Source organism: Eschrichtius robustus, chromosome 1, assembly GCF_028021215.1.
Source record: "Eschrichtius robustus isolate mEscRob2 chromosome 1, mEscRob2.pri, whole genome shotgun sequence".
NCBI lineage: Eukaryota > Metazoa > Chordata > Mammalia > Artiodactyla > Eschrichtiidae > Eschrichtius > Eschrichtius robustus.
Window position 1 is genome coordinate 158,219,992 of NC_090824.1, and position 144,179 is coordinate 158,364,170.

General features: G+C 41.4%; 1 protein-coding gene across 3 annotated transcripts; it reads right to left on the reverse strand.

Moving 5' to 3' along the window:
* Positions 1 to 8,980: 8,980 nt before the first annotated feature.
* SV2B (synaptic vesicle glycoprotein 2B) lies at positions 8,981 to 84,317 on the reverse strand. 3 transcript variants are annotated; one of them, XM_068537565.1, is made up of 12 exons: positions 83,852 to 84,317; positions 55,849 to 56,029; positions 55,358 to 55,509; positions 42,210 to 42,343; positions 40,686 to 40,775; positions 33,856 to 33,966; positions 32,955 to 33,043; positions 26,825 to 26,989; positions 19,332 to 19,465; positions 16,685 to 16,885; positions 12,466 to 12,625; positions 8,981 to 9,164 (listed from the first exon to the last, which is right to left on the reverse strand). In XM_068537565.1, the coding sequence occupies exons 1-12, from the start codon at positions 84,300 to 84,302 to the stop codon at positions 8,981 to 8,983; spliced, it is 2,052 nt and encodes a 683-aa protein (XP_068393666.1). In that variant the 5' UTR covers positions 84,303 to 84,317. The 3 variants fall into 3 exon arrangements, with proteins under 3 accessions (XP_068393666.1, XP_068393672.1, XP_068393676.1); XM_068537571.1 differs by lacking the exon at positions 16,685 to 16,885; XM_068537575.1 differs by lacking the exons at positions 55,358 to 55,509; positions 55,849 to 56,029 and having other exon boundaries at positions 83,852 to 84,302.
* Between the last annotated feature and the right edge of the window lie 59,862 nt (positions 84,318 to 144,179).

Below are 144,179 nucleotides of genomic sequence, written 5' to 3' on the forward strand. Positions count from 1 at the left end.
GCAGCCCTGTGGAATTCTCTGAACTTAAAAAAGACATCTAATTTGGTTAATATTGTCCTAGTGGCCTGGAAACCTCTGCAGCCAATTACTAATCTACATCCAGGCTTCTTTGGATGATTACACTATAGTATATGCCAGGTGATGAGGGGCCAGACTTCGGCTCCACCTCTTAATAGCTCTTTATCTTTCTAGATTTCAGGTTCCCCATCTCTAAAGGGAAGAAAACAACACTTAGATCACCAGATTATTGTAAGTATTAAGGGAGATAGTATTTAACACGGCTTGTGTCATAGAGTAAGCTTTCCATATGTGTTTGCTAATATTTGGATCACAAAATATTAACGGTTAAAAATTTATTAGCCAAATCAAATGTTTCTACTACTTTAATACACTAAAGAACAAAAAAGCTTAGGTCATCAGAGCAATTCTACTTTCCAGGGACAGTGAGATGGAAAAACACTTAAAGGGAAAGGGAAACTAGAGCATGAAAAATATGAAGAGAAAACAAAACTGACTTTGGTCATTTCACATTCACTGCATCGGTTTAATCATTCAGTAGGTGCATTCATTATATATGGTATTATTTACAGACTTATCCAGACAGCTCTCAGGGGACATACAGCAAAGCTTTATCCAGCCAGCTGTCAAGTCATTGTAAACCAGGCAATGAGTCCCTTTGCCCATCATCTGCAGACTTCCTTTTCATAGCTCATGGTATGTGGCTCTGTGTCCTCCTTGTGGCCATGGGACCAAGGACTGGTCAGTGTAATTCACAACCGTGAAACAAACTGACTTTTCGTCATCTCCACTTGCAGGTGCTTCCAGAGAAAGATGGCAGGCTTCTGAAGAAACAGCTCCTTCCTCCACAGGCTGTCTATCAGCACATTTCATCAATTACAATAGTACTGCTTCCTATGTATGTATTAGTAGTGCTTTATGCAATAGTGCTGCTTTCCATGTATGTATTAGTATAGCTTTATGCAGTAGTGCTGCTTTCCATGTATGTATTAGTATAGCTTTATGCAATAGTGCTGCTTTCCATGTATGTATTAGTATAGCTTTATGCAATAGTACTGCTTTCTATGTATGTATTAGTATAGCTTTATGCAATAGTGCTGCTTTCCATGTATGTATTCGTATAGCTTTATGCAATAGTGCTGCTTTCCATGTATGTATTAGTATAGCTTTATGCAATAGTACTGCTTTCCATGTATGTATTAGTATAGCTTTATGCAATAGTACTGCTTTCCATGTATGTATTAGTATAGCTTTATGCAATAGTACTGCTTTCCATGTATGTATTAGTATAGCTTTATGCAATAGTACTGCTTTCCATGTATGTATTCGTATAGCTTTATGCAATAGTGCTGCTTTCCATGTATGTATTAGTATAGCTTTATGCAATAGTACTGCTTTCTATGTATGTATTAGTATAGCTTTATGCAATAGTGCTGCTTTCCATGTATGTATTCGTATAGCTTTATGCAATAGTGCTGCTTTCCATGTATGTATTAGTATAGCTTTATGCAATAGTACTGCTTTCCATGTATGTATTAGTATAGCTTTATGCAATAGTACTGCTTTCCATGTATGTATTAGTATAGCTTTATGCAATAGTACTGCTTTCCATGTATGTATTAGTATAGCTTTATGCAATAGTACTGCTTTCCATGTATGTATTAGTATAGCTTTATGCAATAGTACTGCTTCCTATGTATGTATTAGTATAGCTTTATGCAATAGTGCTGTTTTCTATGTATGTGTTAGTATAGCTTTATGCAATAGTGCTGCTTTCCATGTATGTATTAGTATAGCTTTATGCAATAGTGCTGCTTTCCATGTATGTATTAGTATAGCTTTATGCAATAGTACTGCTTTCCATGTATGTATTAGTATAGCTTTATGCAATAGTACTGCTTTCTATGTATGTATTAGTATTGCTTTATGCAATAGTACTGCTTTCTATATATGCCTTTCTATAAATTCCTTCTATACCTACAAAGAATTCTTTACAAATCTTAGAGCACTTCACAGGCCCACAACAGAGACTTGGCAAGATTGTCTTTACTAACTTTGCTCCCAGACACCCACTCAGGAGCAAATGCCATAGTGGACATTACTACGCAACTTCTCACATCTGAAAAGCTAGAAGTGCCCCATCCAATCAAAGGACTGAGATAGCCATGTCTGTAGCAGTGACTATAAAAAATCTTCAAAACTACTGGTCAAATATTCAAGGAAGACTGTGAGTATTCACTCACATCTGGATACTTTTGACCTCCCCCTCCCAAAATGGCCCCTCATTAGCCCCCCTCCTACCAGAGGGAATAAAATCTCTTAATCCCCCAGCACTTCTTATTGGAGCCCAAAGGCTTAGTTTGGACTTTCTAAATTTAACCTACTACTTTGGAATTTTTTTTTAAAGATTCATAAGCATAAGTCAGTATGGAAAGATGGACCAAAAAACTTGACGTTCTCTTCCTAGCAACTCAACCTGCTTTATATACTTAACCTATCGTGTCAAGAAAAGAGAAGTAATAACAAAAGATATACTCTCTTAGTCTGTTAGGGCTGGGGACCTCTAGGAGTCAGACAGACCAAAAAGTTGGGACCAAATGGAAATGCACAGATCAGCTGTTTTAATGTTTGCCCTATTCAAAATGCAGCAGAATTGACAAATCTGTGTTTAACTACATAATATTTCACACTTTTATATTTCAAAATATCTTTTGGGTTTTATCACATAAAGTAAAAGTAGCCTGAATCAAAACTGACTAATTCATGGTGTGTGTATCAAACAATAAAATCGTTTTACTATCTATATATTGTATTTTTTTATGTATATTATAAAACTTGAGCTACCTTTTAAAATCATCAATTTAAGTTACTAGACACGCATATGTCTATTCAGGACTACCAATAAAATGCTCTTCTCCTGCCTCACTTGTTACAGCCTAGGTTCTAACATACATCTCAGCAATGTACCACCTATATTCTGATAGCAAATCTTCAGCCTATCATTTGAAATTTCAACTGTAAAATATGTAGAATACAGGTTTCTGAAATTATCCTTATTAAAAATCATTAGTACAAATACTAGCAAATTAGCTATTTGCAATCCACTCCAAACACTTGCTGAGTTTTCTTGACTCATCCAGACAAACTTCAAATTGGAAAGAAAGCCATTATTATAAAACACACTTTAAATAAGTAGAGTTTTGTCACTTCCAAAGAGTTTTGAGGTTGAAAAAATTTGCTTTGTGATTCTTTGGGAGAAACACTTTTATAAATAAGAGTCATTTATAATTTTGTTCATCAATTGCTTACCAATTTTTTTCTGAGCTTTTTTAAAGTGATCCTTTGTGAGATAGTTCAAGGTCTAATTTTCCTGGAAAGCCATTTTTGTTGGCCTTTTGTTCACACCCTACTGAAGTCACACATGCTGATGTAGAGAAATCTGAATTACGGAGATTATACATTGTAGGTGAGATGTAAACAAGACAGTTGGTTTTGAGTAGTTTGCTCTCCTGGGCAACAGTCACTGGGATTAAACAGATCTCCCTACCTAGGGAAAGGACCAAATGTGGAGACCACATTAACTTGGGGTAGGGGACAGCTCCTGAAAGACATTTGCTTTCTAGAGGAATACGTATTTATGGTCTCTGAAATTTGAAGACATTTGAGGCCAGCAGGACCAGAAGTGAATAGGCAGCTAAAGTATGTGTTGTCAGGTGACATGAGAAGTACTCCTTATTCCTCAGCTCATGGCTTGAACCTTCTGGAGGGTGTAGTATGGTCCTGCTAAGCAGATCCCCTGTTCTGCCTGTAATTAGCAACAACTATATAGCAACTTTTATTACTCCATTTACCTTTGTGCATAGCTCTTGTCTCTGTTTCAGTTCATCATTAATCTTTTTGGAAATCAAAACTTTTTTCAGTGCTGTCACAAGAGCCATGCATATAAATCTCCCCACTCTGCTTCTGAAAATTAAATAAAATGTGCTTTAAGCTTGCCTCAAATGGAAAGACTCCGTGTGATTTATTTCCACACTGTTTTTAGGGCTGAGCCGAAGCATGACTCAGCTACCCACAAAAGCCCAAACTTTGAACAGGGGGACAATCACTTAGAGGTGGGGACCTTGTACAGCATGGGACACAAGTAGCCATTCTGTAAATACGTATTGAATGAGATCTAAGTGGAGGAATTTTTGTACTCCGCCTTTCTCTTTTCAAAGGAAAAAATCTTTTCACCCTTTTCAAAAGACATTTCCATGCCAAGTTCAAGTTGTCTGTCAGCAGATCAGATTCACACCTAGCCATATCTTCACTGACACTCTTTAGTTACTGATGCACTGTCCCTAGTTGATTGTCTCTGAACTTGAGGAAGATGGTGATTGTTTTTCACGGACTGCTCTTTTTTGTGAGTTTCTTTCTGACTGGGCAAGTTTGAAATTATCCAGGCAACAGAACTTCTCCAACAAGCCAAATTGGCAGATTGTTGGTGCTGCTCAAAATATGACCCAGGAACTGACACCATCACACCACCCGGGAGCTTGTTAAAAATGCAGATTCTCAGATCCCACCCCAGATGGGATGCGGCCCAGCAGTGTGGGTTTTAACACCCCCTCTCAGGTGATTCTGACCCACGCTAAGGTTTAAGAAGCATGGTCCACCTCTCTTTTCTCCCTTTCTCCATTAGCGCCAAGATCTTCAATTTGGAGGAAGGCTGGCAATGCTCCCAGGTAATCCCAACCTCCACTGCAACAAAGGGAGGTCGATGATATACATGTGGAAGCAACCAGAAGGGGCATCCAAGAGAGCAGTTTCAAGGGAGGCTGGCTAAGCTGGGAGGTGCAGCCTCTTTGCCTCTTGCCCTTCCTTCTGCTTCCTGCTGAACTGTGGATGTGAGGACTGGTGCTCCAACAGCCATCTCAGTCCATGAGGCAGCCTTGACCATGGAAACAGCACTAAAAACTGAGGAGCCAAAAGGCAGGATTCTATTCCCAATAATCAGATGACAAAGCAGCCACACTGGCCATGGTTTTCTTTCCTCCACATTCCCTTCATATGAGAGAGAAATAAACCTTAACTTACTATAAACATATTCTAAACCTGCTTGTTTGAATTTTCAGTTATACGTCACCCAACCTAATCCTAACTAAATCCCAAATATTGAGAGAGTGTTACTCAGCTGCCCCCTAGAAAAGCCAAACGTGGAGGTAGAAATGCCTTTCCCAGGACTGCTGGGAGCCTCGTCCCACTAACAAATGTCCTGGTTGAATTCCTTGCCCCCATCCCTCTTCCATCTAAAACGTTCTTGCAAGTCGATTAAGTAAAAACTGATTAAGTTCTATAGAAAATGAGCAAGTGTGCCTTTTCCCTTACCTCGTTTATAAAGAGAAGAGATTGGCACATTCCTTGAGGAAAAGAGAAGGTGTACAGGGCAACACTTGACTGGTAAAGAAGAATCGTCTTACAAACAAAAGGTGCATTTTACCGATTGTAAGATCATTGCACTTTGGATTTGTTTTTTTGGAGGGGGGTTTGTTTTTGCCAATTTAATATCCATCTTGCCCACTCGCTGTAAGCAGAACAAAGCAGGAGGCAGGAACTTTTTTCACCTCTGTATCCCCAGAACTGAGTGTGGAGACTGGAACACAATAGGGGCTCAGTAAGGATTTGCTGAATAAACAAATGAATGGCTGACTGAATGGATGCATACATACTAATCCTTTCGTGTTTATACTGGACCTTCAACTTACTCTATGTAAAACAATCACGTGCGCTTTCAATGAATGGTCACAGGTAAGTGTTGGTCACATTTTCCCTTTCCTCAAAGATTATGGGAGACCTTGTAGTAACATATCAGTGACTGAGAGATTAGTCCAGAACTAGACAGACAGCATCATCGTAGGACTTGTAACCCACTCCAAGAACTACATGTCACCTTGGTCACATCATTTAACCTCTCAAGATCCCCCTATGCAAAATAAGGAAGTTGAAGGAAATGATTGTCAGCATTCCTCCCAGCTGATCCAATCAGTCCAAGAATCCAGAAGAGACTGTAGCATCTGGAAATAATCTCTAGTCTCAGTTCTTTAAGGTTTGCTTACAATTATTTTTATTATTATCTTTAATGAACTAATACAAGATGCCAGGGAACCCTGGGAATGGGGTTATTTATTACATGACCTCTGGGTTGTGTGCTATAAACGTCACAAATAGGCACACCCCTTTCACTATTTATTTCCAGTAAAACAAAAGATCAAAAAATCAGCATCAAGGGATGACACAATACAGCTGAGACCATTAAAAGTAACTACTCCCAAACTGGGCATCATAAAATACATCATGAACTGCAAACAGATTTAGTCAATGAGGGAGAGCCTCATCCCTTTAATTCTCCACGGATGCCATTGGGAGTTTCTCAGGGTAGAACATGAAATGAAAAAGAAGCGCCTGGCCAGGAATGCTGTACATTATCCCCCAATGACCTGCCACAGAGACTATTTTTAAAGAAGCATTTATCTCAGCAAGAGTGACAGCATTTAAGACGTAACCAGGTCCCAGTGCCAGACAATCCTTAGTGGGAAAAGACTGCGAGCATGGCTGTACCTTTACAAAGGCCTGAATGATTGATGGGATGGGAATTGCCCTTGGTTGGTTAGGTTGTTGGTATAAAGGAGCCATAAAGATAATGCAGAAGTTAGAATTTAGGAATCAAATGGAGTTTACCCCAAATCGTTGCAGCCATTCCAATGCTCAAAAATTAAACAGGTTTTAGATTTACAAGATCCATCATAACTAGAAATGCAGACCCTCACTGCCTTGTAAATTTCTTAAGCAGTAATGGCTCACAGAATTGTATTATCCCATTGAAGAATAATGTTATAAGGGATGTGGTAATCCCGGTTTACACAATTCTGTTTTATGAACCTAGCCAGTGTATTTCGTAGCACAAGCAAGTATATTACAGCTATATTACATTGGCTCGCTCATTACTGATGTAGCACTGATGTTAGGTAACTCCTGTAAAACACTGAGAGAAACACTAACACAAAATGGTATATTTATATATTTGGGGGAATCAGGATGTCAAATCAGAGTTGATGTGTCTTCCTTCCCTGCACAGAAAAAAAAAAAATGGCCGGTAAAGAGGTGGGGAACGTGAGAAGCAGAGAAAACCTTTTAACCGTCAAAACTGATCTCAAATCCAGGGTAGAAATGTGTTATAGAATATACTCTTTCCTCCTGTCTACCTTCTTCTACTCCAGAGAATAACCAAAAGATGGCCTGAAGTTATCACGGGACTTGGTGTTTCTCCAAAACAGAAAATACACTCAATGCAGCCATCATTTTCTTTAAATTTTTGAGGTTTCTGGTAGAGAAAGTGTGGCACTTTACAGAATTGAGAGCATCGCAAATCACTTCAAAGAACTAGTTCTTGGTGACTGGTGCTCACCTGGCCTCAGCAAGTTCACCTCTGGTGGCAGGGGTTTACAGTTCACTGTTCCTTCCATGCAGGACAGTTCTGATGGGTGAAACATTGTTCTTTTTCTATGGAGTCAAGACTTCAGTCTATTACTGACCTTTGCCAAACAGTTTGCCCTGGGTTCCTCACCCCACCCCCACCCCTACCCCCATTCATGTTTCAAACTGGATCTCAGGAAAGTGTTCTCTTGGAACACTGAAGGTAAACATATGTGACATCCACTACACTCCCTAAATCCCGTGCCAATGACTGCTTCAAAAACCCTGAACTGAGACATATCAGGTAGATTTTTCATTGGACCTGACCATTATAACAAATACGGATTGTGTTTTACTGCTAAAATTACACTTTGAAGATCTGTGGCTACACTTCCCCATCCCACCCTCAATCCCCCATGTGGTCCACCGTGTTTTATTCTTGCCTACAAAGAGGGTGCCAGAGGTCACGGAAGACTTCCCGTGTTTCTTCTGGGTGAGAAGCAACGTCAAATGCCAGGATGGAAGATGGTGAGCTTGCGTTTCACCAGTGTTCTGTGTAAGAGAGGAAAGTAACTCCTCCTCCCACACGAAGAAAAGCGCCTGGATGAAAGGAACTGTACAACGTGAGTTTGCTAAGTGCGACCTCTCGACAGCAAGTTAAACGGCTCTAAGAAGTTGTGCTTGCACTTCATTCCATCAGCCCCAATTTCCTGGAAACTCAAACACCAAGTCCTCTCAAAATACGGCTAAATGCTGGCAAATATTTGCAGATATCATTTCTGCAAATGAAACCCAAAGACAGTTATGTGCAAAGTTAGTTAACAGAATACCTGTCCCATTAGGTTTCTTTGACGAGATCAAAATAGGAATAAATATTATTCTTAAATTCACCACCTAATCATCATGGAAAACTTAGGACCCTTGGAGGGGGTAAAGTAGATTTCTACAGATATTGCTCAAATATTTGGTTTTCTATATCAGAGTATCTTCAATGTTATTGTGCCAATTTTCAAAGGGAAACTATGATAAGTAATACTTTAAATGCAAAAATATATGTATCCTGTACTTCAGTATTCATATGATGACTCAACTTCCCCGCCAAGTCAATCTGTCAGGTCCTTGAGCTCTGAGGAACTTTATGCAGGACATTGAGTGTTTCTCAAATTCATTTTGAAATGAATGAAAAAAGTCCTTGCACCTCACTTGCGGGAATACCCCTTACTTAGTTTGGAGGACATGATCCCTCCTCCCTCGCCTTGGGCTGGGGACACCATTAGCCAAGCACACAGTTCTGGGACTCTAAGGGAGGACAGCTCAGGACACCCTCAAATCAGTCACCTGAGTTACAAACATACAGACAGCTGAAATGGGTGCTAGACTAGGGGTCACAAATTCAACTTCTCCTCCTGTGCTATCCAGGTGTCCTCTGGACAGTGACGGACAGGAAGTGTAGGTGCAGTTAAGGTTCCTGGACGAGGTTCTTCCAACATTTCCTTTCCCCGTAGGTTGTTCACATCAGGACCTGTTCTCGAGTCTCGGGCAGTCGAAGAGCAATCAGGCCACCCCCAACGAGAGAAGTAGCAGCCAGAAGGATGGGGACCACTTTGGTGATCCCAACAAAAGAAGCAAAGATGGTGTTTCCCAAGATGGCGCCAAATTTGCATAATCCATTGAGGATGCCAAAGGCTGTTGCCCTGTAAAAGAAGAAGAAAGTAAATCATTCTGGGAGGTGCAAACTAGACCTCCTTAGACATGTAGGACTGGGTTCTTTCTTTCCCTTGTTAAAGAAGTATGGTGAAGGTGTGGGAGGGAATTTTTTTTCCTAAATATAAAAGTAACACATTCTTATTTTAGAAATTTGGAAATCTAGAATAATATAAAGATGCAAGAATATATAACTTCACCACTGAAAGTAATCACCATTATTAACATTTTGGAGTATCTCCTTCCCCAACTTGAAAGAATGAAGAAGGATGAAGCAGAAAGTGTAAGTGTTCCCCATTAATAACACTTTGACCCTCTTGTGGCAGAGACTGTTAGTTCTCCCTAAATAGCATTTCTCCAAATGTAAGACTACATTTCCCAGATTCCCTTGTTTCTGAGTCTGGCCATGTGACTAAGTTTAGGCCAATGGGATGTAAGTACTCCCAGCAGCTCCTGAGAAACTCCCTTAAGAGATGTCAAGAGTGGTCCTTTTGCTCTCTTCTTTTATCCTTTTTCCTCCCATCCTGCTTCCTGGAATATAAATGGTCTCATCTTGGATCATGGCTGAGGTCATGAAAGAGGAAAAAGAAGATAAAAAGAGCCTTTACTGCCTATCTTCCTAAGTGTGCAGTTATTTGGGGTCTGTGTCACCCATGGCAGAACCTAATCTTAATTGTTATTAATCACACTTCCCAGTGATAACTACTGTTAACCATCAATCCTTTTCTGACTCTATCTACATACAGAGACAATATTCCCAGCACTAGTCCTCCTCAGATTAAGCAAAATATCTCTATTTCACACCACTAGTTTATGAAGAATATGGCTATATTTTTGTACTTTAAATTCTTTTTACATTTTTTCTATAACTATACTACACTATACCTTTATCCATTTTCACCAGCCCCAATCCCAATCCTTTTGTTTTCTGAATTTTCTTAGATATTTTCACATGTGTGTTTTTCCAAATAAACTTTAGAGTAATCTTTTCAAGTTCCCAGAGTGTGGAAAAGTCTCATGGAGTTTTGAATGGACTCTTTAAAAACTAAAGAATACTTGACATTTTTGTAAGATTAAACCTTCTTAGAATTCAGCAAGAATATCTTGACATATAGTTGAGTCTTCTTTTATATCTCTCAGTAAAGCTTTATGGTTTTCTTCACAGAGGTGTTTCACCTTTCTCATCAAATTGATTCCTATGCATTTTATGATTTCTTCTATTATTAAATGGATTTCAATTTTAATTTTTTGATGTATTTTAAAATCTATAAATTATTAAATTAGTTTTATTATTGACCACCTTACCAAATTATTTTATTGTTTCTGGTAGTCTCTTTGTTTAATTCTCTTAGGTTTTCTGGATTTAAAATCACATACCATTGAAATAATGATAACTTTTCCTCCTCTTATTTTTTGTAAAACTTAGAAGTTCTTTGATTCACAGAAGAGGCTCCAAATTCACTATTCTGTGCTTTTCCATAGCTACCTCTATCCCAATACCTCTGTCATCAATCTTGGGAATATCATTAAGATTTGATGCAGAATTGCATTTACCTGCCTTCCACACCACTTCACATTCCTTTCTGGCCAAAGAGCCACTTACCTGTTGTCCTGAAAATTCCCCCTCCAAGAGGAGAAATAACTGCTAAGCAATGGCCTTGACCCTATGCCTTTAAACCAGGCCTCTTCCCATAGGGCATGCACAAAATAAAAGGAAACCCTGGGCATCCCTGCCCCATTCTCCACGAATACCCTAGACCTTCATGCCTCATACCCACCTTTATTTCTGCCCCACCCTTTGTTTGTCTAGTTCTGCACCTTTTCATTTCATTTCCCATTGGCAGGCCTGTTCTCACCTCCCTTTGTATTGCACGATACATATGGTTTAGCCCTAGTTCTTATCTCCTGGACAAGGTTTGCCCTTATCCTTTGCATCTTGCCATCCACCCCACCCTATCCAGCCTTAGCCTTCCCACTCCCGGCCTATGCCAGCCCCCAGACAGGAGAAACTCAACAACCTGAAAGACATTTGGTCCATGGAACACCAAGAAGACCAGGATGTGGCCATCATCAAAAAATCTACAAACAATAAATGCTGGAGTGGGTGTGGGGAAAAGGGAACCCTCTTGCACTGTTGCTGGGAATGTAAATTGATACAGCCACTATGGAGAACAGTATGGAGGTTCCTTTAAAAACTAAAAATAGAACTACCATGTGACCCAGCAATCCCACTACTGGGCATATACCCTGAGAAAACCATAATTTAAAAAGAGTCATGTACCACAATGTTCATTGCAGCTCTATTTACCTTAGCCAGGACATGGAAGCAACCTAAGTGCCTATCGACAGATGAATGGATAAATAAGATGTGGCACGTATATACAATGGAATATTACTCAGCCATAAAAAGAAATGAAATTGAGTTATTTGTAGTGAGGTGGATGGACCTAGAGTCTGTCATACAGAGTGAAGTAAGTCAGAAAGAGAAAAACAAATACTGTATGCTAACACATATATATGGAATCTAAAAAAAAAATGGTTCTGATGCACCTAGGGGCAGGACAGGAGTAAAGACACAGATGTAGAGAATGGACTTGAGGACACGGGGAGGGGGAATGGTAAGCTGGGACGAAGTGAGAGAGTGACATGGACATATGTACACTACAAAATGTAAAGTAGCTAGTGGGAAGCAGCCGCATAGCACAGGGAGATCAGCTCTGTGCTTTGCGACCACCTAGAGGGGTGGGATAAGGAGAATGGGAGGGGGACGCAAGAGGGAGGGGATATGGGGATATACCTATGCATATAGCTGATTCACTTTGTTATACAGCAGAAACTAACACAACATTGTAAAGCAATTATACTCCAATAAAGATGTTAAAAAAAAAAAAAAAAAAAAAAACACCCTAAATGCAATGTGGTATATTGGGTTGGATCTTGAAACAGAAAAAAAAAAGGACATTAGTGGAAGAACTGGTGAAAACCAAATAAACTCAGAGTCTAATAATGTACCAATGTTAATCTCTTAGTTTTGACAAATGTACCATAGTTATGTAAGATGTTAATATTAGGGGAAGCTAGGTGAAGTGTATGCAGAAACGTTCTGTACTATCTTTGGAACCTTTCTGTAAACTTAAAATTATTCCAAAATAAAATGTTTACTTAAGAAAATGGAAAAAAAAAAAAGAAGAAGAAGACCAAGATGGCCGTGGTGGAGGATCTTGGGGCAGGTAGACTTCTGGCCAAAGAAGTCCAAGAAAGTCCCAGAGGGAAGCCCAGAGAGGAACTGACCTCTGGTTGGTGGGATACAGCTCCACCGTGATCACATCCAGAGCATTCCAGGCAGCAATGCTTGTCCCACAGAACAGGCACTGCCAGCCAATCATCGCCGACTCACTGTTGCCAAAAAATAGGAAGAAGCAGCAGACAGCCGAGATGAGCATGGAGCCACCTGCAGAGGGAGATCAGGGCAGAAAGAAACATGAAGCCCGTGGCAGACAACACCTGAAAAACCAGATTCATCTCTACACAAAGAGAGATGTGGACCCCGTACATGGCACCCCAGCCATGGGATTGGAGACTTCTATGTGGGTGACATCACCAGAATTAGCCTCCAGGAAGGATTTCGAAAACCTCACCGTGTGGTGCTGTCCAGCCCAGAATAACTGAGAACAAGGCAGAGGGTGTGAGTATTAGTAGAGAATTTATTATGCTCCAGACATTGTTCTAAGGTGCCTGAGATACATCAGTATCAAAAGACTCTACTCTCATGGAGCTCACGTTCCACTGAGAACACAGCTGCAAACGGGCAACAGAAGAACACCTGATCAAGGGCCATGCTGCTTATTTTCATGTGTGCCCATCTCCACCCCAGATATCTGAGCTGCCCTTCTCAGCTCTGCTCTGTGCCCCGGGAAGCTAACCCCCATGGACTGCATACCTAGGGGTTCCTTGTCAGTTGTGAGGAGAAAGGGCTTGGAATACTTCTTCCTAATTCCCATCCTGCTTTATAAGCCCTTTATTGGCAAATGCTGCTTCCCCCCGCAGGACGACAGTTCCTCCCGGACACCTCCTGCTCCTTGGTTCCAGCTCTCCCTGGGCTCGGTTACTGCTGTTTTCTCCCTTTGTCCCTGCAGCCCTGGAGGTAGAGCCTGCTGCCCACTTTTGCTATTATCTGGGTGTCTCATCTGCCTCATTTGTTCCCATAACCCTGCCCACACCTCTAAAACCTGCCCCATCATACAGTCTCTTCCCTAGAACTCTCTGGGGTAAATTCCTTTTCCCACCAGGACCCTGGGTGATACAGCTAATGATAAGAGATCGCATTGAAAGAAGGTTATGTCAAATCCTACTGAAATCCAATACGTCCAGCCCAGAAGAGCTTGGGAAGCCTGGAGTGAGTGCAAGGCACAGATCAAGAGTATGTCTGGAAATGCGGTGGGACTAGTTAGCGGAAAGGAAGGAAGAAAGCAGGTCCCAAACAACCAGCTAGGAAACAGGGCAAGAGTCCCACCCAGGCATCAGAACCCTGGAGGAGGGAGGTCTTCAGGTTGCCAAGAAACCAGAAGGCTGGTCTGGCCTCACCCACAAATGCCTCCGTGGGGGGCCTCTACCTGGAATCTCACCCTCAGACCTGGAGCTGCCGAGACTGGTGCCAAACCCTGCTGAAGACCTGGGGAATGGTAACTGTCTGCTTTATTTCTATTGATTCTGAGAAGGGCTAGGGCTGTGACTGGGTAGCCTGGTAACCTCTTTCCAACAGCAAGGAGAGAACTAGAATGGGAGGAGACTGGCATCTACTGGACCACAGGTGCCCCAAGAACTGTATCATCGACATGCACGCATCCCTCAAAGTGGCCAGCCATGGGGCTTGGCGTACAATGTTTGTTGAATACAAAATATTATCATCAAATAAATTCAGTGATAGGGAACTGACCCCTCAACTATGTTAGGTCTTCCCACTCTAGGTCCCTCTGGTGCCCAGTTCTTCCACTCTCATCATTAGTTCTTATTCCCCTTGTGATGGAGAAGCCTGAGGTCAAATCCCAGCTCCCCCTGTGTGACCTTGAGTGAGTCACTTAACCTCCCTGGGCTGTCTCACTTTCCCCATCACAGGGTTATGGTGAAGGTTAAATATGCTAATATTTACAAAATGCTTGGAAAAACACCTGACCTATAATAAGCACTTCCCAAGTGTTAGTTAAATGAAATTTCTAGTTTACATCTGTCTCTCCCAATAGATCATTTTTTCCTTCAGCACAAGGATGCTGTCTGTCTCAATTATTGCTGTATTCCCATTGCCAACCATACAGCCCGGCAGAGAATTGTGCTGCATAAATTAATGTTTATTGAATGAATAAATGAAGAGTGACCGGCTCATCAGGAAAACTTTCTTCTCTGCTGTTAACAAGGCACAACTTCTGCCCAGGAAAGGGCACAGCAGCAGAGAAAGCAGGATAAACGATTCTCCAGCAGACGCGATAGGGGATTTGTCTAAGGGTCATGGGAGAGGCAGTTTCAAAACAGGTCACCCACATCCCATCGTGACATTTATTGAGCACCTAGTATTTACTGGGCCCTGAGAATATCGCAGTTGATGCACTGTGTGCCAGACCTTTTACTAAAGATGCAAAGGGGGCACTGTCCGAGCTTTTAACAATCTGGCTCAGAAACAAAATACAGGCATTAATAAAAAAAGCAAGATATACAGAATAATAAATATTAGTTCCAGATATCCAGTTTGGGGGGGATGGCTCTATTTAGCATTAGAGAAATCAGTTTGTATCTGGGATACATTCATGATGACAAGAAGGGCTTCAATGGCGAAGAAGAGGCAGCCCACTCTCTCCCTGCCCTGCCTGCTCCCTGTGCGCAGCCCTCCTTCTGTCCCTGGCCGAGGGGGCCGTCCATTCTTCTTCACAGATGCACCCACCCTACCCTTCATCGACCCTCATCTCCCAAGAACTTCCTCAGCTACTGCAGGACCTGACCACAGAACTGACTGTTCAACCCTGGGACTTAAAAGACCAGAGACAGAAATTTACTTTCTGGTATGAAGACTGCTCTTTTCTCCTCCAAAATTGTTGTGGGTTTTTCCCCATAAAAATAGGCTTGTCACAGCTGCTCCAAGTGATTTAGTAAAAATGTTTGGGTTCGGTCACCTGCTTTTCTTCTCTACGTTGATTAGACAGGTTGGAGAGACTGCTCCCAACACACTATTTGTCTAGCTCATTACATATTAATATTTCCAAAGTAAACAAAAAAAAAAGGCCAGTGACAGAATGGCAGAAGTGTCACACATCTACTCTCATGCTCTTTGTCTCACTGGAGCAAACGGAGGTATTATTTTAACCATCGTGCTTCCAACTCATCTAGGAAAGAGGTCATCTTCGCTGGCTCAGGTCAGTCCCACAGCGTTACTAAGTGGCAACTCAGTGGCAGGCACCGTGCCGGGCACGAGCGTCACAGAAGTTAACAAGCCACCGTCTTCCGTCATCAGGTTTCAGGTCTCACCAGGGCATTGCCGCTAACAGGGGACACAGCTCAATCTGCCATGCCTGAGAGGTGACCGTCCTCACCACAAGATTAAAAAGCAGAAATCACAGGCATGTCTTGGGCTCACCATTCTAAATATTCATGCTACTACTTATTGACAAAATGATTATGTGATTTATCTTGTTTCCTTTGAGCTTTGCTGCTAGGATCTTGGAATTAATTTTTACTGATCAGCTATATCCCTGGGGCAGAACTCATGGCATGTTTATTAGCATACTGTCTGCTTCCCCTTTCTTGGCCTTGACTCATATTCTAATGGGTGTACATTTTCCCTGGCCCTGGGTGTATATATTTTGTTTCTTGTTCACTATGCCTGGCATGCGTTTCAGTAACAAACTGCTGAATGAAGCAAGGCAGACATGAGAACCTGCAATGCACCAAGCGCTATGAGATGCTTTGGGTACATTATGCTCAATCTTCACAAACCCCTACCAGCTCATTATAGGTCTCCTTATCTATAAGATAAGTCCCAGAGACGTAAGGGAACGTGTCCAAAGTCAAACAGCCTTTAGGTGATAGGATTCCAACGTGAGCCTATCCAACTCCAAAGCCCAAAATGTTATCACTATTAAATAACAATAAGTAATAGGATTTATCTTAAATCATCAAATGAAACCAATGCTCATTTAAGAGCATTTTACAGAGTGGGTACAGTGGATGTATTTAATATCCTATTGAAATGCTAATAAAATAAGTAACTGTCACAGAATTGCTGAGTCAGGAAATGAAGATGTGTCCCTGGCATGGACCAGACCTCCACGGGGCCCTGGGGTTTTGCAGATGTGCCTCCTCGGTTCTACACCAGCAGATTCCATCTTACCTGTGTGGCTTCCTGTGTGAGATTTCTTTAAGAAAAATTCCACTGCTTTCATACACTTTAAGCCACTGCCTTCATACACTTTAAGCCACTGCCTTAGCCCCCTAGAGCACGAATGCGGCGTCCCTAACAACTCACCGATCATCTTGAGCCTTCCGACTCTATCCATGAGAAGGGCAGATATGATGTTCCCCGGCAAGACAGACAGACTGCCAAGGAAGCTGACGAGGTAAATCAAGAAGTCGTTGTCTTGCTCTAAGTCCATGTGGCAGCCCTCCTTCTGCTCCAGAAAGGTGACGTTGATAAAATGACAGTTGATGAACTTATGCTGGTAGAGGTCTGCAGAGAGAAGGAAACGTTTGGTTCACATGAAATGGAGGGAGGCTGGGGAGATTTGGGGCAGAAGCAGGGATAAAGTTATGTCCCTTCCTTGGGCAGGTGGCACCGCCCCCTGGCCAGCAGACAGTCTCAAAATCCAGGTGACGCATGGCCAGGTATGGATGAAGTGGGAAACCTTTTAAAATGTAACGACCTGTTCAAGTTCCTATAAGCAAGGGGAAATGAACATTCACTGAGGGACATGTTTCAGTACAGCATCTTTCAAGCCAGATAATAGTTCTGTTTGTATCAACAAGATGACATTGAGGGCCACCGTACCTGGGCTACTCCTCTGAGGCTACCCAGTGTATACGAGGGAAATGACCAGAGAATTGGGTCCAGATTGAGCCAATCACTCCAAAGCCCATGCAGAAACCCGAACATGCTTCAGAATAAAAACCATTTGTTCCTTGGTTGTGGAGGAGGGAAAGAGATGACTAAGTAGAGTACAGTGGATTTTTAGAGAAATGCAAATCAAAACTACAATGAGGTATCACCTCACACCAGTCAGAATGGCCATCATCAAAAAATCTACAAACAATAAATGCTGGAGAGGGTGTGGAGAAAAGGGAACCCTTTTGCACTGTTGGTGGGAATGTAAATTGATACAGCCACTATGGAGAACAGTATGGAGGTTCCTTAAAAAACTAAAAATAGAATTACCATATGATCCAGCAATCCCACTACTGGGCATATACCCAGAGAAAACCATAATTCAAAAAGAGTCATGTACCACAATGTTCATTGCAGCTCTGTTTACAATAGCCAGGACATGGAAGCAACCTAAGTGTCCATCGACAGATGAATGGATAAAGAAGATGTGGCACATATATACAATGGAATATTACTCAGTCATAAAAAGGAACGAAATTGGGTCATTTGTAGAGATGTGGATGGACCTAGAGTCTGTCATACAGAGTGAAGTAAGCCATAAAGAGAAAAACAAATATCATATGTTAACGCATATATGTGGAATCTAAAAATTGGTGCAGATGAACTTATTTGTAGGGCAGGAATAGAGACGTAGATGTAGAGGACAGACATGTGGACACAGGGGGGAAGGGGAGGGTGGGACGAATTGGGAGATCGGGTTTGACATAAATACACTACCATGTGTAAAATGGATAGCTAGTGGGAACCTGCTGTATGGCACAGGGAGCTCAGCTCAGTGCTCTGTGATGACCTAGATGGGGGGAAAGGTGGGGAGGGAGGTCCAAGAGGGAGGGGATATAGGTATGCATATAGCTGATTCACTTCATTGTACAGTAGAAACTAACACAACATTGTAAAGCAATTTTACTCAAATAAAATAAAAAGTGTATGCAAGCAAAGAGGCATCAATGAAACTTGAAAGAAGAAAATAAAAGATATGCCAAAGAGTAAATGTATAGAACTCACTAATATTTTTTTAAGTTCAGGCTAAACATAAATTAGGAAGATAAATCCCATAATTGACTATTTAAAGACCAAGGGATATTTAGAGACCAGATATTGAATCTTTTGAGGCTGACATCATGCAGGAAAAAGATGTTCTTGCATAAACTGTGCCTTGGTGCCAATGCCAGGGAGAAAGCATTGATCTGGTTATAATGCAAGTATCTCAGTGGAAAGCTCACAGACTTCAGAGCTAAGCAAATTAAGAGATGAATCAAAGTTCCTCCAACTTCCTAGCTGTGGCCTTGGACAAGTTGCTTAAGCCCCTGTTTCCTTAGTTGTAAGATGGGGATGATAGTGCATTTCTTGCTTGAGGCAATATTGGTGAAGTCCCTGGTAAAACTCAATTAGTTTCCTTGTAACCCAACTCCGCTTGGTATTAATTTATAATAAGAGCAGTAAAAATAATAAGGAGTGAGAGAGTGGTGGAATTTTGTGATTTTTTTTTTAATCATGGAAATCTGAAATGGTGTAATTTTAAAATATTCTTATCATCTCACTTCACGCACAAAGCTTGAAAAGATGCAGTTTTCCCTTTTCATTTATTATTGTGAGAACATATGTCTTGAATTTGGTTTCAAATTATGCCAGGTCTTCAAGAATGCACTCCAGGTATAAAATGCAGCCCTCCTGGAATGCTGTTTTTTCCTTTTTTTTTTTTTTTAATCTGGGTCATACTTTGTTCCTACCAAAGATCCTTAGCATATAGCATCGGTCTCGTTGAGATCAGAACACTTGTCCAGTACTTTTGTTTCCATTTTACATGTGATCAAACTGAGACACAGATAAACTAAATGCCTTGGTAAAGGCTGTGCAACTTCTTTGTTGCACAAAGAAGCCCCAACGTGGGGCTGGAACCCATTCCTCCACATGAAGACTCAGCATGCATATCTGTGAATAATTTACTACTCCTAAAGCTTATGACTGTGCAGTTTGATTCTAGACAACAAGCCCACCCTGTTCGTGCCCTTACCTGTGTTATAAAAGATGGTCGATTCAATGGTGCAGTTTTTGAAATAGGTATCAGTTGATGTAACGTCTTCAAAATAGCACTCGTCAAATAAACTGTCCTCAAAGAGTACATGTTTAAAGTACATCTTTGTGAACCTGTGGGAAAAAATTAGCCCCTGAATGATTCATCCAGCAAAAAAAAAAAAAAAAAAAAAAGGAGACTTGAGACTCAGATGGAAAACACAGAAAGGCAGAAAAAAGGAGAACTGCAAACCCAAAGGTGCTGGAACGTTATTTTCAACCCAGACTAGTTCCCCATTTCTTCACTGTGTGTTTATAAATGGGGAGGGGCCTCAGGATGGTGGAAGCTGATGTCTAGTACAGGTACACAGCCTGTGGTTCCCACATGCAGGTTCATGGACCTCCTACATCAGAATCACAGAAATGTGAAATAGTGTGAAATGAAAATGTTAATAACATCTCACTTTAGGAGTTTTAAAAACATGAATATACCTCAGATGGTCTTAGAAGGTTTAAAGGCAGTAGATGTGTGAGGGCCTCAGAATGTTTGTTTTTAAAATTGAACCAAAAAAAGTGGGGAAATGGGCACTTTCATCCACATTGTTGGTAGAACATAATTGGTGCAGCCTCTTTGGAGAGCAGTTTTGCAAAATTTAAAATGTACAATCCCTTTGACCTAGGAATACCACCTCTAAAAATTCATCGTACACATACTTGCTCATGCATTCAAAGAGACACATTCACTGATCTTCATTGCAACATTGCTGATAACAGCAATGGATTACTAGATAGATAGATAACAGATAGATAGATGATAGATGATAGATAGATAGATAGATGATAGATAGATAGATACCATACAATGGAATACCACATAGCCATTATAATTTTTAGGTAGATCTATGTGTCTTAATATGGAACCATCTTCAAGATATATTGTTAACTGAAAAAATTAAATACAATATGGTGTTTATTGCATGTGACCATTCAAGTAAGAAAGGATATGGCACATATGCCTGTAAATGCATAGCATATACCTGGAGAGTGATGCAAGACACTGGCAGATGTGGTTGGCCCTGAGGAGGCACAATGGGGGTTGGGCATGAGACAAACGTAATTTTTTCTTTATATCAAGTGTACATAATACTTTTTTACTTAAAAATAAAAGTCAATAAGAGGTAAAACCCCTAGATGATTATGAGGTGCAGCCACATTTAGGAGCTGCTGCAAGACTCCAACTCCTACATAAACTTAAAAGAAAAGAACAATATTACATTTTAAAACATATACTGACATATATTAACATCATCCTCTATTGGTTATATTTACCAAGCTTGGTTAAACTTTTAAGCAAGAAACCTTTGGCTATGTCTTCATTTATGAAGAATTACAACCCGTTCATTCATCTGTCTATTCATTTATTTAGATATTCAGTCTTCAGCAAATACTTACATAGCTTTAGGTGTTATGAGTACAGAGAGGAAAAAGACATGGTCCCTGCCCTCAAATCTAATGGGAAAAAAAAAAGCAAACAGACGACTACAATTCAGTGGGAATCACAGTGACAAAGGTAGCACAGGGTGCTGAGGGTCATTGTTCCTCTTTACAGCCAACAGATCATTCAGTCCATGACCACATGCAATGGGCAGTGCCCCTTACCCTTTATGCTCTATTGTGTTCTGCTGAGAACCCTAACCTAGAGCCACCTCTCATTAGCTTCTGCAAAAAGACCTCCCACCCAATAAGAAAGCCTGGGCCAGTGCATCTCAAAGAGAAGTCCCCAGACCCCTTGCATCAGAATAAAATGGGACGTTATTGTGAAAGATACAGTTTTCTACATTCCATCCTGAACCTCTTGAACTATGCTCACCAGAGTAAGATGCCAGATTATTATACTTTAGAAAATGTAAGAGTCACTGATCTAGGAAGCCAAATTGTTTTCAACAATTTTTCTTAGGGTTAAATTTGCTGCAGACTTTTAAACAGCAGCCTCCAGAAGTTATCACTGGACTCTTCATACTTCCATGGAAAAACTAATCAGTAAGCCTTTGTTACAGGAAGATGGCTCTGATGCCAAAATTAATGTAATTTGTATGCTGAATGTATTTATTCAGGAAAGCTATTCCTGGAGACTGTCTCAGGTCTTTGCCCTTCTTAATATATCCTTCTCTTTAATACAGTAATAGGCTGGTGATGTGGCCTTCGGTGGTATTTTAATGTTCTACCAAAAGTGGGTGAGAAAGCAGAGCCATAAATCATAATAGGTCTGACACAGACAGACCTTAAAATATATCTCCGAGTAAGTTATAAAAAGCCAAAATTATAAAAGAAGAGATAAAAGGAGAAAGGGCCAAGGCATATTTTATGAGTCTTTTATATAAATCATCTCCTCCAATCTCTAATTTATATACTAATCTGGTCCAAGATTCTTCATTCAGGAGATTTCAAAGGCTGAAAGAAAAGTTAACAAAAGTATCTTGTGGAACTTTTCCTTTAAGGAAGCAGAAGCTATTGGTGAAAGAAATAAGAGTGGACTTAGGACATGGTCATCTTATATCTCCAAACGGTTGAAATATTATTTCATGGAGAAGCAGATTTATAGGATGGGAAATACTGGTGCTAATGTCAACCAAACAGACTCTCTAAGGACATATGTTCTTGTGCCTCAGAATATAAGATTGATACCAAAGTTGAACAAGACCAGTATAAGGGAAATATACACCAATCTAATGTAGATGCAAAAATCCTAAATAGAACATTAGTAGTTCTATGGGTTTTAGCAAACGTATGATGAGATGTATCCATCGTTATGGTCTCATGCAGACTATTTTCACTGCCTTAAAAATCCTCTATGCTCTGCTTATTTATCCATCCCTCTCCCCTAACCTCTGACAGCCACTGATCTTCATAGTTTTGCATTTTCCAGAATGTCATATAGTTGAAATTATACAGATGTAGCCTTTTTAGAGGGGCTTTTTTCACTTAGGAATGTGCTTTCACTTAGGTTCCTCAATGTCTTTTTATGACTTGATAACTTACTTCTTTGGCACTGAATAATACTCCATGGTCAGTATGTACCACAGTTTATTTATCCATTCACCTACTCAAGGACATCTTGGATCACCACTGGATAATATGGTAGTTCTGGCAGAGGGTATATGGGAAATCTCTGTGTCTTCCTCTCAATTTTGCTGTGAGCCTAAACTGTTCTAAAAATAGTCTTAACAACATAATAAGTTGAAACCCAATTTGAAATATTTGTACAAGTTTTTTGTAAAAAATAAAAAATAAAGGACATGTGTGTTGCCTCCAAGTTTTGGCAATTATGAATAAAACTGCCATAAACATCTAAACAAGCAAACAAAAATATTAGTAAATCAAATTTGTCAATGTATTGATTGCCATTTTAAAAAATTCACACTGAATGATTAAGATATATCCAAGGAATCAAGTATGGTTGAATACTGAAAAAAAATATTATTTTAATATATCATATTAATAGGTCCAAGGAGAAAACAATACGATTATCATAATAGATGCAGAAAAACGTTTGACAGATTCAATACACTTTCATGATAAAAACTCTCAGCATACTTAAAACAAAAAAGAATTTCCTTAACTTTATAAAGGAGGCCAATCAAAAACATACAGCAAATGTCATACTTAAAAGGAAGACACCAAAAATGCCCCCACTGAAGTCAGGATACCCATTAGCAAGGCTTCTATCCATCACCAAACCGGACGTCATAATCAGCACCATATTGTACATCAGCTACACCTCAATTAAAAATATTTAAAACAAAAGAAGTAAATAGCCTAAAAATAACAAAACTAGTTGAAACATTTATAGTATGAGAATTATACATTCACATCTATAACCTAGTATGATATTTACCTAAAATTTAAAGCACACAAAAGAATGCTGTGCAATGTTTACAGATACATAAATATATTGGAAAAGTATAAAAACACACATGAATGTAAAACACCAAATTTATGACCGTGGTGATCATCACTCCTCAGGAGGAAGAAGAATAGCATCAAGAAGGGCAACGGAGTGAGTGATGTTTAATCTATATTAAAATCTGAAGTCAATGTGGCATAGTTTATGATTTTACAAATCTAGGTGCTCTGAATAGGGTTGTTGGTGTTATTCTCTATTCTCCACCTATTTGATATATTTCATGATGGAATAAAAAGGAAAAGAAAGGAGACAAAACAATTGTTATGGGCAGGTGATAGGCTGGTATAACAATAACAAGGGGAAACTGTTAGAACTAATAAAAGAGCTCGATTAGAGACAAAACAAACATCCCCAAATCAACAGGATTTCTATTGATCTGCAATAACCTGGGTAAATGTCTGATGGAGGAACAGCAATCCCATTTTCAGTAGCCAATTAGTTGTGAAATATTCAGGAAGAAGCTCTATAAGAACTATGCAGGACCTAGACTAAATTACAAAATTTTGCTGAGATATTTTATTAACTCTGAAGGCTGATGGACATTACACATCAATATTATGACTTTCAGATGTGGAATCAGAGGCTTAAACAGGTCGGTCAGAGGTGGCTCAGCTATTTACTAACCCATCAAGGCTTGGAACCCAAGTCACTCAAGCCTTGGCTACTTCCTCAGACCTGAAGCCAGAAGGTACATTTAACACATTTCCCCACCCTTGCCAGCTTCGCAGAGATTTACTGTCCTGAAACACACCCACTGCAGATGAAGAAAATTCCTACTGATGCCCCACTAAAAAATGCTTTTAACAGTGTGGGTAGCATTTGTGATGTGTGAAATCAACCTTCTCTCTTCTAGATAGGCATTTGCTTTCTTTCTCTCTGCTCTCCCTGCTAAAAGTAATCTTCCCCCATGTGTGATAGTCAATAAAGTAAATAATTTTATGTAAATTTTTAATCAGCAAAGTGTGGATAAAGTCAAAGGGGGAATACTGGTACGAATGGGGACAATGCCCCATCCAAGCTAAAGAACTTGAAGAATTTAACTCTCCAAAGAGGCTCAAGGTTTCCAAAGGTGGCATGTTTTCTAGTTTATGACCAGCAGATGGCAGCATAACTCAAGAAAAGAAACCAGGTTCAATTCCTTAGATTGGTTTCAAAGGTTCCTAATCTTTTTCCAAGGAGAAAAACACGGTTTTTATTCAAACAAATTGCTGGGGTAAAAATTATGAGCTTCAAGTGACAGTGGTATCCCCTGGTTAAAAAACTGAATGACATATATATGACAAGTTAAAATGAACTCACTGCAACTTCTGAAGGAATTTATACTTTAATAATCACACAAAAACATTTGTATGCATTTGAAACACAGAAACGTGGTAGAACATCTGTGTGTGCAGAATATTTACATCCACTCCCAGACAATCATTGGCCTGCTTATGCATTCGCAGACCCTTAACAATAACTCTATTGTTCCCTGGGGTCCTGGTTCCACAGATGAGACCACCGCCTTCCTCAAGCCTTAAGCTTTGGGAGGCTCGGATCTTTTAAAAGGACGGAGTGGAGCAGAAGTTCCCATTTTCTGGGTAGCTAAGTCTTAGAACTGCAAAACCTACTTTTAAAAATCATAACAGCTCTGGCATTGCAATTAACTTTTTAATCCAGAAAACACCATGTAAAACAGGGCCTTTGTGGGAATGGAGAGATTCCCAGTGAGACGATATTTGTAGTTGTCAAGGGTATGGGATTGGAGTCCAAATGCATGAATTGGTGAGAGATATTTCTAATCTATTTACGTTAGCTGTGTGATTTGGGCAAGCAACTCAACCTCTCTAAGCTTGTTTCCCGACCTATAAAGGAGAAAGCACATTTCTTGCCTCCTGGAGTTTCTGTGAGGATTAAACGAGATAATCTCTGAAAGGCACTTAAGGAAGCACCTGGCACACAGAAGTGTCATTACCATTGTTATTATTGCTAACACCACAATAGAGTATCACTGAACATTGGCAACTTCATAGATGAGGTCTCTTTTAGTGAATTCGTCTCTGCAGGGAATAACATCATATCATGGGTGACATCTAGCCATCCATAATGTCCCTTAGTTTTCAACATTTCCAAAGCATTCTAATAAAGAAGGGCAACATTTCTTCCTTGGCAATGCCAACACAAGATCTCTGGGCTTATATTGAAGAGCCCTGATGGTGAGAAATCCTGGGGAGAATTGCCATCCACCAACCACTAGCCTTCGAGCTGCCATCCCTGGAGTGGCTACTCTCAGCAGATTCCAGGAACCGAAGTGTCCCCACCGAGAGCAGGTGCATACATGGGCACGTGACGGTGGAGATGTTTGTGACTCAGCCTCGGCATTTCAAAACATCATCTGAAAATCTGAATTCATGTCCACGGATAGTCGGTCCTAACTTTCCTGCCCCAAAGGCCTTATATTTGTAGAAATAACATTCCCCTTTTCGTGTCACACTTTCTTTCTCATCCTAAATAACAGTGAACATTTGCTAAGGTCTGGCCAGTAAGAACATATGGACTAGACTGCCCAAGCCAACTTCCTTGGACTTCACCCAGACATACACTTCTTTCTCACAGTCACGGGAATGGCCACTTAGACACACCAGGTGGGTGCGGGCTGGGGAAGTAGAACCGAGTCGGAGGAGAAAATTCATGGTGATAATTCTTGCACAGACACATTAACTTGGGGGCAGTTTATACCACTGACACTGGGCTGTGGTGTTTCTGGTGTATCATGCCCTCGCCTGACCCAGTGAACTTGCTAAGGATAATTCAAGAAAGGAAACAGCAGAAGTGAACATGCTCAGTTTAGTGGAGCATGTGGCCTGGGGGAAACTGTCCTGCCCTGACCCATTTGGGGCCTTCAGAGGGCAACCTCAAAGAGGTGTTCTTAAAGCCCAACAGGCTGGACTATCCATCTCAGTGTCCCAGGAGTAGGAAGAGGAGGAGTCAAACAGATTGAGGGCAGGACTTTTCTAACAGTCCACTCATTTTTTCCCCAAAGCACAACAACATTCTTGATGACAATGGGCCATGCCAATTAATGCTTGGAGGTAATATTAGGTGAAAGAATAACATAAGAGAGTGTTATATTGGCCTCTGGATTTGCTTCTGAAGAAGCATCCAGGATCAAAGAAAAAGCTCAACAGCCAGGCTGTGAGTTGGTACAGGACCTCAGTGGTGAGAGCTCTGGGACCTCTCTCCAGGCAGGCATCATTGAGGGGCTCTCTGTGCATCACCATTAAAGATGCGAGGTCTCAGGAGAGATGATTTGGTTGACCCTCCTTGGATTAATCAACCTTAGCCAGGATGACAGGGGACGGCACAGTACAGACAGAGCCACCAGGGGCACTGTCGAGTCTCTGGCAGCCATGGTAAGCTGTGATGCTCCACCAGCCTTGGAGGTCAAGCCTCGCCATATTGAATTCTTATCTTCCCAATGGCTCTCTCCCCAAGACAGTCCCTACACACAGTCCCCTTGATCTGAGGAAAGCCCATGGTCTCCCACTTACTTGTCATTCACAAGTTTCCCATGTTGGTGAATCTGATTTTCCATTGTGAAGTTGATTGTGACACCATAGACGTGCTCATCGTGAAATACCTTCATTTTGGACTTGTATGCTTCATCTTGAAAATACCGGATCATATCAGGGAACCAAACTGTAAGTCCATAATAACTGTAATACAGAAGACAGAATATTTGAGCAGCAACGCCATCAGAGACTGCATTCATGACTTGATGTAAATCAAGCCCATTTTAAATGTATCAGTATGGTTCATTAGAAATATCTAATAATATAACTCATCATATTAATAGATCTAAGGGAAAAAAATCATGACTATATCCATAGATGCCAAAAAGGAATTTGATAAAAAACGACATTCATTCCCAATAAAAACAACAATAGATTAGAAATTCATGGATGCTTCCTTAGCATGTAAAAATATATAAATCTCAGCTCAAAAGGCAGGCTCTTTCTTAATGAGGAAACACTGCAGTAATTACCACTAACATAAGAAACAAGACCAGGATATGCATTATCAGCACTACCATTTAACACTAAGTTGTAGGCCTTAGCTAACTCAGCTACTCATGAGAAAGAACACAGGAATATAAAGTTGCAAAGCAAGAGGTAAAACTACCTGGAGGACAAAGAGCAGAGCAAGAAGAACTAAAATCCTACAACCTGTGGAACAAAAACCACATTCACAGAAAGATATACAAGATGAAAAGGCAGAGGGCTATGTACCAAAAGAAGGAACAAGATAAAACCCCAGAAAAAAACTAAATGAAATGGAGATAAGCAATCTTCCAGAAAAGAATTCAGAATAACAATAGTGAAGATGATCCAGGACCTCGGAAAAAGAATGGAGGCAAAGATCGAGAAGATGCAAGAAATGTTTAACAAAGACTTAGAAGAATTAAAGAACAAACAAACAGAGATGAACAATACAATAACTGAAATGAAAAATACACTACAAGGAATCAACAGCAGAATAACTGAGGCATAAGGACGGATAAGTGACCTGGAAGACAGAAGGGTGGAATTCACTGCTGTGGAAGAGAATAAAGAAAAAAGAATGAAAAGAAATGAAGACAGCCTAAGAGACCTCTGGGACAACATGAAACACAACAACATTCGCATTATAGGGGTCCCAGAAGGAGAAGAGAGAGAGAACGGACCCGAGAAAATATTTGAAGAGATTATATTTGAAAACTTCCCTAACATGGAAAAAGAAATAGCCACCCAAGTCCAGGAAGTGCAGAGAGGCCCATACAGGATAAACCCAAGGAGAAACATGCCGAGACATATAGTAATCAAACTGGCAAAAATTAAAGACAAAGAAAAATTATTGAAAGCAGCAAGGGAAAACTGACAAATAACGTATAAGGGAACTCCCATAAGGTTAACAGCTGATTTCTCAGCAGAAACTCTACAAGCCAGAAGGGAGTGGCATGATATACTTAAAGTGATGAAAGAGAAGAAGATACAACCAAGATTACTCTACACAGCAAAGATCTCATTCAGATTTGTTGGAGAAATCAAAAGCTTTACAGACAAGCAAAAGCTAAGAGAATTCAGCACCACCAAACCAGCTCTACAACAAATGCTAAAAGAACTTCTCTAAGTGGGAAACAAAAGAGAAGAAAAAGACCTACAAAAACAAACCCAAAACAATTCAGAAAATGGTCATAGGAATATACATATTGATAATTACCTTAAACGTGAATGGATTAAATGCTCCAACCAAAAGACACAGGCTCGCTGAATGGATACAAAAATAAGACCCATTTATATGTTGTCTACAAGAGACCCACTTTAGACCTAGGGACACATACAGACTGAAAGTGAGGGGATGGAAAAAGATATTCCATGCAAATGGAAATCAAAAGAAAGCTGGAGTAGCAATACTCATATCAGATAAAATAGACTTTAAAATAAAGAATGTTACAAGAGACAAGGAAGGACACTACGTAATGATCAAGCGATCAATCCAAGAAGATATAACAATTATAAGTATATATGTACCGAACATAGGAGCACCTCAATACATAAGGCAACTGCTAACAGCTATAAATGAGGAAATCGACAGTAACACAATAATAGTGGGGGACTTTAACACCTCACTTACACCAATGGACAGATCATCCAAAATTAAAATAAGTAAGGAAACAGAAGCTTTAAATGACATTCCATCCAAAAACAGCAGATTACACTTTCTTCTCAAGTGCACATGGAACATTCTCCAGGATAGATCACATCTTAGGTCACAAATCAAGCCTCAGTAAATTAAGAAAATTGAAATCATACCAAGCATCTTTTCTGACCACAACACTATGAGATTAGAAATCAATTACAGGGAACAAAACGTAAAAAACACAAACACATGGAGGCTAAACAATACGTTACTAAATAACCAAGAGATCACTGAAGAAATCAAACAGGAAATCAAAACATACATAGAGACAAATGACAATGAAAACACGATGATCCAAAACCTATGGGATGCGAGAGGGCAGACAGCAGAAGCAAGGAGAACTACAATCCTGTAGCCTGTGGAACAAAAACCACATTCAAAGAAAGATAGACAAGATGGAAAGGGAAGGAAGATACACAAGATGAAGAGGGAAGTTTATAGCTGTACAAGCCTACCTCAAGAAACAAGAAAAATCTCAAATAAACAATCTAACTTTACACCTAAAGGAACTAGAGAAAGAAGAACCAACAAAACCCAAAGTTAGCAGAAGGAAAGAAATCATAAAGATCAGAGCAGAAATAAATGAAATAGAAACAAAGAAAACAATAGTAGAGATCAATAAAACTAAAAGCTGGTTCTTTGAGAAGGTAAACAAAATTGATAAACCATTAGCCAGACTCATCAAGAAAAAGAGGGAGAGGACTCAAATCAATAAAATTAGAAACGAAAAAGGAGAAGTTACAACAGATGCCGCAGAAATACAAAGCATCCTAAGAGACTACTACAAGCAACTCTATGCCAATAAAATGGGCAACCTGGAAGAAATGGACAAATTCTTAGAAATGTATAACCTTCCAAGACTGAACCAGGAAGAAATAGAAAATATGAGCAGACCAATCACAAGTAATGAAATTGAAACTGTGATTAAAAATCTTCCAGCAAACAAGAGTCAGGGACCAGATGGCTTCACAGGGAATTCTATCAAACATTTAGACAAGAGCTAACCCCCATCCTTCTCAAACTCTTCCGAAAAATTGCAGAGGAAGGAACACTCCAAAACTAATTCTATACGGCCACCATCACCCTGATACCAAAACCAGACAAAGATACTACAAAAAAAGAAAATTGCAGACCAATATCACTGATGAATAGAGATGCAAAAATCCTCAACAAAATACTAGCAAGCAGAATCCAAAAACACATTAAAAGGATCATACACCATGATCAAGTGGGATTTATCCCAGGGATCCAAGCATTCCTCAATATACGCAAATCAATCCATGTGATACACCATATTAACAAATTGAAGAATAAAAACCATATGATCATCTCAGTAGATGCAGAAAAAGCTTTTGACAAAATTCAACACCCATTTATGATAAAAACTCTCCAGAGAGTGGGCATAGAGGGAACTTACCTCAACATAATAAAGGCCATATATGACAAACCCACAGCAAACATCATTCTCAATGGTGAAAAACTGAAAGCATTTCCTCTAAGATCAGGAACAAGACAAGGATGTCCACTCTCACCACTATTATTCAACATAGGTTTGGAAGTCCTAGCCATGGCAATCAGAGAAGAAAAAGAAATAAAAGGAATCCAAATTGGAAAAGAAGAAGTTAAACTGTCACTGTTTGCAGATGACATGATACTATACATAGAGAATCCTAAAGAGGCCACCAGAAAGCTACTAGAGCTAATCAGTGAATTTGGTAAAGTTGTAGGATACAAAATTAATGCACAGAAATCTCTTGCATTCCTATACACTAATGATGAAAAATCTGAAAGAGAAATTAAGGAAACACTCCCATTTACCACTGCAACAAAAAGAATAAAATACCTAGGAATAAACCTACCTAAGGAGACAAAAGACGTGTATGCAGGAAACTATAAGACACTGATGAAAGAAATTAAAGATGATACCAACAGATGGAGAGATATACCATGTTCTTGGATTGGAAGAATCAATATTGTCAAAATGACTATACTACTTAAAGCAATCTACAGATTCAATGCAATCCCTATCAAATTACCAATGGCTTTTTTTATGGAACTGGAACAAAAAAATCTTAAAATTTGTATGGAGACAAAAAAGACCCCGAATAGCGAAAGCAGTCTTGAGGGAAAAAAACGGAGCTGGAGGAATCAGACTCCCTGACTTCAGACTATACTACAAAGCTACAGTAATCAAGACAATATGGTACTGGCACAAAAACAGAAACATAGATCAATGGAACAAGATAGAAAGCCCAGAGATAAACCCACGCACCTATGGTCAACTAATCTATGACAAAGGAGGCAAAGATATACAATGGAGAAAAGACAGTCTCTTCAATAAGTGGTGCTGGGAAAACTGGACAGCTACATGTTAAAGAATGAAATTAGAACACTCCCTAACACCATACACAAAAATAAACTCAAAATGGATTCGAGACCTAAATGTAAGACTGGACACTATAAAACTCTTAGAGGAAAACATAGGAGGAACACTCTTTGACATAAAACATAGCAAGATCTTTTTTGATCCACCTCCTAGAGTAATGGAAATAAAAACAAAAATAAACAAATGGGACCTAATGAAACTTCAAAGCTTTTGCACAGCAAAGGAAACCATAAACAAGACGAAAAGACAACCCTCAGAATGGGAGAAAATATTTGCAAATGAATCATCAGACTAAGGATTAATCTCCAAAATATATAAACAGCTCATGCAGCTCAATATTAAAAAAACAAACAACCCAATCCAAAACTGGGAAGAAGACCTAGATAGACATTTCTCCAAAGAAGACATACAGATGGCCAAGAAGCACATGAAAAGCTGCTCAACATCACTAATCATTAGAGAAATGCAAATCAAAACCACAATGAGGTATCACCCCACACCAGTCAGAATGGCCATCATCAAAAATTTTACAAACAATAGATGCTGGAGAGGGTGTGGAGAAAAGGGAACCCTCTTGCACTGTTGGTGGGAATGTAAATTGATTCAGCCACTATGGAGAACAGTATGGAGCTTCCTTAAAGAACTAGAACTACCGTACGACCCAGCAATCCCACTACTGGGCATATACCCTGAGAAAACCATAATTCAAAAAGGGTCATGTACCACAATGTTCATTGCAGCACTATTTACAATAGCCAGGACATGGAAACAACCTAAATGTCCATCGACAGATGAATGGATAAAGAAGATGTGGCACATATATACAATGGAATATTACTCAGCCATAAAAAGAAACGAAATTGAGTTATTCGTAGTGAAGTGGATGGACCTAGAGTCTGTCCTATGGAGTGAAGTAAGTCAGAAAGAGAAAAATAAATAGCGTATGCTAACACATATATATGGAATCTAAAAAAAAAAAATGGTTCTGAAGAACCTAGGGGCATGATAGGAATAAAGACACAGATGTAGAGAATGGACTTGAGGACACGGGGAGGGGGAAGGGTAAGCTGGGACAAAGTGAGAGAGTGGCATTGACATATATACATTACCAAATGTAAAATAGATAGCTAGTGAGAAGCAGCCGCATAATACAGGGAGATCATGTTGGTCCTTTATGACCACCTAGAGGGGTGGGATAGGGAGTGTGGGATGGAGACACAAGAGGGAGCGGATATCGGGATATATGTGTATGTATAGCTGATTCACTTTGTTATACATCAGCAACTAACACAACAATGTAAAGCAATTATACTCCAATAAAGATGTAAAAAAATAATAATAAAAAAAATTTTTTTAATAAAATAAAAATTAAAAAAAATAAGGATCAGAAATTTCCTAGTTGTAGAAGCCTCTAGAGTTGGTTGCCTGTTACTCAGAGCCAAAATCATCCAACCTGACACAGACTCTGTGAGTTAGAACCAACTGTAACCCTCAGTGTATAGATGAGGCACCTGAAGCACAAGGAAATTAATGAACTTAAGGAAGACAGAGCTTACCTTAAAGCCATGGTGAACCAGACCACGGCCAGAATCAGTGTGTTCATCCTGTAGGGCCCCATCACACAGTACAGAGCATTTTCCCAGACCTATAACACACAGAAGAGATGGGTTGTTAAAGGCAGAAACTTGTGACTTGGAAGAGCTCATTTTTAATATTTTCTATTTAATTGCCTAGGAACCCATGGAGAGAATGGGCAACCATTATCTTCCAGAGGGAGCAATTCTGCTCAAATAACAAGGAAAGCCTCTTCTCTTCTTACTGGCTGGTCTCAACTTCTAACAGTCCTGTAGCATCTGGGAACACAGCAATGCTCCATGCATGTGACAAAAAGCACACGGAGTGGAGATGTCAAGGCAGTGAATAGCCTTGAGTAGTGAATTCTGCTCCCCACCAGTGGGAATGGGTGATATTCCAAACATTGAACCACCCTACACCAAGAAGGTCATCCAGGCTCAGGAGACTCTGGCCATTGACTGCCTCAGTGTTCAATAGTTGATTCACCTCATAGGAGCTTTGCCCTTCATGAAGACTTTCTCAGAAATCACCAACAAATCTCAAAGGGGTCATTTCTTTAACCCACTCCTTTCTTCCTGTGGGCTATTTAATGAGAAGGTGCTAGAGAGAAAGGTGTTTACTCAGACTAGACATTGTACCTATATTCAAAATCTCTGCCTTGGGAAGGAAAAACAAAGAAAAGAAACAAAGGTTTATAGTTTGTGGCTCAAAGGCTCACAGGTAAGCATGGGCTAGGACCCGAAAGTCCCTATCCAAGGTTGCTTCCTGCCCACCACACTGTCTTGGGTTGATGGGGGTGTTCAAGATCTCTATTCTTCATCCCCTGACATTACAGATTTCCATAGAGCCTCCCTCTCAACAACCCCAGGTCCCCAGTTGTACCTGCTTGAAAGTGGTCTTGAACCTGACTAGCCAGCGCTGGTACCAAGTCCCTGTTGAACTTTGGATCTCAATGAATTCATCCATTTGCTTGGGAGTTTTAATGTTGGAAACCTGTAAAGCAAAGATGGGCTAGAGAATCTTAACCCCACTTTGACTTTTCAATTCTTAGTTTAATGTAACTGATTTTATTAACTTACTTAGGGCCAGAGGAGCTTTTGGTGACCCTACAGGTCAGTAATTCTTAACCAAAATTGTACATAGTATCTCTTTAGGGATCTTTCTCAGGTGGCTATGTCCCACTGCAGACAAAATGAATCAGAGTTTTTTCACTCAATTATGGCTTTGGGAAATACGCTGAATTCCTGTTTATATCTGATTTGCCCATAGAAGAATTGACTTCACCTTAAAGTTCACAAGTCTATCCTTAATGGATACTAACATCACAGAAGTCTAGAACCCATATAGGCAACAGTGTGTGTGTGTGTTTGTGTGTGTGTGTTAGGAAAGGGGGTTTGCTATGTAAGACATTTTTAAAACACAGCAGAATATAAGACATTTTTAAAACACAGCAGAATAAAAGACATTATGTCCTCCTTCTGCACAGCAAAAGAAATCATCAACAAAATGAAAAGGCAACTTACTGAATGGGAGAAAATACTTGCAAATCATATATCTGATAAGAGACTAACATCCAAAATATAAAAAGAACTCATGCAACTCAATAGCAAAAAAAAAAAAAAAAAAAAAAAGATCCAATTAAAAAATGGACAGAGGATCTGAATAGACAGTTTTCCAAAGAAGACATACAGACGGCCAACAGGTACGTGAAAAAAATGCACAACATCACTAATCATCAGGGAAATGCAAATCAAAACTACAGTGAGATATCACCTCATACCTGCTAGAATGGTTATTATCAAAAAGACAAGAAATAACAAGTGTTGACAAGGATGTGGGGAAAAGGAAATTCTTCTGCATTGTTGGTGGGGATGTAAATTGGTGCAGCTACTATGGGAAGTAGTATAGAGGTTCTATAATTAAATTAAAAATAGAACTACCATATGATCCAGCAATTCCACTTCTGGGTATTTATCTGAAGGAAATGAAAACACTAACTCGAAAAGATATCTGCATTCCCATGTTCACTGCAGCATTATTTATAAAAGTGAAGATATGGAAACAACCTAAGTGGCCATCAACAGGTGAATGGATAACGATGTGATATACACCCACTCACGCAAACACACACACAATGGAATACTACCCAGCCACAAAAAATTTAAAAAAAAAAATCTCGCCATTTGCACCAACATGGATGGACGTCGAGGGCATTATGTAAGTGAAATAAGTCAGACAGAGAAAGACAAATACCCTATGATCCCACTTGTATTTGGAATCAAACAAACAAACAAAACAAAACAGAAACAGAAAACCAAGCTCATAGATACAGAGAACAGACTGGTGGTTCCCACAGGGGAGAGGGTGTGGGGAAATAGAAGAAAATAAAGAAAATAGAAGAAAGGCGTCAAAGGTACAAATTTTCAGTTATAAAATAAGTCATGGGGATGTAACGTAGAGCATGGTGACTATAGTTAATAATACAGTATTCATTACTTGAAAGTTGTTAACAAAGTAAATCTTAAAAGTCTTCATCACAAGAAAATAATTTTTGTAAATGTGTGGTGACAGATGGTAACGAGACTTACTGTGGTGATCATTTTGCAATGTATACAAATAACTGAATCATTATGTGGTGCACCTGAAACTAATATAATGTTATCTGTCAATTATACCTTAATTTTTAAAAAGAGAGAGAAATTATGTCCTCCTTGCTACCCCTGGTTTTTCTGGAGGAAATCAAAGAGATAGGGAATGGGAATAAGGCTGTATATCTCAGGGCTCCCCCCAGGGCCCCGGAAAGTGTTAATTTGTCCGATGTCAGCAGGTAGCCTCAAGGAGCAATCCTGACTCATTAAGACAGCGATTTTCAGTTTAATCAATGTTTAAGACAACCATTGCATTCTATAACTAACCATCATGTTAAGGAGATTCCTGACCACACAAACTCTTGGCCAAGTTATCAAGGTCCGTGCATGCAGACCAATTCAGAGGAAAATAGAAGAGTGTACTCAAAAAATTCAAAACCAGTTTCTATCACCTCCTCCAACAAACATTTCTTTCTAGGGAGAAAAGGCTTTAGTCGTAAGTGTCTCCATCTCTTTCTTCAGCCAAGGGACTGAGAATGTGAGGAGACAAAGAAAGAGAGCGATGAGGCTGGATATCCACAGGGGAAAATACAGTCCCTGAATTAGGGACAATTGCTTCTTTAATTCCCAAGCACTGAGCCTAGGATGGCTTGGCTTTGTTTTTCTAAACCCTGAAAACAGTGGTTCTTAACCTCTTGGGAGGGCCGGATACCCCTTTGAGAACCTGGTAAAAGCATAGGTGCTCTTCCTAAAACTCACAGGTATGTAAGCATGCCAGAGCCTCCTGGGCTGGTCCTGCCATTCCTGGTTATGTGGCCTTTGCAAACGCTCTTCTGCCCAGGCCCAGACTGGGACACAGGAGAGGGAATGCAGCAGGCCCTCCAGTGGGACTCTTGGCTGGAACTGGTCTTTGTGTTATTAGGTACCCCAGGGAGACCAAGAACCCAGCTGCAGCCGAAAGAGGCCGAGGAGAAGGTTGACCTCAAGTCAGGAAGCACATTAAGAATCACACTAAATGGGACTTCCCAGCAGTCCAGTGGTTAAGACTTTGTGCTTGCACCACAGGGGGTGCGGGTTCAATCCCTGGTCAGGGAACTAAGATCCCACATGCCTGAGGTGCGGAGGGGGGAAGGGGAAGGGGGAAGGGGGAAGGGGGAAGGGGGAAGGGGAAGGGGAGGGGGGAGGGGGGAAGGGAAGGGGAGGGGGGAAGGGGGGGAAGGGAAGGGGAGGGGGGAAGGGGGGGAAGGGAAGGGGAGGGGGGAAGGGGGGGAAGGGGAGGGGGGAAGGGGGGGAAGGGGAGGGGGGAAGGGGGGGAAGGGGAGGGGGGAGGGGGGAAGGGGAGGGGGGAGGGGGGAAGGGGGGGAAGGGGAGGGGAGGGGGGAAGGAGAGGGGGGAAGGAGAGGGGGGAAGGGGAGGGGAGGGGAGGGGAGGGGAGGGGAGGGGGGAAGGAGAGGGGGGAAGGGGAGGGGAGGGGAGGGGAGGGGAGGGGGGAAGGAGAGGGGGGAAGGGGAGGGGAGGGGAGGGGAGGGGAGGGGAAGGGGAGGGGAAGGGGAGGGGAAGGGGAGGGGAGGGGAAGGGGAGGGGAGGGGAAGGGGAGGGGAGGGGAGGGGAGGGGAGGGGAAGGGAAGGGGAGGGGAGGGGAGGGGAGGGGAAGGGGAGGGGAGGGGAGGGGAGGGGAAGGGGAGGGGAAGGGGGAGGGGAGGGGAGGGGAGGGGAGGGGAGGGGAGGGGAGGGGAGGGGAAGGGGAGGGGAGGGGAGGGGAAGGGGAGGGGAGGGGGGGAGGGGAGGGGAGGGGGAGGGGAGGGGGAGGGGAGGGGAGGGGAGGGGGAGGGGAGGGGAGGGGGAGGGGAGGGGAGGGGGAGGGGAGGGGGAGGGGAGGGGAGGGGAGGGGGAGGGGAGGGGAGGGGGGAAGGGGGGGGAAGGGGGGGAAGGGGGGGAAGGGGGGAAGGGGGGGAGGGGAGGGGAGAAGGGGAGGGGAGGGGAGAAGGGGAGGGGAGGGGAGAAGGAAATGCAAATTTTGTCTTTGCTTTGCTCCTGGGGAAAATAACACCCTATTCCCTAGGGATCTGGGAGTGGGTGTGTTGACAACGTGCAAGCATAATTACTCTAATTTACAGTTAACTAGGATACTTGGCTTTGCTTCAGTCTAAAGTAGAATACAGTCTGTGTGGTCTGTGTTCACCCCAGCCTTGCAGAGCATGAGTTCTCAGGGGAATACTTCAACCCACCCCCTTCCCAAAGGTGTCTCAATGGACACCTGCTGGGGGCTGTTCAGAAGCTTGTGAGGTAGCGAATGGGGCTGCTGAAAGCCAGGGCTCTGTAGGGGAGCCAGGGCTCTGTAGGGGAGCCAGGGCTCTGTAGGCGAGCCAGGGCTCTGTAGGTGAGCCAGGGCTCTGTAGGGGAGCCAGGGCTCTGTAGGGGAGGGAAAGTATTCCTCTACCCTCTTAGGCTCCCTGGCTGGGTCTGGAAGTTAAACTGGCAAAGAGAGATTAACAGGAGTAAAGCAGCCACATTTTACTGAATTTTTACATGTCTGTGGGAGCTTTCACAAGAGAATGAAGCCCCAAAGAAGTGACCAGCCCAGGAAGTTTTTATACCTTGTAGAAACAGTACATTTGTGAAGAACTGACAAGACAAAGGGATTTGGGCTAGGGTGAATAAATGGTGAAGGAGTAATTAGGACTATAAGGGTTAGTTTAACAAGGTTTGTTGATACAGCCTTCTTGGCCCTAAGTTCCCCATCTCTGCTGAGAACAACATCTTCTTTCCTCCTGGTGCAGGGAGAGCACCTTCCATGTGGGAGATTTATGGTCTGTTTCAGGGAAGAAAGGGGAGCAGGGGGAGGTCAGAGTGACATTTCTACTTCTGCTGTTTTCTCAAACTCCTTCAGCTTAATTGATATTCAATATGCCGAGGTGCCATATTTTGGGGTATCATGTCCTGAACCCCATCACCTCCAAGGTGGATGTGAGGAGGGCCACATCCAGGGCTCACCATGAACACTAAGAGCCTGGCCTACCCTAAGCTCTTCCTCCAGGCCCCTGAGCATGTTTACTGTGAGTACCGTCTACAGAGGGGAGCGCACAGGATCATAGCAGACGACCCCATTCAGTAGGGCTGAGTATCACTCCTGACTCCAGCCACTGCCCAGCTGTCTGAGGTCAGGAACACTTTCCAGCTGTTTTTCTTTTCTTTTTTTTTTTCCTGGCCCATCCAGTCATCCTCTTCTACAAAATTACTATGATCATCAAGTCAGTATGGAAATACTGAGCCCGTGACCTTTTTAATTCCCTTTTCCTGAGAAAGGGTGAAATCTACTAACAGCAGAGGTTATACCCAAAGACTCAGTAACATGTCCTAGGAATAAGCAGGAGCTTGGAGAGAAGGCTATAGAATGGGTGGGGGTGGGAGGCAGGACTGAACCAAGCATACCCAGACCCCAGGGGACAGGGCGCTCCTGCTAACATCTGGGGTCCAGACCTGCAGTCCAGCTGCAGCATTAAAATCCATCACAGGGAGCGGCGGGGATGGGAGGTTGGGAGAACCATCAATTCCCTTATCATCTTTCATTTGGAGTAGTTCTGCTAATTGTACTTCTTCTTCCTTTTTTTTTAAGTGTGGGAAATTTTTAATAAGAAAGTTAATTGAGGAAGGATTAAGAAAATGAACTAGCTAAAAGTTATATTTTCAATTACATTTCGTTTATCCAACCGGGAAGTCTATAAATATTGTTAATGGTGCTTCTTAATAAATGTTTGTGATAAATGCACTGGTCCCATATTTTAGATAATTTTAGGAGCGTTAGGATTGGGGAAATATGCCACTGGACAACTTTCTATAAAATCTGTTATTTGAGTTTATTTATTAAAAAATATGACATAAAATATTTGGATAATAGTTAACATCTATGTAGTATTTACTCTAAGCCAGGCACAGTTTAGGTGCTTGATTTTAATCCTTACCATAACTGTATTTATAAACATTGTTATCTTTTTTTTCCCAATGAAGAAAATAAGGCACAGACAGTACCTTGCCTGAGGCCACACAGCTAGAACATGTTAAAACCAGGATTTGGACCCAGACTGGTCTGGCTTCAGGTTGTAGATTCTTAGCTGCTATAGGGTCCTGCCTGAGAATCAGGGGTTTCAAGTAACAGGTTAACAAGAAGAAGTGTTTTACTCCAGACTCAAATTATGGAAGCCAAAGAAGCAAAAGCAGTGAGTTGGAGTAGGTGGGAGTTAACTCAGGAAGGCTTCCTTGAAGAAATGGATTTGGAGTTGGTCTAAAAGGGGGTCATGCAGACAGGTACACAGGGACCCTGCCGTGGGTATTCCTCGTGGTTGGCCACAGCTTGGTGGGAAGAGCACAGTTCATGGTAACTAACAGGACCTCCTCATAGAAACTGCCATTCGCTAGCTTTTCACTTTTTAAACTAGTGAGAAGGAAAATCCAGGCTAACAGCCAATGCTGGTAAGGATGCTGAGAAACAGGTATCCTATCACTGGTGGTATCACAGATCATTGCAACTCTACTGAAATGTAATTTGCAATGCATCTCAGGAGCTATAAAAATACTCATGCCGTTTGAGCCACTCATTTTATTTCTAGGAGTCTACTCTTAGAAAACAAACCCAGAACATGAAAGGAAAGGAACTATGTGTAGGAAAAGGTTCATTGCAGCAATATTTGCAGGGACAAGGTAAAAAAACAGGGCATATGAATCTCTAACATTGGGGACATGTTTACAAAAACTGTGTTAATGTTTCTAACATTAATGTCCATTAAAAGGATGATCGTGAATACTATGAGACACATATAGAATGCCTATAAGTACTCCTAAATAATCTATATGCATTGATATATGTAAATATATGTACATATGGTTATCCCCATATGAATACAGCTAGTTTTTCCCTTTGCCATATTTGAACAATTAGCAGTACCAAGAAGGTATCCATCAAAATGCAAAGAATAATTATGATGCAGTAATAGGAATGTCAGGGGCTTTATTCCCCTTTTGACAAATTTTCTAGGATGTGCTTATATAATAAAATTATTTTTTAGCAAACCAAAGCAGTGAAGAGGAGAGGCCCCCTCCTGTTGGCAGAGGTGACCATGCACTCACCGTGAACACCTTCTCTGGGGCCCCCTTAGCCCTCATGTTGGTGTCGTGGACGTGCTTGAGAATCATCCAGGCTTCGTCATGTTTGCCCATCTGGTAAAACCAAGGAAAGAGACATGAACAATCTTTTGCTGATCAGGGGTGGAAAACCCTACAAGCCCAACAGGTGCTGATACCCAAGTCTGAGGCGATTGGCCATGGATGTGTTACTATCTAGGGCTTGTGAAAGACAAGGACAAGTTTCTGTCACAGCCCATCTTGGAAGGATAATATAGTTGTACCTTCAAGGTGTAAATGCTGGGTATTATTATCATTATAGGCTATGAGTAACTATTCATAGTTTAAGGTTGAATAGACTGCAGGGTGGGAGCCATGTTCCTCCCTGGCAGGAAAAAGCAAAGACACAACATGTGATGGGTTGAACTGTGTCCCCGACCCTAAAAATATGTTGAAGTTCTAGCTGCCAGTACCCCAAAATGTGACCTTATTTGGAAGTAGGGTTACTACAGATGTAATTACTTAAGATGAGGTCATACTGGGGTAGGGTGCACCCCTAATCCAACATGACTGGTGTCTTTATAAGAAGAAGCCCATGTGAAGACCCAGAGACACACAGAAAGAACACCGTGTGGTGACAAAGGCAGAGACTGGAGTGAAACAGCTGCAAGCCAAGGAATGCCAAAAAATGCAAGCAACCCACCAGAAGTTGAAAGAGGCAAGTAAAGATTGCCCTAAGGGCTTCCAAGGGAGTGTGGCCCTGCCAACACCTTGGTTGGGGACTTTTAGCCAACAGACCTGTGAGACAATAAATTTCTGTTACTATGAGCCCCTTGGTTTGTGTGCCTTTGTTAGAGCAGCCCTAGGAAACTCATACACAATGAAGGGTAACTTTTGAGATAAGCATGGATAAAAAACTCTTTGCTGCATCTGGAACCTGATCAATGGGATGAAAGAAGAAATTCAACAAGGAGGGTCAGTCTGCAGAAAGCTAGAAGGAGGCTTATAAGTAGACTCTGAGAATTGGGCTCCTATCGCCCCTCCACCAGCCCTGCCTGTCTGACCACTGCAAGCACGAGAGCCTCACCACCACCACCACCAAGCTGGAAAACTCACAGGACTCCGGGAGCAGCTTTCTGGAGGAGAGAGGTCCTGCAAAGCCAAGAGTCTTGAAGGGCTTGGGAGCAGTGACAGATTTACAGCCCAGCTCACAGCCGCAACGTGGAAAAACTGCATGCAGCTTTGAAGAGCCTCATAATCAGAACCCCTGGGGAGAGTGGGTGCCAGAAGCATCCTCAGCAGAGCCCCCTCCAGCTCCACCCAGCCTCGGTGAGCAGTGCTGCCGCTCTGTGCTCAGTGAGCTCCCGAGTCCCTACGGCTCTGGCAGTCCTTGGATCCCAGGCGCGCAAACATCACGATGGATTTAATGATGGGCCAGGTCAGCCAACATGGGACCAAGGGGCTGGAGCAGCAGGGCTAGCTCCTGTCGCTGTTCCATTGCCCTCACACGGGCTGGGGGCGCTGACTCACCTCTAGCAGAAACCTCGGGCTCTCTGGCATGAACTTCAGGGCCACCATGGACACAGTGCAGGGCAGAGCGCAGACGATGACAAACACTCTCCAGCTGTGGAAGTGGTAGTTGGTGCCCATGCTGAAGCCCCAGCCTGTGAAGAAGCAGTCAGAGGCTCTCTGACACACGGTCTTAGAGTGACCTTCGAGCACTGGCCTTCAAACCCTGGGGCACAAGAGCCTCACCTGGGGAGCAGGTTAACATGCAGACTCCCTGGCTGTGCCCCCAAAGCCTCTGATTCTGAAAGGCGCTGGGAATCTGCATCTTGTCAACCCCGTAGGCAGGCCTGGCCTGACACTTATGGGGCCTTGGGTAGGAGTACAAATGGAGGCACCATCCCATATTTCTATATATTCATTAAAATTTCAGTTAAACTGTTAGGTAACAGATGTTCCATCCTCCTGCTTAACAAATAAGGAACTGGAAGGCCAAGCCCTGACCTCCCCAAGGCCCCCCCTTTACAGGACCCCTTTCTGTCCCCCCACCAGCCCCTCCTGTAGAATGAGGGGCCTCATGCCAACAGGTGTGGTCACACCACACACACCACCGTGGTGAGAGTGGGTGTCCTTGTCATGATCCCTTGAGTTTAGTGGGGAGTCCTAGGTCCTGAGTACCCAGTGCATGATCTGGATGGAGTGAGGTTGTGGCCTTAGGGATGCACATTGCCTCGTGGGAAGGGGTACAGCTGGAGGAAAGCCAGAGCAGGGCCTTATGTGACCCAGGGTTTTGATGGGGGATTAGTCTTACCCAAGTCAAAGGGCAATACCAGCTCTAGGTGATTCCAATGCACAGGGCTCAGGACCACACTTTGAAAAAACACTGTCAGTGATAATACTAATTATTTTTAAAGAAACTGAGCTTCTACATTCAAATGAATTCTACCATCATTGAAATGGAGAGGTGAATAGCTCCTACTCAGCTTTCAGTATTCAAAGCATTTCTAAAATCCATTTTCAGAAATTGCCTTCAGGATCTACAAAACATTCCTTCAAATATCTTCGTAAGTAGCAAATTTCCCTCTTTCAAGGAACGATAACACAGTGAAAAGTGCCTGGACTTTTGCAGTCACATAGATCAGAGTTCAAATCCTGGCTTTCTCACATCGTTATTGTTATGTTGGTGGGTTTTCACAGCTGTAGAAGGCAGGTAATGGTACTTCCACAGATTTGCTGTGTGTGAAAGCTCCCGGCAACCAAAAATAATTCACCTGCTTTGAGGGTAGATTTGATTTGTTTAGAACTAGTTACATGACAGTTAGTGCCAAAGATGTTGAGTAAAATAGATGAATATCAGCAAAGATCAGCAAAAGGATTGTTTTCGTTTAAAGCCAAGGTTATGAAATAGACTGGTTCTCTCATGCCACTCAAAACAATCTCTGAAGACAATTCCAACAGCATTTCTTAAAAAGACCAAACTTTATAAATAAATATATTGATTTCTAAAGTTCAAATGGTGAACATTATTCGGCTGTAAAATCTCTGTTCCATTTACTTAAAAATATACTATATGGCCAACTCCGGAGGTGGGCAGTTTATGTCTTGAATTCTCTCTTACCATCGCGGTTCAATTTGTTCTACTGGCATGGGACTCCTAACCAATATCTGCTGTTTCTGCAGATATTTCTTACTCTATTTGCACAATGGAATGACTGGCCGGAGGGAATCCCAGGTGAAAAAACATGGGGCTGTGGCCGCTTTTACACAATGGCCACAGAACATAATACACATAATACATCCAACATTCTCAATCAGACTCAAATCTCTTTTTTGCACAGCCTGGCCTGTTCTCCTTCCATCTCACTGCAGTTTGTTCATTTTTTTAATATATATATAAATTTATTTATTTATTTATTTTTGGCTGCTTTGGGTCTTCGTTGCTGCGTGTGGGCTCTCTCTAGTTGTGGCGAGCGGGGGCTGCTCTTCGTTGCAGTACACGGGTTTCTCATTGCGGTGGCTTCTCTTGTTGCAGAGAAGGGGCTCTAGGCGCATGGGCTTCAGTAGTTGCGGCATGTGGGCTCAGTAGTTGTGATGCACGGGTTTAGTTGTTCCGAGACATGTGGGACCTTTCTGGACCAGGGCTCGAACCCGTGTCCCCTGCACTGGCAGGCGGATTCTTAACCACTGCTCCACTAGGGAAGTCCCTGTTTGTTCATTTTAATTTTAATTAAGAAGTCTTTCCTCTCTCGGGAGTGACAACAGAAAGAAGAAGGCAAATCCATAGTAAGATTTCCACATCCTCAGCTCATGTCCAAAAACCACTCTGGCGTAATCAGAAATAAAGCTGACCAAAACTACATAGCAGTCAAACTCAGGTGGGTAACAAGAGAAGAAGGGTAGAAGCAGGTATGTTTAGAAAGTATTCTGCCTCAGAGAGATTTTTTTTCTTAATGATAATACATGCAAATTATCCAAAATCCATTATTCCCTCATGCCTCTCTGGTTTTTATGGTGATTTTACTAATCTGTACTTATCACATTCATTAGGCACATCTTTGGGGCCTTAAGTCAATTAAAATTAAACAGTGAACTGCAAATATATAGGACTACTATTAATTTGGAGGCAGGGATTGTTCTGGTCACTGATCTTTTAGCTTGCCTTACTTTTCTCCATCAGGATTTCTCAAACAGCTGGTGCTGCTGACTACAGTGGGAATTAATCTCCCATAATATATCCATTTTGGGTGGGCTATGCCCATGAGTTCCCAGAAAAACATTCTGAGGTTTGTAATTTTCTTTCTCAATGGCTCAGTCACCCAAATTCCTGGTGCCAAGACCTCCCATCACTTCATTCCTGCAAAAGCAGTTAAATGGTTTGCACAAGCTATGTACAAACATCAAGTCTCCTTTCCGGATCACCCTTGCATTTGTCCCTGCTGAGTGGAGGGGGTTTTAGAGGATTAATGTCTTAGGTCTGTTGGGAAATACCATCAAATGTCTCTGTAGGGCTTCCCTGGTGGCGCAGTGGTTGAGAATCTGCCTGCCAATGCAGGGGACACGGGTTCAAGCCCTGGTCTGTGAGGATCCCACATGCCGCAGAGCAACTGGGCCCGTGAGCCACAACTGCTGAGCCTGCGCGTCTGGAGCCTGTGCTCCACAACGGGAGAGGCCCGCGCACCGCGATGAAGAGTGGCCCCCGCTCGCTGCAACTAGAGAAAGCCCTCGCACAGAAACGAAGACCCAACACAGCCCAAGAAATAAATAAATAAATAAATAAGTAAAAATTAAAAAAAAAAAAAAAATGTCTCTGTTCACTGTGGACAGAACACCTGGTCCTGGTAAAATGAGGTTTAAAATAAATAATCACTCCTGTTACACTGTGATTCTGGTCCACCATATTTCTAGGATGGGTTGCCCTCAAGTTAATGCCTGTTTCAATTAAGCCTAATCATCCACGAGGCTGGTATTTTTAAATGGAATGTAAAAGCCATAGATTTCTTACAGGCATACAAATAGGAAAATATCCTATCCATTTGGAGTAAGATACTTAACCACAAGCCCTGCTATCAGCCAGGAGCTATGTGGCCCCTCTGCCATGGGCATCCCACTTAGTCTTGGTCAGTGTGTCCCCAGCCTGAATTCTTTTATTGCTTTTTTAGAAACCAGACACCCAGACATTGTGTGTTTGTGTGTGCAAAGTGAAGTGAAAAAATGATGCAGTTTGTAGTGACTATTGTGGGTTGCTCCCCTCACAACATCCTTCCCATCCTTCCTCTCCACTGGGTTGCAGACTTGTGGTTTGGGTGGGACTGACCCCATCCCCAGTGTCAGGGATGGAGAAGAAAGTATATGAAATGCCCAGGACCTGGCATCCTCTGGGGTTTAGTGATTGGCTGAGGTGAGCACATGACTTAAGTTGATCCAATCAGAGGGAAGCCAAGGACCTTTGCTCATTGGTTGGTTGTGAGGGCAGTTCCCTTGTGGAACAAGTAGTCTGCAAATAGGGCTAGAATTGCTAATGCAGCTTGGAGGGAAACCAGCCCAAATACTAGAGTCATCTCCAAAATTTTCTCAACATTATTTGCCTCCCAAGAATTGCTGGATGTTAGGGCTGGCACAGATCGGATCTCCTGAGTCTATTCTCTTTGCTTCCTTCTCTCCATTTTATAGATGAAGGAACCAAGGCTGGACAAGCTAGAGTGACCTGTCCCAAATTACACAGAACCACTATTTTGACTCAGCTTTTATCCAGAGTCTATTTGTTCCCCACCCCCAACAAAATTTTCTAACTCAATTTATATGTAGAAATAGTTTCTTAGTGTTAACACATTTGGATCAATTAACAGGGGAAATGATATTATAGGAAGAATTGTGGGGACAAAAGCAATTCCTTGGACCCATATAACCAACAGCCTGGATAATTAAAGTATGCATTTTGGGGAAGGGTAGAATGCAGAGCCTGATATCAGGAGTAATACAATTTTGTATCTAAAATTATGTAGAATTACCTATGGTAACAGAATTATCTGGAAAACCCTTCAACTCTTTATTTCATTATTCCTGTTCGTATTTCTTCTCTGTGTCTGATACAAAAATCCAGTGGGATATGGCAAAGGTAACTTGATCGTCCCAAACCCATTTCCTCTACCTTCTGGGCACACAGCTAGGTCACATTTCCCAGTGTCCTTTGCTGTAGTGTGTGGTCATATTACAGATTTGGGGCCAATGGGGTGTGAGCAAAGAAGATGTGATCCAATTCCTAGCCTGTCCTTCAAAAACATCCACATACAACTGTCCATGTTCTTTCACTGAACCAACATGTAGGTTACCTGTTGAAGAGGGTAGATCACATGCTGGAGGGAACCTGAGCCCTGGGATTACTGATGGAGCAGAGCTGCCTGCAGATCAGAAACACCAGCCGGGCTTTGCAGGAGGGGAAAACTTCTTTGGTATTAAACCACTAAGGTTTCAGGGTTTATCAGGTACTCAGGGTAACACACCCAGCATCCCCTTAACTAATACGATAGGGATTGTCTACACCAAAGCTTCTTCTTAAAAAGATAATACAGAAGCCTCCATTAGCCCAGAACACACATCAGAGAGGGTCAGATTTAAAACAAGCATACCAGGAGAAAAAGGAACCCTCCTACACTGTTGGTGGGGATGTAAATTGGTAAAGTCACTATGGATAACATTATGGAGGTTCCTTAAAGAACTAAAAATAGAGTTGCCATATGATCCAGCAATCCCACCTGTGGGCATATATCTGGACAAAACTCTAATTCAAAAAGATGCATGCACCCCTATGTTCATAGCAGCACTATTTACAACAGCCAAGACATGGAAGCAGCTTAAACGTCCATGGACAGATGAACGGATGAAGAAGATGTGGCACATATATAAGATGGAATATTACTCAGCCATTAAAAAGAATGAAATAATGCCATTTGCAGCAACATGGATGGACCCAGAGATTATCATACTAAGTGAAGTAAGACGGACAGAGAAAGACAATTATCATATGATATCACTTATATGTGGAATCTAAAAAATGATACAAATTAACTTCCAAAACAGGAATAAACCCACAGACATAGAAAACAAATTTATGGTTACCAAAGGGGAAAGAGGGAAGAGGGATATATTAGAAGTTTGGGATTAACATATACACACTACTGTATATAAAATAGATAACCAATAAGGACCTACTGTATAGCACAGGAACTATATTCAATATTGGGTTGGCCAAAAAGTTCGTTTGGGGTTTTCTGTAAAATGTTATGGAAAAAAACCGAACGAACTTTTTGGCCACCCAATATTTTGTAATAATCTATAAGGGAAAAAATCTGAAAAGAAGAGTTGAGCTGCACAGTGGAAGATGGCAGTGTGGGAAGACATGGAGTTTGCATCTTCCCACAACTAGGGCGCCTGCCAGACGCTGGTGGGGGACCTCAATGCCTAAGGAGACAGGAGGAATCCCTGAGTGACTGGGTAGGATGTGGGGGGAGTGAGGGGGGGAGGAGAAGTGGAGACCATACAGGACCTGTGCCCCTGAGGGGTGGCTGGGAGGGGGTAGGGGTTCCCATGCCTGGAGGGACCCCTGGGGGCTTGGAGGATCGGGGGGAGCACGCCTAGCATTTCCCCTGCCCAGTCGGGCCCTGGGAAGCCTGCAGGGCTCCCACACTCGTTACGCCACCCTCCAAGGCCCCCTGCAGGCCGCATTGGTCCTAAGGGCATAGGAGGGAGGTGGGGGGGTGCAAAAGAGGAGAGGCGGATGGAGGGGGAACCCTCCAGGACTGGAGGACAAGGGGAGGCATGGCAGCTGTTTCTCTCAAGCCCTGGGATGCCTGCTGGGCTCCCAGGCCTGGTCCTCCATTCTCTGAGGCCCCCTCTGGCTGCGGGGGTCCTAGGGGCATAGGAGGGAAGGAGGGGGGGAAGAAGAAGAGAGGCCAATGGGGTGGGGCCCTCAAGGATGGGGGGAATGCGCCTAGTGTTTCCCCCACCCACTCGGACCCAGTGAGCTTGCTGGGGTCCTGGACCTGGTCCTCCGACCTCCAAGGCCAGAGGCACTCCTGGGCCCCTCCTGTTGCATTGAGCCTAAGCCCCACCCCCCAACCCCCCAGGGCCTTTTCCAATCCTAAGCATAGGCTGCACCCACCACCTAAACCCCGCCCCTGCCTAAGCCCCGCCCCCCACAGCCAAGGCCTTTTCTGGCTCTTTTTTTTCCTCCTCTTTTTTTACTATTTAGGTTCTGTTTTACCTTCCAGTTGTTGCTTCATCTATATATATATACTTTTTTCTTTCTAACATATGTTAGTTTTCTAATCTTATTTTATTTTTTACTCTTTGTTATTGTTCTGCTCATTTTTTTCTTTTTTCTGTGTCCTTCTTTCTTATTTTTTTCTTTTTATTTTGCCTCCCCACATGGCTTGCAGGATCTTGGTTCACAAGCTGGGGGTTGGGCCTGAGCTCCTGTGGTGGGAGCTCTGAGTCTGAACCACTGGACTAACAGAGAACCTCAGACCCCAGGGAATATTCATTGGAGTGAGGTCTCCATGAGGTCCTCATCTCTGTACCAAAACCCAGCTCTACCCAACAGCCTACAAACTCCAGTGCTGGAAGCCTCAGGTCAAATAACCAGAAAGACAGGAACACAATCCCATGCATCAAAAAAAAAAAAAAAAAAATTGAAACGACAAAAAAAATATGTCACAGATAAAGGAGCAAGTCTTGTAGGATAAAAAACTACAAGACTAAATAAATAAAGAAGAAATAGGAAACCTACCTGAAAAAAGGATTCAGAGTAATGATAGTAAAGATGATCCAGAATTTCAGAAATAGAATGGAGGCACAGATTGAGAAAATACAAGAAATGTTTAACAAAGATCTAGAAGAACTAAAGAACAAACAAACAGAGATGAACAACTCAGTACTGAAATGAAAAATATACTAGAAGAACTCAATAACGGAATAACTGAGGCAGAAGAACGAATAAGTGAGCTGGAAGACAGAATGGTGGAATTCACTGCCGCAAAACAGAATAAAGAAAAAAGAATGAAAAGAAATGAAGACAGTTTAAGAGACCTCTGGGACAACACTAAAAGTACCAACATTCCAATTACAGGGCTCCCAGAAGAAGAAGAGAAAAAGAAAGGGTCTGAGAAAATATTTGAAGAGATTATAGTGGAAAACTTCCCTAACATGGGAAAGGAAATAGTCACCCAAGTCCAGGAAGTGCATAGAGTCCCATATAGGATAAATCCTAGGAGAAACACACCAAGACACATATTAATCAAACTAACAAAAATCAAATTCAAAGAAAAAGTATTAAAAGCAGCAAGGGAAAAGCAAAAAATAACATACAAAGGAATTCCCATAAGGTTATCAACTGATTTTTCAACAGAAACTCTGCAGGCCAGAAAGGAGTGGCAGGATATACTTAAAGTGATGAAAGAGAAAAACCTACAACCAAGATTACTCTACCCAGCAAGGATCTCATTCAGATTCGATGGAGAAATCAAAAGCTTTTCAGACAAGCAAAAGCTAAGAGAATTCAGCACCACCAAACCAGCTCTACAACAAATGCTAAAGGAACTTCTCTAAGTGGGAAACAAAAGAGAAGAAAAGTACCTACAAAAACAAACCCAAAACAATTCAGAAAATGGTCATAGGAACATACATATCGATAACAACCTTGAATGTAAGTGGGTTAAATGCTCCAAACAAAAGACACAGGCTGGTTGACTGGATACAAAAACAAGACCCATATACATGCTGTCTACAAGAGACCCACTTCAGACCTAGGGACACATACACTGAAAGTGAGGGGATGGAAAAAGATATTCCATGCAAATGGAAATCAAAAGAAAGCTGAAATAGCAATACTGGTATCAGATAAGACAGACTTTAAAATAAAGAGTGCTACAAGAGATAAGGAGGACACTACATAATGATCAAGGGATCACTCCCAGAAGATATAACAATTATAAATATTTATGCACCCATCTTAGGAGCACCTCAATACATAAGGCAAATGCTAACAACCATAAAAGGGGAAATTGACAGTAACACAATAATAGTAAGTGACTTTAACACCCCACTTACACCAATGGATAGATCATCCAAACAGAAAATAAATAAGGAAACCCAAGCTTTAAATGACACAATAGACCAGATAGATTTAATTGATATTTATAGGACATTCCACCATAAGTGGCAGAATACACTTTCTTCTCAAGTGCACATGGAACATGTTCCAGGATAGATCACATCTTAGGTCACAAATCAAGCCTCAGAAAATTGAAATCATATCAAGTATCTTTCCTGACCACAATGCTATGAGACTGGAAATCAATTACAGGAAAAAAACTGTAAAAAACACAAATACATGGAGACTAAACAGTGCACTACTAAATAACCAAGAGATCACTGAAAATATCAAAGAAGAAATTTAAAAATACATGGAAACAAGTGACAATGAAAACATGACAACCCAAAATCTATGGGATGCCGCAAAAGCAGTTCTAAGAGGGAAGTTTATAGCAATTCAATCTCACCTCAAGAAACGAGAAAAACTCAAATAAACAATCTAACCTTACACCTAAAGCAACTAGAGAAAGATGAAAAAAGGCAACCCAAAGTCAGTAGAAGGAAAGAAATCATAAAGATCAGAGCAGAAATGAATGAAATAGAAATGAAGAAAACAATAGTAAAGATCAATAAAACTAAAAGTTCATCCTTTGAGAAGATAAACAAAATTGATAAACCTTTAGTCAGACTCATCAAGGAAAAAAGGGAGATGGTGCAAATCAATAAAATTAGAAATGAAAAAGGAGAAATCACAACTGACACCACAGAAATACAAAGGATTATAAGAGACTACTACAAACAACTATATGCCAATAAAACGGACAAACACAAAGAAATGGACAAATTCTTGGAAAGGTAAAATTTCCAAAGACTGGACCAGGAAGAATTAGAAAATATAAACAGACCTATAACAAGTAATGAAATTGAAACTGTAATTTAAAATCTTCCAACAAATAAAAGTCCAGGACCAGATGGCTTCACAGGTGAATTCTATCAAACATTTAGAGAAGAGCTAACACCTATCCTTCTCAAACTCTTCCAAAAAATTGCAGAGGGAGGAACACTCCCAAATTCATTTTACGAAGCCACCATCACCTTGATACAAAAACCAGACAAAAATATCACAGACCAATATCACTGATGAACATAGATGCAAAAATCTGAACAAAATACTAGCAAACAGAATCCTACAACACATTAAAAGGATCATACACCATGATCAAGTGGGATTTATCACAGGAATGCAATAATTCTTCAATATACACAAATCAATCAATGTGATACACCATATTAACAAATAAGGAATAAAAACCATATGATCATCTCAATAGATGCAGTAAAAGCTTTTGACAAAATTCAACACCAATTTATGATGAAAACTCTCCAGGAAATGGGCATAGACGGAGCCTACCTCAACATAATAAAGGCCATATATGACAAACCCACAGCAAACATCATACTCAATGGTGAAAAACTGAAAGCATTTCCACTAAGATCAGGAACAAGACAAAGATGTCCACTCTCGCCACTCTTATTCAACATAGTTTTGGAAAGCCTAGTCGCAGCAATCAGAGAAGAATAAGAAATAAAAATAATACAATTTGGAAAAAAATAAGTAAAACTGTCACTGTTTGCAGATGACATGATACTATACACAGAAAATCCTAAAGATGTTAGTAGAAAACTACCAGAACTAATCAGTGAATTTGGTAAGGTTGCAGATACAAAATTAATGCACAGAAATCTCTGGCATTCCTATACACTAACAATGAAAAATCAGAGAAATTAAGGAAACAATCCCATTTACCATGGCAACAAAAAGAATAAAATACCTAGGAATAAACCTACCTAAGAACGAAAAAGACTTATACTCAGAAAACTATAAAACACTGATGAAAGAAATCAAAGATAACATAAACAAATGGAGAAATATACCATGTTCTTGGATTGGAAGAATCAATATTGTGAAAATGACTATACTACCCAAAGCAATCTACAGATTCAATGCAATCCCTATCAAACTACCAATGGCATCCTTCACAGAATTAGAACAAATAACTTTACAAGTTGTATGGAAACACAAAAGACCCCGAATAGCCAAAGCAATCCTGAGAAAGAAAAATGGAGGTGGAGGAATCAGGCTCCCCAACTTCAAATTATACTACAAAGCTACAGTAATCAAGACAGTATGATACTGGCACAAAAACAGAAACATAGATCAATGGAACAAGATAGAAAGCCCAGAGATAAACCCACGCACATATGGTCACCTAATCTATGACACAGGAGGCAAGAACATACAACGGAGAAAAGACAGCCTCTTCAATAAGTGGTGCTGGGAAAACTGGACAGCTACATGTAAAAGGATGAAATTAGAACACTCCCTAACACCATACACAAAAATAAACTCAAAATGGATTAAAGACCTAAATGTAAGGCCAGACACTATAAAACTCTTAGAGGAAAACATAAGAAGAACACTCTTTGACATAAACCACAGCAAGATCTTTTTTGACCCAACTCCTAGAGTAATGAAAATAAAAACATAAATAAACAAATGGACCTAATTAAACTTAAAAGCTTTTGCACAGCAAAGGAAACCATAAACAAGAGGAAAAGATAACCCTCAGAATGTGAGAAAATATTTGCAAATGAAGCAATGGACAAATGTTTAACCTCCAAAATATACAAACAGCTCATGCAGCTCAATATCAAAAAAACAAACAACCCAATTGAAAAATGGGCAGAAGACCTAAATAGACATTTCACCAAAGAAGACATACAGATGACCAAGAGACACATGAAAAGATGCTCAACATCACTAATTATTAGAGAAATGCAATTCAAAACTACAATGAAGTATCACCTTACACTGGTCAGAATGGCCATCATCAAAAAATCTACAAACAGTAAACGCTGGAGAGGGTGTGGAGAAAAGGGAACCCTCTTGCACTGTTGGTGGGAATGTAAATTGATACAGCCACTATGGAGAACAGTATGGAGGTTCCTTAAAAAACTAAAAATAGAACTACCATATGACCCAGCAATCCCACTACTGGGCATATACCCAGAGAAAACCATAATTCAAAAAGGACACATGCACCCCAATGTTCATTGCAGCACCATTTACAATAGCCAGGTCATGGAAGCAACCTAAATGTCCAACGGTAGATGAATGGATAAAGAAGATGTGGTACATATATACAATGGAATATTACTCAGCCATAAAAAGGAACGAAATTGGGTCATTTGTAGAGATGTGGATGGATCTAGAGACTGTCATACAGAGTGAAATAAGCCAGAAAGAGAAAAACAAATATCGTATATTAACGCATATATGTGGAATCTAGAAAAATGGTACCGATGAAATTATTTGTAGGGTAGGAATTGAGACATAGATGTAGAGAACAGACATGTGGACACAGAGGGGGAAGAGGAAGGTGGGACAAATTGGGAGATTAGGTTTGACATAAGTACACTACCATGTGTAAAATAGATAGCTAGTGGGAACCTGCTGTATAGCACAGGGAGCTCAGGTCGGTGCTCTGTGACAACCTAGATGGGTGGGATAGGGAGAGTGGGAGGGAGGTCCAAGAGGGAGGGGATATAGGTATACATATAGCTGATTCACTTCGTTGTACAGCAGAAACTAACACAACATTGTAAAGCAATTTTACTCCAATAAATAAATAAATAAGAATAACTGGATCTCTTTGCAGTACATCTGAAACTAACACAACATTGTAAGTCAACTATACTTCAATAAATACACACCAAGGAAGGGAATGGGTAGAGAATTGTTGGTCAGTTTCAGGGGCAGTTTCTGTTCCTCCCTATGGTCTGCAGGATTCTGGATGATGCCAAAGCCTACACCCATAATCAGTGGTTCACCAAACATAATTTTGAAGGGTAATGATGATATTACCCAGGATACTCAAAAGGCATAATCAAATTCAAAACTGCTGCCTTCTCCCTACTTCACTCTTAATAAAATCCAATAGTGAAAGTTAATGTTGCCAAGTCTCTGCCTAGAAAATCCAGTTTTTGCAATTATCCAAGATAATAAAATTGTCTCAGCTGAAACCAAGACCTTGTCTGTAAGGGCTGCTCCACGTTTGCAGCTGGCACTAAAATGGAAGGTATACGAGAGCACCACACTGAGGGGGAGGGGGCATGATGATCCAAGGTCAGGCCAAGGCCAAGTCATCAATTTGGCCAAGTCACCAACTTCTTGGCTTCTGTTACAACATCTATAAAATGGGGTTATTGAGCCTAACTTGCTGTGAGGAGGAGGGGTGGAGGAGATGAAGGTTGAAGTCCTTTCAAAGAAAAGGAAGGAAAGAAGAAAGGAAAGGAGAGAAGGAGGGAGGAAGTGAGGGAGGGTAGACTGTATTATTTCCAGAAAGACATGTGTACTGAAATTAGCCATGTGTCTCCAGTGTTGGCATTTCTTTAGAAAGATCAAGGCCGTACACAGGAACTGTGAGTGAGTGTGGGAATAAGGCTGAGGACAGGGAATGCTGTTCGGATGCAGGTGTCATAGTAACAAGGGCCCCTGGGTTCTTTTAAGCCAGTGCACTCACCATAGTGTGGAATGATGCTCCAGGCCATGGCAGACGCATAGATGCCCCCAGTCATCCAGAAGATGCCTAACCAACTGAGATGCTCTCCTCGTTTCTCCCGGGACAAGAATTCAGAGAAATAGGCAAAAACAATGGGCAGAGCGCCCCCAATACTGCAGAGAGAAAATGCCAGAAAGTAAGAACCAAGTCAGACACTAAAAATGGTCATAGCAGGAACCCAATTGCCTTGTCCCACCCTTAGGCTCAGTGGTGAAATAACCCAGTGAATTCGAAAGACCGGCCAAGGCAGTGTTGGATGATTTTGACCTTATGACTGACTTTACAACCTAACCCCTTTCTAAGGTTCAACTTTTAACACAGTATCTTGGAAGTCAAACAAAAACTCAGTTCAAAGTTTTCTGGAGGTACCACTCAGAGTCAGGGTATCAGGATGGATGGACCACTGGTCTTGGGGTGGGCGGGTGTCCAGCTGAAGCTCTGTAATTACGCACCCTATGCCTGAGATGAGTCTGCAGAAGAGGAAGGCTCCATATCCCTGTACGAAGGAAGAGAGGGAGGCGAAGGAGGCGTTGATGGCCAGGGACATGCTGAGGACTCGCTTCCTCCCCAGCTTATCAGCCAGGCCCCCCAGGATGAAGGCTCCCCCCATCATTCCTAGGTAGACTATCAGCCCTGTGAGGAGGAGAAAGAGAGAGGAGAGGGTGGAGAGAGAATACAAGAGATTAGAGACCATGCAACATTTTAGAAAATCTGATGCCCATTTTAATGCATCCTAGAAATTCTGTGTCACAGACATAAAAGATGGAATGTGACAGATGTTGGTGGCCAATTAGAAAAGTTGGACAAATGTGACTTCTTAGGAATGCTATTCAAAAAATAATAGTCTCACCAGGTTTACACATAGGTACACATACTAAAATAGATCAACCATAGCTGAGTTTGATGTATCTTTTTTCAGATGCATAATCTGCAGATGAGGGAAATTCTGTCATTTTATTTTTAAGCAAAACAAGTGTTGGTGCTACGAAAGTCCTTACCTGTGGGGTTACGTTTAGAGAAGTTTTCCAGGGAAAATTGTGGCCAAGCAGGTATGGGGAACAATGGGAAGGAAAAACATGGTGCAAGTGAAAACAGCAATTACCAACAAGACAGCTTATTTTATTAAACACCCAAGAAGGACCTTTTCCAAGCCACAACCAACATTCAGATTTCTTAGGGGAATATGGAAGAGAGTAGCAATGAGCTATCCTTTCTTCAACACATGTAACTACTATGTGTCTTGTAATAGAATCAGTTAATTTATGATATCATTTAAATACATTGTTGTAGACACATTTATGGAATTCCAATGAAGCCAGCAAGCATCCTCATAGAGTTGGCCAATCTCCAGAAGCACATGGATAATTCTTTCCTACTGAATATTGAGTACTTACTAATTATCAACGACTGTGCTAGTACATCATTTACCAAACTCAAGAAGGAAATTTTGCAGAATGTCTTTCATGCAGTGGAAATACTGAATACGAGTTAGGTAAGTGTTCTTTTGCTCAGCCTTGACTGTAAATCAAATGAAGAACATCATTTGTCTTTCACAGAAAGGAAGTTTCTCCTGACCTGCGGATGCTTTATTTATGCAGATATGTGCTGGGAAGGGCCCACGTAAAGCAAAGAGCTTCATTAGCTGGTTAATCAACTGGAAGATAGGTCCCCAAAAGGAGCAATTCAACTATGCTCTGCTTTATCTTCCCAGAGGCAGATTTCCTTCTTTTATTATTTTTATTCCATGAGATGAAAAGAAATGATAACTTTGGTGCTGTCAATCGTTTTCACTAACTAGGATTCCCTTCCCTCATGTGAGTTGTAACTTTTCACCTCTACACCGCTCAAAGTCATGAAATATGTTATTTCCTTTTTCTTTTCCGTATATGTCACTTCATTAAATACGCCTGAGTCTATAAGCATTCATTAAATGCTTGTTATTAGGAAAGTGCTATTTTTGTTAATGGGGATACAGCAGGGTACAAACACATGAAAATCCCTGCCTTCATGGCGCTTACATTCTAGTTGGGGAAAAGAGATTATAAATGAGTGAGTAAAATATACAGTAAGTGGGTTGCTGATAAGTGTTATAGAGAAAAATAACACAGAGGCAGGGAAAAGGAGAGTCAGGGTGGGAGGAGACAGTTCTAAATAAGAAGGTTCAGGAAGCCCTCAGGGAAACGGGACATTTGGGCAAAGATCTGCAGAGAGTCAAACATGGGGATGTCTAGGGGAAATTGCTGGACCTGTGCTCCTGGACCCAAGGTTTCTCTCCATTACAATTTTACCAGTTTCTCAGCCCATAGCTCAGAAAATGAAGTGAGCAATTTCCCACTGTATTAGGTCACTGACACTTGTGTTTGAGAAAATGAGTCAAGACTTGCAAACCCAACTCAGGCCTGGGTCATGCTGTACTGTAATAATGTCTGGGTTAGTCTTCCTGCTAGACTGCGAGTTTATCTGCCTGGTCCAGCCCTGACCGGCCAAGGGCTTTCAGCATCTGGTTCCCAGCAGACTTAATCTTGCCCGGTTCTTAGCCATAGGGTGTTAAGTGGGATTGCCTTACTCACTGATGACGGTGTCTTAAAACCATCTTCTGTTGCCATGACCTATCTCCAGCAAGAATGAATTCGGTCAGGTGCTTGGGTGAGCCTCAGGCTGTAGCTTCCCTATTATTCTCACCGAGTGGTACTAGTCTGCAAGACTGGCTTTGTGTTTGGTCCCCATGCTAGTTTCCTACCGGCACCTGATGCCCCAACCAATTGGAAAGGTCCCAAACCCTGTGTGTACCTGCCCAGGCTTTCCCCAGGAAAGAACTGAGTTCTACTTCCTCAGACTTAGACAACCCACCTAACACCTTGACCACGGCCAAGAGCCCCACATCTGAGATGCCCTGCCCTTCCTCCCCACTCCCAGTTAGACCCCTGGGAGGTCACCACCAGTCCAGTTCACACTGGAGTTTCACACAATTCCTTATACTTGGTAATTCAGACTTCTAGACCAGAGCAGAGAGGGAACTTTTTTCCCCAGTTAGGTCTGTTAGGCTTCCAACATTTTTTGGCCTCAGTTTAGTGCAACTCCCTGCCAAGAATTTCCAACATCCCATTCAGCCAACAGAAAACTTGTGTTTCTCTCATGATACTTGGTCACTAAACATTTGGAATAAAAAAAAAAAACAGATATTGAAAGGGAAGAAGGAAGAAGGGGGGAAAGGGAGGGAGGAGGGAAGTCCCACCCAAATTGCAGCCCCATGAGCAAAATAGATGCTATGGTTGCTTTAAGCCACTGAGTTATACAGCAATAAATAATGGGACAGTAAGTGCCGAACAAACTTAAGGAGCCTAATACATCATATAATAGCAGCAAAACGGCAAACATGGGGTGAGCACTAGCCACTAGACAGGCTCTGTGATAAGCATTTCACAGGCACTGTTGATCCCCTTTCATGTTTACAACAATCCAGTGAGGGAGATACTGTTATTATTCTTATTTTATACTGGAGGAAACCGATCCACAGAGAGATAAAGTAGCTCCCCAGTGTCAACAACTGATGGAAATATCAAGATTTGGGACCAGTGCTTCTGTGACCTCAGAGTCCCTGCTTCAACTACTATATTTCACTGCTCTTTATGGATAAGCATTGGTCAGACTTCGTAGCTCTGCATCAGTTCATTCTTTCTTCATTGGCTCGTCCCCAGGATGGCTTGCTCAGTGGGGCAAGGTTCTTTCCATTCAAGGAGATAAACCACAAAGTCTGTGATTATCTCCTGGTGAGAAACAGTGCTCCAATAAAGGTATATGTCAGGTATTTTAAACATGGGAAGGCTTCCAAGAGAAAGACATTGAGCTGTTGTCGAAGGACACATAGAAGTCAGTCAGGTCTCCATCTTGGTGATGGGGGTGTATCGCAGGCAGCAGCAGACAGCACGTGCAAAGACAGGGAGGCTGAAAGAACAGCTGATGTGTTTGGGCAACTACCTGCAAGTAGTTCAGTGTGAGTAGAACACAGAACTCATGGGACACCTGGTGAGGGATTGGGGCTGGAGGTTAGGACAGAGGCCAGATCATAAATGGCTCAGAGGGTGTGTGTGCATGTATCTATGTGTGTGTGTGTGAGAGAGAGAGAGAGGGAGCACATGCGTGCACGTGTATGAGTACGTGAACATGTGGTGTTTGCATGCCTATATGTGGGCCTACAAATTGGGGGGAAGGGAAGATAAGAATCAGAGGAATGGTCAGGACATTTGCTAGGAACCAATCTGTACACCCCATACCCTGGTCCCACCCCAGAGAAAAACACTAGCGTCCAATAAAAGTTCTATTTTTTTCTTACTTCAATAAAGCTATCTTCAGCACTTCTCGAATTTCACTATGTACACAAATCATGGAGGTACCTTTTTAAAATCAGATTCTGATTCTCCAGTTTGGTAGGTCTGAGTTGGGGCCTGAGAGTCTGCATTTCTAACAAAACTCATGCTGCTGGTCCACAGACCATACTCTGAGTGGCAAGAGGCCAGAGCACACCCACCTTCAGGACAAGACAGGGAGGGGAAGTGGTAAGAATCCTGACTTTGGAAACCAAAGGTCTCATTCACTGGTTGTGTAATTTGGGAGAAAATCCTCTCACCCTGTAAGGGCCTGACCTTCACATCTGTAAACTGATTATTGAGATAGCTAATCTCCAAGCTGCCTTCCCATTTGTTTGTTTCTAAAAAGTATAAATCATGAAGGATGAAATTCTGTGGATTTCTCAGGAAGAAGACTGTCAGACTGAAAAAACAAACTCAGACACAGATGCTTGATTAAACTTTGGTGATAGTCACACAAGACATGTTTATGGATCAGATGTGGCCCTAAGTGACTTCTGGGCCACCAGTTTGCAATCTCAGCAGTGAACATTGTGCCAGTTATTGAGCTGTTATCTCTCAGCTCCAAAGCCATCCTTCTAGCCCCTACTTTGTCCACAAACTAATACAAGTACTTTGCAGGCTGCTCCCTGCTACGCCCTGCCAGTAGGGGGCACTAGAGGGAGGCTTCAAGGAGGGGACCTCTGCTTTTTGCTCCTGTAAGTTTCACCTGCGCAACACTTTTTCTCTCTGGCCGCAGCAATTCCCTTCCACAGTAGCAGCAGCTGAATCCAAAAAGCAGAACCCAGACACATCCCGCCTCCCCTCCCCTCCCCTTCCAGAGCAGCACCAGCCAGCCAGGGCCCTCTCTCCAGAGATCTGAGCTAGCTCCATAGGTCCCCCTTTCCCTGAGCTTCTAAGTTATCATAATTCCAACTTATTCCCCCAGTCCTAAGGGTGGCAGTTGCTCCTTGCCTTCACTACCTCAGTATACTTTTTACAAACATTTCACTTACCCAGTTAATAATTTTTTACATTAAGTTCTCTCTGTTTCAATAATTGCCATGATTTCTGTCTCCTGACTACACCCTGACTGATCCAGACACATAAGCAAATTGATGAATCTTAGAGATTAGACATTGAGTTCCATCCCTTAGCTGTACTGGATGAGGAGACTGAATACCAGAGAAGGTCAGGAACTCTCTCGGAAGCTCTCTGCTGGCCCGGGATCTGCTGGCACTACACTCTGGTCTCCTAGCTCCAGGCCGGGTGCTTTTGCTACCAAACCTCACTGCCCAAGGCAAAGGAAGAACAAGAAGGGCTTCTCAAAATGCTGTCGTAGGGGATCAGAATGTGCGGCCTCCAAATGTGCCACGCTGATATAAGGATTATTTTGAGCTGAAGACAGTTGAGAAAGAGCAGACTCCAAAGTAAAGCTCTGCCCTCCCTCACATTTGCCTAAAAGCAGGCTTAGACTCTAAATCACCAGAGACTCTTATCAACACAGAGGCAGCTGCAAAGAGGAATCTATATAACAAACCTCACTAAAGCAACTCTATATTAGTTTGCCCCACAGATTGATTTACCTTCCCACAGACTGCCACTCTAGGAAGCCTAAAACCCTATTTGTTTGTCTTGTCACTTCTCTACAAATGTACTGTTCTTTGTGAAGATGCTATCTAAGCCCAGATTCTAACCATCCCTAGAGTTACTCACAAGTATATGCACTGTGCGTGGCAATAAAGTCTGTTTGTTTTTCTCTTGTTAATCTGTCTTTTGTCAGTTTAATTCGCAGGGTCCCCAGCCACTAAACCTAGGAGGATAGAGGGAAAAAGTTTTTCCTCCCCTGTACTGTTTTGGGACACCGTGAAAAGGAAGAATGCAGGAAAGATGAGCCTATCCAAGGAGAAGAGAAATAGACAATTAACAATGCCTCTGAAATGGCTGTGCTATTAAACTCATTTAAAATCTGTCTTTCACAGCAGAAATTAAGACAATAAATTTGGAAAATTAGAGTGCACTGGAGTTATCAAAAATTACTTTAGCATGAAGCTGATAAGGGACTAGTTAGAAAGCTAGGAAGTCTACCCTCCTTCAATGCTAGTCAACAAACTCAGTGGCATCTTGAGGCAATGTCTCCCCTAATAACACTGAGGTTTTTGAGGTAATTAAAAATCATGATTTAGAGTCTAAGCCTGCTTTTAGGCAAATGTGGGGTAGGGCAGAAAGGTTTTTGTTTTTTTTTTTAAAGTCTGCTCTTTCTCAACTGTCTTCAGCTCAAAATAATCCTTATATCAAAGTGGCACATTTGGAGGCCACATATTCTGACACCTTATGACAGCATTCTGAAAAGCTCTTCTTGTTCTATCTAGTTCCTCTTTTGCCTTGGACAATGAAGTTTGGTAGCAAAAGCACTCTGCTACTTGCAGAGCAGGGGGCATGGAGGTGAAAGGAGGGGGATGTGGTGGGGTGAGAAGGGCTTTCAACTGGTGGTAACACCGCAAATAAAATGGAAAAGAGGGAGGAACCCACACTGATAGGTGCCCATAAAAGGAAGAGCCCAGTCTTGAGACACAAGACTTGAGCTGGTCATAGTCATAGCCCTGGCTCCATTGGTTCCCAGCAGCATGACCACGGGCTCCCCACTCAGCTTCCCTGATCATTGCTCCTTCTTTGTAAAATTCAGATACTAGTGATCATCTTGCGGAGTTGTTAGGATTATGTAGGACATTGGGTTGAAAGTACGTAGCAGGATGCCTGGCTCGAAAGTAAATACATAACTGATCAAAGTTGCTGCTGTTGTTATGAGCAATGCAGCATAGAATGGGCTGGTACCTGAGAAAGCCACAGGATTGGAAAAATGACAATAAGTTGGTGGTATTTTAAAATCAAATCAACCATATATTAGAATTTGAGAAAAGAGGATCAAGACGAGCATAAGAAACTTATTTATAGGAGTATTCCCTTTAAATGTACCGCCCTCTATCCTTACCTGAAAAGGAAGCCAACTTCCAACAAAAAGCTTTTTTGGATTAAAATTTTTTCAAGTTTCTTCTAACAAGAATTTGGGGGGGGGAATTTTTTCCCCTAACTCTTCTGTTTCTTAAGTTCCCAGATTAAATGTCATCTCCTGAGAGAGGCACCCCTGATGTCCCAAACTAGGACTCAACAAACTTTTTCTGTAAAGGGCCAGAGAATAAATATTTTACTTGCAAATAATTTACTCTGCAGAAGTCTTGTGGTCTCTATGACATATTCTTCTTCCTTTTTCCTTTATAATCCTTTAAAAATGTAAAAACAAAAATACAGTAAGTCCCCTCCATACAAACAAGTTCCATTCCAAAAGCGTGTTTGTAAGTCCAATTTGTTCATAAGTCCAACAAAGTTAGCCTAGGTACCCAACTAACACAATCAGCTATAAAGTACTGTACTGTAATAGGTTTATAGTAATACTTTTCACACAAATATTTCATAAAAAACAAACACAAAAAATAAAGAAAACATTTTTAATCTTATAGTACAGTACCTTGAAAAGTACAGTAGTACAGTAAAACAGTTGGCATCCAGGGGCTGGAATCAAGTGAACAGGCAAGAAGAGTTACTGACTGGAGGAGGGGGAGGAGGTGGGAGATGGTAGAGCTGAAGGATCGTCAGCAATAGGAGACGGAGGGCAAGCTGCAACTTCACACACGTTTGAACTTGAATGTAGGGGACTTACTGTAGGCCACAGACCTGTAGGCCATAATTTGCTGACTCCTGTCCTGTTCCAAATGAAATTCTGTCATCTCTGCTGGTCTTTCGGCACCACACTACCATTCCTTCATATAACATATGTCTATTTGCTGTTATGTATTTATTGGCTCAACGTTTGTCAGATGCCTTTGACTACCATCTCCCAGAGGAGGGGGAGGAGGGGACCTGTCAGTTCTGTCCGAGTGGAGTTCCCACTATGTCTCTAGCACCCAGCGCAGAGAATGACACCTTGTAAGCACTCCATCAATATTTTTTCAAGAAATAAACAAAATAATATAAAATAATTCACACCCACTGTAGAAAACTCTGAAAATACATTAAAAATGTATAAAAGGTAAAGCCAAAACTATCATACCACCACTCAAAGACAGCTGTTATTAGCGTACTTTATTCTTTGTATTTGTACACATGCAATTACATGGTGGAGACCATTCTGTCTTGGAAGTTTCATAACCTATTTTTTCCACTTGATAAATAATTCAGCAAAGAACATCTTTGTGCATATGTCCTTGTCTGCGTTGCTAGTTATTTGCTCAGAATTGATTCCTAGAAATGAAATCATGAGGTCAAAGGGTTTCTTGAGACCCAGTGCTGAATTTCCTTCCAGAGAGCTGGTATGTAACACAAACCTCTTGCCATCTCTAGAGATGCTCTTCACACAGACAGAATATACCCCCAGCACCAGGGGCAGCACGTTGAGGAGATAAACAATCAGAATGTGCTGGCTTATATGTGATGGGAAAGAAGAGGCTCCTGCAGGATATTCTTCTTTATTTAGCAATTAACCAAGGACAAAGAAAGCATTTCTCACATTTTTTTCACTTGAATACATAGAAATTAAATGCACTAATATCCTAGGAAACTTCTGAGCTCCATTTTTCTGCAGCCACTCCAGTATTTATTTGACTGCATGCATATGCTTTGCAAGAATAAAAATCAGCATCTCTAAATGGAACCATTTCTATTCCACTTCTTTATTATTCATCCAAATATACCTTCTTGAAGGGTAATGTTCTCTTGGACTAGGGTCTGGGAGTCACAGATCTATAAAGTTTACCACTTTATCATGTGGTAAACGTGATAAAGGTTGAACACATAAGTGAACCCCTGGGAGAAGTCTCACTTTGGTACTAAGTCATGGAAGAACATCAGGGTATCTATCTGCATACCCCTATGAAATCAGATGCCTTGGGTAATTTGGCCAAGTGCTTTGTTTATATAACATCTGGATGCTTGGAAACTTCTGGGATAAGTAAATACTTTCTTCTGGGTCTAAAGCGTTTAGCACAGAAAAGGTTTTGTTTTAACAGTTTGTCTAGTGGAAACCAACCTGGCAATCATTGTATTGGACTCTTCTAGTACTTTATGTGTCCGATAAACTCAAGTGAATGAACCTTTGGAAGTAGGTTAACTTTCCCAGTCTACTGAAAGTTGGAACTCTCCAAAAGGTCACATAAGATATTTGGAAACAAGTGTGGAGAGGAGAAAGGAAGGGACAAAGGAATTAGCATCTTTTAAGACCCTACCATTGTGCTAGATACTATGCTAGGTGATATATAGAATAATTTCCATTTGTCATTCCAACCCTGTGAGGGAAGTATTAATGTTTTCATTTAATAGATGAGGTTAGGAGCTTTCTTCTCTGACCACAATTATTGAAATATCTGAGTAAATTGTTCTAATATCTGATAGAAGAAATCCAGGTTTACAGTTGGATATTCATCAATGCCCCCAGTTATGGAGTAGCCCATGAGAAAAGGTGCACTAATACTATTCAAGGACATCAGGGTTGGAGGTATTTGTCACTCTGCCTGAGGATGCAATACGTTCACTCATGCTTGGTCCTTCAGTTCGAGAGAAGCCACAACGCTATGGAAGAGCAGAATCATCCCTCCTGGAAGGTCTAGGTTTGGCATGTGGCCAATAGATTCAGAGGTAGGGGTCTGCAGATGGATTGGGGAATCTGAGAGACAGAGCCACTTGCTTCAGCAACATAGTGTAAGGATAGGGTCTTAAACCAGGAAGAGGTTCTTTCTCCAGCAATACTTAAAGGAAATTAAAGACCCTGCAAGGCAGCCCAGAGACTTTATCAACCCAGGTGATGCATAACCAAGCTCAAGGCACAAGGCAATATTCTGAGCCAAGCAGTGAGCCTGTAAGGATACACAGACCCCAGATCTCTAGCCATGTCTTTGGTGAGTAGATAAGCCTACAGTCATTGTGGAAGCAACTGTAACAGAAAACTTTTGGGACACCAGGGAGGTTTCTGCCCCAGGCTAGTCCTGGGGCAAAGGGGTATCTGGCATGTCCCTTAATCTTCTCTCAGGCTGATAAGAAGAGGCACTAAGAAATATTCCTTGAGGATGTTGTGAGAACCCTGAAATTGCCTTGTCCACATACCACCACACTAGAGCCATCTTAGAAAAGCAGAGATTTCCTTTTGGTACCTCTCAGTGCAGGTAAGAAGAGGTGTCACCTGGGCTAAAACCAGTAGAGGTGTGACACCTCTGATAGCTCTCCTGGACACCATGGGCATCTCAGATATGACTATTACCCAGTGAGCCTCGGCAATCCCTCAACCATTCCACTAAAGCCCAAGTTGAGGTTGCCATTGTGGTCATTTCTAGAGGTTGGAACCATGTATCTGATGACATCTAGGACCAGTCCAGGAGAATCACGGTAGTGCTAATTAATTGCAGAGTATGGCTCAGAGTTAATAGCTGAGACAGGAGTAGTTGACATAAAATCAAGAACGGAAACCAAAATCTTTACAAGGAAATTTGCTCAGCCCCGTTCTCTATGTATCAGCGAGTGTGGGAAAGGGGCATAGAGATTAAATAAGTCCAGCCCAGTCCTCCACTTTCTAAAACACTCACAATATAACAGAAATAAATAGGTGGAAACAAGTGAAGTGGTAGAGCAGGGCAGGGGCCAGAGAAAGGCCACAGCAAGAACTCTGGCAAGCTGATGACTAGAAAGAGGGTGGGGACCAAGCTTGGCTATCTTAGAATAAGCAGATGGTTGGGGGTGGTAAAGGAATGGTTGGATGGAGACAGCAGGACTGAGCATCAGAAGGTGATGAGGCTGGTTATTGGCAGAGGTCAAACTCACGACCTTACAAAACTTGGATGCCTTTTGGTACAATGACTCTGAACAGGCTACCTTGTCTTCAAAGAACATTATCTTCTATATTAGCATAGAGTTGATTTACAGCCAGACTGGAAAAGATCTGTCTTTCTCTCTAGGACACCTAGACATCTGGCTCTGAATCATGGCCAAGATAAGGGCAATGAGATTTGTGATGTGCTGTTTAAAGTCTGAAACTTCCCTGGTGATCCCTAGAGCCAATTTGTTTACTCATGGTTTTCAGCGTCATAACTGGTTAGTCAACCTGGCTCTACCACACAATCAGAGGGACAAGAAAATCCCTCTGGGAACTTCTGCCTTGAGGTCTCCTAAAGTGAAGATTTCTTGCACAGATCTTGGTGGTTTTATCTGGAGACAAGCCCATATGAGAATAAGAAGGACCTTGGGGACTGTGCCTGGATGTCTTTTGAATGTCCAGTTATTGCCTACACTCTCTCTCTCCCTTTAAATAAGAGCCTGTGTGACTATACTCAGAGGCGTCTTGCGAGTCCTCTCAAATATCCAAACTGATGAAATCTTTTCACCTCTTAGCCCAAGGATTTCAAAATCAGATGCCTATAGGGGCCAAGCAGTAAATGCAAATGAGTGAAGTTGAGCAGGCATATTTAATGGGGAATGGTAGGAATGGGGGAATACGGGCCCATCTAAAGGGAGCAGCCATACTTAACTTCAGCCAGTTGTTGTGTTATCGAATATACACTCTATTCCTAGAGTTTCAGAAAGAGCCGGAAATCTGATTTCTAAATAAAATTCCTTGCTTTTTAAAACACTCTACTAACCAAACAATTATCTTCATCCATTGTTTGCAAACCCTATGTGACAGAGATCGGCACAGGTTTTAATATTAGTATGTTAGGAAAGTGAGTATTCACACTTTTGTTGAAATAAAATGTATCTCGTGGGTCAGATGTCTTAATTTTTTTATTCCTATGACAATTACTCTTAATTTTCTCTTTACCTTTGTATCAGGTATTGAGTACCCCCTGGATAGTGATGTTCTATGCTCTTTCCCGTCTGTCTTCACATTGCTTGTTCCTCCAGCTGGCATGCTCTTTGTTCAGATCTTTGCATGGCTGGCTCCTTCCAAAGCTTCCATGACCACCCATCCACACCATCCACAGTGGTCTCTCCCTCTGACAGGTGGAATCACAAAGGCCAGTTAGAAGGCCATTATATCCCAAGTGAGTGACGTTGACAGCTTGGAGTGGAGTGATCAGTGGCAGTGGAAATGGTAATATGTGGCTGGATTCTGGTTGTATTTTAAAGGTAGAGTCAAGAGAATAGATGGTATATAAAACAGAGATTGCATCAGCTCTCCAAAGAAGTGAGTGGCAATAGAGAGGAGCTTCCTTGGCTGAGTACTGAAATGTTCCAATGTTTAAGGGTCAAGAAGATGAAGAGAAACCAGCAATGGAGAATGAGAAGGAGTGGCCAGTGGAACAGCAGGGAAACTGGAGGCAGGGGTAGCCTAGACATCCAATAAAGAAAGTGTTTCAAGGAGGCGGGAGGGCTGAACTCTTACAGTTGCTGCTGACAGGTCAGGAATGTGGAGGACTGAGATTGGACCACTCCATTGACCAAGTGGGGGTCACTAGTGTTCTAGACAAGAACAGTTTTCTGAAGTGTTGGGGACTAAATTCTGCTCAAAGTCGAGCAAAAATGGGAAGTGAGGACTTGGATTTAGTGAGTTTTACTGAAAACAGAAGAGATGTGTGTGAAGTCAGGATTAGAGAAACTGTATCATGTTTGTGTGTTGATGGGAATGACGAGATAGACAGAAAAATAGATGAGGGAGAGGAAGGTGAGAATTATGAAAGTGGTACCCTGGGGAAGTGAGAGTGGATGGGAATCTAGCCTGAGAGTAGACAGGTGAGCCTCACAGCTCCTCGACAGCAACAGGAATAAGACGTAAGCCCAGGGGCAGTTAGGAAGGTAAGTGTGGAGGTAGGCACCGTGGGAGTTCTTTTCTGGTTGCTTCTGTTTTCTCAGTGAAAGAGGAACTGAGTTCATTATGCTGAGGGTAAAGATGGGGAGGAGGCACTGGGAATCAGAAAACAGAGGATGAGGCATGAAATTGTCATCAAGGAGAGTGGGAAAGTGAATAATTCAGGGAAATGGAGGACGATGGCTGGCAGCACAAGGGTGCCCTTGAGGTTACTGACAATAAATTTAAAGTGAGACCAGTGGACGACATTGTGTGTATCTCACCAGCCGTGTTCAGCTACAGGGTACAGGGACAGACTGATGAAGAGTGAGGTGTAACCGGAGCTGAGGGACACAACAAAAAAGAGAGGCACAAGGAAGTTGATCGCGGTTATGATTCTGGCTTACAGAATTTAAGTTCAGTGAAGAATGGGATGAGGACAAGAGCGTGGTGAGAGACAGACCAAAAGGCTGTAGGTCTCATGAGGTTGAACAATTGTGGGAGCTGGAGGACTGGATAGAGCGAGCTAGAAAGACAGAAGAAGGGGTACTTGACATTGGGATTGTGGAGGGGTTGGAGTAATCGATAACAATAAGACCTAGGGTAAGACCAGGACAGTAGGTGATTAGGAGGGGAGATATCATTGCAGAAGACTTTAAGGAAAGAAACTAGGAAATTGGAAAATGCTTACTGAAATCACCAAGAATTATAATGGATATAGTGACAGTAAACCTGGCACTAAATTCCTCAAGGAATGAGGGGGCATGACACAGGGGGCCAGTAGATGACTGCCACAAGGATGCATGCTAGGTGATACCCTCTGAGGACAGGAGATGCAAATGAGGAATGTTTTAAGGAGGAGGAAGGGAGAATGGTCTGGAAATGTCATGGGGGAGCCAGGAGGAGCAATGGTACAGGGGTGTGGAATATGAAAAAGGAAACAGCCACCCACTAAGACTGCAGGGCTAAGTAACATCCTCAGAGGAGAATACGTTTCAGTTGTAGCAAAAAGGCAAATGACATTAAGGGAGGAGGTGGGAGATGAGATAGGGAAAAAAAGGATGCACAGTGCCATAGGGGGGGTGATAATGAACATCTTGGGAGACGTGGACCTCTCATGGTGACCAACACATACAGTGATAAAGGGTGTAATCATGCTCCCGAAGGTCTCAAAACCAATTTTGGTAGCACAGTTGGTAGTGTTAGGGGGAGAAGAAGTATTGAAGGACCTACCTAGAGCACACTGAGTTCTGGATCACCCCCTGCTGCTGCCAATGGAAAAACGGAGTTTAAGAAGGTGGGGGGGGGGGTGGAATCATCTCATTTATTGTCTGTTTCCCCCTAAAACGTTAGCTCCATGAGGGAGGCACTTGTATGTCATTCATCAATGAGTCACTCAATAAATAATTGATTCCTTAAAGAGTTATTCAATAAGATAAAGAAAAGATATACAAAGCAAGATCATATTTATTGGGTCCTTATCGGGCACTTTGATGAGCCCTTGATGTACACTATCTTATTACCCCTCACAATAGTTCTGTGAGGTAGGTACTAATAATATCTTAATCTTATAGATAATGAAACCAAAGTTCAGGGAGGTTAAGTGACTTGTCTAAGATGGTAGAGGTAGTTAGTGATAGAGCCAAAATATTAAGTCAGACTGTCCACCTTTAAAGTGTTTACATATATGGTAGACTCTGTTGGTCACATTCCCAACAGAACTTTTTCCCTCTTCTTCCTTGTTAAAGGAAGTGTGGTTTTGTTAGGTATTAAAATGTGTTCAGAGAAATTCACACACATACACACACACACACACACACACACACACACACACACATCCGTAGGGGATGAGTCATAGTTAATTTAAGATGGTCCTCTGAATCCAACTCTTAATTCAGGGAGAGCAATAAGACATACAGAGATGTCTGTCAAAGGCTACTAGACAATGTTTTTGTGCAATAAAAGAGAGAACATTGCAGAAGAGGCACTTTCTTGCCACCATCGCTCTCACTTCCTGCTTGGAAAGCCATCATGGGAGGATGTAGAGCATAGAGCTATGGTGGTCAGCTTACAACCATGAGGCAAAGGCCAGGAGAATGTCCTTGCCTAATGTCCTGACATCAGTAAGCCATTGACCCAACCCTGGAACCGCCTACTTTAAGAATTTTGATAAGTAAAGAATAAACATCTTCATGATTCAAAGTCATTGTGACCGGCAGTTGAATATATCCTAGACACATACCGCCTCCTAAAAAAGAAAGCATACAGATGAAAGATCATCTGATTGATTTATATAGTCATTCCTTAAGAGCAAAAGGCAAGACAACTCTGTATAGAGGAAAGACCTCTGTGCCAGGTGTCGGGGGCCCAGGTCCTGCTCTCAGAGCTTGTGACCTTGAAGAACTCGCTTCCTCCTTGGGGCTCAGTTTCCTCCAGTTAGAAATGAAAGGCATGTTAGGAGTTCTCCTTTATCCCTTCCACTTCTAATATTAGATGATTCCATAATGTTGTAAGTAATGGCTTATGCCTTATAATCTGTTGTTACATCTCCTTCGAAGGATAAGACTTTCCTTTCTAGGACCCAAGGAGAGGTGAGGCAGAAAGGCCAAGGAAAGGATGCGACTTCTTTAGGCTATTTGCTGCACATCCCCAGTGGAGACTGATATATGCCTCTGAGTCAGCAAAATCTCCGGTGTTGAAACAGATTATGCTCACTCTGCACATCTGAGCAGCCTGGGCCCGTCCGAATGGAGAAAAGGGTGTTCACATTCAGTCTGTTCAGTGGACCCCAGGGGGCATGTCAAAGGCTATTACGTTTCCAAGACCATCTATCTGACTCTCCCTCCCCTCTTCCCTTCCCTGCTAATATCTGAGACTTCTCTGGAAACGAAATGAATCCTTTCCAAAGAAAAAACCAACTCATCTGGGCTTGTGCTGCATAAGAGTTATAAATACAGAGAGATTTTACACCTGCTGGCCTGCAAAGGGCCATGATAGCTGTATAGTCATGAACTCCACATTGGACAAGAGTGTTCCATTGTCTGATGTGGTCCCTGGCAGAAGGAGGGTGGGGAAGTCCTTTGTGCCTCTGCTGCTCTGGTCTAAAAAGGCGATGGAGCATTCCTTGGGACCCTTTTCACAGGCGGATGGCAGTGTTGCCCTTCAGCAATATGACAGCCTATTCTGGGCTCACAATCTATGCGTCAGATCACTGCAAGTCCCTGGTGAAATCGGCACCTGGGCTTTCTGGTCCAGCTGTCTGGGACGTGGACTACGTCATGCTCTCACCTACAGAGATAAGCTGTAACTGACTCTAGCACTCTGATGGAGGCCCAGTGCCTACTTGGCAACTGTATCTTATCGGAGTCACGCATTTTGCGTAAAGGTTGCTCAAGGTTACGTATGTAACGGGCACCTAGAGACATCTTCCATAGATGGGACGGCAAGGTAAAGGAGAAGCAGTAGACTTTGCAGGCAGGCATAACTGGTTTCAACTCCTAGAGCCATCACTAACTAGTTTTGACAAGTTACATTAACCTCTTAGAGACTAAGATTTTTCATCTATAAAACAGTGAAAATAATGCTTCTCTTGCAGGTTGTTATAAGGATCAGAAATGTCATATATAAAATGCTTAGTATAAAAGAGTTTATCAAACTGTAATTTTTGGTGGTGGTAGTAATATAATTATTATAATTTGCTTTTAATTTAAAAGAAAGGTAACAGAGGTTGTACCAGTCCTGGGAAATAATGGACCCTTAAGCATTAGTTCTTTGCTTTTTATGAAGAAATCCGTACATGAGAAAATAAACCTTCCAACCTCATTACTATAAAGTAACCCACAGTGAACACGAGTGGCAGTGAGTGACAACGCAGGACAAGGAAACTACCTTAGGAACCATATGCATCATTTAAGGTCTTTGAGCAGCACTTCTTTCATCCTGTAAACTTGGGATTACCACTCTGACCACCTCACAGTTTCATTTAAAGATCAAATGTGAGTATCTATGAAAATCACTGATAATCTCTTGGATATCAAAATCCATTGATAATCTTGTTTGCAAATGTAAACAAGATTTTTGGGTACAACCCCATTTTCTTTACACTGGCCAAGGTGTATGCAAATATCCCATCCATCACCACAAACTCAAGAAGGAAGCCATCTGGGGAGAATTCCTAGGTAGCACAATAAAAAAAGCCCTGACAACTCAGTAGCTCCTAATGAGCCTGAGTCTCTGTGTAAACTACCTAGTTTTCTAGCCTGGCTGCACAACAGAATCACCAGACAGCTGTGAAAAAATGCCTATGCCATACCTCACTCATAGAGTCTCTGACAGCATTATTCTACGGCAAGGCCTGTTTTTGTTTTGTTTTGTTTTTTAAATAATATTTATTTATGTATTTGGCTAAGCTGGGTCTTAGTAGCGGCACGTGGGATCTTCGTTGCCTCGTGCAGGATCTTCATTGCAGCATGCGGGATCTTTAGTTGCAGCATTTGGGCTCTAGTTCCCTGACCAGGGATCAAACCCGGGCCCTCTGCATTGGGAGTGAGGAGTCTTAACCACTGGACCATCAGGGAAGTCCCAGGGCCTGTTTTTTTTTAACAGCTCCTCAGGTGACTCAAATGGGCGGATAGAGGGGAGAACCCCTCACCTGGAGCAGTAGTTCTCAACTGGAGGTGATCTTGTCCCTCCAGGGGATATTCTGCAATATCTGGAGACATTTTTGGGTTTATATATACACATACTTGTACAGGGAATGAGCTATGTGTATATACGTATATACGTATATGTATATGTATGTGTATATATATAGCCCATGCCCAACCCTGCAACTTCCCCTCCATTCCCAGTAAATATAACAGTTTACTTAAGGATTTCTCCCATTCATTCCTGCTGTATTTTCCATGGTCTGAAGATTATATTTTCAAATATGTGGATTAACAGCCCTATGAGCTTTTTCTAATTCACTAAAGTTTTCCATGGTGGGGACAAATACAGGGGGATCCATATAAATAAGTAACTAGCACATTTTTATTCCCCAAATTAATAAATCATTAGTTACCAAACATCTTTTATTTAGGTCTCAAGGAGTGTGCTTACAACTGTGGAGAAAAACAAAAACAAACAAAAAACCTTCAAGTCTTTGAAGGTCTCATGGCCAAAGACGTTCTGCAAGCAGTATAGACAGAATGTACTGAGACATCTTTGTTACAATGAAAGTTCAAACAAGTTAGAAGCTAAACATCATCAGGTTGTTGGATCAGAAGATCTAACAGATGGATCAGATGGAGGGCAGAATGAGTATTAACTGAGGACATACTGTGTGCAGACCCTGAGCTGGATAGTTAGAAGGGTGATCTCATTCAATTTTCCCAACAGCCCTGAGATCTAAGTACTCCTACCCTCCTCCCTCCCCTCCCCCTCTCCCCTTCCTCTCCCCTCCCCCTCCCCCTCCTCCTCCTCCTCCCCCTCTTTTTCCAGACAATGCTATTTACTCCACGTAAAACTAAAGCCTACACACATAGAGCTCCAAATAGCTTAGATTCAATCTTGATGAAAATCAGAGTAGAAATCCAGGATCCATAAGTTTGAACAAGTGGTTAATAGTTAGTTTTTGACACAAATGCTTTCAGACTGAGGTAGGCTCTATCCTTTGATGTAGGACTAAGTTGAAAGGCACAAAAAAACAAAACAGCTGTAGACAAGTGGGAAAAGTGCCTCACTCAAAGCTAAATCCGTACTTAACATGTAGCCCGCATCATAAAACTGAGGGTTTTGTTTCAAGAAGGTCTCCTTGCAAGATTTTTCTTAACCCCAATGGTTAATTGTGAAATAACTTTTAATCTTGAAATTACGATGCTGGTTTTTTGGTTGGTTGGTTAGTTGGTGGTGGGTTGGTTGGTTGTATAGGAAATTGTTTTTCTTCCTTTATGTTTGTTACAGAAAATTGAATTTACTCATCAGCTTTGTCATAGTCAACCCTCTGACTATGAATTCACTGATCTTATTACAGTAAACATAACCAGCTGTGTAAAAATGTCAATCCCTTGAAGTTAGGAAGGGTTGTCTTCTTTGCATAAGTCATCGGTTTTCTTTCTTACATATATCAAATAAGAAAAAAATGGTGCTTATAGCAGAAATATTTTGAAGCTCTATATAAAAAAATCTCAATTTTTCAAAACACTCAAACAGCTTCTACTGTTCCCTCTATGTACTAGTCCAGGAATTGCATATTTCTCCCTTGGACTACTCCAGTAAACTTCTGTCAGATCTCCCACCTTAGTCTCTTTTCCTGACAATCCATTCTTCATCAATGTGGGGATTTTGCCAGTTGCTAAATATGCCTACTCCAGTTAAGCACTCCAGAACTGGGGAAATAACCACTGGGTGGCCAGTTGCTAAATATGTCTACTCCAGTTAAGCACTCCAGAACTGGGGAAATAACCACTGGGTGGATTTGGGGACCTACCGGGCCCTCTGAAACCTGAGCCAAAACTCCATTGATTACCCGACCTCCATTAGTCCCTAATCTGACTGATAGAACACAGTGATGTTTTGAATCTCCTGGAATTAGTGCCAGCCCAGATCCAGTGTCTGGTAATCCTCAAAAGGTCTGATTATTTCCTTTTCCCCAATGCGCAGTCACGCTGGTAAAAAGCCAAAGGTCCCTTGGGGAAGACTGGAAGAAAGATGAACCAGTATAAATTTTTGACAGCGGCCTGGGATCCTTCCTCAAGGGGGCCCAGCCTCCCCTTCACTCATGGATTTTGGGTCTATAAACTGGCTCAAATCCGGGAATCAATTGAGGGGCAGTGACTGTTTTTATGAGACAGGTTAGACTTTTGTTCACTTGACCTGGAATTTTTCTGCTCATACAGATCAAATAAAAATTTAGTAGGCTTCCTATGTATTTCACTTCTGGGAATTCCGCAGTCTCTTAGAATCAGGTACTGCTTTGACTCTGCTGTCTGTTACAGTAATCACGCCCACCTTGACTTTGCTGGTTAAGTACTGTCACTTGGCCCCTGCCACCCAGGGTCCAGTTACTCTGCATTTAGGTTTCTCACTTCAGTGACTGAAGTCCCCACTGCGAGGTCTGGCTTACATTTAAGAGTGATCACAGAGCTCTTCAAGGATGCTGGGGGTCCCCTCACAAATTTATTTCTCATAGTCATGGTGAAAGGTGTGTCCTGTGGACCCTCCCAAGGTGGGTGAGTAGGTTTTAAATGACAAATTCACTCTAACATTCCAATCTCCCTAAGACTTTGAATCTCTTCCTCTACATTAAACCAAGGCAGATCTGGCATTCAAGTTCATTTACCATGGGCCAACTTTTGGTCCATGTTTTAGCCAACCAACCAACCAAACTGGTAGAGCCCTTTCTAACTGCCTGAGCTTCAACATTAAATGCAGAAATCTCTGTTTATCAGGTCCATATCAATTAATGTGGCCCAATCCAAATTTATGTTCCTTCCACCATTACCCCACACCCCTAATATCCATTCTCACACATATTCCCTGAACTTCTGTGTAAATTAGAAAAACCAAGTAGTTCTTTTGCAGTGTAGCAGAACTCCTCATGGGTCACATTTTGACCCTCACTTTTAGGGACCTGCAGGGACTTGAGTTTAGTTATAAGTCCAGAAGAAAAGAGGGGTGGGGGTCCTGAGGAGAATCAACAATGTCTTGCAAGGCAGGTGCCTCAAGGGGAGGCCATTACAGCTTCCTCATCAACGCAGGGTTAATCTCCTCAAGACGAGTGGAGGGGCTGCTTCTATTGGCGGAGAAGACTGATCAAAATTTAGGAGTTCCGTGTCCCCAGCTGCATCAGGGTCTTCCCACACATCCCCATGCCAACTTCCAGGATCCTATTTCTTCCCTATCGATGCCTATACTTTAACAGTAGACATGCTGTGAGGCTGGGAATTCAACCTGCACTGTAATTCAGCCACTCAGAGGATGAGATTCTGGGTTTGGTTGTCAGCAATCTCAGGAGATAAAGGTGTCCTTCAGGGCAGACACAGAAGATTTTGGGTCATTTATGCAGTGCTTGTGCTGGGAATTCGAGTCCTCAGTTCATTCATTTCTTTTCCCACTTTGTCAATGACATTAGGAGCAACCAGCCAATCTCATACTCGTTATTTTGACAGCAGTTAGTTTGACAAAAATGCTCACCTAGATCCCTGCCTTTTGTAAGTATTTGAATAGGAGTATCCAATGATGGTATTTTGTGTATCCCTATTGCCACATCATGCTGTGAACAGGAAGTGCTCTCCTTACTAGGGGAAATAGAACCAATAGTGTCTTTAAATCTAACCAGATTACAGAGCTGATTCCAGAAGCTCCAGGACCAATTCAGTAAACTCATCCTTAAGATTCTGTTCCTCTAGAACCACTCCCAGTACCAAAATCACGGGAGTAGAGTCATCGTCCTAAACCACCTTGTCACTCCCTTCCTCAAAGCCATTTAATAGCTCCCCATTTAATAGCTTTGCCTGTGGAATCCAGTCCACACTCCTAAATATGGCAACCAGTGTAGACTCTATTAAGGGAGGCCTTGGCTTTCATTCTATTCCAAAGAATCCCATGATCTAAAAAATATAAATAAGGACAACTGATATAATCAAACACAAAAAGATTATATGAATATTCCTAGTGGTGGATTTCACCATCATGAGTATTTGTTTCCATGATGCTAAGTAAGTATTTATTGAGCACGTATTTTGTGCCAGGCTCTGGGGTACAGGTGGCGCCTCCTTTCAGGAACTGACACTCTGAATTCAGGGCTAAAGAAAAAGTGGCTCATAAATCAAGTGCTCTGCCCTGATGTTCACTTCGAACTTGCATATAAAACAATTAAAGGATAATCTTTCATGACAGCAGAGTAATACATCCATCTCCAAGCTGCTATGGAAATTCAACACGCAATTTATTCTAATGAATCCACTCCATCTGACATTGCTCCATGTCCTCCCTTAGCTCATAATGACACCAAGCCCCAGGGGTCCCCTGTTACTTTCTAAATCACTATCTGAAGCGTAGGACTCCCTGAGCCTTCCCACTGCAGATAGCAAGGAAAACTAACAGCCAATAAAATACCCACCGAGCAACTAGACCCTTCCAGGAAATCAAAATTCTGAAGGCAAAAGTGGAACTCCTACCTAAAAATGAGGCTCTCTTCCTTTTGATCAGCATGAAGGTAGGAATCACCCACAGTTGCAGCCTAAGGGGTATTTTTACAATTACGAGAAAACTTCGGTGGCAATTTACCAGATGCAGGCAGAGAAGGATGCTGTTGGTTTGTTCCGTGTGTCACCAATACTAAGTGGTATCCTAGCTGTAAGGAAACAATGATTAGAGATGCCAACAATTTGATGTCATTTGAAAAAGCAAATGTCACGCCAGACAGTCCTAAACTTCCTATCTTGAAGTCATTTTAAATGATTTTTTCTACATATAACTAGAAAATACATAAATAATATTGATACCTGAAGGGGATTAAAAAGAAATATATTGATAGATTCATTCATCAACCACCTAAAATCATGGAAGACTTTGAGAGAAAGAATTCAGATCAGCACAAGGTCACACAACCACTAAACAGCAGAGCAGATATAAAAACAAGCCACTTAACTCTACAACCTGCCAACCTCAAGTTCCATCCCTTACACTGTCTCTGTTTTCTTCATATTTGAATAAAAGGGATAATACTGAATATTGCATTGCATAATTGCATAGTGCTGTTTGGTATTTTATATTTCTTGTATGAACTCTATTTTCACCATTAGAATAAAACACACTGAGTGCTGGGACCTGCCTGTCTTGCATTGCCATAGAGGGAATACAGGCATGCGGAAATGTCCAGCAATTCTTTTAAAAATAAGAATAAAGAGTCTAATTAACAAATGAATGCATTCTTCTTGTCTTAAAGGGGACCAACCACTTTATAAGAAGCAGGGCTGACCCTTCAATGCTAACAATATTTTCACAGGACTTTTTCTTCCCCAACTGAGACAGTTCTAGACAAGTGACTCACTAAAACACAACCCTTCAAGGAAGCAAACTTTCATCTTCCTAAAACCTCAGCAAAGTGGCACAGCGGCACCCAGATATTTTTGTTACCTGGTCTGGGGATGCTTCTTTTATTTTCTGAATGGTTCATCCATTTCCAGGAAGAAATTAACAAAATAGTCTATAATTTGAGGCCCCAATTTGGGGGTAGGAAGAGTTCTCCTTCTGAAATCTTTCCCTGGAACATCAACTAGGAGTCAAGTCCAGAGGCATATCACTTTCAGTTTCCTTTTTTTTTTTAATTTTTTTTGCTGAGCTGCAGGTCTTGAGGGATCTCAGTTCCGCCACAAGGGATTGAACCCAGGCCATGGCAGTGAAAGCACCAAGTCCTAACCACTAGACCACCAAGGAACTCCCCCAGTTTCTTTTTAAAATAAAAGAGAGTTAAGAGAATGAGAAGACAGGTCACAGACTGGTAGAAAATATTTGCAAAAGGCACATCTGATAAAGGACTGTTATCCAAAACCTACAAAGAACTCCTAAAACTCAACAATAAGAAAACAAAAAACCTCATTTAAAAATGGGTCAAAGACCTTAATAAACACTTCACCAAAGAAGGTACACAGATGGCAAATAAGTATATGGAAAGATGTTCCACATCATATGTCATCAGAGTAATGCAAATTAAAACAACGGGCTATCACTTCACACCTATCAGAATGACCAAATCCAGAAAGCTGAAGACACCAAATACTGGCGAGGATGTGGAGCAACAGGAACTCTCATACACTGCTGGTGGGAATGCAAAATGGTGCAGCCACTTTAGGAGACTTTGGCAGTTTCTTACAAAACCAAACCTTTTCTTACCATGCAATCCAGCAATCACACTCCTTGATACTTTCCCAAAGGAATTGAAAACTATGTCCATACAAAAACCTACACGTGGACATTTATTAGCAGTTTTATTCATAATTGTCAAAACTTGGAAGCAACCAAGATGTCCTTCAGTAGGTGACTGGACAAATAATCTGTGGTACATCCAGACAATGGAATATTATTCAACACTAAAAAGACATGAGCTATTAATCCATGAAAAGACATGGAGGAAACTTAAATGCATATAACTAAGCAAAAGAAGGCAATTTGAAAAGGCTACATACTATATGAGTCCAATTATATGAAATTCTGGAAAAGACAAAACCTTATGGAGACAGTAAAAAAAAAAAATCAGTTGTTTCCAGGGGTTGGGGAAGGGGGGAGAGATGAATAGGCAGAGCACAAAGAATTTTAGGGCAGTGCAAATTCTCTGTATGATACTGTAATGATGGATATATGTCATTACACATTTGTTTGGCCCATTGAATGTGTAACACCAAGATTGAACCCTAAAGTAAAAATAAACTATGGACTCTGGGTGATTATGATGTGTCAATGTAGGTTCATCAACTGTAACAATGTACATCTGCTAGAGGATGTTGATAATAGGAGGAGATGATGTGTGTGGGGAAGGGGCATAAAGAAAATCTCTGTACCTTCCTCTCAATTTGTCTGTGAACCTAAAACTGCTCAAAAAAATATTGTCTTAAAAAAAAAAAAAAACACAGCTAGGAAGGGGAAAGAAAGAACTGGGTTAGCACTTGAACAGAAAAGGCCTTTTCACCAGCCAAGGTAGGGAAGCTTGACCTTAAAAGCCTATTATAAATAACTTTGGGTTAAAGAAATATGCAATGTCACCTGAGAAAATCTAGTCCTGAATTTGGGTGAGTCATCATTATCAAGCAATCAACTTAGTAATAATAACAACCTCAACAATAATAACTAAAATGAGCACCTATTATGGGCAGGCACTTTTTCAGGCAAGTTAAATGCATTAAATCCATTTAGTCCTCAAAAACCCTATGAGGTAAGATACCATTAGTATCTCCATTTTGCAGAGAAGGAAACCAAGGCGCAGAGAAGCTAAGTAATTCCTAAAGTCACCCTCCTAAGAATTGGCAGAGCAAGGGCTCATACCCAGGCCACCTGGCTGCAGGGTCCAGGCTGCTCCGTTGTCTCACTGCAACTATAATTCACTGTAAATGCTGAAGGGAGACTGTCATAATACAAAGTAACAAGAACAAACAGTAGTTTAGGGGCATGGAGCGCTGATTGCTTTACCAGCTTTATCTCATTGAATCTTCACAACAGATGTATCATTACCCTATTCCATATACTGGAAAACTGATAATTAAAGAAGTGATGACTTGCCCAAGGTCACTGGAAGATAAATGATATAGCCAGTTGCCAAACCCTAGTGGCCAGACACCAGTGTCCACACCACTATTCCCCACATCATGCTATGTCTCTGTTGGAAGCAATCCATGGTGCTCAAGTAATCTATGGGACACTTGATGACTGGAAAGAAGTCTGCCCCATGGCATGACCTCCTTCCTAAAGACCATGTGTGAAAGAAAGGCGGTATGGTATAGCAGAATGAACACAGACCCTGAAATCAGAAAGATCTGGGTTGAAATCCCAGCTCCAGCAATTACTATGTGACATTAAATACAGCTCTCTGAGCCTGTTTCCTGATGTGTACAAACGGGATAAAAATCCTATAAGCACCATGGTGACTATGAAGCTGACATGAGACAGCACATGGAAAAGCCGGCTTCACGAGACCCTCCAATCACCCACCTCCCTGGATCCATAAAGGGGGCCCCACAAGTGCATCAGGAGTCCATCTCTGCTCAGGGGTCTGCCTGCCCGTCTTGGGCTGAGTCATAGCATCTTCATGATAAACACTGAAAGTAAAATTGCACAAACGTGGGCTCTCCAGATTGGGACTATGTTCCCTCAACTCCTAGCATTTGCCCTGGGAGCCAGCAGGAGCTGTAACCATGCTGTTAATGAGGTTGCTGGGCACCAGGGTGGCAGAGAGAACAAGAGGGTGTGAAAGCATTACTGACATACCAATTTGGACTAATAGGGATCCAAGGTTTCAGTTGAGAATATCACAAAACAAAATAATGGTCTTAGATCAACTGAGGATGGTTTGGTTTGATCAGGAGGTTGGGGTATGTTTTGTTTTGGGTTTTGCCCTTTTTAAAAAATCTATTGAAACTTAGAGAAACACAGCAGAATTTTGTTGATAAAAAAATAATAAAAATAATTTTTAAAAAATAAAATTTTGTTGGTGTTTAAAAACTCTGGGTGACGTCTTGCTCGTTGAGTCATCTCTTTTGTTTGCATATACTTGGTCTCTTCTGGTTTCCTGATGGCCATATCTGACAGAGTGCTCATCATTTTAAATGTCCCTTTAATTAAGCAGGAATGGATAAAACCATTTGTGTGTGTGTGTGTTTGTGAGTAGTATATTTCACTTACCATAATTCAAGTTTCATCCATGTTTTAGCATGTGTCAGAATTTACTTCTTTAAGGCTGATTTTTTTGGGGGGCGTTTATATTCATTAGGGATATTGGCCCGTATTTTTCTTTTTTCTTTCTTTTAAAATTTTATTGACGTATAGTTGATTTGCAGTGTTGTGTTAATTTCTTCTGTACAGCAAAGTGACTCAGTTATACATATATTCTTTTCATATTCTTTTCCATTACGGTTTGTCACAGGATATTGAATATTGTTCCCTGTGCTATACAGTAGGATCTTGTTGTTTATCCATCCTATATATAATAGTTTGCCTCTGCTAATCCCAAACTCCCATTCCTTCCCTCCCCTACTCCCCTTCCTGGGCAACCACAAGTCTGTTCTCTATATCTGTGAGCCTATAAAACCATTTTTAAGAGCCTCCAGGGACAATTCTTTATGCAGATATTTTCTTTATATTATATCCCAATCTTATTTATTGTGGCTCTAAATCAGGGGCCAACAAACTATAGTCCATAAGCTAAATTCAGCCTACTGCCTTTTCTTGTAAATAAAGTTTTATTGGAACACAGTTGTGCCCATTAGTTTACAAATTGTCTATGGCTGCTTTTGTGCTAGAGGCAAAGTTGAGTAGTGGTGACAGAGGCCATCTGGAGCTTTAGAGAAAATGTTTGTCAATCCCTGCTCTAAAGCAGGCATTGGGACCAGAATGGCGCAAAGTGTTTCATAGCAGGTATCTCTACCATAATCAAATAATTCTCTATGTTCGTTAATGCCTGTTTGTCCTACTTTATGTAAGTTCTTTGAGAGTCAAGGACTACATCTACCTGGTTCAATATTTTCTCCCCAGGGCCTGAGCACAAAGACTAAAACATGGTACACAAGTAAGAAATATCTTTTGAGTGAAGGAACTAAGTTGCTAGATGGATTTTGAGTTCTTGTGGGTCATAACTACGTCTCTGTCTTGAGTAAGAACCTGACTCACAGTAAGTTCTCTGTAACTGTATATTTGCTAAACAATCAATTGCATGGACTCTGAATTTAGAGAATGAATATGTTTTGCAGGACATTTAATGACCAAGACTATTTTGTCTATATTTTGATGAATCTCTTCTATGCCACACTGTTTATGCCCATCCTCTCTCTAACTTCACAGAATCCTCTGTGCCGCAAGCCCTGATATCTGATGTTTGGCTCTGGTGGTGCTAGTCTCATCAATGATTTGCAAAGCTGGTCCTCCATCCCATGGAATCCATCTGTGCTTCACAGCGTGATCCCCAACAGCCTGAAGGGGCTCTGTGGGTGGCTCAGCCCAGTATTCATTGCCAAGGCACACGGGCATTCAGCCCACTAACACTTATATACAAGAGAAACCAGGAGCGGATGCTATCAGGTGCTGGAAAGACATAGAGAGAAGGACTGAGTGGAAGAGACCTCTGGCTTGCCACACACAAAATGAATTTGTCATTTGGATATGGAAGATGGTTTAACACGAAAAAGAGAGAAATCAGACTCTCAAGGAGGCAACAAGACTTGGAAAAAAGAACATAACCTTTAAAAATTGTGAATCACTATGTTGTACACCCGTAACATACAATATTGTACATCAACTATACTTCAATTTTAAAAAAAAAAAGACTTGGAAAGAAGAACTAAGAGCTTGGGACTCAGACAGATCTGGGTAGGCACCCAAGCTCCAATACTTACTAGCTTTGGAAACCTGTGCCTATTCATTTCTCTGAGATAAAAATACCTTAATGACAAAATAGATGTAAAATGATAGTGTTGCGAGGACACTATGATAGATTTAAGAGACCTAACAGTGACAGGTGCTATACAAATTTTACTGCTCTTTCCCCTTCAGATTTTAATGCCACAAAGAGAATGATCTCTGAAAATTTCTACTTACCAAGCATTCCTTTCTTGGAACTAGACAGACACATGTCCTTCTCTGCACTGGGCAGGGCAAAACTCACCACAAACACTTCCACCCCATCAGCCATCAGGGCCAAACCCAAAACAAAAAAGAGGATCCACTGGAAGCGTCCGTGGCCACACTCATCAATGATGGTCTCGTACTGGTGGGCCAGCTGCTCTTCCTCTTCCATCCTCTCAGCCATCAGGTCTGCCTGGCCCCGAAGACCATCCACCCTGGAGGGCGCCATCTTGGTCTGCTTGGCCTTGAGGTCATCTGGGTGAGGGATGCCCTGGTACTCGCCCTCATAGATCTCATCCTCCTCATCATGGCCTTCTGTAACATCACTCTGTGCATCTTCTTCTGGATTGGATTCATTACCACGATAATAGCCATCACTCTGGGCATAGCCCTCATAGTTGTCATGATATTTGTAGTCATCCATTCCTTGGTTCTGGGACTGCCTGCTTGCCTCTCGAGCTATATCCCTTGCACTGTGAAAGAGGTTTGGGCTGTTTCAATAACCATCATCCATTCTATGTACAGAGATTTAAATGCAGACTTCTTGGGTGAACGTGACACCTGTAATCTTCCCCTTGGTCTCAAAGACAACCTAAGTATCCATTTGCATTCAATGTCTATTGGAAGTCTTTGGAAAGTTTCAAAGTCTGGTCTGGTCTCCTGCAGCAATCCAAAGGTATTGTGTTGGAGATGTTGATTAGAAATGGGTCCAGCTGTTCTCCTTGACAAGGAGCCTGCAGGACTTGGCAACTTGCTGACTGGCCTGGTTTGTTCTGCTACTGAAGGTTATACCCTGGAGTACAGAGAAAGGAAAGAGAAGAATGTTATGAAATGTGGAAATTCTGACAAAATACTCTCAGAATTAAACAAATATATTTGTTAGTGCCAGTGCTTCATGTGTAATGTGGAGGAAATCTTGGTTAGACATCAGATTCATACCAAATGAATGAGCCTTAAACCAGTGAAAAAGAGCAGTGGTCAGAGAGGCCCTTGGAAGCATTGATTAACCCATGAAAGGGGTCAAGTCTTATACAAGAATGAAATATAAAGCGAGCAAGAGATTTTCAATACAAGACTATTTTGTGTTATGGGTTTTCTGTTAGAATAGATCAAGCTTTTGGCAATAGGGCAGGTTTATTACAGCTCAGCTTCTGTTATGAGGAGGTCAGCTTTTCTAACTTTGGCATGAAGTGGCTGTACAATTTTACATCTAGAAATGTATGGCAAAGAAATATCCAGGACCATTTTTCCCAGGGCTCAGCTTACTTTTGAAACTCAGCATTGTGGTTCCAGGGCCACTCTGACCTTGTACTTGTCTTAAATAGGCAAGAATAGTTGCTAAAGACCCAGAGCCAGAGAGCTTGTGCCTGAAATTTGATTCTGCCACATAATGGCCATGTGATCATGCACATATTTTTCTGAGCCTCAATTTTCTCCTCTGTAAGATGGAGATAACAATAGTACTTAACCCGTAAGGCTGTGCATAAAGTACTTAGAACAGTGCCTGACCTGCTTGGTAAACACTATTTAAGCATTGATGTTATTTTGCTCTTTTTTTTTCTAGCTCCAGTTCTGGAAACCTAGACCCAGTATTGTCAGAGCCAAGACCCTACCTTATATCCCAGTTCCAATCAGTGGGTCCATCTGTTGATTTCCATGCCCAACAGACCCTGTCCTAATTACATCCCTAGAATCCCAGTTCTCACAAGGTCTGGAGTCACCATTTAACAATGTCTCCTGGGTACCAGAAACTGTGTTAAATATGTCACATCCCTTATCCTTAATTCCTACAACAATCAGAAAAAGAAAGAAAATGTGTTTGCATCTTTATCTTACAGATAAAGAAACTGTGCCTCAAGTGGGGTTAGATCAAGGTCACAGAACCAGGACTCAACCAGGTCCACTGATCCCCAAAGTCAGTTCTTTCCATGGCTGTCGTGCTTCCCAAATGCTGTTCCAAGGGCCTGTCACACTAGATCCCCCGGGGAGTTTAGAAAACAGATTCTAGAATGCATGCAGAGGGACTGGTTCAAGCTCAGAAATCTGAGTTTTCACACGGTTCCCTAAGTGGCTCTGAGGCCCAGCCTCTCACTGAGCAGCCCCCTGGGTGGAGGCCAGACCCCTCCCACACACCTTAACTCACTTCAACTCTCCCCACTGCCAGACCCTCGGACTAAGATGGATGCTCAGATCTCTTCATCAGGGCTGCCAGAAATCCACTCCCCAGCTCAACCCACCTGCTGTCAAGTACATACTCGTTCCCTCAACCTTTCCAGGCCTCCCTGTCACACCCGAAACCCACATTGTCCTTTCACCAAGCTCAGCCGACGCCTCCCCACAGCAGACTGGACACGCTTGCCCTCGCCGTGCCCACAGGGTGTCCCTGGACCCCCTGCCCTACACCTGTCTGCCTGGCTCTCCTCGCCCTCAGTCCTGGACAGACTCCAGCTCTGGAACTCATTTGACTCCGAAAACACAAGGGATATCTACTGGGGGATGCCAGACACTAGTGGTTCTCAAACGCAGGGTGGGCCAGAGCCACTCAGGGCATGAGGGGCTCATTAGAAATGCAAATCCCAGCACCCCTCCCCCAAAGACTCTGAACCTGCAGAGCTGTGATGGGGCCTGGAAATCTGCAACTTCCGCAAACGTCGTAAGGAATCCAGTGGACTACGCTTTGAGAAACAGTGAGGTAAAAAATCAGCAAGAAATATTTACTGAGAACTGATTCTCACTTCATCCTTTCAGATTTTTCACCATCCCCAGTAAATAAATTTGTATTAGGCCATGCTGGCCTGAACCATGTCAAATTAATATTCTAAATCTCTTTTTATTATATGCATTTAGGACCACAGGAGGAATATAAATCACATGTAAACAGCATGAGAGCTTTGCAGAGTGCTATAAAAAATGGAGAAAGAACACACCAACTGCCTGAGATCTGGTGTGTTATTTCCATCCTGGGGGTTCTGCAAAAATGTCATGAACTAAAAATGATAGATTTGCAATTCCAAAAGCACATGTGGGAAATACCACTCGGGGCAAAGGTCCTGGGACTTGCTTTGTGGAAAGAAGCAGATCTTTGTCAAAACAAATTCCACTCATCTGATCCAGTTAAATGAACTGCTGTGAATGTCAGGTGTCGTGGTGTCGGGAAGACTCGCTGTCAAGTGCTGTGGGGATTTTTTCTTTTTCATTGAGAAATGCCAACTCATTTTTTCAGCAAAGTATTTTCTAGAGAGACAGCTATTAATCTGTTATGGGTTGAATTGGGACCCCTCCCCCCTAAAAAAAAGGTATACTGAAACCCTAACTTCCAGTACCTCATAATGTGACCTTATTTGCAACTATGTCTTTATAAGGGTAATCAAGTTAAGATGAGGTCATTAGGGTGGGCTCTAATCCAATATGACTGGTGACTTATAAAAAGGGGAAATTTGGATGCAGAGACAGACACACATAGAGAAAAGATGATGTGGAGACACAGGGAGGGTACCATTGACAAGACAAGGGATGTCTGAGGCCACCAGAAGCAAGGAGAGAGGCCTGGAACAGATTCTCCTTCACAGCCCTCGGAAGGAATCAACTCTCATCAGGTTCAATCAAAACCAACACCTTGCCTTTGGATTTCTAGCCTTCACAACTGTGAAACGATACATTTCTTTCTTTAAGCCACCCAGTTTGTACTCCTTTGTTATGGCAGCACCAGGAAACTCATATATTCAAAAACATCAGCAAGTCTAATGATTATCAGCTAAACCGCAATAATAAAACAACCAGAAGAGCAGCTGTTAACTGCGGACTAATATGAGCATGTTACAAGCATTACCTCATTTATCCTCACAGCCAATAGTGAAGCAATGTTATTCTCTCCATTTCACAGATGAAGAAACTGAGGGCTAAGAGGGTTAAAGACTGTGCCCAGTGTAACACAGAGAATCAATTTCAGGGCTTGGATTTGAAGCCAGCTTCAAAGAGAATGTTAGGGCTGATGTACAGTGGAAGAAACTTAGGGGCCCAAGGAGACAAGTCAGGGTCACACAAGGAGCTGCCTGCAGAGCTAGGACTGACATTGGGCTTCTGGCTCCCAGGTTCAAGTTTGCCCATCCTCAACAAACATTCCCCAGGATCTTTGGTGTTTAAGGCATCGTGTTAGTTATGATATGACTTGATCCCCATTCTCAAGAGGTCTACCCCTCATGAGAGAGTCAAACAACACAAAGCATCATGCAGTCATAAAAATTAAATGTTAATATTAACTCTCACTAATATTATCTTTCATTTATTGAGTACTTGCCTTGTGGCTTTGAGCCAAGTACAATGCTAAGTTTATCGTGTGCTCTACATATTCCAACTGGGACAAGAACCCTATGAGGCAGGGGCTGTTTTTATACTCAGTTTACAATAAACAAGACTGAGGCTGAAGAGGTTGGACAGATGACCAGGGTCACAGGTGGTAGATTCTCCAAGGAGGTTCAGGGAAGGGAAGGATCGCTATGAGCTGAGTTCTGCTGAAATAGCATCTTAGAGGTCGGGGGATTTCCAAGGGCAGGAAAGGGCTCAGAGAAGCAAACAACAGAGAGGAGGGCACTACAGGCTGGAGAACAGGGAGAAGCAAAGGCACAGAGGTAGGAATGGCTTCACTTGTTTTGGCAGAAATGAAGCATCTGACCACAGCAGAGGATCCAAGAAGGGGCGATTATGGGAGATAGACTGGGGAGGGAAATAGCAATCGGTCTGAATGCCCTGCTCAGGGACTGAGAATTTTCCTTTGAGCAAGGGAAGCCCTGAAGTTGTTGCTGAAGTGAGTAAAGTAGCGTGTCATGCAGAGCAGGGATCTGGAAAGATCTTCCTGGTGGGAATGCGTGTCCTGGTTTTTAAGTGAAAACCTAGAGACAACGAAACCAGGTAGAAGTTTTCGTGTGTGTGTGTGCGCACGCGCGTGTGTGAATAATCCAGGGGTGAGGTTAGGCCTGCACAAAGGTGGTGGCCTTGGGACAGGAAGAGAAGGGCGAACACAAGGGGCCTTACAGGGGAGAACAAGTGATGTATTTCCTGTCGGGTGAGAGGAAGCAGCGAGGATAACTAGGACGATGATGACTCTAGGGAGGTAAATCCTGGGCTGGAAATCTTCCCAACATCCTACAGTTGCCGTGTAACTTAGACAGGCAGGGACTGCCCTGGTGGTCCAGTGGGTAAGACTCCGCGCTCCCAATGCAGGGGGGCCAGGTTCGATTCCAGGTTGGGGAACTAGATCCCGAATACATGCCGCAACCCAGAAGTCTGCATGCTGCAACTGAAGATATTGCATGCCGCAACGCAGATGCCTCATGCTGCAACTGAGACCCGGTGCTGCCAAAATAAATAAATTAAAAAAGGAAAGAAAGACAAGTCTTTCTTCAGGCTGATCTGCCTTTTTGGAGGGTGGTAGGCTATATAGCAGAGTGGTTCAAGAACACAACCCCTAGTGTTAAGGCCCCAGGTTCAAATCCTGACTCTGCCACTTCCTGCTACCTGTGCGCAAGCTACTGGCGACTCTGTGCCTCAGTTTCCTCACCTGTAAAATGGTTGTAATACTAGTACCTATGCTGAGGATTTGGGAAGATAATCCATGAAGAGTGCTTAGCACAGTGCCTGGCACGGATGTGATCAATATAAATTTGATTTTTTATTATGATTGTTGTTGCTGTTATGATTATTATCTGAGGATTGATAAGGAAAATGTAGCCAGGATCTCAGCTTGAGCCTTGCCTAACTCCACTTGAGACCTGGGGCCCATCTGGACTGGGCTGGGGAACAAAACACAGAGAAAAACAAACTGACATTTAGTTATTCATGAAAACCACTGCTTCTCCAAAATGACCCAGCACAAATCTCTTAAGCATCCTCTAACTCTTACATTCTGTTAACCTCTGCGTCTATGCTATCTGATTCAAAATCATCGTGTGGTAAACACTTGTTCGTGATTAAATAACACATAGAACAAAGCTAAAAATAATGTTATAATCAAATGATGTAATGCTTCTCAAAATGTGTTCTGCAGAACATTAGGCCTTTTAATATGCTCAGTTAAGGGGAAAAAAAGAATTTCAAGAGCAAATAAGTTTAGGAAATGTTGCATACTCTATTCACCATTTTCTTTCAGAGATTCATAATGCACATGGCTATGTTAAAAGCTGTGAGAAGACCTGAATAAAAACCTATTTCACATCACAATGAGTTACCACCACACACCCATCAGAATAGTTACAATCAATAGACAGACGATAGCAAGTGCTAACTAGGATATTATGAACTAGAACCCTCATACATTGTTGGTAGGAATAAGAAATGGTTCAGCCACTTTGGAAAACAGTTCGGCACTTACTTAAAATGTTAAACATACACTTACCAAACAATTCCAACCTAAGAGAAATAAAAACATATGCCCACACAAAAACTAATATGTGAATGTAAATAACAACATAATTTACAATAGCCCCAAACTGAGAACAATACAAATGTCCATCAACTAATGAATGGATGAACAAAAGGTGGTATATCCATGCAATGGAAGAATAACCAGCAAGAAAAAGGAACAAACTACCAGTGCATACTACAACATGGAGGAACCTCAAAACCATTACACCAAGTAAAAGAAGGCAAACACAAAGGGCCATGTAGCGTATGACTCCATTATATGAAATTCTCCAGAACAGGCAAATCCATAGAGACAGAAAGCAGATAAGTGGTTGCCTGGGGACAGGGTGGGAGCGGGGAGTGACTGTAAGTAAATTTGAGGAAAGTTGAGCCAGAGAAGTGTTGTGAGTGTTCTAAAACTGGACTATAGTGATGGTTGTTGCACAACTCTATAAATTTACTAAAAATCATCTACTCTAATGAGTGGATTTTATGCCATGTATATTTTAATAATAAATTATTATTTTAAATAATTTTATAATTTCTATTATATAATAAAGCTGCTGTTCTTCCCCTCTTTCTTCCCCCCAAAATCTATTTAACTGGTGGAAACCAGTGTTACCCGTGATTATGGACCTCTTTTTCCTTGGAACCCGTATTAACATTAGGCTCTTCTAAATAGTGAAGTACTGATTTAGAGCCTAAGCTTTATTCACCCTAGGATTTTGTCAAGTCTTGAAAGCCCATTTGGCAAGCATCACAGAGTCTATTTGCATGCAGGACCCATTAGAAGTGAGAATTAGGGAAAACAGCCTGGTCGTAGCCCAATGGGCCACAGGTGGAGGGAAAGATAATTCTGAGATTTTCCACCAGATTCAATCAAATCTTGGGGTATATCAAAAGCCCAGAATGTGGCAAGTTGGGTGCAAACAATAATGGAAGATGGTCCCCTTAGCAAAGATGCCAGTAGACTCAGACCCACCCCTAGAAAGCTGAGCACACTCATTGGCCTCCTTGGCAAGAGTCAGTAGCAGCTGTGCCTTCAGCTGCAATTGGCCTTGATGAGACATTCACCCCAAAGAGTCAGGGCAGAAGAACATGGCAGATAATCTACACTTAGAAAGGCTAGTGCACCAACACAGGAGATGGCCCTGGGTACTCCTGAAGCTATTTGGCAGGAATTAAGGGGGAACTGAGGCATAGAGGGGCAAAGCCTGAGAAAATCGTATTTAGAACCTTAGTGTAATTCTATTTCACATGAACAAGAGATAGGAAGGGCAGCACACTCAGATAGGCACTAATGAGATAGCCAATGTGTCAGTTAGCTTTGCAGACACCTCTTACTTCAGTTCCCATCCTAATTGTGCAGGTCATGCCAATAATGAGTCCAAAGAGAGAACAAGAGGGCTCAGTACAACATATTGTCAGTTGATTAAGAGAAAGACCGCTGGACCACTAGATAGAGGGTGTGAACTATAGCCCTATGCCTGCCATCGAGTCAGGGTGGGACCCTGGATGCAGCCCTCAGTTCCATGCGTCTAAATGACAGGCTGTACTGGATGACTTCTTAAGGTCCTTTCCAGCTCTCTGATTCAATATTTTCTTCTATATCTGTGGCAATGCTTTGAACCATCTAAGTAATATATAAAACATTATTATTATTATTATTGTTGCTTTAATATCTGGGATAGTGTCCATTTTAAGCTAAGAGCAACAATTTCCAAACTGATTAACCATTTTCTGGCAATGCGATGACTCTTTATTCTTAAACATTTAGAATTACTCCAAGAGGTCCCATGGCATTCTGCACATATCTCTATAATCACATTAAACTGTAACCGTTTATGTGTCTCTCTGCCAGGAGATTGTGAGCAATTCTAGGATAGGTAAAACATGGGATTTTACTAATTTTTTAATCTCTAGAACCAAATACAGAGTCTTTAAACATAGAAGGTCCTTGACAATGCTTGCTCAATAAAGGAGGTTAATAGTTATTCAGTGCCTGCTTGAAAGCAAGTCAAAATGGCACCTGGGCCAGAGTGCCTCTGCCCTGGCTGTAAATAGACCAACTGGTTTCCCTTTATTTACCAAAAAAAAGTCGGATCAGCTGACATCCTGAAGACGCCACCTTTTACAAGGAGTCATTCACTCTTTTACTTCCCTATTGGCCTTTCATTGACACCGAGGTCCTGGCTTGGTGCAATGGCCCTAAGGACTACTTGAGTTATTTGTTATCAACTTTCAGACTGTAAAATATGTTTTAACCACCTGCTATGCTTCCTGAAATACACTGCTTGATGTTTCTGGGCTAGGTTACATCTACCGTGAGCCGAAAATAACAAGGCTTAATCTGGCTAGTATCGGAAGATGTGTTCTCTGAGGCTTCCAACCTCAGATGTCCCACTTAAAACAGTGTGGGCTCATTAGTGTGACATTAAAAGTACTTCTCTCTTCTTAGCTGAATCATCCAGCTGTTCTATTGTGTTAAAACAGAAAGCCAGTTTCCAAGGTGTATTGGTTATTAAACAAGAACCAAACTACATTATCTTTTTGTTGGAGGAAAAAACAAATACTTTAAAGGAATGCCAGCCTTAATTTGACTGTTCAGTATGGTTCTTTATTTTAAAATACAAAAGCAAAATAACAATTTATGGAGAAGTACATCAATCAAAGCATCATTTAGAACATCAAGCCCAGAAAACAACCCATATGTTAAGTAATAGGGGCTAGGTAAATGCAGCTTATACATACTTATACAGTTAAATATTATGGGTTTTGAAGGACTTATCAAGAAAAAAAAATGATCACACTCTAATAGTAGGTGAAAATATAGGTAAATCATATATTTACATCATTATACCAATAGTTTCTGTAATATTATATATTGTAAATATGTATTTATTTATACTACACAAATGTATATGGTGGGGTGATCTGTTAAGGTGTTAATGTTGACCTAGTAATCCCTGAAATGCTAACTCTCTCCCTCTCTGCTCCTCTGTGTTCTAAAGCCAGGTCAGGGTTTTTCACAGTGTGGTCCTCAAATCACCTACAGGGGGATCACTCAGTACCAATTAAACACAGATTCTTGGACCCCATTCCAAACCTTCTGACACAGAAGGGGGTAAGAAATCTGTTTCATTAGCAAGCTCTCCAGGTAATTCTTGTGATCACTCAAAGTCAAGAGCCTCTGGTTGATGGTCTTCTTACCCCAAGAAGCAGTTAATTTCTTTTTTTTTTAAACATCTTTATTGGAGTATAATTGCTTTACAATGGTGTGTTAGTTTCTGCTTTAAAACAAAGTGAATCAGCTATACATATACATATATCCCCATATCTCCTCTCTCTTGCATCTCCCTCCCACCCTCCCTATCCCACCCCTCTAGGTGGTCACAAATCACCGAGCTGATCTCCCTGTGCTATGCGGCTGCTTCCCACCAGCTATCTATTTTACATTTGGTAGTGTATATAGGTCCATGCCACTCTCTCACTTCGTCCCAGCTTACCCTTCCCCCTCCCCGTGTCCTCAAGTCCATTCTCTACGTCTGCCTCTTTATTCCTGTCCTTCCCCTGGGTTCTTCAGAACCCTTTTTTTTTTTTTTTTAAGATTCCATATATATGTGTTAGCATGAGACCCTTGTTGCTGCTCCTGGGACTGCAGGGTTAATAGCATCCATGGGCACCCACAGCCTGTACTTCATCCAGAGTGCTGTCTGCAGGAGGGACAGGGCTCTGTCTTCTCTCGGGGAACTCACACCCCCCTTCTCTAGCTTGAAAAAAAAAAACAAAGCAGTTAATTTCTTCGTGATTCAAGGGCAAATCCAAAGAAGCCCTCAACCAAGTCTTCAGACAATTAAACCCTTCCAGGAGCTAAGCTAGAAGGGAAGGGGAAGAGGAGCTGGTGCTTTGACTTGTAGGGGAGGTACCCAAGCCCCGAGAGAGGGGGACTCGTAGGTGGCAGAAAGCCTCTTCCCATAGGCAGCACTGAGTAGCAGAAAGAACCAGAACCACTGTGGCTACAGCCATGGACCAAGAGCCAAGCATCCCCGCCATTTGGGGGACCACTTAAGTGGTCCAATGGAGTGGGGAAGGGAGCCCTAAAAAAAGACTGATAATTGCCATCTTATCAACCCTACTGTAATTTGATTATGAAAAACATTTTTAATGGTATTTCTTGCTTAGCAGTGATACTGTAAAGCAAATTCTTGCCCCCTGCGTATATCTGCAGATTCCAGCTCTGCTCCCTACAAGCTCTGAGAATCTGAGCAAGCTGTTCAACCTTCAAGCTTCGGTTTCCTCATGTGTGAAATGAAGAGAATATGGGTTCCTATTCATTGGGCTGTTATGAGAATTAAATGAGTTAATATGTTCAAAAAGCTCAGTACAATGCCTATCGCCAAGGAAGAGCTCAATAAAAATAGCTATTATTATATAAATGAATAACACACGGGATATGCATTTCTACATACACACTAACCTCTGTAGCAATGCCTAACAGAGCCAGAAGGACAATAAGAGCCTTTGCCTCATCCCACAAGCAGCAAATCTGCAGCCTTTGAGGTATGGTTCTCTAAATTTTTAGCATCCCAATCTGCTGGAGCCCCGCCCTGAATCCCTACCCCTGGGCCAGTGTCCTGACCACCTCTCCCCATCACTCTGTATCAGCTCCTCTCTCTGGAGACCCCGACCCTGACAAACATCCCTGTAATCACCAGATATTTTGCTCCTGTTGGGGTTCAGGGTGGGCCCCCCAAAATACACCACAATGGCATATTGATTACTTTGAATTACAGTTACTTAAGAAACAGCCAATGCTGGGGGGTCACTCTGACCCTCCTTTCTATCTCTCTGAAAACAGGAAATAAATCTCTCATGTAAAAGGTACACTCCCTATATCTGGAGGTAGAAGAATACCCTTATTGCCAGAGACAGGGAATTCAGGCTGAGAAGCCTACATAAACAAACCTTGTCACTTCTTTAATTTGCTACCCCAAGCCCAAACCCTAGATTCTTCACTAATTGAGCACCCAAAACCTAAGTCTTTTTGTCCTGTAAATTCCTCACAAATGCATTGTTTCCTTGTCTAAAAAGTATAAAGGCCGCCTGCTTTGGCCACTTCTTAGGTCTCATTTCTACCAGACCCCCCTATGCACAAATTAAAATTTGTTTCTTTTTTTCCTGTTCATCTGTCGTGTGTCACTTTTATTATTAGTCCAGCCACAAGGACTCAAGAGGGATTGAGGGGGAAATTTCCCCTTCCCCGACACTCCCAAATGACTGATGCCCAAGGCCAATTTCCCAGAATGGGTGATGTTACATTTTTTGGCATCTGACATGATTTCAAGAGATGTTCGAGCATCGCATTAAATAACATTGAATCACATAAAGAAAAAGTGCATTTTTAATGTTCTTTCAATCCCTTTTGACTGTCAAAGGAAAAGTCTCCTTTGGGGGGCTAGCACAGCCCTACCTCCTACTTGCTAACTTGCTAACTGCCCTTTTTAACGAAGTGAAAGCAAGCCTTATATTGAGAGCTTTTAGCAAGGCACGGTATCTGGCTAAACATCAACAACATAACATTGTATTGTTTTCACTGTGTTTGTTTTTATAGTCACCCTATATTTACAAGAGTGGTATAGTTTCCTTCCTAAATAAATGTATTCCTTTAATAAGAGTGAGTTGACTGTTCTTTAAAAATTAAGTAAGAGTATGATCTTTGCCAGGGATATGGTAAAAATCTTGAGGATCATGCATGAATGATGCAAGCTTGACAAATACCACCCAGACAGAAAACACTGCCTTCAAGGTAGAATGAAAGCAACATTTTCTTATCTGAGTACTTCAGATTTATCATCTCATTTCAACTTCACCACACTATGAGATAGTTATGAAACGGAGCAGGACCCTATAGTCATTCCCCTCTGTCCTCCACCTGCCTTTTGCCTGTGGAAAAACTTTAGCCAAAGAATAAGTATAATCAGAGATGTGAGAAAATGCAGAAACAAAGGAAAACTGTAGAAGGAGACCAAATAATAGTTTAGTCATGAAGCAAACTCAAGGACCTTTAGTTACTCCTCAAGGGCTATAGATACTATTCTGAGCCATATCCTGTGAGCTGTCTTGTAGATACTGAAACTCCCACCAGGTGGAAGAAGTTAGCTACATGATGACCAGACTGTAGCCATGACATAAACTGCCACAATTCCGAGAACTGGCCTCAAAGAAATGGAACAAACCAACCCTGGAACTGAAGACTAACGGTACTTAAAACAATCAGGATGACGCTGGTCAGACCACTGATGACCAATTTCAAGATGACTGCCAGAGCTGACTGTGCTGTTTCTACATGTAGCCCCTCCCTCTGCCTATAAAAGCTCTTGCTCCCTGGTTGTCAGCGGGGGACGGAGGGGGGTAGTCGGCCTTTGGACAGGAGTCCGCCCTCCCCATCCCCACAGTTGCTGGCCTCCAAAATAAAGCAAACTTTCCTTTCCACCAACCTTGCCTCTTCATTGGCTTTTGAGCAGCGAGCAGCCGGATCCCACTTTCGGTTATCGTTATGCTTGTTTCTCTATTCCATAGATAAGAAAACAGACTCAGAGATGTCAAGTCACTTGCCAGGGTCACACAGCTAGTAAGTCTGAGAGTCAGGATTCAAACTCTCCATCTTTACTAAGCTTCCTCCCCCACACCCTTATTGCCTCTCCTGCTGCCAGATGGGTACCTCTCAGAAACCAATGCTAGCTTGAAGAAAAATTAAATGTTGACTACCACTGAGAGGGCCTGCCTGCCAGATAACACAGACCCTCCAAGCCAGGCCCTGGGATCCTCTATTCCTCCACAATCCCACTTTACCTTACAATCAAATACACCCAACAAAGACTGTATACTGTAAGCAACAACTGAAAACATCCCTGTATGTTCACTTGGGAACAGATGTGCCCTAAGTAAATTCACAGACTGACAAAATTACACAGCAAATTTGGGTACCATAGGGGCAGAAAAATGTTCTCTTCTCCCTTAGGTTCTTTGGCTGGCCTAATAGTTAAATTGCCATAGTACAAGTGAACAGGAGAAAAACAGATTTAACTTTATACATACAGGAGTCTCAAAAAAATACGAGACTCAAAGAGATGACTAACACAGGCAGCTTTTATACCTTTTAGACAAAGAAACAACAAATTTATGAAGAATTGCCAAGACAAAGGGGATTGGACTTCGGGTAGTAAATTAGTAAAGAAGTAACAAGTTTCCTTTATACAGCCTTCTTGGCTCTAAATTCCCTATCTCTGGTGACACGGATGCTCTCTACTTTCCTGTTACAGGGTAGGTACCTTTCATGTGGGAGATTTATTTCCTGCTTTCAGGGGAACAAAGGAAGATCGTAGTGTTCTTCTTGTACCGGCTATTTTCTTAAGTAACTTTAATTCAAAATAATCAATATGCCAAAGTGGCATCTTTTGGCTTGGCATAATCTGCTTCCTTTCAGTAACGTCAGATTTTCTAATGATGGGATCTCCATGGAGGCAAGTGAGTCCAGAGGAAGTTAAGGGGGACTTTGGGAGGATAGCTGGAGATATATGTGGAAAGGAAGGTGGAGCCAGATTAGGAAGGACCTTGAGTGACAACAGAGGGTGTTGAACTCATTGACACCGCGAAGTTTGAGGAGTGAAGAAGCACAGGTGCATTTTAGACTAACCTGGAGGAAAGGAAAGGAATGGGGTCAAGCTTTTTGCTTTTTGGAAAATTTCTGTTTTGTTTTTTTCTGAGAAGCAATATTTCCTTTGGAACGAAAAGTAAGAGCTATTAAAATGGAGCCCTCTGTGCTGCCCACGTCTACCTGGAAACTCATAGAACACAGCACAGGCTTATCTAAGGGAACATTTAAAGATCGGTCCCATTGCTGGTGGACTTCCATCTCCCAGAGCAAGAAGAGATATTAGAACCTGCTGGGCATTTCAAATACACTTTACTTTCCTTCTCAAAATAGATTTGATTCAAAAATAGTTCTACTGGTTGAAAGCGCAGCTTAAAGATGAGAAACAAATCGTTTAGAGCACTATACCAATAACAGAATTGAATATAAGCTTGAAGACTGCAGTGACCATCATCAAGAAAGCCAAGCACCCAGGACCCCCTTCTTGTGTGGTTTACAGATTTTGCCCACTGAGCCTATTAGATATTACGTCTTGACACTATGCCAAAGAAATAAGGTCTGGAGACAAGCCTTCATCCAACTGACACTGCCTCACAGCATCCCTCACCTGAATCACCCCAACACGGTCAGCACACTTCCTCACAGCCTAACATCTCCTAGTGGTTTCTTCAAACCACTGTCCTCAAATTTGGCCTTGAAGGACCCTCGCTAAACAATGCCCACTCCACCTCCCCAGCTGTATTTTCTCCTTTTCTGATAACTTCTCCTAGGAGACTAGCCTTACTGAATTGTCATCATTATATTCACTCATGTATTCCATAAATACTTTGGGGGGAGGCATACCAACTACACAGCAGGTCCTGTATCAGGTGCTGGGGACACCAAGGGGAATATAACAAGCTCCTGCCCTCATGTCCCTTATAGTCTAGTTCATAGACATTTTACTAAACCTAAGAACAACAGATTTCTGTAAGGAGAGGGTCCTTTCTTCACACGTAAGAAAGGACACGTAGTCTCCATCTTCTGGTGCCTTACAATCTTTAGAAGTAGATCCCCAAAAATAAAAATACAGAAATGGCATTAAACTTAAATGGTTTGATACTCCACTGGGGGAGGGGGCATTGGTTGAAAGTTTGGGTCTCTTCCTAAAAGACTAAAACCTGTAGATACAGATATATGAGGAAAATGAAGAATGGCACGGACAGATTAATATAGTTGATATCCAGGAGGATCCAAGACCTCCCCATCGTGCCCCAAAGGCAAGTCTGAGGACCATTGGCAGGGCTGAAGGAATTCTTCTTCATGTCTTTATTTACCTCTTCTCTCATCTTGGCCCTCACCCATTTTTTTTCGTAAAATGAGCCTGCTCTTCTACCATATGATCCTGCAATCCCACTCCTGGGCATATATCCAGAGAAAAACATGGTCGGAAAGGGTACATGCACCCCAATGTTCATTGCAGCACTGTCTACAATAGCCAGGACATGGAAGCAACCTAACTGTCCATTGACAGATGAATGGATAAAGAAGACGTGTCAAATATATACAATAGGATATTACTCAGCCATAAAAAAGAATGAAATAATGCCATTTGCAGCAATATGGATGGACCTAGAGATTGACTACTGAGTGAAGTAAGTCAGACAGAGAAAGAGAAATATTATATGTTATGCTTATATGCGGAATCTAAAAAGAAATTATACAAATGAACTTATTTACAAAACAGAAACAGACTCACAGACTTAGAGAAAGAACTTATGGTTACTTATGGTTACGGGAAGGGGAGAGGGATGTGGGGAGGGGATAGTTAGGGAGTTTGGGACTGACATGTACACACTGCTGTATTTAAAATGGATAACCAACCAGGACCTACTGTACAGCACAGGGAACTCTGCTCAATATTCTGTAACAAACTAAATGGGAAAAGAATTTGAAAAAGATTAGATACAGGTATATGTATAACTGAATCACTTTGCTGTGCACCTGAAACTAACACAACATTGTTAATCAACTATGCTCCAATATAAAATAACAAGTTAAAAAACCCCAAAAAACTAGCCTGTTCTTTGCCACATTCCAGCCTTGCAATAACCCAGCCATGGAAGCGTCCCTCCTCTAGGGTTGCCTGCAGGTAGCAGCTTCTGCAGCTCAGGACTATGGACTTACCACACGCTGCTCAGCTAGGGGTCCCTGATTTCTGCTGCCCAGTTATGGCTCCACCCTGCATCCCATCAGCCTGCCTCTCTCCTGGCCCCTGGAAACCTTCCCCACATTTCTCACTTTGAAGAAAATATAAGTAGAGGCCTCCCAGCTAATCTTGCTCTTACCAGACCCCTGTAGTTCCCTGAAATAATATATATTTTTTAATTTACCCCAGTACATTCTAATTCTTGTCTTCGCCTCCTAATTATCCTGGAATGACTCAGTCTCCGGGTGTGATTGGCCCTATGGTTCTCCTCTGCCCCCCACTCCAATGTATGACATCTCTGTAATTAGTCTCCTCCTCCTCCCCGTCCTCGTCTCTAATTCAGCTTTGGCAAAGTATAATCTTTGTAATTAGAAAGAGCTCAAATGTTGCCAGGAATGCAAACACATTTAGTGCTAGAGCCTAGAGTTTTGTACAGTTCTGGGCTCCACTCCAAATCCTAGAGTAACAGCGAAAGAAAAGGGGATAGGAAGGGACCCTTTAATGAGCTTGTAGTGCATGTCAGGAGCTTTCTCACACACAAGCTCATTTAATCCTTTCACAGACCTCAGAGGTGGGTTTAGGTGACAGGAGATCAGAGAGGCCAAGAGAATTGCCCAAGGTCACAAACCTGGAGAGAGGCAGAGTCAGACTCACACCCAGGTCTATCCCTGGCAGCCTCTGCTGTGGTCTTTGGGCTTCTCCACAGTATTACTGAATGTCACAGATTATCTCAGTCTGATACCTGACAAGCCTGGCTACTTGCGCGATGAAATTCCTTGACATGTCTCTTTCCACCTTTTGGCTTTCCTGTTGAAATTACTCCTACCTATTTGGTAAGGAGAGATTTCAAATGATGTCAACATCTTAAAGAACTCTGCTTAAGCCATTCAAAGCAGTATTGCCACACTCATGCACTCTTGCAGCTGACTGCCTAGATCGTCAGCACCTTGAGGGCAGGATCCACCTTGTATTTGTCTCCCAGGTGGTAGGTTGCAGGACTTTGCACTAAAGGCACTTAATAAATACTTTATTACAAAAGAAAAATAAAGAGAAGATTGGACTCCTGCCCAACTGAAGCCCAGGGCAGGGGAAACCCAAATAACCCATCGCAGCATCCTTTCCTCTGTCCTTGGATACCAAAATGAACTCTGAGAGAGCTATGTCCTGGAGTCCCGAGCAGGACAGAAGAAGGGAGGAGGTGGGTAGGAGGGAACCAAACTAGGTAACAGGAAGCTTATTTTTTTAAAAGATGTATCTTCCTTGTCCTCCTGTTTCTAAATTGCCTTATTACTTAGAGGGTTATCATATACCCTCTACAGGGAAAAGATGAATTTTAAGAAGACCTGGCAGGGATATTTTCAGCTATTGGAATCATCCTAGAAACAGATGGCGCGTCACTGCAACATGCTGTGTGAAGGACAATTCCTGCTCAGGTGTCATCCGGGATCCACCCCCAGAGCTGCCGGCTGCCGCCACTGGGAGCCTTGAAACCAAAGACACCATGTCTTTCTGTGTTCCGTGAATATGGGACTGTCCTTAGCAAAATGATCTTTGGAAACTTTCACCTCTGAAATCAGCTAACCCAGTGTTGTTTTCTTTTCAGAAAGAAAAAAAAAAAAAATACTTTCCTCTTCTTCATAAACCACACAGTCATGATTTGCCCTAGAGGTCTAAGGAAAAAAAGAGGTAATTTGCAAGCTGTTGTGCATATAAAAAGAAGTGTAGATACAAAGGTTTTTGCAAAATGGGAGGGGTCTCTGCTGGGGTATTGGAAACCAGCTGTTCAGACACCAGTCAGTTTGTACTACATCAGAAATGTTGCCATTGCTTCCTGTGAGCTCAGGGGCCCTGGCTTGACTGGTGATACCAATCAGGCCAAACAGACTAGATGGACATGCCCCGAAAAAATTAGCTCTCTGTTTGCATGAACGGGATGAATCTCTTCCCTGGTGAGCACCTCACAGTACACACAGGCCATTTTCAGGGACAGGGACCAAAAAGATTCCTTACAGAAGCAATACTTTGCTTTAGACACAGGGTGCTTTCCACAGAGGAATTCTTCAGTCCCACCTTTTAAAATATTCAGCAGAAAAATGTTCTAAAGAAAACTGCTTGTGGTGCAATTTCACAACTTTTATAGAGTTTGCCTCTTGGCCTCCACCAAATGCTCCCTTCTCACTGTCTCAGGGCTCTCTGGAAGATGCACACACCCAGGGCTGGATCAGAGTCTTCTTTCCTGTTTGGGGTGATGTAGTTAAATAAGAGATCCTAACATCAGAACACTAGCCTTTCAAACTTCTAAATGGATCAGAAGATCCATTTTCCCTCCTCTGGACACCCCTGACTTTAAACTCACTCTCTTTATAATACAAGCAAGTCAAGAGGAAAGATAACATTTATATCCTTATGAGCCCATCGGCTGGCAAACCAGAAGATGGGGGTGGGAATGGGCCCCCTCACTCCCACCCCCACTACCTCAAAATGATTGTGTGATTATTCGCTTTCAAGCAGGCCTTGCCCACAACACCCCCAGACGGACAGCTCTCCTCAAGTCCCAAGCAAACTGGAAGTGTTCCATCTGATTCTAATTCACAGAAATTCCTGAGGGGGTTTCTGACTTTTACTGAACTGAAATTCAAAGTTAACAACCATAGTGAGGCCTTCGGAGAGCAGCCCTATGTGGATCAGTGCACCATCCATATACGAAAACAGTCTACAGGGCTTCCCTGGTGGTGCAGTGGTTAAGAATCCGCCTGCCAAGGCAGGGGACACGGGTTCGAGCCCTGGTCTGGGAAGATCCCACAGGCTGCAGAGTGGCTAAGCCGTGCGCCACAACTACTGAGCCTGCGCTCTAGAGCCCACGAGCCACAACTACTGAGCCTGTGTGCTGCAACTACTAAAGCCCATGCGCCTAGAGCCGGTGCTCCACAACAAGAGAAGCCACCGCAATAAGAAGCCCGCGCACCACAACGAAGAGTAGCCCCCGCTCGCCGCGAAAGCCTGCACGCAGCAACGAAGACCCAACACAGGCAAAAATAACTAAATAAATAAGTGCATTTTTTTAAAAAAGAAAAAAAAGAAAACAGTCTACATATGGCTCTATGCATGGGGAACCTTCTGCAAGGGCGAACTTCCTTAACAAAATATTAACAGTAGTTACCTCTGGGAAAGGGGAATCGTGTGCACTGTACCCAGACAACGAAGCTTTCTAGAAGAAGAGGAGGAAAGGGCGCAGTAGCAATAAGGGACTTGTGAGCTTCTTTCTGAAGCATAGTGAGTTGGCAATATTTTAGCACATGCTTCTTCCAGAAAACGAAAACTGGGGTCCATACTTCAGCCTTAGGCCAACTTGGGTTTGAATCCAAGTTCAGATCTCCTGCAAGTTTATTTAACCCCTCTCAACCTCAGTGTTTCCTACCTTATAGGGCGGTAGTGAGGAACAGAAGAAAGTAAGTGGATAGATAAATAAGCACAGCAGATGTGTGTAAATCTCTGTAACTATGATTGATCTATTATCGTAACTCTCAACACATCACAAATGTGAGTTAATTTTTCTTCGAAACAAATAACCCTACTCAAAACTAAAAAAAGTTAGAAATTTAAAAGAAATGAAGGCAGAACCTTCATGCGCTGTCCAGTAGAACTTTCTGGGCTGCCCACAACATAGCCACCAGCCACCCATGGCTATTGAAAACAGGAAATGTGGTAAGTGTGACAGAGGAACTGAATTAAATTTGGCTGGTGTTGGACAGCACAGATCTAGAGGTACCCCGCTTTCACTAAGAGGGTAATGAGTTCCCAGACAGTGAGGGCTGGGCAGACGTTCTGGGTTTGTTAGAAGAGACCTCACACTAGACTCCAGCTCTCCAGACCCAAGCCCTGCTTCTACTGCATCTCAACTCTTCTCAAAGAAAATGAAGACACCTGGACTGTTTTCACTGAACGGTGTGTGAAACCCAAGTTGCACCATAACAGGATCACCACATTTAGGATACTTTAAAATAAAAAAGTTAATAGTGTTTTTGAATAAAGATAGAAAGGCATTTCATCACAAAGGCTTAAGTCTTTCACTTTTACAGAGTTATTTGCATTTCAGTGGAACACTCTCCATGCTTCTTTAAAATGCTTCAATACAGAATGGAATTGTAACAGTAGGATTCCAGGCGGTGGGGGAATTTCCTTTAAGTGGAACTGTGCACTTGCCTGGTGACCTAGACTACTCAGAAGGCTAGCCCTATTTTGTTCTTTTTTTTTTTTTTTTAATTTATTTCCTTGTTTTTCCGCCACATATATTTTTAATATAATTTTTAAGGGTTACACTCCACTTACAATTATTACAAAATATTGGCTATATTCCTTGTATTGTACAATAAATACATCCTTGTAGCCTATCTTATACCCAATAGTTTAAACCTCCCACTCCTCTACCCTTATAATGCACATCCCCACAAACTGGTAACCACTAGTTTGTTGTCTGTATCTGTGAGTCTGCTTCTTTTCTGTTATATTCACTAGTTTGTTGTATTTTTTAGATTCCACATATATGTGATACCATATGATATGTCTTTCTCTGTCTGACATTTGAGCATAATGCCCTGCAAGTCCATCCAAGTTGTTACAGATGGCAAAATTTTGTTCTTTTTTATGGCTGAATAGGTTTCCATTGTATGTATATATACCACATCTTCTTTATCATTTCATCTGTTGATGGGCACTTAGGTTGCTTCCATATCTTGGCTATAGTAAATTCTGCCGCTATGAACATTGAGATGCATGTATCTTTTCGAATTTACTATTGTTGTTTTTTTCAGCTATAAACCCAGGAGTGGAATTGCTGGTGCATATGGTAGTTCTATTTTTAGTTTTTTGGGAAACAGTATGGAGGTTTCTCCAAAAACTAAAAATAGCCCTATTTTGTTCTGAATCACCTGGATCACAGGAAATAGGGTAGAACCTGCTGACACTTCAACCATGGTCTAAGCAAACTGGGCAGCTGGGTAAAGGTTCCCCACCACCACCACCAAATCCATAGAGAGAAAAGCTTATAGACCAAATCCAATCCTGAATCTTTGCAAGCAAGCCAAGATTCTCAAAGAATGGTATGTGCTCTGTTCTCAATGGGCACTAGAGTAGCTAGAGGTGCTTAGAAGGAACTGATTGCTGGGTTAAGGCAGTGCAGTAAGAAGGTGTGATTCCCAGCATTTACTGAAGTTTACTGTAGGGGTGCTGGCATGCTCCACCCAAGCCTCCACTCACAACTGGTCTGCAGCCCTCATTTCCCCACTTCTCCCTAGAGACTGGCCTCACCCAAGGCCATGCCCTTTTCCCAGAGACACCTGAAGCCAATGACCAAGTGACAAGGGCGTACAAAGGCCAGGCCCACCTGCCGCAGTGCAGGCCAACTCTATGGGTCTTTCCAGCTCCTGCACTCCCTGGAGAGATGAGACTGCAGCCCACCTTCTCCCTCTGGCCAATCCTGCTTCTTTTACTCCTTCAGGTGCTCCTCCCAAGAGCACTAATTCTGTACCAATCTCCCTCCACTTCCCAGGAAACCCCCCTGCAATAGGTCCTGTGTGCCAAACACTGTCCTCAGGACTAACATGTACTTACTCTCAGAAGGAAGCGCTATTATTATCCTCTTCTTAAAGATAAAGAAACTGAAGTTAAACAGAGATAAGTAATGTTTCCAAGACACCCAGGTAGCCTTGAGAGATCTTGTGAAGATTAAGAAATGATGCACGTAAACATGCTTATAACAGTGACTAGCACGGAGTGAGTATTCACTTCATTCATTACTGTTTTTCATTCATTGTATAAGTATTTATTGAGCATTTACTATATGCCAAGTGCTCTTCTTGGCATTACAGGTACACCATTGAGCAAGAGTGCAAGTCTCTGGCCTCATAGAGCTAGAATTCTAGTGGAAGGGGCAAGAAATACACAAATAAACAAGTAAATGTAAATGTCATGTGAGTGCTGTTAAAAAAGAAAGAAGCCAGGCTTCCCTGGTGGCGCAGGGGTTGAGAATTTGCCTGCCAACGCAGGGGACATGGGTTTCGAGCCCTGGTCTGGGAAGATCCCACATGCCGCAGAGCAACTAGGCCCGTGAGCCACAACTACTGAGCCTGCGCATCTGGAGCCTGTGCTCCGCAACAAGAGAGGCCGCGATAGTGAGAGGCCCGCGCACCACGATGAAGAGTGGCCCCCACAACTAGAGAAAGCCCTCGCACAGAAACGAAGACCTAACACAGCCATAAATAAATAAATAAATAAATAAATAAATAAGTAAAAATGGTACTGGAAATTAATTGGCATTAAAAAAAAAAAAAAAAAAAAGAAGCCCAAAATGGAGTCACTTATGCTAGACCCCACCAAGAGTTAATACCTAACCTAATTACAGTTTCAACCTTCCCCAGGAACATGCCCCTTAACCAGCCAACCTGGAATTTCCTGGTCAGCACTAGGAAATCCTCTGATAGACTCCCTCCACCCCTCTTAGGAGGGCAACCTTGCCTAAAACAATGAATTCTTTGCTAAATTCTATCCCCCCACCCCGCCACACCCTCCCTCTCTACATTTATAAACCTCTCCTTTTCTGCATCTCAGTGGAGCTCCTTTCTATTGCTCGATGAGATGTTGCCCAATTCAGTGCTGCGGGCCTTTTGGAGCTGATGATTGGCACCTAAATATTTACTTCGGCTGCACAGATTCCAATGCAAGTCGAGAGTGATGCAGCATGCCATGCTCCTGCTGTACTAAAGACCCCACAGGAGGCGTCATCAACGCTCAGTGTGGCTATGATGCCAGGCAGAAAACAGAAGTCGATCAGCAGCTTGTAATCTACACGAAAGGCTGTGCGGCCCAGTTTGAGACGTGGTTGCAGGATAACTTGATCATCATGGCTGGTACTTTCATAGGTATTGCACTGCTACAGATTTGGGGGATGTGCCTGGCCTGGAATCTGGTGAGTGATATTGAAGCTGTCAGGGCTAGCTGGTACAGCCCCTGCAACAGCTGCTTCAAGACACTCGACAGACGCAGCCTTCCTGACCCTCCAGTGTGCCCAACTGCTATCCATGCTGCAAGGACCCTAATCACAGAAGCATCCTGCAATGCCACCTGATGGAGCTGCCAAGAACTTAGTTTGGGGGCGGGGGGTGTAAAACTGGGAAATGCTGCTCACTGACAGAATTTTTTAAAAAATAACCAGAATAAAAAAAACAATTGAATTGTTTTTAATAAAGCCAATCAGGTCTTCACATTTACTCAGTTGAATTTTTGTTATTTAACAGTGCCATGTATAAAAACCAAGGCAGGTTAAAAGGAACAGGAGACTACAACAGTGAAAATGGGCTATTTTAGGTAGAGAAATAGGGAAGAACTCATTGGTAAGTTGACATCTGAGAAAAGAATAGAAGGAAGTAAAGGAGTGAGCTGTGTAAATACAGTCAGCCCTCCCATATCCGGAGGGTCCACGTCCATGGATGCAGAACCCACAGATATAGGAGGGCTGGCTATACTACACCATTTTATAGTATAAGGGACTTGAGCATCCTCGGATTTTCGTATCCACGGAGGGTCCTGGAACCAATTCCCTGCAGATTTTGAGGAACAACTGTAGTTGCAGAAAGTATTTCAAATAAAGAGGGCAAGTGCAAAGTCAGGAACAGTGAAAGATACTGAGCAGAGGTGTGACATGATCTGACAGATTTTAAAAGGATCGCCCTGGCTGCTGCTGTGTTGAGAATAGACTTGGGATGGGCAGACAAGGAAGGGAGCAGGGGAGCCACAGAGGAAGGGGTCTCTTGCCGTAACCCAGAGCAGCAACAGTACTTTAGGCTGAGATGGTTATGATGGAAGTGGTAGAAACTGTAAGACCTGGCTCCATGCTGGAGGTAGAGCCATCTGGATTTGCAGATGGATCAGAGGTGGGGTGTGACGGCAAGAGAAGAGTCAGACAACTCCAAGATTTGGGGCCTGAGCAGTTGGAAGGATGGAGTAGCCATGAACTGAGGTGGGAAAAAAAAAACCCTGCAGGAGTTGCAGCTTTGGCTGAAGATGGGGCAGGCTCAGGAGATGTGGATTGATGCAAGTTAGCTATGATTAGGCAGAAGCCTTTAGGGAGAGACAATATGGAATGCTGGTGATGGAATTCAGGGCAGGATGCCCCAAAATATGGCACTTTGGCATATTGATTGTTTTGAATTAATGTTATTTAAGAAACAGCTGGCGCAAAAAAGAGCACTCTGACCCTCCTTTGACCCCTTAAAGCAGGAAATAAACCTCCCACGTGAAAGGTACCCTCCCTGTACCAGAAGCAAGAGGGAAGTCCTTATCACCAGAGATAGGGAATTCAAGGCCAAGAAGGCTGTGTAAACAAACCTTGCTACTTCTTCACTAATTTACTACCCTACCCCAAACCCTTTTGTCCTGTCAATTCTTCACTAATTTATTGTTTCTTTGTCTAAAAAGGTATAAAAGCTGCCTGTTTTGGCCACCTCTTTGAGTCTCTCTCTCTTTTTTTTGTTTTTTTTTTAAGGTTTCCGGTACATACGAAATTAAATGTATTTTTCTCCTGTTAATCTGTTTTATGTCTATTTAATTATTAGACCAGCCATAGAACCTGGAAGAAAAGAAAGGAAATGTCTTCCTTCCCAACACTGGTTATGAACTCATATTCTAGAGCCAGACTACCCAGAGTTGAGTCTTAGCTCTACTACTATTAGCTGTGTGACTTTGGGTATTTAACTGCACCTCTCTGAGCTTCATTAGTCTCATCTGTAATATGGGGAGAATATCTGTATTTACCTCATATGGCTGCTATGAGACTTAAATGAGTAAAGATACGTACAAGTGCTAAGGACTCATAAACACCATATTAGTGTTTAAAAGTAAAAACTAGGCCTTCAATCAATGTCAAACTTGAGAATTATATAATATGTAGTGGAGAAAAAAGTTGTCCTCTACCCTCTTAGGGTCCCTGACTGGGTCTGAAAATTAAAATGACAAAAGACATTAACAGAAGGCAAGCAAGCAAATTTATTTAATACAAGTTTTAGGTAACACAGGAGCCCTTGTAAGGAAATGAAAACTCAAAGAAAGAGTTAGACCTACATATACCTATACTGGATTTGATGAAGAGTGTGTGGTCATGGAGGAATATTATGGGTTAAGGAGTATGAGATGAGTGCAGTAAACTGGGGGCAACTCAGCAAGGCCTGCTTGTTGGGATTGTTCTCAGGGTCCCTTTGCCTTAAGAGATAAGGATGTTCCTTTTTCCTCTGGGTATAGGGAGGACATCGCTCACATGAGAGTTTTTCATCACCCATTTCAGGGGAGAAGAGCAAGGCAGGATATGGTCAGAGTCACCTCCCTGCTTCTGCCATTTTACTCAGACTCCTTCAGCTTAAAATATTCAACATGCCAAGGTGCCATATTTGGGGGGAGCATGTCCTGAACCGCATCAGGTACATGTTGGTACCCAGGAGGAGTGATTCACTGTATTTGAAGACTTGCTCCCCTGAGGAGGTGAAGCCTGGGCTTGACTTTGAAAAATGCATAGGAAGTAGCCAGGGAGACAAAGGGTGGAAGGAGTGGGAGCATTCAAGACAGAAGGGCCAGCAGGTCCATTTCCCTGAAAATATAGCCGCTATGCAGTAAAAGCTAAATGTGAAATGGTTATCTTATGCCACCTGTGTTAATCCTTCTCCCTGACACTGTATAATCCACAATATGTCTAAAGAGAATGGGAATGGCTTTCAGTTTATTTATGCAAAATAAATAAACTCTAGTACAGTCCCTCTGACCTTCTCGTGCACCTGTCTTTGCTGAGTGGTGGGCTGGCACCACCGGCCACGTGAAAGCCTGTGTTGACATATTAGAGCTTCCAACAGCTACCCATTGGCCCCTGTCGACACCCCTGAAGTTTCCTTCCTTAACCCCCAGGCAAATGTGTTCAAAAAGTAATCAACAGGGGCTGGCATTTGCCTTTCTTCTAATTATATGTGAACAGATTTCAAGGCCATATGGCTCAGTAAATATCCCGAAACTCTCTGTCCCTTACCATTCCTATCAATCCTGCTGGAGAAATAGCATTTCTAAGGTCAAAAGCGTGATTTGGGCAGAGCAGTTCTGTCTGGATCTCAGTGAAATGGGCCACAAAGACCAGACACGGAAGTAAGGCATCTGATTCCCTCAGCAGAAACCTTCCCTCTTGGTAAATGATCAAATATCAGAACATAAGCAACAGGAGAGAGGCTTGAACTTGTGTGGGATCAAGGCACTTCCTGGATTTTTTAATACACCTTAGATACATAAATATGGAAAATCTTAACGAGTGATGACAGATAGTTAAGAAGAAAGCCAGACTCTGAGCTGTCAGAGCTTGCCTCTCTGGATAGGCCACCCATCTGAAGCCCCTTGGCCTGCAGACATAGCCCCAGCTAGTACCCAGTCAGAGAGAAGCAAACTTAGCCATCCAGCTGCTACACCGTCCTGACAGCAATGTGTTCTGAAGGGTAGCAGAATATATCACTTTGGCATACTAATTATTTTGAGCTGAAGACAATTGAGAAGAAGCAGATGTAAGAAAAGCTCTCTGCCCTCCCCTGAAAGCAAGCCGTAAATGTGTAAAGGTGACCCCCTCTCCTCTCTACCAGGAAGGACAAATTCTAGACCCTTATGAGCACAGAGGCAGGATCAGGGGACCCCACATAACAAGTATTCCTAACTAGCCCTTATCTTCCATTAGTCTCCCCCATATATTTGCCTTTCCACGATTTGCCACCCTTGAAACTGAAAATCCTTTTCCTTTGTCCTGTCACTTCTCTAAAAATTTATTGTTCTTTTGTTGAACTGCTATAGAAGCCCAAGTTCTAACCACTCCTTGGAGTTTCTCATCTCTGAGGGTTCCCATGTATATGTGCTCTGAACATGTTACTAAACTTCAGTTTGTTTCTCTTGTTAATCTGTCTTTTGTCAGTCTAATTGACAGGTCCCCAGCCAATGAACCTAAAATGGGTAGAGGAAAAAAAGTTTTCCTCCTTTGCTGTTTAAAGCTGCTTCCTCATCAGCAAGTGGGCTCGAAATTAATAGCCTTTAGCCCAGAGTAACCTGCCAAACCCTCATCCCCACGGTGAATGTCCAGAAACTTCGACCGGGCCTCTGCTCCATTACCTGGCTTACCTATCACCCCACCTGGGCACTGAAACCTGGGTGCCTTGGTGGTTCCTCTCATCTCTTATTGCTCGTGGTCCTGATTCAACACTGACAGGTTTGGAAACAAACAAGCACCACCACGGCCTGCACCTGGGATTCTCAAAGCATTTACTCTGCTCCAAGAACCTGAGGGCCTAACATCTCCCCAGAGGCACTAGGGTTCAGGACAGCAGTATTCAACAAATAGAGCCCAGACCCACTCACTCCCACTCCAGGTGGGGAGATCTCAGGGAGATAGAAGCATATGCTTTGCTTGTCAAAGTCATCACTACCACCAAGATGCTGGTCCCTTGAGCACACCAGCCTAGAGCAACGTTATCAACCTTTTTCACTATGCTCCCTCTCCTTCAGCAAATCTCACAGCCATTCATTTCCTAATCCTCACTCATTCTTCCCCCTAGGGAGTGATGGCTCAGTTAAGAGTCAAATTATTTTCTGAAAATTCTTCCCCTGAGATTGGTTGAGTTTAGCTCTCTGTAGTTTACCTGGCCAAAAAAAGGTTCTATGTTCAATATAGAAAATATATTTTATAATACCAAATATGCTGTTTCAAACTGTAAATACACATGCAAAACCACAGGAGATTCTGCCGGTGCTAGAGAACCATCTCCACGTCACCAGAATCACTGTGGTTTATGTCCCCTCCACCAGATCAGGCCACGTGCACACTGCAAGACTAGTCTGGGTCAAACCAAGGTTGGCCACATAGCTTTAAAAATTATAATTAAGATCTCCAGCTACCCTTCTTGGGCAATACGACCACAGCCAAGTGATTGCTTTCCCCCATGGCGTCCCCACTTACCCCTTAAATTGTCCTCATCTCCTGTGGTCTAGGCCCCGTTACCCATAACATAAGCCCTTCTAATCATTAAGGTAACATAGTCTGCATTTCACGTAAAGAAAATATATTTTTTAGGTTTCTGATACAAACATAATACTCCATTTTAACCAATGTGCTCACCTCCTCTAACAGACCTCCAAACACACACCTACGCACACACATGCATTGTGGATGAAAACCCAAAGCTGTCAACTGGGAAGAAAAAGCAACTAGAATATTCGCTCAATGCCAAAAGTAATGTCTTTGTTTGAGTAGGCCTGGGCGCCTTGATTAAAGCATTGCCTTTTAAAATTTAATCGTGTTATAAAAATTTCTCTTCAAATACAGAAATACAAAGAGAAAATGATACAACGTAATGAAGAACCATGAACTCACAGCCCAGATTTATCTGATCTTAACATCGACCTTGTGGACTTTTTGCTTTCAGAACAAAGGAAGGTCTATGGATGAACTTGAAGGTGCCCCCTGCACTCCGCAGACCTTTCCCATGTTGTCTCTCTCTCTCTCTTCCTCCCAGAGATTCACCAGTTTTTATATCTTCCCACATATTAATGTATATGTCCAATATGTTTTGTGTGCTTTTTAAACTTTATATAAGTGATATCCTATGGTAAATATCCTTGCTTCCATCTAAGACCAGCATCTGTGGGCTGAAGGCTGCCACAGCTGACAGGCTGAGCAGAAGAAGGGCAAAGACCCACAGCCCTGGGGTTGGGTATCAACCTCCCTCTGCAGTAGGGCCCTTTGTCACAGCCTGGCATGTGACTAGTATCATGTAAACAATGGTCATCCTTCTTATCGTCTGCCTGGCCCTGTGCTTGGCTAGAATCTCAGTCCTTTCCTCTTCAGTCTGCCCTGTAGACTCACCCCACAGGGACATTTTTACTCACTAACAGTGCCGAATGGCACAGCACTCATGTCAGTGCAATTTCATTCAGCAGGCAAAAAACTTCCCTTGATCTACAAATAGAGGATAATTCATAACTTTGCTGATTTTCCTTCCTCTCGTCTCTGGTGTTCATCCACGGCATAGTTGCCAAATACGTATTTCTCCACGGTGTCTCCCCTTTGCCTGCAGAATCAAATCCAAATTCCCCAACATAGCATCAAGGGCCTTACAGTCAACCTCAGGTTTTCGTCTCATTTTTTTTTTTTTTAATTAATTTATTTTATTTATTTATTTATTTTTGGCTGTGTTGGGTCTTCGTTTCTGCACGAGGGCTTTCTCTAGTTGCGGCAAGCGGGGGCCACTCTTCATCGCGGTGCGCGGGCTTCTCACTATCGCGGCCTCTTGTTGCGGAGCACAGGCTCCAGACGCGCAGGCTCAGTAGTTGTGGCTCACGGGCCTAGTAGCTCCGCGGCACGTGGGATCTTCCCAGGCCAGGGCTCGAACCCATGTCCCCTGCATTGGCAGGCAGACTCTCAACCACTGCGCCACCAGGGAAGCCCTCTTCGTCTCATCTTTAGCCACATCCCACGTCCCAATTTTTTTTTTTAATTGTCATGCTGGTTGCTTGTTAAAATTCTATAAAATTCATTTTTCATTTTCCTACTCTATAATCTTTTTTTAATTGAAGTATAGTTAATTTACAATGTTGTGTTAGTTTCAGGTACACAGCAAAGTGATTCATAGATAGATAGATAATATACATATTCTTTTTCAGATTCTTTTCCATTATAGGTTACTACAAGATATTGGCTATAGTTCCCTGTGCTATACAGTAAGTCTTTTTGTTTATTTTATATATAGTAGTGTGTATATGTTAATCCCAAACTCCTAATTTATCCCTCCCCTCTCCTGCAACTGCTATCCCCTTTGGTGACCACAAGTTTATTTTCTACGTCTGTGAGTCTATTTCTGTTTTGTAAATAAGTTCATTTGTATCATTTTTTTAGATTTCACATATAAATGATATCATATGATATCTGTCTTTCTCTGTCTGATTTACTTCACTTAATATGATAATCTCTACGTCCATCCATGTTATAGTACCTTATTTTAATTCTTTGTACACAGTGTTCGTCTCCTAGACTGTGAGCACCTCAGCACAGGGACCCTACTTTATGCTTCATTTTATACTCATGCCTTGCCTGGGACATAGAGTGAATAAATGTTTCACAAACACACCAAATGTAATTTTTTTCCATGACTAATTTCTAGCAAGAAGAAGAGAATTTTAGTATCTTAGCCTGTGTGTGAACTATTGATTTATTTTTGAAGAAAAGACTCTTTCAGCAGCAGATCTTTAATAAATTATTATGAACACAAAGTCTAAAGCACTTAAGCAGTTTCCCTTGTATGGATATTTTTCCTGCCTGCAGATTTTTTTAAAAAGATAGACACATTTTGTTCTAGTTGTAATAGAATAGAATTGCAGAACCCCAGCCCTCCCCTAGACCCTTTGATCCCCAGGCCCTCCAATCCTGATGCCAACAGAAAAGGTATCTATATAATAACATCAACATCCTTAATACAACCACGGTAACAACAGCAAGCAAACTTCATCCAGGACTTACGTGTCAGGCACTGTGCTATGCCTTATCTGTACTTCAGCATTTAACCTGCCCACCACCCTATAAGGCGTGATGGATCATTTTATGTGTCAACTTGACTGGACCACAGGGTGCCCACATTAAACATTATTTCTGGGTGTGTCTGTGAGGGTTTTTCCAGAAGAGATGAGTATCTGAATCAGTGGACTCAGTAGAGCTGCCCTCCTCAGTGTGGGTGGGCACCATCAAATCCAATGCACTGAGGGCCTGGATGGAACAAAAAGTGGAGGAAGAGAGGAATCATTCCTTTCCTGCCTGCCTGCTTGAGCTGGAACATCAGTCTTCTCCTGCCCTTGGACTAGGATTTACGCCACTGGCTCTCCTGGTTCTCAGGCCTTCAGGCTCAGACTAGAATTATACCAACTTTTCTGGGTCTCCAGCTTGCAGACAGATGGCAGATCATGGGACTTCTCAGCCTCCGCAATTCTGTGAGCCAATTCCTCATAATAAATCTTCTCTCTCCATCAATCATTTGATCAATCGATAGATGATAGACAGATAGATAGGTAGGTAGATAAAGGTGAGATAGACAGATATAGGTAAATAGATATAGGTGAAATAGATAGATATAGATGATAGATATAGTATCCACCTGTTTGTGTATATAGACAGAGTATATATATACATATATAACATATATATACTATATATGTGTTAGGGTTCTCAAAAAAACAGAACAATGCGTGTGTGTGTGTGTGTGTGTGTGTGTATATATATATATATACTGTGCCTCCCTCCACTCCACAGGGCCCTACATACCCAAAGAACATATATATTCTACCCAAAGGCATTATCCCTACTTTATCAAAACAGGAAATTAAGCTCATGTGGCCCAGATACATGGGTGGGCTGGCCCAAGGTCATGCCTTTGCAAGGTAGAATTGAGGCAGAGTGACTTGCGCATCACCCTATCCGTCAACCCTCGAGTCACTGAGCCAGAGCTCCCTGCTTCCCCATCCTACCATTTCTGCTTCACTGAAACACTGTCTTCTCTCTCGAGCTCCCCTAGTACAAGACAGTAATCAAAACTGCCCTTGACTGAGCCCAGCTGACTTTGCCAAAATTCAATCTCTCCTGCGCTGGCCATCCACTGCAGCATCCCAGTGTCTTGGCCAGGATCCTATAAGAAAGAACGCCCTCTGATTCATCTATACCCTGATGATTAGCTGGCACACACCAACACAGGTTTGCAATTCCCACATTTACACTGTAAAAGTAGGGGAAAACTTTGTGGGTCCTTATGATTATAATTTAGGTTTGATAAACCTAAACATGCTGGAATATAGAGGAAAACAAAATCTTTTTCTGGCCTGCTGTCTCTGAGACAATAAGCACATTCAGAGCATTTAAATCTACTCCATTGATCTCTTCTGTGGTCATTTTACGAGCACTTCACTTGAGAATTATTCCTCAAGTTAATATAAATGGAACGATATGAAAGCTGAGTGCTTCCTAGAACGAGGAGCATTGAGAAGATGAAAGCTGCTTTCATTCTGTGTTGGCAAAACGTCCTTGCACTTTTCTCACATATTTGGAGGTCTTCAAAGGCCCTAAGATTTTTAAAATGCATAGGGTGGGTCTACTCTTAGATCTGCCTCTTGCTTAGACCTGGCAAGTGAAGCCACCATCTGCTCTGCTCCAGGAAAGAGAAGGAAATACAGACAGTCTGGGTCTTCCTAAGGGGGTTCCCTGGCTCTGATGTTGTGGGGTTTTTTTTCATCTCCAATTTGGAAAATGTCAGGGCAAAGCAAAGTGAACCCTGCTTCCTTGGAAATGAGAGGCTAACCACATACCTCAAGGTCAACAGGTACATTTTTCAACAAAAGTTTGTTGAGGTACTACTATGTGGCGGGGTACCAGGCAGGCATGGCGAATACTCCCTGTACAGATGCCCCTCCCACAGTACTTGCAGGGGCTCCTTTCCATCCTTCTCAGGCTCACTTCTCCAGACTACCCCCATCACTTCCAAGAGCTGAACAGGGCACGATATTGAGCAATCACAGATGCCTAAGAAACAGATGTCTCACTGAGTAAAAGAGACCTCTATGTATTAACAAGACAGAAAACGAATTAGTGACCCGATTTGTTTCTCTTTCTCTGCACTTTAAATAAGAAAAATGGGGGGCGGAATAGTGTAAGATATGAGAGCAGCCACGAGCCTGGAAATGACAGCCCGGGCCAGCTCACTGCCTCAGGAGCAGCACCCGCCCTGCCCAGCCTCGGAGCCTGCCAGCAGATACCTAGAAAATAGCACAGCTTGGTTTCAAGGTAGGAATCACACACCAGCCCCTAAGGCCCACCTTATTAAAAGCAGCTGCTGAAAGCCATTAATCTGTCCACAGCAAGAAAAACTTTCTGTGATTTTTAAAAATGGAAAAAAAAAATCTCAGTGAATTCCCTGACCTTGTGAAACAGGAGGAAATGTCACCTACTCTCCCCTTTTCTTCCCATCCTTTCTGAAAGGGAAGAATTTTGTCCAAGATTTTAAAGCCATAGTAGAGGCAACTCAGTGACCATTTTACTTAAAGTTCAGAGTGACCAAAGGTCACTTCCAAGGTGGACCTGAGTCTTCACAACAGACACTCAAGAAGTCATATTTGGGACTTCCCTGGTGGTACAGTGGTTAAGAATCCACCTGCCAGGGGCTTCCCTGGTGGCGCAGTGGTTGAGAATCTGCCTGCTAATGCAGGGGACACGGGTTCGAGCCCTGGTCTGGGAAGATCCCACATGCCGCGGAGCAACTAGGCCCGTGAGCCACAACTACTGAGCCTGCGCGTCTGGAGCCTGTGCTCCGCAACAAGAGAGGCCGCGATAGTGAGAGGCCCGCGCACCGCGATGAAGAGTGGCCCCCGCTTGCCGCAACTAGAGAAAGCCCTCGCGCAGAAACGAAGACCCAACATAGCAATCAATCAATCAGTCAATAAATCAATCTTTTAAAAAAAAAGAAAGAGAAAGACATTTCTTTACAAAAAAAAAAAAAAAAAAAAAGAATCCACCTGCCAATGCAGGGGACATGGGCTCAATCCCTGGCCCGGGAAGATCCCAGATGCTGCAGAGCAATGAAGTCCGTGCACCGCAACTACTGAGCCTGAGCTCTAGAGCCCGCATGCCACAACTACTGAAGCCCACGTGCTTAGAGCCTGTGCTCTGCAGCAAGAGAAGCCACTGCAATGAGAAGCCTGCGCACCACAATGAAGAGTAACCCCCGCTCGCCACAACTAGAGAAAGCCTGCACACAGCAATGAAGACCCAGTGCAGCCAAAAATAAAAATTAATTACTTAATTAATTATTTTTTTTTAAAAGTCGTACTGACAAAGACTTAGAGAAAGAAACTAAGACAGCTTAGAATCTTATGTCAGCCAAATTTTCAATTAAATGCAAAAGTAAAAAAAGATACTGTGAGTCATTCAAGGCCTCAGAAGTTTATTACACAAAGACTCACTTTGAAAATACTTTTTAAGAGGAATAGTGCTGCAAAAAGAGAAAATAAATTCTAGAAGGACACTGTTAGATATAGGAAAGAAAAGTGAGTAAATATACTAACAAATTTTATTTTCTAAATAAATTATGACTCAAGATATATATATATATTGACCAGAGTGAGGTGATACCAGAGTGAGGTGAGACCATGATAATGTATTTGCTTTGTTTGTAAAGATAACTGTAGTTTTAATGATCTAGAGGTAACGACCAGAAAACTAAAACTGTAACCTGAAAATCTGTAAAGGGACTTCCCTGGTGGTGCAGCAATTAAGAATTCGCCTGCCAATGCAGGGGACATAGGTTCGAGCCCTGGTCTGGGAAGATCCCACATGCCGCGGAGCAACTAAGCCCATGTGCCACAACTACTGAGCCTGCGCTCTAGAGCCCATGAGCCACAACTACTGAAGCCCACGTGCCTAGAGCCTGTGCTCTGCAACAAGAGAAGCCACCATAATGAGAAGCCTGCGCACCACAACGAAGAGGAGCCCCCGCTCGCCGCAACTAGAGAAAGCCTGCACACAGCAACGAAGACCCAACGCAGCCAAAAAAATAAATAAATAAAATAAATAAATAAATCAAAAAAAAAGAAAATCTGTAAAATAGAATTCAACATATGTATTAAAAAGTAGGAAGGGAGGAAAAACAGACAAAAGCTATGCAAAACTAAAAACAGAAAACAAGATAAAGCAACAAATACTAATATAATAATAACTACAATTAAAGTAAAAAGTTAAACAAAGCAATTAAAATATTATCAGGTTGTATTTTGAAAAATATCCAGCAAAATGTTGCCTATAAGAGATTTATTTAAAATAAAAGTGCAGGGAGAGATCATGTAAAAGAAGTATTTTGCACCACTTGTTAACAATGGCAAGAGAAAATTTATTTGAGGTATTGCAGTAGAGCCGAGACTCCAGTGTAGAGCTGAGCTCAACTCCAAATGCAGCAAAGACAGCTGAAGCTTGATAGCCAGAGAGTAGAGAGAGGGAGTCAGTTAATGGAAAATCACTAAGAAGAACTTAGCAAGATAAGAGGGGTGGGGGGATTTTTGCTAAACTGGTTTAACAGGATTCTTGCTAAAGGCAGGTCATGGACTTGGATATCAAGGACGGAGGATGAGGAACTTGATCAGATATGAAGGATGGGGGGATTCTCCCTAAACTCACCTAGAAGGATTCTTTGCTGAAACTGGACTCAGCAGGCCAAGATCAAGGTCTAGTCAAGAAGAGGATTAAGAGGAGCCTGACAAAAATTTGGTCAAAGAGGGAGTCTGTCAGTTGAAAATAAAGTAATGGAAAAATAAGAACCCAAAGAAACTCAGAGTAACAATCTTAATATCAGACTAAATAGAATGTAAGGTAAAAAAGTATCATAAGGAAAAAGACCATGATATATACTGGTAGAAGCAACACTAGATCAAGAAACTATAACTATCATGAACATAATGCTCTAAATAATACAGTATCACAATACATGAAGCATAGTTGATAAAACCATAGGGAGAAGTAGACAGATCAACGATTGTAGCTAGAGATTTTAATACTTTCTTTTCAGAAAAAGATAAAGCAGACAAAAAGAAAAATCATGTTGTAGAAGAACTACATATGTGTATAGGTTTGTTGACACTTATGAAACATTTGCAGAAATTTATAATGTACCAGGCCACAATAGAAGTTTCATACAGATTAGTTTCTGGCCATAAAGCAGTAAAATTAGAAATCAATAGCACATGTCTGAAAACTAAGAAATACTCTGCCTTTAGGAGAAAGAAGAAATAACAATGGAAAGTTGAAGATACTTAGAACCAGTGAAAAAGAAAGCACTAGAGGTATGTATTTCTGACTATAAATAAACATTGATTGCTAAAAACCTTCAGCAAACATCATACTTATTGAGAAAATTTTACATGCATTCACTTTAATATCAAGAACAGGAAAAAAAATGCACACTTTTACCACAACTGTACAACATAGTACTGGAGGTCCCCACCAATGCAACCAGGCAAGAAAAAGAAATAAGGAAAAAATAGAAAACATTGGAAATGAAGAGGCATAACAATTATTATCGATGAATGATATGATCACTCATGTAGATTATTCATATAGATGTAATAATCCAAGATTTATGGATAAAAGATCAACATACTATAATAAATAGCATTTCCCTTTATTAGCAATAACTAACAAGAAAATAAAATATGAAATAAGATAACCTACACAATAGCAATAAAAATCTTAAAAAGTATCAATGAATTATTCTAAAAATGAGTGTACAGGGCCTGTATGGAGAAAATCTAAAACTTTGTCAAAGAAAGCTTTTAAAAGACCTGACTATATGGAGAGATTTACTATATTCCTGTAATGAGGTTACAACATTGTATATAAATGGGGAATTTTCTTAGAATTAGATTGTGTTGGTAAGTTAATTTGGAGAAAATTAACTTCTTTATAAAGTCAGAAGCACTGAAATACATATAAACATATATGTATATATATATGCAAGAAACAGAACAAAACTATGGTGTAATGTCATTCATGTACAGAATATGTATAAATAAAACAATATATTTTAAGAATATATGTAAATGGGCTTATTAAGCATGTTGGAGTGAATGCCTATGGGAGGAGGTAAATAGGGATGGAGCTAGAAAAAAAATGGCAATGACTAAATGAACACAAAACACAGGGCATCTTTCTAAGGACCAATTACGACAGTGTGCCAGGAAATAAATATGGCCCAAAAAAAGGAATAGAGGTGAAAAAAAGACATTTTCAGAAAAAAACAAAAAAACTAAGGTAGGAAAGAGAATGCAGATAAGCCAGGGCTTAGTATTAGAAGCTATCAGATCATGAGAACAATAAGAAAGACAACCTCGAATATGCGATGGGTCATAGAAGTAAGAGCTTTCAAACTAACTTTTTTTCAAAAAGTCTTTAGTAACTTTCACTATTCAAACCACACATCCATGTTCAAAGGAAAAGGCACTCATTCGGCTTCCAAATTCTCTGGATTCAAGAGGCTAAAGCACATAATGAGCCGATAGACTTCTTCCTGGGACCCCTCTTGGCCTCTGTAGAAGGCAGATTGTAGAACTCTAATTAATTGGTCTCTGATTGATCTCTCTGTAATTATTCCTTTTTAAGTAAGGTGAGTAGAGGAAAACATACTGATAAAATAAAATAATTAAATGAAAGCTAATATATAGCCTTAATAAAATATGTTAAGCTTTCAGTCCCAAATGTCTTAGTAATTTGTATTTGAATATTTTATGCGTATAAGATAGCTTCATTATTATTGCTTATTTAGGCATTGAAGCTTTAAATTAAATCCAAATACAGTAAATCAAAGTGAGTTTAACTTTCAGATATGTGGTTCAGTTCTTCTCAAAAGCTCTAAGCACCAACACACCAGTCTTAAAAGAAATATAGTCAGTGTTTTGCAAAATGAAAATCCACAAATCACAAGTGCTGCTTCCTAGTAAATAAATATAGAAGATTATTGTTAGTTATCATTTACACTCAGTAAAAATTATACAAATCCACTTACCTTTGCAATAAGGAGAAATTTTCATTTGTTGCCACAATAAAAAGCATAGATAAAATCAAATGATTTCAGGATTAACACTGTTTTTCTAGGTATCAAACCAGTATTTGTTGACAGATGTTATCCTACAAGCCTCATGAAGCTTTACTTTAATTACTGTGAGGTAGTTTTAAATATTGGATTATATATTAGAATGAGGTGCCTTCTAGAAAACAAACCCATAAGCTGGAGCAGTTTTTCAGCACATTGGACAGTGACTTTTACCTGTGGTTTTCCTATGCTGGTGACCAAGCTGGTTGGAATGCTCCACTCTGCTGTCAAGTGAAAAATTATTGATTAAATGTGAGACTCTGAAATTCATCTCTTACTGAGAAACATTTAAGAGCATTATAGAATTCATTTTAGCCATGCAATAAATCTACTAAGAAATGAGAAAGAAGAATCCACTTGCAAATATGGAGAAATATTTCCTCGAGCAGTCACATCAGATAAACTATTCACCTTCAACAATATGCCACAAAATGTAATGCTGGTAGATTTGTTTTAATGCAGTGTTCATGCATCCAGGGAAGGATGCCTGGGAAGTATTCATTCTTGTCAGTTTTTGTTAAAAACATGTCTTGTGCATGACTCAGGTCTTCTCTTGCAGTCATTATAGGAATAGAGCGTGTTCAAACAGTCCTCTCTTTCTAATGCAAAAAACAGTTTAATTTTAAAAGACAAGGCTGCCCCAAATAAATTTCTTTTGTGTATTTGATTGATGTTTCATGCTTTCAAGTTAATTGCCTAAGAAAGACTTGAATCCTCTCTTATTTTTTAAAGTTTATTAAGCATTTAGTATCTTTTCACATTTCTACAGGTTTTTCGATAACTCCACTGGTAGGTGTGATTACCTCCTCTTAAAAATTAGAAAACCAAGCCTCAGAGAGGTCAAGTGACTTGCTAAAGAACGCACAGCAAGTAAAGTGTGGAGCTGGGCTTTGAAACTAGCTTTGACCTATTCCAGGTATAATTATGCTTTTCCTATTTGTCATAATGCTGCTCCACTATAATGTTTTACAAATAAAGTTTGCTCTGTGGCTTATCTCACTTATAGACAAACATAAAGAAATAAATTTAAACTCTATCATTAGTTCTATTTACGTAAAAGAAAACACGTTTATGACAGTAATCTGCCAAGTAGGTCTCCTAAGGATCTGTAGTTACTGGCTTTGGGTGTAAAAGAAATCAGTCTCAGCCTTCTTCATTACACATCTCACTAATAAGCAGATGGGCCAGGGTCTATTTTTTAGGAGAAAGTAAATGCGTAATTTCACGCCAATGCCCACACCCTTTTTCAAAGAAGAAAAAATACCATGGTGTAATACAGTAATCTCTTATAAAGAATCTTCCTGTTTATAATGATAAAGAGAGAAGAGAGAGGGAGCAGGCTGTCCAAAGACAGCCTCAGACAGGTAGCAGCCCACTCAGGAAGGGTCTAGTCCTACCCATTGGGGTGTCAGGATACACTGAGGATAAAGCACTGGTCAACCTCATAGAGTGGTGAAGTGGTTATGAGTGTGTGATTTAGAGCCAGGCCACAGCAACATGACCTTGGGCAAGTTACTCTACCCCCAGGCTTTAAGTTTCTTCGTCTGGAAAAAGGAGATAATGAGCTCTACCTTGCAGAGTATTCTAAGAGTTCAATGAGTCCCTGAGTGCAGGGTAAGAACTGAATAAATGCTAGCCATTATCATAATCCTAATCATCATATCACTTTTCCAGTTCAGCAATTTGACCTTCTTAAGTGCTCAGTATTATTTTCTTCAGGAAACCTCAAAGGACACCGACCTGCGGGTGTGAAGGGCAGAAACATCTATGTTCCATTCCACCTATTCCCATATGCTTTGCTGGGGAAAATCATAATATTCTCTCAAATAGCTATGAGCTTTAGACCAACAAGACCAAGACACTTATCATCAATGTACTGGAGACAGTTGCATACCTTATAGGTTAAGCAGTGCTCACTGACTGTTTAAATAGAAGGAAGGAAAATATCATCCATATCGTGGATGCGAAAGAACTTTGCAAAAGAACTACTTGCAAAAATTCAAAATTGCAAACAGACACACACACCCAGACAAACACATACACACAAATGTGCTGCACAGCTTTGTAAATTAGAAAACAAAATAAATTTGATTTTGAAGAGGTTAATTTTTTTCTCAAATGTCTTTTAGTCGATATTCAACTGAATGAATAGAACATCTGTTTCAGAAGAAAGTTCCAGTGACAGGATAAAATGAGTTCCAATATAATACCTCTTTAAAAATGAAAGACACCTTTATAAATATTTACCTTTTTAAGCATTTTTATTGGAATATAGTTGTTTATACATATTTATCTTAACTGAAGTAGATTCATAACAATTTTATTATGCTTACATTAATCAACCAAGTATATATGCAGATTCTCCTGTGTACATTTATGCCAAATAGTCTGAGAAATCTTAAAATACTATGGTAACATTTTGACTTTAAGCAATCATTTGAGGAGATGAAGGGCAGTTGCTTCTAACTGCTTGAATTCTGAATAAAGTGGTGAAGATCAGATACATAAGTTGGATCCCAATGATAAAATGAAGCATATGGCTTTGAAGTAACAGATAAGTCTTGAGTAGTCACTTTCAAGCTCACAAAGAAAGAAACAGCTGACTAGCAATGGAAAAAAACAAGGTAAAGAAGAATGAAATTGGGGAACAGAAAGTGCTGGGTGATGAATCAGAAGGCAGTATAGGTTCCAATAGCAGGATCTTTGGGAAGACGCCAAGAGAAAGGGACATTTTAGAGAGCATTACCAAAGTCAAACTTTTCCCCCAAGAAATAACTGGTATCTAACCATCAACTCTCACAACATCTGACACCAACTTGTGATGCCCAAGTGAGTATTAATAGGTAGCATTTATTGAAAAGTTACTATGTGCTAAGCATTGTAGTAAGCATTTTACAAGCATTCTCAAATCCTAGGAGGTGGGAACCAATATCATCCCCATTTCTCAGATGAGAAAACTAAAGCTCTGAGAAATTAAGTGACTTGCCTAAGGACATGCAACAAGTCAATGATGGTGCCCAGGTATGAACCAGGAAATGTAACTCAGCGTCCATGCTCTTAACTTCAAAATTACACTTCTGTATACACAATGGAATACATTTCTTGAAAGTTAAAAAAAAAAATTCATACAACTCAAAGAATGAATGAAAAAGAAAGAATTCCATGTATAGCCCCTCTTCCTTCAGTAATAAAATCTCATTATATGATGATTGATTCAAATTCTCACCAAGCCATACCTTGCTTAAAATAGAACTGACATCACAGGAGAGTCCCGGAACCTTGGGGATAAGAATTTCATAGAATCAGGAACTTTCTTAAGCTAGGTAGCGTTTTCTCCTTTTCCTCTTTATACACACAAAAGAACACTACTTCTTTTTTTTTTTTTTTTTGCTCTAGCAGCATTTTTATTTACAAACAGCAATTTCCATTGACTTTATACCATAAAAAAGCCATTTACAAGCAAGAAAAAAGAATTCAGAACAAAATTAAGCAAGGAACACTACTTTTTACTACCCTAAAGTTTTTAAAAATTATTTTATTTCAGCTCATTGTCTTTAAATAATGACACCCAATTAACCAATTAGATAACAATGAACAATGGAATAATCAGTTTGATGACCATCATGAGGTTGTCACTTCCCTGAGTAAAGGACTTGTCACATGTCACTTCTTTCATGTGGAAGTCATGGTTGAACCTGTATTGGGTTATTTGTAAAGTAACATAAGAAACTTTGTAGCATCTGGTCTCTTAGAAGGAGAAAGATTTTAGTTCAAACTAGACTGTAGGTCTCTGCAATCTATATCTAGACATGACAGATGATAGATAGATGGATAGATAGATAGATAGATAGACAGACAGACAGACAGACAGACAGACATGTGTATGTATATTTACACCATAGGTATTTTTAAGAGCTTAAGTCTAAAGACAGAGAGAAAATGGACCCTTGGAATTGTGCACTTTCATTTTTCATTTTGAAATACCTGCATATCTCAAATGTAAGATCGTCTAGAACCACATTATCACTGGCTTTCCAATAAAAAAATGCATTCAAATGAAAAACATACTGACACTGCAAAATAAGTTTAAGTGGGAGAAACAAGCCTTGTACAAAACAGAAGAGGAATGTTTTTCCTATGAATAATTTAAAGCAAGGATCAGTTCAAGCAAGGAGAGCTTTCCTTTTAAAAACCTCTCAAGACCTGGTGTGTGACCACTGCCACAGTGATGGAGCACCTGCAGTGAATGGAGTGCCTTGCTTTGTGGCTGGCACATAGCAAGTGCTCAATTAATATTTGTTGAATGCGTGCATACATGAATAACCGAATAAAAGGTGTCTCAAAAAGCTCAAAAGCTAGAAGCTCCTATTTCAAGAGTCTGAAATAAGATCATAAACCTGAGTATAAATCCAAGGATGATGATAGCACTGATGATACTCTTCAGGCCAAGATCATGAACTTGACTCCCCTGGAGGCCAGTCAGTTTTGGTTATTCTGAGCCGCCACACTGTGCCCTACGCCCAGTCAGCCATGTCTCCAATGCATGTCACTGACCACAAGGGCATCTAAGATGGGTCAGCACCGAGTCACAGTTGGATAAACAATTCCAAGAGTCTGTTCTCATGGCAGAGGTCATGAGGATCTCTTTGGATCCTTCATTTCAAGGACTTCATCCAAAGTTTCTTTCCCTACCACCTTTAAAAATGCCATTTGTGAAGGGGAAAAAAAATCCACAATTCTGCTGGATATTAGTTAACCACAAACCAACCTCAAAAACATATAGAACTGTCAAGTTTGGAAACTGTTATGGAGAATTATCATTCATATGTATGTCCAGGGGCTCTAAGAGGTGCATGATCATTTCATAGGTACTCATTTAACAGTCTCTATGGAGCACCTATGTGCCAGGCACTGTGACAAGGCTGAAGAGACTGCAGACCCTGTCCTCTAGGAGTACATACTCTAGGGAAGAGAGAGACGTTGCAAATATATAATCCTATAAAAGCAAAGGAGAGGCATCATTTGGATTATCTAATATGAGGACTTTACCTACTCAGAGGAGGTGGCCTTTGGGTAAGCTCTGGGTAAGGCTGAAAATTAGCTAACAAATAGCTATGATCGCCATGTACTCCTGACCATACAAATTGGGATTAAATTACTTAGATAAATTGGGGAAAGTCAGCTTTCATTTGAATTACCCAGACACTGAGATTTTATTTTCCATTCTGAACTATTGAAATATCAAGTGAAAAAATCAAGGCAATTGACCAAACCATTATCCAGAAAACATTTTTTCCTTAATTTTACAGACTCTTCATGAAAAGTAGTTCAACAGCAACAGTACGAACAGCTCTCGGGTTCTCCACCTCAGCTGGTGCCCTTACATCCAGTTTTAAGATCCGGCTTAAGATTTATGACTTGTTATAGGTCAAAACTCTGAGGCAAATTTCTTCAAAACTCTTTGCACAACATGGTAGATGACATCATAGGTTATTTCCTCGCTGGTAGGATGTCAGCTAGCCTTCCCCATAGACTAAGCTCCACTGCTGAATTGGTTTCATTGTACTTCACAGCCATTTTGCTATGTAATTGTGCGGGCATTCACCAAGATGACAAAGGAAATGAAAACTCCAGTCCCAAAGCTGTGTGGATGTCAGTGAGCAAACAGATCCAAGAAGTAAACAAGCCAGATTCACATTCACTTGTGATTAACCGGAAAACAGAGGGGGAGGAAACTGACTATTTGCCAAGAACAGGATGGAACACAAATTGAATTTTCCTCCTGGCCTTTGAAAATGTTGACATTTCATCTGCTCATTATTTCTACGCGTCTTAATGTTCGCAACTTGCTTCACACCCTAAATAACTGCCTGGGGCCAAAAAAATAACTGCAATAGCATCAGGACTTTTTTAATCACTGGTCTTGTTAAGAAGTGACTGTAACCACCTTCATCTTTTATGAAGTGTCTAGAACACCTACCATTCAGAACATTGTGAACTCATAATGCATGAGAGAAATTTGAAGAATATATGTCTCATTTATCTCTGTAGCCCCAGTACCTAGCCCAGACCAGTCACGAAGTCCCATTAACTAGAGGCTCCCTAAAACCCTTGAGCAGGAAAGCGACTTGCCAAAGTTCCTATCATGAGGAGGAAAGGTAATTCAGTGAGTGGAAATTCATGGTCTCTGGAGTCAAACAGATGGGATTTTGAATCGACCTCTGTTTCCTAGTCACATGACCCCGGACAAATGGCTTAAATCTTCTACACCTTAGATTCCTCATCTATCAAGTGGAGATAAGTATCCCCAACATCACAGGGATAAGGTACGAAACAAACCAAATCATGCACATAAAACATCGGCACTTACTAGGAAATAAGGAAATGTGTTCTCTTTCCTTTACTAAACCATTCAACAGATCAGCTTGTGGCATGTCAATGATGTGGAATTTTTATTTTACTTTTACTAGTGGGAGCAAGGTGAGGTGAGGGAGTAGATCCTGTTACTTTTGATATGACAAGTAATATTGGGAAGTTACTCTTTTCCAGACTTGCTTCATTCATGCCAGAACAGCACGCTATATATTCATGTCTGAAACGTGTTCCCCTATGGTGACAGAGCTACAGGGCTGATAGAGAGGATGCCACACTCCCATGGTCTCAGAGGCCCTATCCCATCATTATTCTCACCTTCTCTGATGCAATGAACACAGAGAACTTCATGGCCATCCACCTCCTCTTGGCATTTCTTCTACGAATTACAGATGGGAAAGTTCTCCCCCACCTCCAGATGGAGACAGCTAGGTCTGAACCCACCCTCACTCTGCTCCGCATCTACAACTCAAGCTGAATCCTACACTGGGGACGTCAGTCAGCTCAAAAGTCTCAATGTTGAGAGACGGGACCATCCAGTGGCCTGAACCATCTTTTAATGAGCTACATAGAAGTGTCACAAATTTGGAGAACTATCTTAGAAAAAGCTTTTCTTCCGTTATCACTACAGTAAGCTTCCTTTTGCCCCCCGAATTAAAATCCTCTCCATGGGCTGCTCCCTAAGGTATAAACTACCTGAGCTAGCCAGCACCTTTAGGCATACTGGATCCCATCTAATGAAGAATATTATTTAATGAGAAGATAAAGGAAAGAACGATGCAATAGTGCAGGGGGCTTAAACTATTGAGAGAATGTGATCTTTGGCTTTAAATTAAGTCATTTTCACCCTAAATTAAGTGATAGCACAGCATTCAACATTCAATTTCCTGCTAGGAATGGAAATAAAATGTATAGAGTACCTACTACACACCATCGGACAGTTTACCTAACTATCACATGCAGAGCCATCACACTAAGAACTAAAGTAACTTGCCTAAAGCCAAAAAGATAGTCAGTGAAGCTGAGATTCAAAGCCAGGTTTCTCACCGCTCAAGTCAAACTTTCTCAACCACAGAATCTTCTACTGTTCAGGCTTTAGTCCAAATGTACCCACTTCACAGAGGCCCACTCCCCACCACACCAACCAAAGAGTCCCTCTTTTCCTCCAAAAATAACTACTCCCGAGCATATTACCTTCTTTGTTCCTTTCATAGCAGTTATTGCAATGTGGCCTCATCTTGGTATTGATTTGTTCACTTGTTGATTATCTAAACTTCACTAGAAAAAAACACCCCTTCAAGGAGGGCTCTTACTCATCTCAGTATACTTGGTGGACAATAATGATAACAGCAAGATTTATATAACCTTTATTATGAGCCACATACTGTAATTAGTACTTTACATATATTAATTCACTTAATCCTTTGAGGTGGAAACTATTATTGTCTTCTTTAGCTTACAGATAGGAAACCAAGGTACAGAGAAGTTAAGTAACTTGCCCAAAGTCACACAGTTAGTAAGGACCAAGCTGACCACCTGGACAGACTGTCTCCAGAGTCCAAACTCTTAACTCCTCTGCTGTCTTGCTTCTATTTGTTACAGGGATGATGGGAGACTTCTTAAGAAGGCACAAAAGAGAGGCTTTGGGGAGCTTATTTACATCACTTGCCAGTATCCAGGCCCTTCCACCTGCCTATGCCTCCCCTCCTTTCCCTCTGTTCTGAAGATCCCATGTGCCAGAAGAAGTAAAAGAAAAGACTCACTGCAGACAAAAACGCTCTGTAAGGGCAGGAAATAGGCTTGCTCAGTGTGACCCAGGGAGGCTGAGCCGTGTCGTCTCCACCTTTGTGGCTCTTGTGCACAGCCGCACAGAGCCCGGCACAAAGGGGATCCGGAAAGGAAGGGAGAGAGGGAAATCCCCTCACTGGGAAGGGCTGAGAAGAGTTTTCCTAGAAGAAAAAACAGTATATGCAAATGATGGAGCTCCTGACTCCTTTTGTTGTATTGAGGTGTCGTTTACATATGATACAAATGCACCACTTTTAATGATGTGATGTTAATATAGCGCTTGATGAGTTTTGACATTTTAACCACCACTGAAAGCATGATAATCAATATTTCTATCACCTCCCCCCAAAGTTTCCTCACCACCGAAGATTTTCAAGCAAAAGAGTGACACAACCAGATTGGTGTTTCAGAAAGACGATCCTACATCAGGCATGGAGAGGGGGGTAGATCAAAGAGGCAATGGTGTCTTAAAACCCCAGTCACTTGGTAGTGTATATATGTCCATGCCAATATTATACATCAACTATACCTCAACAAAATAAAGAAAAAAGAAAAAGAAAAATAATTATGTTTACAGAGAAAGCAAAAGAAAAAACCCAGTCATCTCAGTTTCTGACCCATGGAGCAAGATAGATTCACTGACAGACAACCACTTTAAAACACTCACTGGAACAGTGTTAATTCACAAACTTGGTTAAAATGCCAAAAGGAAAGAGAGCACAAAACGACAAAACTGGTCTGTGTGGGTTAAGCATAGAGTTTTTCCTAAAAGCAAGATTGCTGGGACTTCCCAGGTGGCGCAGTGGTTAAGAATCCGCCTGCCAATGCAGGGGACACGGGTTCGAGCCCTGGTCCGGGAAGACCCCACATGCCGCGGAGCAGCTAAGGCCATGTGCCACAACTACTGAGCCTGCGCTCTACAGCCCTCGAGACACAACTACGGAGCCCACGTGCCACAACTACTGAAGCCCACATGCCTAGAGCCTGTGCTCCGCAACAAGAGAAGCCACTGCAATGAGAAGCCCGCACACCGCAACGAGTAGCCCCCCGCTCGCCGCAACTAGAGAAAGCCTGCATGCAGCAACGAAGACCCAACACAGCCAAAAATAAATAAAATTTTAAAAAAATAAAATAAAACTTTCCTTTAAAAGATTGCTGCCCGATCAATAAAGCTGCAGCAATCCATATGCATCACGAGGGGATGTGATGGCCATGTAAGCTGAGTCTGGGTGTTTTATGACTTTGGGCACAGCCTCGGAGTCCCATTCCAACCAACTGCCCTGAGAAAATTAGCTGCCAGCTTGACACACAACCCAAACCAGCAGACCAGGTGAGGGTAGCGTTTGACAGAAACTGCAGTCTAGGGCAGAGAGTGACTGCAGAGACAGGAAGGCAGCCTGGCACCAAAGTTCAAGACCATATATGGCACCAGCCTGGTATTCCCACCAGCTCAAAAGACTAAACACCCAAACTCTCTGTGCTCAGAAATGATGATAGGAAGTTCATCCCGTGAACTGCTTATTATATGCGTTCCTTAAAAATTTAATTATCTTAACTTATTAGGTGAGGTCTATACTTATCTCCATTTTAGAAAGGATGAAACTGAGGCACAGAAAGTTCAAGCCACTTGTCCAATGTCACACAGCAGAGCCAGGATTTAAAGCCAGGAAACTCAGCTCCAGAGACCCAGAGACTGATCCCCATACTTCCTGCCTTTCCATAGCATAATGGTTTAAGAGCACAAGTTTCAGAGTTGGACTCAGATCCAAATTCTGGATCTGCTACCAATCAGCTGCATGACCTTGAATCTCTCTCCATCACAGTTTTCTCATCTGCAAAAAAGGCAGAGTTGTTGAGGATTTAAATGTGGAAAGCTGCTGGCATAGAATGAGTCCACAATGAAGAGTAGATGTGATAGTATTATTTCAGGAACTCACAAACCAAATTCCAGGATGCATATTACTCAAGCTTCACTGTCAACTAACCACCTAAAAAAACCTGAACACTAATGAATCATGCTGGTTTTAATTAAAGCCTTATTATTGCATTAAATCAGGAAAACTTCCCCAGAAGCATGTATTCATTTGACAAATGTCAAATATTTACTTGGTACCAAGTGCTGTTCTGGTTTCTGAAAACACACTGGTGAATGTAAGAGAAAAATCCTTGACCTCACAGGCAGGGACAGTTACATTTTTTAACGTAATTTAAATTATTGCCTACCAGGTATTGAACCCGGACCCCAGCAGTGAAAGTGCTGAGTCTTAACCAGTGGACCATCAGGGAATTCCCTGTTCCTTTTAATTTTAAAAAACTCTAACAAACCAACATGTTTACCTCTCATAAGTCTATACAGGCAATCTAAAAAAAAAAAAAAAAAAAGTCAAACATCTTTATCTTTGTCTAGAATTATACCAACCTTGTCTACAGACACTGCAATCCCATGAGAAATCTACTTAATTAATTAAGGCTTGGGGTTTTTTTGGCGGTAAAACCCTGAAACCATGGACCTAGTAGACCAATTAAATTACAATTATTTCTTTAAATTAATCTTTGATTTTTAATAAAAACCTGGGCTAAAACAAATCACTGGGTGGACTCTAGGATCCCTTTAATAATATGAAAGGGACTGATTCTCCTTAGTCTTTTTTAAACATTTCTCTTAGAGTTTTATTTACACTCCTAATGGTCTCAATGAAAACAATGAGCATGTTAAGCAAGAGGAAAATTCCACGTTGGGATGTGACCTGCAGATGAATGAATGTCTGAAGGCTTCTTTCTCAAAACTCAGCTCAAACGTGACCTCCACAGAGAACCTCCCTGACCATCCAAATTAAAGCAGCCCCACACCCCCAGGTTCTATCCATTACCCTCTTTTATTTCTCCCTATCATTTATCACCCCCTGAAATGATCTCATTTGTTTATCAGTGACTTGTTTTCTGCCTCTCACACATTAGAAGGCAAGCTCCGTGGGGCTGGGATCCCATCTGCCTTTCCTCACTGTATCCCCAGCAGACAGTATGCTGCCTGGTGCACATATTTGTTGAGAGAAGAGATGAAGAGCAAAACAGTTGTGTTCCTTTGAAAGGGTCTCTCCCTTCATCTGCAGTGAGGAAAGAGAAGCATGTACAAATTCCTAAGTTCTCCTCAAGTAGCCTATAAAGCAATGTTGGGGTGGGGGGTGGTCTTGCATCCATTCATTCACTGAGCAGATATTTACTGAGAAACTACTATACACCAGGAACCAGGCTAAGTGCTGGGTAAGAGAGTGAAATAGACATGGTCCAGGTTCTTAAAGAAGCCATTATTGAACAAGCCCAAGCCTGGAACATCTGCAAAGTATACACTGATGGGGCTACTTCAAACATACATAATGTATGTAAAGTCCTTAGCATGGGTCCGGGAAAATAGTAAGCACTCAAGGACTGATGAGAAAGAAGAGGATAAACATCATGATGACGATGACTACTACTTCATATGCAGAAAGATAAAGGAACTTCCTACAGACATCAAATGAGCAAAAAACATTTACTGGGATCAATTAAAAAGTATTAATAATCTGCCCCTGGACCAACAAGGAGAATTCAGTATATGTTCTTTCTGCAGATAAGAAGACTCACCATGTCCAAGACTAGTGACGTATTTCACTTTCTTATCTAAAGCCACAGCCACATCATCATTTATGTTATTAATAATCTACCTAGGGAATTGGTTCAAGATGGCGGAGTAGAAGGACGTGCTCTCACTCCCTCTTGCAAGAATACCGGAATCACAACTAACTGCTGGACAATCATTGACAGGAAGACACTGGAACTCACCAAAAAAGATACCCTACATCCAAAGACAAAGGAGAAGCCACAATGAGACGGTAGGAAGGGCACAATCACAATAAAATCAAATTGCATAACTGCTGGATGGGTGACTCACAAACTGGAGAACACTTATACCACAGAAGTCCACCCACTGGAGTGAAGGTTCTGAGCCCCACGTCCGGCTTCCCAACCTGGGGGTCCGGCAACAGGAAAAGAAATTCCTAGAGAATCAGACTTTGAAGGCTAGTGGGATTTGATTGCAGGACTTCAACAGGACTGGGGGAAACAGACACTCCACTCTTGGAGGGCACACACAAAGTAGTGTGCGCATCGGGACCCAGGGGAAGGAGCAGTGACCCCATAGGAGACTGAACCAGACCTACCTGCTAGTGTCGGAGGGTCTCCTGCAGGGGTGAGATGGCTGTGGCTCACGGGGGGGACAAGGACACTGGCAGCAGAAATTCTGGGAAGTACTCTTTTGCGTGAGCGCCCCCAGAGTCCGCCATTAGCCCCACCAAAGAGCCCAGGTAGGCTCCAGTGTTGGGTTGCCTCAGGCCAAGCAACCAACAGGGAGGGAACCCAGCCGCACCCATCAGCAGGCAAGTAGATTAAAGTTTTACTGAGCTCTGCCCACCAGAGCAACAGCCAGCTCTACCTACCACCAGTACCTGCCATCAGGAAACTTGCTCAAGCCTCTTAGATAGCCTCATCCACCAAAGAGCAGACAGCAGAAGCAAGAAGAACTGCAATCCTGCAGGCTGTGGAACAAAAACCACAGTCACAGAAAGATAGACAAGATGAAAAGGCAGAGAGCTATGTACGAGATAAAGGAACAAGATAAAACCCCAGAAAAACAACCAAATGAAGTGGAGATAGGCAACCTTCCAGAAAAAGAATTCAGAATAATGATAGTGAAGATGATCCAGGACCTCAGAAAAATAATGGAGGCAAAGATCGAGAAGATGTGAGAAATGTTTAACAAAAACGTAGAAGAATTAAAGAACAGACAAACAGAGATGAACAATACAATAACTGAAATGAAAAATACACTAGAAGGAATAAATAGCAGAATAACTGAGGCAGAAGAACGGATAAGTGACCTGGAAGACAGAATGGTGGAATGCACTGTTGTGGAACAAAATAAAGAAAAAAGAATGAAAAGAAATGAAGACAGCTGAAGAGACCTCTGGGACAACATTAAATGTAACAACATTCGCATTATAGGGGTCCCAGAAGGAGAAGAGAGAGAGAAAGGACCCGAGAAAATATTTGAAGAGATTATACTCCAAAACTTCCCTAACATGGGAAAGGAAATAACCACCCAAGTCCAGGAAGCACAGAGAGTCCCATACAGGATAAACCCAAGGAGAAACACGCCGAGACACATAGTAATCAAATTGGCAAAAATTAAAGACAAAGAAAAATTATTGAAAGCAGCAAGGGAAAAACGACAAATAACATGAAAGGGAACTCCCACAAGGTTAACAGCTGATTTCTCAGCAGAAACTCTACAAGCCAGAAGGGAGTGGCATGACATATTTAAAGTGATGAAAGGGAAGAACCTACACCCAAGAGTACTCTACCCAGCTAGGATATCATTCAGATACGATGGAGAATTCAAAAGCTTTACAGACAAGCAAAACCTAAGAGAATTCAGCATCACCAAACCAGCTCTACAACAAATGCTAAAGGAATTTCTCTAACTGGGAAACACAAAAGAAGAAAAGGACCTACAAAAACAAACCAAAAACAATTAAGAAAATGGTCATAGGAACATACATATTGATAATTACCTTAAACATGAATGGATTAAATGCTCCAACCAAAAGACACAGGCTTGCTGAATGGATACAAAAACAAGACTCATATATATGTTGTCTACAAGAGACCCATTTCAGACCTAGGGACACATACAGACTGAAAGTGAGGGGATAGAAAAAGATATTCCATGCAAATGGAAATCAAAAGAAAGCTGGAGTAGCAATATTCATATCAGATAAAATAGACTTTAAAATAAAGAATGTTACAAGAGACAAGGAAAGACACTACGTAATGAACAAGGGATCAATCCAAGAAGATATAACAATTATAAATATATATGCAACCAACATACGAGCACCTCAATACATAAGGCAACTGCTAACAGCTCTAAAAGAGGAAATCGACAGTAACACAATAATAGTGGGGGACATTAACACCTCACTTACACCAGTCGACAGATTATCAAACAGAAAATTACTAAGGAAACACAAGCTTTAAGTGACACAATAGACCAAAGAGATTTAATTGATATTTATAGGACATTCCATCCAAAAACAACAGATTACACTTTCTTCTCAAGTGCGCTCGGAACATTCTCCAGGATAGATCGCATCTTGGGTCACAAATCAAGCCTCAGTAAATTTAAGAAAATTGAAATCATATCAAGCATCTTTTCTGACCACAACGCTATGAGACTAGGAATCAATTACAGGGAAAAAAACGTAAAAAACACAAACACATGGAGGCTAAACAATACGTTACTAAATAACCAAGAGATCATTGAAGAAATCAAAGAGGAAATCAAAACATACATAGAGACAAATGACAATGAAATACGATGATCCAAAACCTATGGGATGCAGCAAAAGTAGTTCTAAGAGGGAAGTTTATAGCAATACAAGCCTACCTCAAGAAACAAGAAAAATCTCAAATAAACAATCTAACCTTACACCTAAAGGATCTAGAGAAAGAAGAACCAACAAAACCCAAAGTTAGTAAAAGGAAAGAAATCATAAAGATCAGAGCAGAAATAAATGAAATAGAAAGAAAGAAAACAGTAGCAAAGATCAATAAAACTAAAAGCTGGTTCTTTGAGAAGATAAACAAAATTGATAAACCATTAGCAAAATTGATAAACCATTAGACACATCAAGAAAAAGAGGGAGAGGACTCAAATCAGTAAAATTGGAAATGGAAAAGGAGAAGTTACAACTGGCACCACAGAAATACAAAGCATCCTAAGAGACTACTACAAGCAGCTCTATGCCAATAAAATGGACAACCTGGAAGAAATGGGCAAATTCTTAGAAAGGTATAACCTTCCAAGACTGAACCAGGAAGAAATAGAAAATATGAACAGACAAATCACAAGTAATGAAATTGAAACTGTGATTAAAAATATTCCAACAAACAAAAGTCCAGGACCAGATGGCTTCACAGGTGAATTCTATCAAACATTTAGAGAAGAGCTAACATCCATCCTTCTCAAACTCTTCCAAAAAATTGCAGAGGAAGGAACACTCCCAAACTCATTTTATGAGGCCACCATCACCCTGATACCTAAACCAGACAAAGATACTACAAAAAAAGAAAATTACAGACCAATATCACTGATGAATATAGATGCAAAAAATCCTCAACAAAATACTAGCAAACTGAACCCAAAAACACATTAAAAGGATCATATACCATAATCAAGTGGGATTTATCCCAGGCATGCAAGGATTCTTCAATATATGTAAATCAATCCATGTGGTACACCATATGAACAAATTGAAGAATAAAAACCATATGATCATCTCAATAGATGCAGAAAAAGCTTTTGACAAAATTCAACACCCATTTATGATAAAAACTCTCCAGAAAGTAGGCATAGAGGGAACCTACCTCAACATGATAAAGGCCATATATGACAAACCCACAGCAAACATCATTCTCAATGGTGAAAAACTGAAAGCATTTCCTCTAAGATCAGGAACAAGACAAGGATGCCACTCTCACCACTATTATTCAACATAGTTTTGGAAGTCCTAGCCACAGCAATCAGAGAAGAAAAAGAAATAAAAGGAATACAAATTGGAAAAGAAGAAGTAAAACTGTCACTGTTTGCAGATGACATGATACTATACATAGAGAATCCTAAAGAGGCCACCAGAAAACTACTAGAGCTAATCAATGAATTTGGTAAAGTAGCAGGATACAAAATTAATGCACAGAAATCTCTTGCATTCCTAAGCACTAATGATGAAAAATCTGAAAGGGAAATTAAGGAAACACTCCCATTTACCATTGCAACAAAAAGAATATAATACCTAGGAATAAACCTACCTAGGGAGACAAAAGATCTGTATGCAGAAAACTATAAGACACTGATGAAAGAAATTAAAGATGATACAAACAGATGGAGAGATATACCACGTTCTTGGACTGGAAGAATTTACCTTGTGAAAATGACTATACTACCCAAAGCAATCTACAGATTCAATGCACTCCCTATCAAATTACCAGTGGCATTTTTTACAGAACTAGAAGAAGAAATCTTAAAATTTGTATGGAGACACTAAAGACTCCAAATAGCCAAAGCAGTCTTGAGGGGAAAAAAATGGAGCTTGAGGAATCAGACTTCCTGACTTCAGACTATACTACAAAGCTACAGTAATCAAGACAATATGGTACTGCACAAAAACAGAGATATAGATCAATGGAACAGGATAGAAAGCACAAAGATAAACCCACACACCTATGGTCAACGAATCTATGACAAAGGAGGCAAGGATATACAATGGAGAAATGATAGTCTTTTCAATAAGTGGTGCTGGGAAAACTGGACAGCTACATGTAAAAGAATGAATTTAGAACACTCCCTAGCACCACACACAAAAATAAACTCAAAATGGATTAGAGACCTAAATGTAGGACCAGGCACTATAAAACTCTTAGAGGAAAACATAGGAAGAACACTCTGACATAAATCACAGCAAGATCTTTTTTGATCCACCTCCTAGAGTAATGGAAATAAAAACAAAAATACATGAATGGGACCTAATGAAACTTAAAAGCTTCTGCAAAGCAAGGGAAACTACAAACAAGACGAAAAGACAACCCTCAGAATGGGAGAAAATATTTGCAAATGAATCAACGGACAAAGGATTAATCTCCAAAATATATAAACAGCTCATGCAGCTCAATATCAAAGAAACAAACAACCCAATCCAAAAATGGGCAGAAGACCTAAATAGACATTTCTCCAAAGAAGACATACAGATGGCCAAGAAGCACATGAAAAGCTGCTCAACATCACTAATATTAGAGAAATGCAAGTCAAAACTACAATGAGGTATCACCTTAAACCAGTCAGAATGGGCATCAACAGAAAATCTACAAACAACAAATGCTGGAGAGGGTGTGGAGAAAAGGGAACCCTCTTGCACCGTTGGTGGGAATGTAAACTGATACAGCCACTATGGAGAACAGTATGGAGGTTCCTTAAAAAACTAAAAATAGAATTACCATATGATTCAGCAATCCCACTACTGGGCATATACCCAGAGAAAACCATAATTCAAAAAGACACATGCACCCCAATGTTCCTTGCAGCACTATTTACAATAACCAGGTGGTGGAAGCAACCTAAGTGTCCATCGACAGATGAATGGATAAAGAAGATGTGGCACATATATACAATGGAATATTACTCAGCCATAAAAAGGAATGAAATTGGATCATTTGTAGAGACGTGGGTGAATCTAGAGTCTGTCATACCGAGTAAAGTAAGTCAGGAAGAGAAAAACAAATATCAGATATTAACGCATATATGTGGAATCTAGAAAAATGGTACAGATGAACTGGTTTGCAGGGCAGAAATTGAGACACAGTTGTAGAGAACAAACGTATGCACTCCAAGCAGCGGTGGGGGGGGCGGTGCTGTGGTGAATTGGGAGATTGGGATTGACACGTATACACTAATATGTATAAAATGGATAACTAATAAGAACCTGCTGTATAAAAAATAAACTAAAATTCAAAAAAAAAAAGAAATAGCTAATCAAAATAAAAAACAACTCAGTAAAAATTGTCTTAAACCCAAAATATATTTATTTAAATAACTATTCTTTAAAGACACAGACCTACTAGAGAATGGACTTGAGGATATGGGGAGGGGGTGGGGTGAGATGTGACAGGGTAAGAGAGTGTCATGGACATATATACACTACCAAATGTAAAATAGATAACTAGTGGGAAGCAGCCGCATAGAACAGGGAGATCAGCTCGGTGCTTTGTGACCACCTAGAGGGGTGGGATGGGGAGGGTGGGAGGGAGGGAGATGCAAGAGGGAAGAGAAATGGGAACATATTGTATATGTATAACTGATTCACTTTGTTATAAAGCAGAAGCTAACACACCATTGTAAGGCAATTATACTTCAATAAAGATGTTTAAAAATAAATAAATAAATAAATAAATAAATAAATAACTATTCTTATAGTCAAAGGAAACCATGACAGACAGCAAAAGAAATATAATTTTTAACAATAATGTTTTATATTAAAACATATTTTATGTTTTAGATTTAAAAGCCATGTGTACCACTAGTAATATAATATAGCTCCTTAGATGTCTAGTACAGAGTTTTTAAAGCTGTGGGTTGCAGTGTATTAGTGGATCGGAACCAAAAATGTTTTTGCAGATTAAATTGAACGCAATAAAAAAAATCAAACACAAAATAATAAAAAAATAATCTACCTGGGACGTCCAGTTCTGGGGAAGATGGAATGAGTATGCTCTGCTCTCTCTCTCTCCTCCCCCTTACTGATAAAATCTCTGGACAAACTAGATAAAGCAACTAGATGAGGATTCTAAAAAGTAAGTAATAGCAGGCTTGCTGGGAAGGAAAATGAAAACTCAAAGAACCAATATAGCAGTGAATTTCCTGGTTTAATTTTTTGAGCCCGAATTCTCCAGCTTAGACTTAGATTTAGGGGTCCTAAATCCCAGAGCTGTATGGCAGGCACAAATGGGAAAAAAAATCTTCAAAAGAAACTTTACTTTTCTGGCCGGAAGACTGGAAAGAGGGGGCGGCTGTGAGACAGAGGCTGTGAGGGCATCCGCATCTCTTTTCCTCCTTTCCTCTCTGCTGGTCCTCAGCAAACCTCCACCGTGAGCCTGCACTTCTACAGCAGGTGTAGCACTGTCGCCACACAGGCACCAAAAACTGACAGGAAATCCTGCTCTTTGGCCAGAGGAATGGGCTTATTTTTTTTTTAATTGAATTATAGTTGGTTTACCACGTTGTGTTAGATTCTGGTGTACAGCCAAGTGATTCAGATAGATATAGATATATATAAGAATATACATATATTCTTTTTTCAGATTCTTTTCCATTATAAGTTTTTACAAGATATTAAATGTAGTTCCATGTGCTATACAGTAGGTCCTTTTTGATTATCTTTCTTATATATAGTAGTGTGTATCTGTTAATCCCAAGCCCCTAATTTATTCCTCCCCCACTTTCCCCTTTGGTAACCGTAAGTTTGTTTTCTTTGTCTGTGAGTCTGTTTCTGTTTTGTAAATAAGTGCATTTGTATCATTTTTTAGATTCCACATATAAGTGATATATGGTATTTGTCTTTCTCTTTCTGACTTACTTCACTTAATATGACAATCTCTAGGTCCATCCATGTTGCTGCAAATGGCATTATTTCATTCTTTTTAATGGCTGAGTAGTATTCCATTGTATATGTGTACCACATCTTCTTTATCCATTTCTCTGTTGATGGGCATTTAGGTTGCTTCCATGCCTCAACTATTGTAAATAGTGCTGCTATGACACAGGGTTGCATGTATCTTTTGAATTAGAGTTTTCTCTGTATATATGCCCAGGAGGGAGTGAGATTGCTGGATCATACAGTAGTTCTATTTTTAGTTTTTAGGAAACTCCATACTGTCCTCCATAGTGGCTGCATCAATATACAGGGGATGGGCCTCTTTGATGTGAAGCGTGTGGGAGGAATCCTGTTATTTTTCTGTCTCTCTTCTTTCTGACTGATTTACCCCAAGGTGCAACCATTCACATAAAGTGTGGAACTGTGAAGGGAGACTAAGTCTCAGATTTTTAAACAGAGAGCAAAAAAAAGGAGACCTGGAAGCCAGAGAGTATGGGGGCAATCACAAACTGGAAAGGGCTGGAAAAAGCTATCCTCTAAATCTAAGTATGAAATCCTAGGCTCACTCTCAAGCTGCTCATATGTAGAATCAACCAAAGCAGCATAGCAAAAGCTCTAAGAACTGAACTGTGGTATAGACCATCTCCCAGATCCCAGACTGGTACCTGAGTAGGCAGGCCCAAATAGTGATACAGTAGCTTTGAAAACTAAACTGACATTGGAACCAGAGCCTACAGAACACAGGACTTGCAGTCTGAACCTTACAGAATTGATTAGCTGCTTTAGAAAAACAAACCCCCTCCCCCCCCAAAAAAAACCCCACAACATTCTCCAGAGGGTTTTAACAAAACCCAGAGTCTCATAACATAATATTCAATATGTACAGGATGCAATCTGTGGTAGGCTCAATAATGTCCCTCCCAAAAGACACCCATGTCTTAACCCCCAGAACCTATGAATATGAAATAAAAGGGATGGTAAATCCCTTACACGGTAAAAGGGATTTCACAAATGTGATGAAGTTAAGGATATTGAGATGGGAGATTATCCTGGATTCTCTGGGTGTGCTCAATGTACTCACAAGAGGTTTTATATAAGAAGAGCAGGAAGGTTGGGATCAAACAAAAAGTAGATGTTATGATAAAACCAGAGGTTGAAGTGATATATTTTGAAGATGGAGAAAGAGGCCACAAGCCAAGGAATATAGGAACTTCCAGAAGATGGAAAAGACAAGAAAAGACATTCTCCCTTAAAGCCTCCAGGAGGAATGCAGCCCTGCCAACACCTTAATTTTAGACTTCTGACCTCCATGACTATAAAAGAATATGTCTATGCTGTCTTAAACCAATAAATTTGTGGTAATCTGTTACATCAGCAATAGGAAATGGATATAGCATTTCAAATTACTCAACAAAAAACTGAGAAAATCTCATTAATTCTCAAAGAAAAGATAACAGATGCCAAACCTGAGTAATTCAGATGTTGAGATTATTAGACAAAGATTTTAAAACATCTACTGTAACTATGTTCCATGAAGTAAAGGCAAACACTCTTTAAGTGAATGAGAAGAGAGATATTTTCAGCAAAACAATAGAAACTACAAAAAAAGAACCAAGTAAAAATTTTAGAACTGAAAAATACAATACTCTAAAACTGAAATTTAAAATTCCCTAGATGGGTTCAACAAAAGAATAATGACTCAAGAAAGAGTCAATGAACTAGAAGATAGATTAATAGAAATTATCTAATCTGAACAATAGAAGAGAAAAACTGAAAAGAATTAACAGGTTTCAGGGAGCTGTGGAACAATATCAAAAGTCATAAATATCTGTATCATTTTTGTCCCAAAAGGAGAAGAGAATGAAACTGATGCAGAAAAAAAAAAATTTGAACAAGTAATGGCTGAATACTTCCCCAATTTATAGGATATAAATTTACAGATTCAAGAAATTCAGTGGACCTCAAATAGGATAAGCTCAAAGAAAACCAGGACCAGATACACTATAATCAAACTGCTGAAAACCAAGCAGAGAGAGAAAAAGAGAGAGGGAGAAAGGAAGGAAAGAAGGGAAGAAAGGAAGGGAGGAAGGAATGAGGGAAGAAAGGAAGGGAGGAAGGAAGGGAGGGAGGAAAGAAAGAAAGAGTTTTTTTTTTTTTAATTACGCATTATATAAAGGACATAACAGTGGTTCTCATCTGGGGTGGTTTTCTCTCCCAGAGGACATTTGGCAGTGTCTAGAGACATTTTTATTTGTCACACTGAGAGTGGAATGCTACTGGCATCTAGTAAGCCAAGGATGCTGCTAAAGATCCTATAGTACACAGGACAGCCCCAAAACAAAGAATCATTCAGCCCAAAATGTCAACAGTGCTGAAGTCCAGAACCCTGATATAAGGGAACAACAATTCAAATTACAGCAGAGTTCTCATTAGAAAGCATGGAGGCCAGGAGACAGTGGAACAACATTGTTAAAGTGCTAGAAAAGTTGTCCACCTACAATTCCATATCCAATGAAAATATCCTTCAAGGATAAAGGCAAAATAAAGACATTTCAGGTGAAGACAAACAATTTGCTGGCAGCAGATTTGATCTAAAATAAACACTAAAGGAAGCTTATTAGGTGGAAGGGAAATAATATCAGAAAGAAATTGGAAATGGTAAGTATAATAGATTATTTATCTCCTCTTAAATTCTTTAAAATATGTATGACTGTTGAAAACAAAAAATTATAACATTGTCTGATGTTATTTCAATGTTCAGTCTTTTGATCTCTGAGTAGCTTTTTTCTAAGATGGCCCCCAATATTCTCAGGCCCTAGTGTATACACACCTTCTCCCAGTTATTCAATCAAGTAAATCTATGCATTATTACTATGAAGGATTTTTGAAAATCAGTTCACCTTAAGGTAGAGAGATTACCCAGGTGCACCTGACC

Excerpts from the sequence above, each read along its gene's own strand:
- SV2B (XM_068537565.1), bottom strand. The coding sequence starts at position 84,302 with ATGGATGACTACAAATATCATGACAACTATGAGGGCTATGCCCAGAGT. Across the intron at positions 33,044-33,855 it reads TCAAGACCACTTTCAAGCAG|GTCTGGGAAAATGCTCTGTA; the intron begins GTACAACTGGGG and ends TGTGTGTTATAG. Across the intron at positions 12,626-16,684 it reads CGGAAGGCTCAAGATGATCG|GTGGCTCCATGCTCATCTCG; the intron begins GTGAGTTGTTAG and ends CTCCCTCTGCAG.